Below are 143475 nucleotides of genomic sequence, written 5' to 3'. Positions count from 1 at the left end.
ACAGACTTTATGACGCATACAAATTAATCTGCTTTGTTACCAGAACCATTTCTTCATATAGCATGTACAACTTGGTCAAAATTTCACTCCCAATATTATTGAAACATTACATATATATATATTCATACAAGACTTTGGCTTTTTTCTTCTCATGTGAAAATATTATGTGGATAGCAAAAAATTACAGTGCACTTCTCTGCCTTTTGCATGTTTCAGAATCTTTAAATTTTTGCTTTTGTTCCATATTCAGTTTCTTTAATAAAAGCCAGCTTTAATTACTAAGTGTTAAATTCTGACTTTGCGTACTGGAGTTCTCCACGTGCAAATAAAAAGATATTATTTTCAGAAAGGCTTGCCTACAGTCCATAAATCTGAATGAAGTAAAAGGAAACTTCAGTTACTGGAAATCATAAATTACTATTTAGGTAAGGTTCTTCATGTGTTACTCCTTTGTCGTATACTGTCTATATATTTTACCTGTGGCCTAGAATGGAACATAAAATCATTACTAATAAAGTTTGAAAATAAGTGCAAATTGTGGAGCAATGTCAAATAATAAAATGTGAAGTGGATTGCATGGTGAAGTGCCAAACAATACATATTTCTCTATGGTAAAAGTAAAGGCATAATTTAAAAAGCAAAGAATGCTTGCCCTGACAATAGCAACTTATTTTTGTTAACAGTTACTACTTCAGTAAAATTGAGTATCACAGTAGTTATTCAATAGACTTAAGAGTTCCCAGCCTAATACTAGGGCCCAGACATGAAAGAGGTCCTTCTATTTATGAAGGGGGAGTGCTGAGTAGACTTGCATTCAGATTTGACAGTGGAGTTACAGTCATATCGTGTTCAGTTTTCATATCTACACTTCAAGCAGGATGTTGAAAACTGGAAGGTATTCAGAGAAGAACCACAAGAATAATGGGAAATCATGTCTTGTACCAGAAAATTCAAGGAACTCAGTCTTCTTACTTCATCAAAGGAAAACTTAATGGGGTTTCAGATACCAGTTTACAAGAATCCATGTCAGGCATCTTCGTTCTGGTAGGCAACGACAAGCAAGATTCAATGGCTGGAACCTTAGGCTTCAAAGTAACATGCAGATTTTTAACAGGGAAGTAGATTAACTGTGGAAGCGACTTGCTAAATGCTGTGGCAATTTCCTTGCCACAGAGTTGTAAAATCAAGATTTAAAATTCTTTTAAATCCAGTTTGGAATGGGAACTGAAATGAGATAATTGCACTTTTAATATTAAAATACATAATTAAAAATGAAACCTGAAAAAATAGTCTGGCTTTCAGTTAATTGTATGTAACTTGTTTGATCCTTTCACAGCATGCTCTTTTAATGTCATATTTCCCCAACTCCTCAACTTCACTTATTTCAGATATTCTTCTGTATGCTGCATAGAAAATGCCTTGGATAGTTTGCCTTAGAGGAGATGCAAGGGAGCTTATATTAACAATATCCTTATCATAAATGAAATTACTTGTATTCCATCCCTGCAAGAATGTTCTTTCAAAAAACTAACAAACTGAAAAGTACTGCTGAATTAGGATGTCTCCCGCACTTTTATTGACTCACATGAAATCTCTCTGCATAAATCAAGCTCAACATTTCATTCTGTAAAGAATTCAGGCTCCGTACTAGTCTGTTCCGTGGGTGTGATCCCTTCCTTTACCTAAGTAGAATCCCTCCAGGCACATCCCTCAGGAAGCTGAGTCTTGTACAGGAAGATTCAAAAATTCACCAGTAACCAGCAAACTTTTAAAGATAGTATTTTTTTTTTCTGTAAAATGTGGCTATGTGATGTCACATTTTCACCATGACAGAAAAAAGTTCCTCAATCTGCATTGTGGTGCATACCTCAAAATTTCCACTGAGCATGAGGTTCAGCCATGGTTTCTTTTCATATTCTTCAGAAGTGAAGCAAGCTGCTTTGTGAAAAGCCTCCTAGTTGTGCTGAGTTTTCTTGATGCGTGAAGACTGCTAAAGAGAAGTTCTCCAGACTATTGAAAGAAGCACACAATGATAGATACAATCTGAAAATCAAGCATACTGCACAAACTTATTAGCATTATTATAGTTATGAGAACAACAGCTATCAGAAAATTTAAAAGATGTAATATTGTTCACTTCAACAATACAAATTACTTGCTTTGGTATTGCTTTTGTTCCCTCTAACATTCTATAACAAATATGCTCATTTGTAAGTAGAAAGGAAGTATTATTTCATTCCTGATTTAAAAAAATTTCCTTGACAGTGGGAAATAATTTTTTTTAATAAGAATTATGTGTAATGAAGATTCTACAGTTTGACTTCTCAGTAGCACATCCCTGCAAATTGAAGCGGCACCGAGGCAAAAGGCTTTCCCTTTGGAAGGAGTAACCTCTTGCCGTGACAAATGTTGGGGGTTTTCCAGCTGAGGAGCAGCTCTGCTGAATAAGACCTGAGGATCTTGGTGGACAGCAAACTGGCTGCGAGTCAGCAGTATGCCCTGGCAGCAAAAACCCACAGCATCTTGGTGGGTATTAACAGGAGCATAGCTAGCAGATTGAGAAATGTCATTGCCCTCCAGCAATCGGGACTCATTGTGTCTAGAATGTATGTCCAGTTTTCAGCCTCCCAATGCCAGAAAGGCATCAGCAAATGGCAGTGTGTTCGGTGGAGGACTACCAAGAGGGTTGGAGTCTTGAGCACTTCCCAGGAGAGGAGACACTGAAGTAACTGGGCTTGCTCAGCCTGGAGAAGAGCAGGCTTTGGGGGAATCTAACACTAGTTTTATGATACCTATGACACAGTAGTGAAGAGGAGTCAGAGTCAGATTCTCTCTGTGGTGCATGACAAGAGGGCAAGAGCCAATGAGCACCATTTGAAACATGGCTCCTTCTGAGCAGATGTAAGAGAAATCTTTTTCCCTGTGAGAACAGTCCAGCAGTGGACCAGGTTACCCAGAGAGGCTGTGCAGTCTGTGCCCATGGAGGTTTTAAAGACCTGTCTGCATAAAGCCTTGAGCAAACTCTTCTGACATCCTGCTGCTGCTGTTTGAACAAGAAGTTGAAATAGATGAGCTATGGAGATTCCTTTCTGAATTATTCTGTGATCTTAAATCATGTCCCATGCAAAATCATTGACTTCATTGATGCAACACAAGCATAACTAAATGGCTCTTAATACCTAGTTCTCCTGAAGATGCAAATGGATGATAACACTACCCAATGTCTTTGCTTGTCTGATGAGCACCATGATGACAGCAATCAAAAAGTGAGCATCCTTTCATTACTGAGACCAAAAGGTATGACTGGCTGTCTCCAGGGAACACTATTGCAAAGCAGTAATGACATCTTCCAGTGTCACTTTTAAATGTGTGCTAGATTTCACCCTTGACTTTGCTATCGATACCCATATATGTAAAATTTTTTCACGGCATCACCATGTATGCATTATGCACTTTATCATTAATTTATACACAGAAATTGATTCAGTAGGGTTATAACAAAGAAAACAGAAATGAAGTATCACTACCTTCATTTAGTCTGGAAGCATTCATATTTTAATCTAAATGTAGGGGGAATTTCCTGACCTTTGAATATTCTATTCTTCATTTAAAGCTTCTCTGAAATGTTTTGAATTTCATTTCCTTTCTGTAGTCACTTTACATTCAAGATTTCTCATTGTCATAGCTTCAGTAGCAACACCTTTAGACATTCTTACACTTCCGAATAGCGGAGCTTTGGCTTAGTAGCTCAAGGCTTGACAAGCTGCTAGCTCACAGCCTTACTACATTAACATAACACAAGTGGTTGTCTGTAGTTTGAGAAAAACCTGTACTTATCTCGCACTGTGAGTATCATCCTGTTAACTAAAAGTAGCAGCAGTACCTGTCAGTAACAAAGAAATGTGCCCATGCCCACTTCATAGTTCAACTTAAACAAAGAATTTTTCCTCTTTTCTTTTTCTCATAACAGTGGTTCAGTTCATCTTTTCTATGTTTCCAATATGAGTATGTGTATCCTTACATGTATATAGATAAAGAAAGCTAAATGTTTTCTTGTCTAATTGTAGATAGGAGTACATTTTCATCTGAAGAAGTTTATTTTACGTCCTGGTGTGCTGGTTTTGGCTGGGGTAGGGTTAGTTTTATTCATAGCAGCTGGTGCGGGGCTATGGTTTGGATTTGTGCAGGAAACACATAACACAGGGGTGTTTTGGTCACTGCTGAGCAGTGCTTACACAGAGCCCAGGCCCGTCCTGCCCCTCCCACCGCCCCACTAGCGAGTGGGCTGGGGGTGCCCGAGGGGCTGGGAGGGGGCACAGCCGGGACAGCCGACCCCGACAGACCAAAGGGGTGTCCCACACCACGCGGCGTCACGCTCAGCAGTAAAACTGGGGGAAGAAGAAGGAAGGGGAAGACGTTTGAAGTGATGGCCTTTTATCTTCCCAAGTCACCGTTCTGCATGACAGAGCCCTGCTTTCCTGGCGATGGCCGAACGCCTGCCTGCCGATGGGAAGGAGTGAATGAACTCCTTGTTCTGCTTGACTTGCGTGCGCAGCTTTTGCTTTACCTATGGAGCGGTCCTTGTCTCAATCCATGCTTTTGTTCATTTCTACTCTTCCAATTCTCTCCCCCATCCCAACAGCGGGAAGTGAGCAAGATGTTGTCTGGTGCTTAATTACTGGCTGGGGTTAAACCATGACACCTACTTAACTATGAATTGCTGCTTTTCCAACAAACGACATTCTTTGCTAAATTTGATTTTTTTTTTCTTACAGAATTATAACTGTTGAACTCATAATCTGATCCACTGCAACACTCCACAGATATTATAGCTATCAGAAGGTAGGTTTAGGAGCAGATCTTGATCATAGTTGATCCTGTGGAATTTTTGCTACTTCTGGAGAAATAACATTTAATTATGTCAGTGTGGGATTTTTGATGGGCATTTTTAATTTGTTAACAGAGATAACAGTATGTACACAAATCAAATTGTTGTTGCCAGTATTTTAAAACCTGGATGTGCTGAAATCACCTGGAATTCAAGGTCCTGCATACTCAGGGCTAGATTAAACACGCAACAAAACTTTACAGTACCTTGACAGCTGAAGTTCAGGTAGTACATGTTGCAGTTGATTTAGCATTATGTTTCCCTTTTAAGCCTCATAATGATTAATAGTGACACAATGAAACCAATGTTTTTTTAAACTGGGCATGTCATTCTCGTTGTTTCTGGGAGGAAGCCTAAAAGGGAAGAAGGATGGTCTTGTGGTTGGGGTTCTGCAGTAAGGATATGTCTCTTTGCCAAGTGAAATGTAATACATAGGTGTTGAAGCTGGCTGCAAGTAAGTTAATTCACCAGTTCAGGCACTGGACTCTTGCTAAAACAAGGAGAGGCTGGTAATTGTAGTGCCATGGCTAAACTTGGAGCACCTGAACTGCATACTACGTTCTGCAGCATGTGGATATCCTTAGGAGACAGAAGTCAATTTTCTAGAAATGCCCATCTTTTCTGTTATTCCATTAGCAAAGGGAGCAGGAAAAGGAAGGTTGCAGCTTTGTTCCATGTCAACAGGATCTCAAAGTATCCATAGAAGTTTTTTTGCCTTATTTTTTTAGATGAACATTGATCTCTTCAGGTTTTCTGCCTAACACTTTCAACGGCAATTAACTTTTACTTTAAAAGAAATAAGTTTTCAGTACCTCAGCCCGTTTGGCTTTTTTTCTCCCCCACCACTTCCTTTAACATTTTTTGAATTAGATGAGCCCTCTGAAGTTTAGCCCATGGCATATTTTCACCTCACAGTGACGGAATTATATAGGCTATCCAATAATCACCACAGCTTAATCTTTCCTCCAAGCAAACTATACTAGTTTGAATTGATCTTTCTTGACTCTTGTTCTAAGGAAAAAAGAGAAAAATATCTCAGTCACTTTATTCTTCTCATGCTCAATTGTAAGCCCAAGTGGTTAAAATGCAAGACTCCTTAAAAGATCCAAAGCTGAGCAAAGGAAGGGCTAGGGTGGCTTCTCAGAAACAGATGAATTAGAAGTAAGAAGCAGGTTTCCTCTTCTCTACCACTACCCACATCTGAACATACAAACAACAAAAACAATGGTAAGGTAAGGAACAAAATGAGGACAAACTCAAAAAAAAGAAAAAAAAAGCTGGTACTCAGATAAAATCAAAGATTGTTTCCTACCATCAGTTTGTTTTGGAGCATTTGTATTCATATTTTTACCTCTACTAAAATCAGTGGACTGTTTGTTACCAATTTCAAACTAAACTAGGCATTCATCTGGAGATTTTACCTATGATTGCAAGAAATTTCATCCTAAAGCTCCCAACAAAAAACCTATTAATTCTTCTTGATGGCTTTTAGAGAAATGTCCATTTATAATTACAAGAGATTAGGAAAAAGTGAGTGCAGAACATCAGACACTGATTTATTCTAACAATTACTCTGATTTTTAGAAATGTGCACCTCTTGTTCAGGTTGAATTCTAACTTCACACTCCAGTGCCTAGACTTTGTTATGCTTTGTGTTCTAAGCTGAAAATCCACCTTTCTTTTGGAAGCTAGATACAATGACCAAAAGTCTTCTTAATCTTCCATTTATAGAGAAAAAATAAAGTTCTGATGTCTCTCCCCGTATGTCTGTTTGGACTTTCCTAGCCTAGCTAGAAATCAGATATTATTTAAATATTCACAGTTCTTCTCCCACCTTCTATCTCCTCAATAAATTGCTAACAAAGCTATCTGATGTGTCTTGAAAGTAGAAAAAGTCAAATACAAACATATATGTTACAAAGGTTTAAAACTTAACAACCTCTTAGAAAATTAAAAATTATAATAAAGGAACTGGCTCTGTTAAACTATTTCTATCAAAAAGGCTTTTAGCTCAGATGACAGTAACATACACAAGGCAGGTTTTGGGGAAGGCTGGCTTAAAGTTTTGTTAATTTCTATTACAAGAATAAAAGCTTTAGCACATTAAATAGTTTGCCTTCATGTAAGGAATGCCACGTTTTCTCTAGTGAAGTGCTAAGAATACTGATCTCATAGTGGCCTTTCAGTACTTAAAGGGGACTTACAAGAAAGATGGGGACAAACTTTTTAGCAAGGCCTGTTGCGAAAGGACAAGGGGTAGTGGTTTTAAACTGAAAGAGGGCAGATTTACACTGGACATAAGAAAGAAATCTTTTGCAATGAGGGTGGTGAAGCACTGGCACAGATTGCCCATAGACATGATCCGTGCCCCATCCCTGGAAACATTCGAGGTCACGTTGGACGGGGCTCTGAGCAACATGATCTGATGAAGATGTCCCCACTCATTGCAGGGGGGTTGGACTTGATGACCTTTAAAGGTCCCTTTCAACCCAAACTATTCAATGATTCAATGATTCAATAGTGCATGCATGTAGTTATAAGCTGAAAGACTTGTATGTGTCAGCACAGTTAAGATGAGCTGCAGCAGCAAGATGCTATATCAGTCTTATTCTAGTAGTATTGTATTATTACAGAGATGTTAATCAATAAATGAACATATGTTATAACATAAATACCCAAAAAGCATATCTTATACACTGATGGTTTAGGGAAACAAAAGCATCATGTTATAGGACTTAGTGAGGGAAGAAGCTGTATGCATAAAAAGAAAGTACCAATCTATGTAATCATATTGCTTCTCCTCAGCCAAAGAATACATGAGCCTGAAAAATTAACACTTACAAAGACTGGAATACTTTTGTAAAATTAAAGATGAAGAAAGTGAAGGTTTTATATTGCTGGTTTTTTCTGTGCAAGCGGAGAATATATTGTAAAATTCCCTTTTCCATTTTCATCTAGCAGATTAAGCAATTATATTCAGCCATACATACAATGGACATAAAGAGGTAAATTAGATTGGAAAAGGAAATATGTAATTACACTCTCTAAGGAAAGGTATGTTGCTGGTATGTTTTCTCACTTCCATTTATAAGGGCCAAATGTAGGTATGCTGGTCTGAAACAGAACATGGGGTCCTCCGAAGTTGCTCTGGCTTTCTCAGTTAATGTTTTGACAGATTTTGTGTCTCCTGTTCTAGAGGCATATTTCAATAAGCAGGACACTGAGATCTGACCTAATTTGATCTGAGTAGGTTACACTTCTAACACACTCACAAGCTGACCTAATTTAGATCATCATGTGTTACTGTCGTTAAAAGGTCCTTGCATTAATTTGATTGTCATGCTTATGTAAAAGTGAAGGACTTTGGGAACTTTTCAGACAGCCAAAACAAACGAAATGAATGTCTCAGTAATTGCTGTAGCAGCAGTGACTCAGATATAATCGCTTACATATTTGAATTTAAACCATGGTTTAAACATTTGAAATATCCTCAGAAAATTCTATACCAGGTCAGGTTTTTCCCTAATATCTGAAAAGATGGCAAAGATATCCTTTGTCAGACAACTGCAGTGCTGGAGGACATCTTCAGCCTCTTGTACATAATCTTGTGTGGTTTTCAAATGCACAGTCAATAGCACAAAAGCATTAATTAGTAACTTTTTCTTTTCTGCACAGATTCTTGCCTTCATGCAGGCTGATAGAACAAGTGTCTCTCTGTCTCTTCACAGGGTCTGTAACTGACTCTGGAGGACTAGAATGGACATGAAGTTAGGTCCAGTTAACCTCTTCTGTTAAAAAGGTTATTTTAAAAGTGGTGATGACATTGTAGTAGGAAGCTCTGGTGTTTATTCCTCTTCAGCTCTGCTGTTTGGTTGTTTTATGGTTCAACTAGGATTTTGGACCAAACTAAGGAGTAGTGCTCCTGAAGGGTATCACTGAGAGAGAAAGGAGGGGAAGGACAGAAGCAGAAGCTGACAGATCCCAGAGACTGCATTGAAGCAGTTGGAAGGAAAAGAGGGGGGGGAGGGTGTGATGGGAAGACGGAAGGAAGGAGATGATTAAGGGCATTACTCAAGGTATTTAGCAGACACCGAGACCTAATCTCAGGCAGTGTAAAGACACCCGGGCTATGTCCATATTGCTAAATAGAAACAGTAAAAGACCATCCTGCCCTAATGCTAAGCTCAGACTGGCTGACACCCAAGCTGTGTAGGATTAACCTCTCAAGAGCATAATGGTTGCATCCACACTACCAGGAAGGCAAAGGGGGGGGTGTGCTTTGCATCTTGCCAAGCATTATGTTTTTCCATTTTCACCTGTGAGAAGTGAAACTTCTTCAAAAGACAGAGATTTCTCTTATGCCACCAAGTATAGGGTGCTGATCTATGAGAAACATGCAGGCCACAATCATTCATTCCCAACACATACAACCAGCAGCAGGTTGCCTGCATGCTAGTGGTTCATTAGATAAGACAGTTCTAGCACATAAACCACAGGCAAAAGTGTCACATCGCACCCACACCTAAATGAACCACTCGTACATCTTTAGTGCAAATAAGAAATCTACATTGGTCAATGTTTTTTCAGAAGTACTTTGTTTATTTTTAGACAACAAAACAGTCTATTAGGTAATGAGTTTAAAAGAAAAAATGGAACAAGACATGGTAACATGAATTTCTGTATCTCATTGAAGATCGGAAATTGGGTGTAAGAGCCGAGTTTTAATCAAGGCTTGTCAACTGAAATAACTGTTGTAGACTTTCTTTTCAGATATAGTAAATTCTTGCTGCTGATTTGAAGGCACAAGATTTCTGTGGTTTTACAGCAGATGAAAGGCTTTCAGAGTAAATTGCATGAAAAAACCTCATTAGCAGAGCTGTCAAAGCCATCAATATATGTAGTAAATGGAAATTATTGGTTTTAAATTCTTTTTTTTTAATTAACTCCTTTCATCTTTGCCAGGCGTTCAGAAACTGATCCAAAGATGTGACAATATACTTGTGATTCATAAACCTCATTTAGGTTTTGGATTAAAAATTTGCAGTTTTTAAGTATCAGTCCTATGCATAACTTTTGTGTTTATCTGAGGTGATAAAATGGGAGGGAAATGAGCAACAGGTATTCTGGTTCATACATTAATAATAATTGTCCTCTTCATATGCAAGTACAGATCTTTGTAGCAACTAAGCTAAACAGCAATTTTTGAATGCTTACATGAAACTAACATTATTCCTACAGCTACTTGTAAATAAGATAGAAAGAAAGGTAGAAAGCTAAAAGGAACAGCTTATGGGAGCTAACTGCCTCACTGATGCCTATGGCAAAATCCCACTGGTTCAGGAAGCCGCAGTGTTCCACTGCCTCTGAGAATAGAAAGCAACATCTATAGAACTTGATCACCACCAACAAATCACCGATCAAATCTGCTTCTCTTTCCAAAAACGCTATTCTGAGGATTTGTAGTCCAACTAAATCACCAGTTCAAACCAGTTAAAGTGGTTTAACTCTCCATACTCCCGAGTGCAGTTATCTTCTCTGTTGCTAGCTATTGTTGAACCCTCTGTCTCATCAGCTGTGTATTCTTGCCTTGGAATAGAAAATTTCAGGTGTTCAGTGCATAGGAATTGCTGGTAAATTTTGTATTACTAAGATCATTTTAATAGTATTCAGGACTATAATAAACTTTTCAAGCTATAAGTATTGGCTTTGCTGTGTAAACAGGAAAATATAGTTTTTTGATAACTTCCTATCTGAACACCATTTTAGCGTTTGTATGTGCATATGAGTCAATTGTCAGGAAACTTCGAGATTCTGCATGGGTTTGTTAAAATACCACTTCTGTGACAGCGTAAACCACTGATAGATAGCAAAGGTGCCTGGGACAGATTCAGCATACCTATGTAGGACCCAAAGATGTACATTTGTGGAAGAGACAGAACGCGCCTGTGTCCTGTTCTGATTCACGGTGCATTTCCCACCCTACATCCTGTGCTGCTGTGCTCAGCTACCTTGTTAAATCCAGAGTTCACATCATGGTTTTATATGAGTGAACAATTTTAGAGAAAATAAAGTGAAGTTGACATAAAAGTGAAAATCAAAATTTCCCCTGATTAAAAAGTCACTTTTTTGGTACAGACTTGCTGTGGTTTCAGCAGGGAGCAGAAAATAAAGTTTTGTTATTGTTATTGTCATTACTTTCTAAGTATAAAATCATGGTTCATGATGTAACAATGTGGTTGGTTAAAATCCTGACTTTCCCAAACTCAGTTTGACAGCTACCATGACTTCATTGGAAATGCATATTCATTCATTTCGTGCCTTCAGCTACTAATTTTTGCTAACGACGTTGCCTTCATTAAGTCTCCAGTAGGGCAGAAGTGCAAAGTACTCCAAACCATGCCGTTCTGTTAAAATATTGGCTCTCTTTCCAGTCTGCTTTCCTAACCAACAGTGTTCAGTGTTCAATTCCTCCTCCAAATTTCTGATCCTTTTCAGGTATTTGAATTTGATCGAGAAGTGGACAAAAAAGGCTGGATCAAGATGCTGGTGGGATTTGTAGTTCACGTTGCAGAATGAGTTTCTTCTCTCTGAAGTGAAGCTAATATTTACGTATCTTAAAAACTAAGGGTCTGTGGGTTTTGTTATCTATAGCCCCAAATCAGTGTGCTGTAAATAGCTTGATTCTAGTTTACTTCTACAAAGCATGTTTGTGATGGTGTCTACATCCTCTTTGCTGTGGGGTAGCTGCAACAGACACAAGGAAGCTGTGCAGTCAACCTGCCCTGGGAAGAGGAGATGACTGCAACCACTGCATGCTTTTAAAACTTTATTTAGCAATCCTAGCACTTCAAATGGACATCCATTTCTAGCTGTTGCCAATCCTTTTGTGACATCTTTGTGGAATGAAATCAGTACTCCTTGTACAGAGTCTAAGTCCTGAATGAGTCAACTTAAAATCACTCCCAATTTTGGGCATTTCTCCAACATACATTTTCCCATATCTGCTAAATAACAATCCACAGTAATCAATAAAACATCTCCTCCCCCTCTACTGTGCCCTAGTGAGGCCCCATCTGGAGTACTCTGTCCAGTTCTGGGCTCTCCACTTCAAGAAAGATGAGGAGCTACGGAGACTGTCCAGCGGAGGGCTGCGAGGATGATGAGCGGACTGGAGCATCTCTCCTATGAGGAAAGGCTGAGGGAGCTGGGCTTGTTCAGCCTGAAGAAGAGAAGGCAGAGAGGGGATCTTATAAATGCCTATAAATATCTGAAGGGTGGGTGTCAGGAGGATGGGGCCAGACTCTTATCAGTGGTGCCCAGCGACAGGACAAGGGACAATGGGCACAAACTGAAGCATAGGAAGTTCCACCTGAACATGAGGAAGAACTTCTTCACTCTGAGGGTGACGGAGCCCTGGAACAGGCTGCCCAGGGAGGTTGTGGAGTCTCCTTCTCTGAAGATTTTCAAGACCCGCCTGGACAGGATCCTGTGCAGCCTGCTGTAGGTGACCCTGTTTTGGCAGGGGGGATTGGACTAGATGACCCCCAGAGGTCCCTTCCAACCCCAAAAATTCTGTGATTCCGTGATTCTGTAGGTCCATAGTTAGGGAAAGAACATTTTCTGGAGCAACAACCTTGTAAATACTATTCTGTGGAAGATACTATGGACAGTCCTTTCTAAACTAGTTCCTTAGAGTCAGGTGCAGAAGTCCATTTTCAGTTACTTAAATATACAGTTAAATATTTAGAGGAAATGACCAACTTCTAACATCAATTTAGGGTGTTGGGCAGCTGTGAAAGTCATGGAAAATATCAGGTAACAAAAGGTTTAACACAGGCTTTTCAAAAGCTTTCCAGTGACTGAGAAGCACAAATCTCACTGAAATTATTTTATTCCCCTCACTTTTACTTTATTACTTTGAAAATATTTTCCTAGAGTGAGAGCTAAACTGGAAGATTCCACTTCGATTTTTTTTGCTCTACATTAATCAGAAAGCTGAGAAATTTAAATGTAACAGCTGAAGAAGTGTGCAGCTATGATTCCAGTACCATTTGCAATGCAACGCCCTTGTCCCTGCAGAGTTCACCTTGCATAAGCATACACGAATGCTGCATGCTTTAACATGCAAAAAAAAAGGTGTTGTGGGAGAAGCAAATAAGCCATGTTATAAGCATGATGAAGTTTGCACAGGGAATTAGAACATCACAGTGTACACATTAACATAACGATCTTGAACCACTAAGCGGTGTATCAGTGGTTGTGGAGGATTTCACCGTACACTCCTGTTCCTCAGTGGTTATAGCATCCAGTGGTTAAGACTTCTGGCTTTCCTTCGAGTGTGGCTGAGTCTGTGGAGGAAAGTTTAGTAAAAACTACTGGACCTGAGCCTTGAAGGGAAAAGAAACATTCAGGGAATGGAAACATTCAAGGAAGGAAATGGAAATGCTAAATATGACCTCAGTTTGCCCAAGTGAAGTTCTGGCCATACAACATGCTTTCTGGGAATGAGGGATGGCATATGTCATGGCACAGGGAACGCTTGGATGCTGATGTTGAACTTCAGTGAGCGCAACTTACCAACTTACCAACTTACTCCAGATGGCCTCATCTGGAGTACTGTGTCCAGTTCTGGGCTCCCCAGTTCAAGAAAGATGAAGAGCTACTGGAGAGAGTCCAGCGGAGGGCTACGAGGATGGTGAGGGGACTGGAGCATCTCCCCTACGAGGAGAGGTTGAGGGAACTGGGCTTGTTCAGCCTGAAGAAGAGAAGGCTGCGAGGGGACCTTATAAATGCCTACAAATATCTGAAGGGTGGGTGTCAGGAGGATGGGGCCAAACTCTTTTCAGTGGTGCCCAGTGACAGGACAAGGGGCAATGGGCACAAACTGAGGCACAGGAAGTTCCGTCTGAACATGAGGAAGAACTTCTTCCCTCTGAGGGTGACGGAGCACTGGAACAGGCTGCCCGGGGAGGTTGTGGAGTCTCCTTCTCTGGAGATATTCAAGACCCGCCTGGACAGGATCCTGTGCAGCCTGCTGTAGGTGACCCTTCTTCGGCAGGGGGGTTGGACTAGATGACCCCCAGAGGTCCCTTCCAACCCCTACTATTCTGTGATTCTGTGATTCTGTGATTTGTAGCAAAGTAATAACCTTACTGGAGCAGGTTGCAAGCCGTGAGGGACCCAGACGCACATGCCTTCCGGCTAGACTTGGGCCAGGCAACAGTGCCAGCTGGGTGGAAGGGCCCGTGGCCTCAGTGTCCCCGTGTCTCACTTCAGGCCCTGGCTTGTCCTGTTCCTTGCAGGGCAGGTACCTGCCCCCTTTCTATGCCCAGACGCGGACGGCTTCCCTCACTGCCTGGCTCAGCTCCTCCAGCCAGCTATGCTGCAGCAGGTGGAGAGCAGAGGTCCCAGACTATCAGCTCTCCCCTGGTCTTCGCTGCTGTCTCCTTGAGAAAAGAAGTAGGCGCTTCATGAATTCGCTTTCTACTTGGTCACAGAGAGAAATACTGAGCGGAAGTCCACAGTCACAGCCATCCTTTTGTTTTCTGGTGTACTTGCACTTAGTAACCTGCTGGTCACTTTCCTAGCTGAATCTCAGTTTGCAACAAATGTATGTTTCAGCAGCTGGTGTCTGTTCTCAGAATCACAGAATGTTCGGGGTTGGAAGGGACCTCTGGGGGTCATCTAGTCCAACCCCCCTGCCGAAGCAGGGTCACCTACAGCAGGCTGCACAGGACCTTGTCCAGGCGACGTCCATGTCTCCAGAGAAGGAGAATCCACAACCTCCCTGGGCAGCCTGTTCCAGGGCTCCGTCACCCTCAGAGTGAAGAAGTTCTTCGTCATCTTCAGACGGAACTTCCTAAGCTTCAATTTGTGTCCGTTGCCCCTTGTCCTGTCGCTGGGCACCACTGATAAGAGTCTGGCCCCATCCTCCTGACACCCACCCTTCAGATATTTATAAGCATTTCTAAGGTCCGCTCTCTGCCTTCTCTTCTTCAGGCTGAACAAGCCCTACTCCCTCAGCCTTTCCTCATAGGAGAGATGCTCCAGTCCCCTCATCATCCTCGTAGCCCTCCGCTGGACTGTCTCCAGTAGCTCCTCATCTTTCTTGAGAGAGCCCAGAACTGGACAGAGTACTCCAGATGGGGCCTCACTAGGGCAGAGTAGAGGGGAAGGAGAACCTCCCTCTACCTGCTGGCCACGCTCCTCTTAATGCACCCCAGGATTCCACTGGCATGTTGTGCTTTGGCTTTTTTCTTTGGCTGCTTGATATTAAAATTTTTGTTTCCCTCCCTGTTCTTTTATTTTTTTCTTTTTGCTTTGCCAAGCCAAGGTGATTTGGTGCAGGTTTGCAGAACATTCTAGTTGTGAACACAAACACCTTGACGCCGATGGCTCCTGTGGCAGTTATACTTTGGCTGCACTGAGGCTGGGCTTGCAGTGTTTACTTTGAAAAGTGAAACCAGGGGAGGTATGCCTGTTTTCATATTTTGTTACAAACTCCACCTCAGTCCAAGGTCACTGAAAGGTTGGGGAGCCTTCCTCACCTGTAAGCAATCCATGTTTACTGTTTTTCACCAGCATTGCTTCACTTTCATATAAGGCCTTGGCACAGGTTCATGTGATTGTGATCAGTTTCTGACTTGGCTTTGACATTTTCCTTGACTTTTAAGACAAAACTGCTTACATATAACACACCGTGGAGTGAAAGCTAAGATAAAAATCGTGTCTCATGTACAAAACTCAGTACCATCCCAGGTCCAGACAGCAGTTTGCAATGTTCATCCGTAAACACGGTACACAATAAGAGCCAGCATAGACCTAGCTTTCCTATATACATTTTAGTGGAGAGACATCAGCTTTGTGTAATGGCAGAAAATGCTGACTGATGCTGTGCATGACAGAGTGCAAGAAGGGAGCTGCTGCAGGAGCTGGGAAAGAGAGGGAACTGCTGGGCCGCTCTGAGGGTCTGCAGGTGATCAGCTCCTCCTGCAGCGCATGCACCTCTGCTGACTGCAAAGAGCTCTTGCCAGTGGAGCTTATATTGTTCAGGGAGGTGAACAGCAAACAAAAAGCTCCTTCTCAGCCTACACTGCACCCACAGCAAGGAAAATGCGCTGTAATACTGTAGATGTGGTCACCTCCTAAATTACAAGAAGGCATAACTTCAAGGCAGTATGTTCTACACCATGCCTATGCGTAGAGACCCAAAAACCACTCAGGCCTTTTGTCTTCCTTCTCTCTGTGACACTGGTTCCCATTCATGTGATGCTGACTTTGCACAGGTCCTGGCAAACTTCTACACAAGCACCGTGTTCTAGAGAACATAAGATGCGTGAGGTCTCCCACTGCAGGTCACCTTGTCCTGCCCCTGTGGGCACCAAGAGCTGCCTTCCCACCTCTCCCCATGCACCATAATTTCCACCTGTCCTTTCATTTTTGTTGTTCTATTCCCTCCTTGTAGGCAACACCTCTCTTAAGACAAAATGTTGAAACTGGAAAGAATAATGACCTTTGCTTTGTTCATTGAAATCACTTTTAGGTAATGTGTTCCCTGACGAAACTTACTTCTTTTTAACTGTGATGATGCCCATTCAGCCCATAGTGGGCAGTCCAGCTAGACAGATGAAGCAGCTGGGGTGTTGACTGCAGCTTATAGAGAAGGCATGTAAGGCAATTGACAACCCCACAAAATCAAGCAATTAGTCCCAAATGGACCTGATTGAAATAGGTGTGCTCAACAACACCTTTACATTCCCAGAAATCAGATTTTGTGTGTCATCTGGTTAATGTTTGCACTCTCTCATCCTTTTTATCGGACAGAGGTCTGAGCTCAGGGAAGTAATGGCTCCAAAATGAAGTTAGGTAAGACTGTGGCCATGTAATTCAGCAGGTGATGCCAGTAGATGCAGCGGTTAAGACAACCATTGTGATCCAGAATGTAGAAGCACAGGAATCTGGAGAGCTGCAATGATGATAATATTCCTGCATAGAGGGATCAGTGAGATTCTTATGAGAGTATTGTGTCTGGTTCTGAGCACTTCAGGAAAAAGCTGAAGGAAAACTTGATGTCAGGAAGACCTGTCTGACTGAGTGAGAAGTTTAAAACCCCAGATTTAGTTTACTTGTTCAAAAACATGATAAAATGATAGTTTCATGGTTGGCTACAATTATCTGCATGGGAAAGGATTTCTGATAATCCGTTTTTGTAAACAAAGGCAGACAAAATCTGCTCACTGGAAGGAGAATTTAGACAAATTTACATGTACAACTTGAACGATAAACACAGCCAATTTCAGGGGTGCAGTATTTCCTCCTCCTCTTCAAATCTTGAGAAGACCGAATGTAATAACTCAGACGTCACAAATAAAACTGATAAAGAGATGAAGGAGTGATATTTTTTGGACGGTGTTGTGCTGCAGGGCAGACCACATCATCATGACAGTCTGTTCTGCCCTATAAAACCTCAGGTTACGTTCACAGTGCACTCTGCAGCATGGGCTAGAAATACCTCATCTGGATCTAGGAGTGAACCGCAGCGGTGATATGGTGTGCTGACACAGAGTCCATCTCAGCTCACCTCCCATTGCAGTAAATAAGGTGAATCAGAACTGTATGCTAATAATGCTCTAGAGCATCCAGCTTTTGTAACTACAGCTTTATAGCATTTGAGGTGGTGCTTGTATGTCTAATCTTCATTGGACTGTGAACCGAGAACATTGCTGGGCCAGAGGGTTGAGTTTCCATGTTACGTTGAAAGCTCAGCATATTTGGGAGCAATTATTTCACCTCTACCCTTCACCCAGTTCTCCATTTCAGGTAGGATGAAATTCTTACTGAATCAGGTTATCTTCTTTCTTACATGTTCTACACTGCTATGATGAAACTCCCTTTATTTCTTTGGTCTTGTTGCTGAAACGCCTCAGTGTAAAGCGAAGGAGAGCTGGAAAGGCCTATTAGTCCCATAGAGCTACATATTAAGCACTACAATGACACAGCAATCCCTCAGAAAGAATTGCCATGGAGAAAATAATAATGTGTCAAACAGTCTTCTGCTGTGTCTGTTAGTTCTGCTTGATCCCACACCTGAAGTATTGCATTGAGCAGACACCATGTGCTAGATTTCCATCCTATGTCACCTTTCTTTTTATTGCATCTTTGACACAGACCAATTTAATCCTCTAGAGAAAAGAAAGGGCAGTCGTATTCAGTTTGGGGCTTTAGTCTGTTTTGATCAGCATGGATAACGAGCCATTTGAAAATGAAACAAAAAAATATGAAGCAGATAAGATCCTTGAGCGAGGTGGCCAGCGGGTCTGTGTTAGCTTGGTAGCTCATCTCTTTTATTTCGGTGGCTGAAGAGCGTTCTTTGTGCTCTGCCATGGAGGAGGAGCCTGGCAAAGCATCGCATGCTTGCCTTGTGGTGATGGTTGTGGCACCCTGCTTTGTGGGCAGCCAGCTGGGAAGGGCAGCTCTGCCCAGGAGCTCCTGCGCGCTGCCGAAGGGAGACATCGGGAGCATGAGGAGCAAGGAGGGACGACGGGAATCGGAGCGAGCCAGCGAACAGGGACTTGGCCACGGGAATACAGGCAGTGAAAGCAGACAGCAGCAGGCCTTGATGGACATGAAGAGACAGAGACTTTCTGAAGGGCACAGAGGGAAGAGTGGAGCTTGTTGCTGGTAGCTGGGCTGAGAGCAAGCCTGGAGAACGTGTCCTGTGTTACGCCAGAGAGTTTCTGAAATTTGATGGACCGTCTGCATTTCCTGATGTGAAAAACGTGAAACCACCTCTGAGTGGTTTTTAAATACTCACTGTAATGCCCAGAGGACGACAAATCCGCATGCCAGCTCTGCCAGCTGGGCTTCCATCACAGCTTGCATATTTCCCTCTGCAATTAGTGCCTTATTTGCGTATTTCTTTTTCTCCTGGCCAATCAGGCATAATGAATAGGGAGAATATGTGCAATTATTTTTCCCTGTTATAGAGATTTCCTCACCCCTACATTAATATTTAAATGGAGGATAATCTTTCAGGTTGATCACATATATTTTCCTGTGGTTTTCTGGCATGAAGTGTCTCAATTTAATGGTATCTCAAACATTACTCCTATTTAATTGATATGACATAGATGTAATTCATTGCAAAAAGATATACATCTTGGTGCATAAAATTTGTGCAAAACCAAATCACATGAGTTATATATCTTTTTCTTACCTTCCGTAATGTCTGTTTACAACATGTTTTTTCAGTTGCAATTTCATCTTCTTGTGTATTTTTCTCAGTTCCTCCACTTCTAAGTAGGTTTCATACCAGGAAAGAGATTTTAAAATATATCTACATGTAAATACATTTAAGTTATTACTCTCTTTTTTGACCTTTTGTTATCTAATGTTTATCTAATTCTTGTTCGCTTAAGCATTTTACATGCTTTTTAAAAAATAGTTTTAAAAAATATTTGAAGGAGTTCAGCCGTACCAATGAAGCTACATTGAACCACACTAACTTTAACCAATAATTTCTGTTGCCCCTGTGGCTAACAGTCAGTATGGGTATTTGGCTTTTCAGCACTACTAATTAAGCCATTGGAATACTGATATGTGCTGAGATGTGCAACGAGAAGAAAACAGAACCTACACTGATATTCAGGGTTTCCTTCAGCAGCTGTATGCAACCAAGTTGTCATCCAAGTGCACTTTGCATCCATCTAGACAGCACAAACCTTGGTTTAGAAACCCATCATCCACCTAAAAGCCTGTTTCTTGAGGACTCATCCCACTCTCCAAGTGCAGGAGTGAGGACCTGGTCACCGTGGAGTTGGCGTTCGAGTGCTGCAGCACAAAACCCACAGAAATGAAGTGAGGGGACAAACATTGGCAGGGTCAGCTCCATGGCAGGGCACTCAGCACAGCAGCAATGGTCCTTCCCATCCCATCTTACTGCAGATCCCTTGGGACCGTGGGCACCCTGGCTTTGCTACACCACCCGTGCTTGGCATCGGCTTTTTTCCTTGAAGTTTCATCTTCCACTTTTGTCCGCTTTCATAACTGCAGCAGCTATTACCAACAGTACAGGCAGTGCTTGTATACCCTACTGTGCCCAGGCAGACGTGGATCCTTCAACTGCCCGAGTGGGAGAGAAAGGGAGAAGGAAGCGGGTGCTGCCACCCCCGCACCAGCACTGCCTGCTGGGTGCACACCCTCCCTCCTTCCCTCCTTCCCTCCCTCCCACTGACCTGGCCGTGGCGAAGCCCCACGTCCAAAGCACATTAAGCATAAATATTACAAATGCAATTTCAGGTTCTGCGTGCTCTTACTCCCTCAGGATGGTGTCTGTCTCCCTGTTCCGTTTTACAGGAACATGTCGTCAGGAACATGCCTTCTGTTCACTCCTTCCCTTTGTCCTGTTTCCTGAGGTTTGGGCTCGCTTTTCATCTGAGGTTTACAAAAGAGTACAGGTCTGTGTCATGGACTAGTCATGTGCTGGAATGGAGCCTCCTACGTCCCCTTGGCTTTCATTTCTGGAAAGAGGTCTGCATGCAGGAACACGATGGCTAAACATTAAATATGTAAAAGCAGCCACAGCTGTCGTGGACACGTCCTTAAAGAATGTACTAATCTGAAACCAAACTGGTTTTTAGTAACTCAGATTTTTAAACTACAGGAAATTCTAAAATCAAATTCATTAGAAAGAGAATTCAGACACAATTAATTTAAAAGTTGCAGGAGTATTTTACAGGATCAAACTCTCTTCACCAAATGCTTTGTTGCCACCAGACTGGCAGGGTTTTGTCCCAGCATTGTTTGAAAAATGTCATTGAGCAAGTACAGTGCTCTGATGGCAGGCGCTCTCTTACCAGATCTCATAAGTGAGTAATATGTCTCGCAGTAGTTTACATGTTTCTTTAGGAACCAAAAAAAACCACGTGAAGACAATCTGAGCTTTCATTTGTTTAACTATGCTTTGACTCATGTTGTTGTAAAGAATAGCTGTAAATACTATCCTGAGCACCCTAAAAACTTAGAAAATAGCAAGAAAATAGAAGAAGCCCAAAAGTATTAATATGACTGTTGTTGTTACTGCTTTGCTGTGTTTGTTACTTAGGGGAAAAAAAACCCAAACACCTTTTTTAGCCTGTTCCATAGTTTTAGAGTCTGATCTCATAATATCTGAATGCCTGACCAAAGTGGACACCTGTCCCTCCTGCTTTACCCTTCACCCAGCAATGTTTTTCTAACTTTTCTGTATTCTTCCCCCAGTGCAACAGGCCTCTTTGTTAATATGGTGCCAGCTTATGAGTCCTGGGGGAGGAAGTTCAAAGCAGCAATTTTAAGTGCTAAAACCTCAAAGACAAAGACAGTTCAAAGACACAGTCAAAAATTTCTGCTCTCTGTTACACGTGGCTCCTTTTTTCAGGACAATGTAGTGACAAACTATGTATCTTCCACCCTGTGTTGCTCCTGTACTTTGCAGACCAATGTAATTTGGTGATGACGGAAGCACAATATCTTCCAGAGTAATTCCATTTAATCTCAGGCTTTTCATTCTTTCCAATGGCTTTAGCAGAGCTGTTTTCTTAGCTGAGTAACAGCAGTTGTCTACACTCGTGCTCGCTCTCTCACTCCACCCAAGGCTTCAAGTCATGTTGTCCATGGCAAAGTTGCCTTAAGCAATACTGACTCCAATGTGCCCCTGCTCTTGGGCCAGCAAAATACTTCTAAGAGCCGCCTGAGGATAACATAAAGTCCTTCAGTTGAGGAGCTGTCGAGAGATGTGTCCACCAGGGAGAAGACATGTGGAACCAAGTTTTCAAAGCAGGTCAGAGCGAGAAATGTCAGGAAGCAACAAAAAAGAAGATTCTGAATCCTTTACTGTGTAGAAGTCCTCCTCCTCACAGCTGAAGATGGCTGGAAGATTTCTGCTTCCTGACATATCTGGTTAAAAAAAAATAAGTATGAAGCCTGTTTGAGTATATATATAATACATGTTTTAATGAGATTCTGGTTTATTATTTACCTTAACTTTACCAAACTCTTTGCTAACAACAACAATAGAAACTAATAGTAACTATGGTAATAACCACATCTTTTATTCTTAGGCACCAATCAGTAACTTATAAATATGGGTATTAACATCTCAATTTCAAGCTTTTATTGAATTTCATAAATTCTGTTTCAGTGCTGCATGAATGCCCCAATTTGTCTTTCTGGCAGTAATCTAAAGAAACACCCTATGGCAGATTTTTTTAGAGGGTGTTTGCGGTATTTTTTCTTGAAGCTTTGATTTAATGAGATTCAGAAGCACGTTACAGTTATGCACAAATTAAATATTGTATTTTAAAACCTCAATAGGTGTTCAAAAGCCATCTTGAATCAGCACCCATGGCCCATAGTAGGGAAGGGAAATTGTGCCATCCTCTCCTCCAGTTCCCCAAGTCTTTGAGAAGCAGTGCAGAACAAGTATGATCAGGTTAGGCAAAGGGACTGGCATGCTTGTTCTGTGGTATAGTGAGATAATTTATTGATAGCCCAAGGAAAAGAGGAAACTGCATGCCATAAAGAGGGCCAAGAACCCCAACGGCTCCTGCCAGGTCTGGTCAACACGAGAAAAGTTCCCTCCCAGTCCCCAGCTGGGCCATAGGTATCTGACCAGGACATACCAGCTGACCTCTTCAAACACAAGAATGCCTATATCCTCCAACCATGAGTGTCTACATGACCTGTCTCCAGTGCTGCACACTGGGGTGTGTCTGGAGGACCCACTTCACTCAGCTTCCACAGATGTTCTGGGATCTCTCTGAACTGGAACATTTGAACAGTGTAGCTGGTAGTAGGATGGGATCTACTAACTTCATTGTTCTAAGCATGTACTGATAGCAGACTTAAATCTAGCATACCTGCAGAAGTCTTTTGCATTTTTCTGGAGCCAAGACAGAATCAAAACAGACTTTTGTGTCCTCAGAAGAATAAAAATCAAATGAACAAACAGTATAAGAAGCATAACTGTATAAGAAATGTTAAGAAATGTTAACTTATAAATGACTTGCTTGGTTAGTAATTTTCAATAGCTGCAACACAAGTGATAATCCAGGATGGTACCAGATACCATGGAGCAGTCACTGGGAAGTGCTGAGGAGTTGATACACCACATGGAGATCACAAGGCACTGAAAAAACTGCTTTCCCCAGTCACAAGCGTTGTAACCTGGACTTTGTTGATGGCCAAAAATGTAAGAGGATCTAGGGTAACTCAGAAGCTCCAAAGCAGAGTGCTGGGACCCAAAAGGGGCTGACAGGCCAATGAAGCACATGTACATTTTTGGTGGACCACCAAAACTCCTACCTGTTTAAACTGTTTTTTCTTTTTTCTTTTCTTTTTTTTTTTGTGGAACTCTGAATGAGGAGACGGAGGCAGTGTATATTTTTTTGCAAATGAAAAGTAATCCAGCCTTCTTTCAGCCTCTCCTGGGTCCTAACACTTCAGCTGCACTAAGATTTTGACTTTCACAAATTTTATTTCCTATCTACTTAGCATTAGAGGAAAGCAACAAGGTGAGACTGATGGACTCAAATCCCTCTTAGAAGTCAAACCACTTGTGAAGCAGAGACCCAGAAGTAAAACAAAATGTACTTTTGGTTCAGAGTTTTTCTCCATACTAGTTTTTATTTCTTTTCATTGTGGTCCCTCATTTCCCCACCCAGACAAAATGCAACTATGACAACATGGAAATCCCCTGAGCGGCAAAGCTCTGATAATAAGATTGTTCAGGTTCAACCAAAATATTATGTCTGAAAAGGCTTTTTCTTTTAGTTTGCTCCAGCTGAAACAGGAAAAAAGAAAAAAAATAAAGATCAAAGTGATAGCCCACTCAATTATAAACATGAAAAATTTAAAGTGAGAAGGTGCCATTTCCGGATAGCAATTGATTTGCACAAGAGAGACCTCCTTTATTGATATTTCTGGCTGAAAATCGGGTAGAAATTAGCCTGAGGATTTCTAGAATAATATAATACTGAATATTATTAAGCGCGGTACTGAAACCCTTAAACAAACTTTTCTAAAGCAAGCCAGGGGCAGGCCTTAGGGAAGTGAAGTCACTGGTACCCAATATCTCATTGATTCAAGTTCAATGAAACTCTGGAGGGAGAAATGAGAACTAACTGCTCCTGAAGTACCCCCAGCTGACTCAGACCTCTGAAAGAGGGTATTTTTTTTAAGATATATCATGTGAATCAGGCAGTGACAAAAAGTGAAAGTTAAGCTCTTCAGCTCTTCAGCGAGGGCCGGTCAGGCCATGGCACTGCCTTCTTCAGTGGCTCCTGTGCCATGTCCAGCTCCTGCTCTGCTTTATATGGGTGGTTGCTATGACCTGGCAGGTCCCTCTCCTGTTTGTGGTGGGAGGCATTGTAGACGTCTTCCAAGCAGACATCTAATCCCCACCTCACCTTGGGGTCCTTTTGAATGTAATGGAGAGAAATAAATGTATTTAGGAGTTCAGATTTCATCTTTTGAAATTCTGTGTTAGGATGCAATGAATCATGCTCTCTGCTAGCTTGATTGGACTGCAGCATGAAAAGCTCTGTCATAGGAGTATACAGTGTAAATACCTACATATTGACCAAATAATCCAAACCCATTTTTCCGTAGCTACCTAGGCTTAGTGTACCTTCAGGGAACACTTTGGTGGGGAGCCTCAGGGTCCTACCACAAGGAGGGGCTTGACAAAGTTATGGGAGATGTCCATCTTACGGACAGCCTCGTTGAGCTCTCATGGAAAGGGGCCATTTCTTCGCATTAGAGCAGGGAAGGAGAGCCCAGAAACACCCTCTTGGCTACCCACTGCCCCCCTTCTCAGGGCAGCAAGTGACACTGGAGGACAGTCCCTGATGTAATGGCAAGAAGGACACTTTTCTAGACACGAGGGCTGAGCATTCATAATTTTGGTGAATGGTTTAAATTATTTCCTTGAAAATGAAAAAGCTACTTGCGTATTGAGTCTCCTTGTTATAGTGTCAAAATTTTTCTGTTTGCTTGGGCATTGTTACCAACTTAGCTCTCAGTTTCTTTTGCGCCTCCGACACAAAGATTTTTTGGTGCAGCCGGGACTGTGCCAGAGCTTGCTCTTCTCTTTCAGTTCTTCAGCTCACTTGTAGTTAGCCACATCACTCAGCCATGTACATGGCCCTGCATTATGCTGTAGTGTGCGTTGGTGTATACAGGCACAGAAAGTGTGCAAAGGAAACACTTAACACCTCTTTATCTTCCTCTTTCTGTCTCTGCTTTGTCCAAAGCCTGAAAAAAATTTGAGATGAATCATTTTGTTCTCAGGAGCTCGGTTTTGCAGGATTAGTCTTTTAAATCATGGCTTCTCTGGGTCAGCATTGCCTCACGTGGGAATTCTTACAATCAGAGAATGTGTTGGATTCGAAGGGACCTTTGAAGATCATCTAGTCCAGCCCCCATGCCGTGGGCAGGGACACCTTCCACTAGACCAGGTTGCCCAAAGCCCCATCCAACCTGGCCTTGAACACTGCCAGGGAGGGGACAGCCACAGCTTCTCTGGGCAGCCTGGGCCAGGGCCTCACCACCCTCATCATAAAAAATTTCTTCCCTATGTCCAATCTAAATCTACCTTCTTTTGTTTTAAAACTGTTGCCCCATGTCCTGTCACTATAGCAGCTGATAAAGTGTCTCTCTCCATCTTTCTTATAAGCCCCATTTAAGTACAGAAAGACTGCTCTAAGGTCTCCCTGCAGCCGTCTCTTCTCCAGGCTGAACAGCCCCAACTCTCTCAGCCTTTCCTCACATCAGAGGTGCTCCAGCCCTTGGATCATTTTTTCTGGCCTCCTCTGGCCCTGCTCCAACAGGTCCATGTCTGTCCTGTGCTGAGGGCTCCAGAGCTGGATGCAGGACTCCAGGTGGGCTCTCATCAGAGCAGGGAAGAGTGCCAGAATCCCCTCCCTCGACCTGCTGGGCACACTGCTTTTGAAGCTGACACTTAAAGAATAAATAAAGCAGTCACAATTGATGTTTCATAGCTGGAAGATTTTTCTCCCCTGGACATGTGCACCTCTGCTGAGAAGAAAGTGGATGAGAGGACTAACCCATGCTCTCAGGGAAATGAGCATGAAAAATCCCACTAGCCAAACTGGGAACACCGTCCATGAAATGTGCTCCTGACCCAGTGGACTTGACCAGATTTGACCCAATGAGTCAATGAGCATGATCCAGAAGGTCCTTAGTTTTGAAGTGGGAAGCGTGTTTCAAAGTAAAAGCTCTGCAAATATCTTCGTGCTGGCTTCCTGCTCTCTGCCACTAGTCATCCTTGTCGGCATGTTTACATTTCCCCTTGCTTGCGGTCTCTTTATCAGGCAATGGGTTTGTTCTGCGTCTAGTATAAAGTAAGTGAGTGTGGGTTTTGTGCACACACACGTACTGCACATATGCAGCATGCTCAGGATGACACAGACAAGTACAGTATTGAGCATTTTCGTCTTGTTTCTTCACACCACTTTTGGGGAAAGTGGTTGCACCTCAGCAGATGGTGATGGTGAGTCATTTCGTCTTCATCTTTCCACTGTGTATGATCTTGAAAAACCTGAGTTGAGTGCTCCAAAATGCAACCGCTGGATTAAATGTGTTAGTGTTTTAGCCTCCAGCCTCTTTCTTTTGGTGCCAGTACCTGAAGTGGACGTGGATCTGGAGGATACTTATTCAGTTTAATTCCCAAGTCTGCTGTTCTTGTAATGTCCAGATTCATATGATATGGGGGAGACCATAGCTGTATGCAGAGGACATGCAAGATCAGACCAGCTAATCCTCTCCCATTGTATCTAGTGTTCATGTGAGGATTTATGCTGGGAGTGGGGAACAGTTTGACTCTTCTGCAGTCCATGGTTACTGCGAACTGCCGTCAGAGGAGGGTGAGGTTCTGGCTCCTCTTGCTCTTAGCAGTTTTGTCCAAAGAAAATGTTTTATTGTACCTCAAAGTCGGGCGAAACTGTTCTACTTCAAAAGCTAAACTTTTTCTCTTTTTCTTTAAGCAATTACATTGGGTATACCTGGAGAGTAGTCCCAGTCTCCCTCATAGTATGGCTGAAGCAGCAGCTCAGCCAGGGGTTTCTCACAGCCCATCACTAAGAATATTCATCCCTTATTCAGCAAATCATTGTAAATTAATTCAACAGTTTAAATTCAGGCTTACTGCAGATTTCACTATCTCATTTAGGGAAGTGAAAATTATTCAGCATCATCAAAATAAAAAATCAAAATGTAAAGAGCACCAATAAAAACCACTGTTGTAGTCTGCTGTCTCTTTTCACGAAAGGGAGCTGAAAAACTGAATTTACAGATTCAGCCTCAAATCTGTTAAACTCTTACTTGTCTAAACGAAGCGCAGTGACAGAGCTTGTTGCACTGTGCCTGAAGGACATGGGCAGTTGCTCAGTTACCAGTAGTTTTGGGGGTCCATTTTTTGAGAGCAAAAGAGGTTTTGATTTTCAGGAAGGTAATGACTGTGTTCCTAGGCTATCTCACAGATGAAGAACCTCATTTTCCCCTGCATGCCATGTATATGACGTGTATGTATGTACATTTTTGTACATACATACATATATACATAGATAGGATATGCATGAGAAGTTGTTTAGAAGAAAACAGGGAGTAACTCAGAGCTGTGTCTAACAACCTTCTTTCTTCTGTCTGCCTTTTATTTATACATTCTGCATCTGTTTAAAGCCAGCTTTCGCAAGCAGCTATGGTGGTGAATTGTCTATGCTAGTGATTTATCGCTGGCATCACTGAAATCTTCAGGTCTTCCCAAGAGCAGATATGACCTGACCTTTCCTTGTTCTGTCACTAACTTCCAGTAAACTATAATTGGCTTTGAATTAAAGATAAACAGATACAGAAAATCCCCACTGAGCGATTAGCAGCTTTTATGGTTTCTTTATGAGTCTTCTGGGTTGGCCAACAAATTAAACAATCCAGGGTAAAATCACCTGTAATGGACATTGGTCTTTCACTCTTCACCTTTCTGACTGACCCTGCCTCCTGGAAAAGTGCCACCAGCCAACAGTCATGAGCTCACCTCTTCTTATGGGCAGAGGAGGGAAAATCTCTTTGCAGCACTTGCCTTCCTCTCCTCTTCTGTTCTGAGCAGCTGAGTGCATCCCAGGCACTGTCCCTCAGCCTGGTAGAGGTGGTGGAGATCCCCCAAACCCCAGGAGAGCTACAGTAGGGCTAAGAAGGGGCAGCCGTAGAGGTGCGGGAGGACACGAGCAGGGAGAGCGGGGGCAGCAGGATGTCTGGTCTCATGGGCAGGACGGCTGACTTCAATGCCTCCTACTCAGACTTAGATGGTTTGTCCAACCCACACCAAAACCTTTGTGATTGAAAAGAGTTCTGCCTGAGTCAGATTGGCACCAGACATTTCACATGACTCTGTCCATGGAGACAGTCTCCTCACTGACTTTGGGAATTTGGTCACTGATCTTGCAGGTACTTAGCAGTGCCTGTGGTTTCGTGCATTGTTATTAGTCCTGGTGGCTTCAGATCTTAAGGCTGAAGCATGTCCATAGCCTCTGCTAACACTCGTCTCTTGGTAAAGGCTCATGAGATTCCTTCTGTGATTTGAACCATTCTGCTGAGTGTTGTCCAAACCCGAGACAGCCACTTCTGTGAAGGACCTGCCATGGCTGTAGCTATGACAGCAGGTTTTTTCCCACTAGAGTTGCCGCATCTCAAGCACTGCCTTGATTTCAGCAGAGCCAGGCTCAGAGTTCTACCTGATCTGGGCTTCTCAAGGAAAAAATTATAATCTTGTAAACTTTTAACTGTGTAAAGAGTCCTTAGCAGCGTGAGTCATGTTGGAGTCATCAAAACCATTTATGTAGCAAATACGTAAGTGTGTGGTGGTTCTGAGGTTTAGAGAAGAAGTGTAACTGAGGCTACGTGCATATTTACGTTAGACAAAAAAATTACTGTCAGCCCATGGAGGAACCATACCAGAAAAAGCATTTAAATTGCTTACTTAACCCCATTCATGAGGTTGAATTATCTAGGGCTAGGATGTTATTTCCAGGAATAAGGAACCACATAAGCTCCATGTGAAAGTTCAGTGTCAAAAAGTAATGTCAGCGTTCCTTCCAGTGCAGCACCAAAGGTACACTACGCTGGTTAAACATTAAATGGCTGTTTGAACTGCAAGATAATACCTTTTTCTTTCTTTTCATTTTACGATCAACGTGATAGAGGATGAACTAATATTTCAGTCACTTTTCAGCAAAGCAGTAGTGGACAGCTGAAAGATTTTTTCTGACATGCCATTTATTAATATGCTGATTATCAATTTTGTGTGTTTATACGAAATCTAATATATATAGTTTGCAGATACAGAGAGCACCAAGCAGTCTCTCCCTCTTATATAAAGGAAGATCAGTCATCCTAATCTATAAGTATTAATGTAGTCTTGAGGTAGCTGTGAGTATAAATAAGCCAGTCTCCTGGTAGTAGCAAGTGAAGTCTTAGAGGCATAAAATCTGACATAACTGTACATGTGAGCTTTGGGTATATCTATCTATGTAAAATATGGGATTCTTCCACTCCATGCTGATTCATTTCAGCTTACTTGTTATCCCCTCAGTTCTGAATATGTGTATATCTATATACACACACTTTTACCCACAAATATTTCACTTTATGTAATATACATTTGTGCACACGTATGTCTGCCCAGATGGCTCAGGGGTCAAGACTCCCACCCATGTGAAGCTGCTGCAGGACTTGTCCTAGAGTTGTGCTGACCTCTGCATCTCTCTCTTGAATGTGATGGCCAGACAGATTGGCTTTGTACAACACCTGCTTTGTCTGTGTCTGTGCTGCACAGGTTATCCCCTCAAAGCAGCAGCGCTGGGGGAATGCACCGCATTTCATCAACCCTCAGAGACAGAGGGGCTCCCCTTGAGACAGACCCCATCAGAGCTGTGGTGAGCAGGGAAGACCAGTAATTGCATCTTAGCACCAGTTGCTCATGTTGGCGAATGGCCACTAAATCTTAGCTGGGGGGATACATCTGCCTCTGGATTCTGGATTAGTGCACCATCAGATGCTCCTGTCCTTCCTGCTGCTCACCACGGGTGCTGGTGGCAGCAGCCCCCTTCCTAGACTCTGCACACACTGATTTTGTGTTTTTCTCTGTATTCATGAATGACTTCTGAATTTCTTCTCTTCCTCAAAACCCGACTCCAGATGCACCTCAGCTCTGAGGTCAGGAGGATGCACTGCTGATAGTGAACTTGTGGGGTGATGCTCTTTACTTACATTTTAAAGCAATCAAAAAACTCTCCCTTGCTTTTCTCCCTGCTATCAAACTATGACTCTTTTAGATCTTCAGATGTGCTCCCACACTGAACAAGGGCTGGGTCTCCCTGCAGGATTGACCAGAGATCATAGGACATCACTGGCAGGACTATGAGTCTTGGTATCCAAGTAGCTGGTCACCCCTCAGTGATATGATTCACCTGGGTGACAGCAGAGATGACCATCCTTTTCTCTGGAAAGGGCTCTCCATTGGAAATGTTTCCACAGGCAATTCCCACACTGTGTGTGAGTGTGAGCCACTGATATTCCTGCAGTAGCCAAAGTCTTGTTCTTGCTGGGGCAGGTGCCCCACATGGCAAGAGCATGTCTGAGGAGTGAGTAGAAGAGGACTGAACAGGGGATCGGGAATAGTTCCTGGACACGGGGAAGTGGATTATATATCGTCACAGCTACCCTTCACCACCGGTGAAAGGAGACAGAGGCATTCCTGCCCCATTCAAGGGGTCACACCAATAACCCTTTCCCTGTTCGCTCAGCTACAGTGGGTGAGATTTCTTGAAGGCTGAACTGGCAGTTTCCACTGGAGAGGACTCCTCTCAGAAGCATCAGTTTTTGATTCACTGACCTCATACATATGAAGTGTAGGACTTGAGACATATGCTCTTAGTCAAATCGCGATTGTTTTATGAGTCATTGAAGCAAATTTGCAGGAAGCCACACATTCTGGCAGAAAGTCTGAGCTTTCCCTTCTGAGCCTAAATTTGTGACATTTCAGAACAATTTGCAGTACAATCATAATGGGACTTAATTGCCTATGACACCGGAATACTCTTGTTTTCCTAAAATCACCCATATATTTTTCCAGTCTTCTCAGGAACCTGGTGACATGCAAGACCTTCACAGCATGGGCAGGGACAGAGCAAGGGCAGGAGGCTGCTGCTCAGATGCTCTTGGACATCTGCAACGTGGCTGGTCCTGACGCAAGTGCAGCAATGGCAACTGCCGAGCATGCATCCTCAGCTGTGGATCTGTCACTTTGGAGCCGCATGGTGTTTGATGTACTTTCTTGAGCTGAAATTACCATAGAAATAACTCCCATTGAAACTAGCCTTTGCTTTTGAGCAGACACTAGCCCCGAGCATCAGCCCCAGACACCTCTGGCAGTAAATGTGTGGAGAATATCCCCCAGTGTATGTTTCTGTTCTGTTTATTTTCAGGAGTGTTTTAGTCCTTGACTTGAATATTGTGCTTTTCAACAGGCATCATGAAGATGTCTTGCTCCGCTTTGCATGTCCAAGGATAGCAGCATTTTGTGGTTCCTAATAGGAAAACATGTTTGAGAAAGTTCTGAGATGATTTTCAGGTGGAGCAGGTCCTGCTTTTATCATGGTATAAAGTTCATCAGTAACTTTTAAAACAAAAATTCCCCTGTCCCTGGCTCAAATTAAACCGCAGAGTGGACAATATATTTTGTCTGTTTTGCACTTGACACTGGGACTCTTTCACAGAGGTTTTCAGGTCAACATCAGCGCCTCTCTTTGCCCATGATTAATAGGAAAGAATAGACATAGGGTGTCTCATCTGACCAAACCATCTGCAATACTATGTCTTTTTAAAGCTCAGAGATCCATGACGCAGAATGGTCCTTCATGCACGGTAAGTGGGTAGGCTTCACTGGCATGCAGGGGAAGTAACCATGACAGGTGCAAGTGGCTTTTAATTTCATTTTGAACATGATTTCTTTGCTTCTTAAAAAACAGGAGGGTTAATCCTCTTCTTTTCAGGCAACCATGTAAAGAAACAATCTCCTATACAATGGAGATGCAAACTGAATGCCCTCTCAAGTTTGCTTCAGTAACACCTTGAAAATCTCTCCCTAGGGACTTTTGGAGACGATGAACCAGACAATCTTGACATCGACTGCTTCAGCCAGCTGGAATTTAAGGATTCCTATAGCAGCCTGACCTGCAATTTTACCGAGCTGCCTCCTCACAACACTAACGATACCCTGGCCCTGTGGTAAGTGCTGTCAGTCCTTTCTTTGGTGAACTTGTGGGAAGCAAAATGCTGAGCATCAGTGAGTCACACTGCCATGTGCTGGGAAACAGAGGCAGCAAAGCTAGACAAAATTCTGTTTCAGAGTGTTTTATCAAGTTGGAATATTATATTCAGTAAAGAAGAAGAGTTTACTGAAACGGAACATAACTTCCTAATAGTAAAAAAAATCAGCTGGAAAGGTCTGTGAAGTGCATTATAAGATTTCACATAGTCCTGATCTTGCCTCTGTTGCTCTGGAATGCCTGTTACTACAGATGAAACCCAGCATGAACTGAGAGCCTTTTTCCTTCAGATTAAATTATATTTGAAAAAAAAAAACAAACCTAGCCTTTATCAAGTGAAAAGTAAAAATGTTTTTGAAGAGGCAGACCCTTTCCACAGAAAATACTTTGGCAAGAAGGTTGTTTTTCCACTGAAGGGAAAATGCCTTTATCTACGTGAAGACGAAGATTGTTATTGTCTGCACATATACGGACACGCGAAAAGCACACTAGAATGAGTATAAGAAAACCCGACAGTTAGCAAGCACATCAGTCATCTTCAGTTCTTGTTGAGGCCTTGAGACTCTTTTCCACCTTCTTTTTAACTGATGCATCCAGTTGACAAAGTTCAGATTCTGTATCTTTAGCGTACTTCCGCTTTTCTCTTTGCCTGTTTTACTTGAAACTGAAAGTTCTGCGGCAGCCAGCGAAAGAAGTGGATTTTTTTTTTTTTTAATTTTGCTATTCTAATCACCACTTAAATTTTTTTCATCTAGTTTACTACAATTTTTCTGTTTTCATGGGGTTTATTCTGGATTTTGACTGAAATTTTATGAGTGTCCTCAAATGCAGGAGTCACACAGATGGAGGAAGACACAGATATATTTCCACCTCTGGAACTGTTCCATATGACTCTTTCATGGCGTGGCTGACTGTTGACCGTGTATTTGCTACCACTTCAGTCAATAACAAATTTCTCTTTATCCTCAGTAACTACCAAACATATTGCCCTATATTTAAAAATGGAAGCAGTAAGATAATTTTTAAAGATACGGAGGTTTTTAACACATACATCTCCAATTTCCTAATTGCGTGTTTTTTCTTGAAGAGCTCCAGGACTTTTATTGTGACTCACGTCACTTGATTATTGTGCTCGAAGACCACAAGGAAAAACTCCATCAATCTTTTAAACTCCTTATTTTCACGGCATTTTTTCTTATTTCACATGGAGCGTCACTTCAGTTCATGTGAAAGGAGCAACCAGGATTCACAGAATCACAGAATGTTTGGGGTTGGAAGGGACCTCTGTGGGTCATCTAGTCCAACCCCCCTGCCGAAGAAGGGTCACCTACAGCAGGCTGCACAGGACCTTGTCCAGGCGGGTCCTGAATACCTCCAGAGAAGGAGACTCCCTCTGGACAACCTTTTCCAATGTTCTGTCACCCTCAGAGTGAAGAAGTTCTCCCTCATGTTCAGACAGAACTTCCTCTGCTTCAGTTTGTGCCCGTTGTCCCTTGTCCTGTCGCTAGGCGCCACAGAAAAGAGTCTGGCCCCATCCTCCTGACACCCACCCTTCAGATATTTATAAGCATTTCTAAGGTCCCCTCGCAGCCTTCTCTTCTTCAGGCTGAACAAGCCCAGCTCCCTCAGCCTTTCCTCACAGGAGAGATGCTCCAGTCCCCTCATCATCCTCGTAGCCCTCCGCTGGACTCTCTCCAGTAGCTCCTCATCTTTCCTGAAGTGGGGAGTCCAGAACTGGACACAGTACTCCAGATGTGGCCTCACTAGGGCACAGTAAAGGGGCAGGAGAACCTCCCTCAACCTGCTGGCCACACTCTTCTTAATGTACCCCAGGATCCCATTGGCCTTCTTGGCAACCAGGGCACACTGCTGGCTCATGGTCAACTTGTCGTCCACCAGCACTCCCAGGTCCCTCTCCCCAGAGATGCTCTCCAGAAGGTCCCCTGAAACCTCATCCCTCACTGTGTTACAGTAAGACCAAGAAAAACTAATGTTGTGTCACTTTGGTCAACAGCACCAAGGAAGACAGCAATTACGTGTGCTTCAATATGGAGAAACAGGAAGATGCATATTTCTTACAATTCACTGATATACTCTCAAACAAAGTCATATGCATGGACTCTGAGACAAAGAGAAGGGTGTGCAGGAGTCTGGTTGTAACTGACATTGGTAAGATACTTCATATTTTGGACATTTCTAAGACATGGATGTTACTGGGGAAAAAAATAGCCCAGTGCAAAGCCTAAGAATTGATCTGGATGACACAGAGGCAATACAAAATAGTGTCCTAGCAGAGCACAGAGCTGAACTGGGGTGTTGGCAGAATGTGGTGTTCTGCTTCCTTCAAAGTAAAACATGATTAACCTCCATTCAACATGTGCAGCTGAATTCGGGCTTATTGTAACACTGCCCAGACCTGGACACAGACGAGTCATGCACATAGAGCAAAGTAGCTGTTTCTGAGCATGGATGAACTGTCAAGCAGGGGGATTTTGTTCATCTTTTACTAGCGACTGCGCAGTTTCAGGACTGACCACCTGAAGCATAGTGTGAGCTCAGCAGCACAGGGACTGCAAGGTTGTAAGACCTCATTTTTTCACACCTTGCTTCTTAGTGGAGCCTGTTGCCTGAATGAGGTGCTTAGGCATCCTGCAGCACAGAGGGGACACCGAGAGCTATGAATGGGCTCATCAAAGCCACGTTGGGGACCTACCTGAGCCAAGAAATAGGGGATTCAAGGGAAACAGGGCTCCTCAGGACTTCTTCCCCTTGGGAGCTGATCTCATTTGAAGGCTGCAGAGAAGCCCATGTAGGGTAACTCTGTTCTGCTCTGGTGCCACATTGCTTTGCCCTCCTTCGGCAATAGGCTCTGCAACATCCCTCTCTTATAAAACGTTTCTGCCTTAGACTAACAGTTTTGTAATAATCTTACATTACCTCTTAGTTTGTGGGCTAGCCTGGACCATCTCTGGTGGTCTCTCCCCTAGAAACTGTGGGTTCCACACTGAAGGATTAAGTACTAGGGGCTGTAGAAGGAGTAGGCATGATTTCCGGCTATATGCATCTTCCTGAGAGGAGAGAGGTGTGGTCTCTCTGTTCCTGTGAGAGCTGATTTACTTTACACGGCGCATGGAGGAAGCCTCAGTGGCACAGACACAGGTCCCTGCAGACCTCAGGCACATCCAGCTCAGGCACAGCTTGGGGAGAGTCCTGAGGGCTGCATTTTGGACTCGATGTACTTGCACAGGTGGTTGTTTGACACAGTCTCCTTCTGCAGACCAGGTCAGGTGTGGGTTCATAGCAAGGGCCCAGGGCCACAGCCCCCTCTGCTATATCTAATACTGTCATGCTTTGTCGCTTCCTCTGTCGCACTTCCCTGGTGGCCACCAGCAGTTACAGCCATACCCAGTTTGCTCCCCAGTGCCTTTCTCTCTGAGAAGCAATGGGTTTTGCCACGGGGTCTCCATCTCGGAGCACTGGTTAGAGGGACTGAATTTCAGGTCTCCAAGCGGTGCTGCTGCAGGGGTGGGCATGCTCAGGAATTGCTTTCTGAGATTAAAGGTTACATCCCTGGGAAGTGCTGTCCCTTCTGGTCACACTGCTGCTCTTGCAGGTCAAAAGCCCCTCTCAGGACCAGGGTGTAAGGATGAGCTGAGCATCAGCTCAGGGCAGCCCTCACTCAAGATAGGTCACCCTGCAGAGGGTGTAACTTAAAGTGGGCTTTTTTTTCACTTTTTAAAACTTGTTTATTTTGTAGTAAGGTTATTCCACTCCTGTTATATTATCATTTGTTATCATTTGCAGTTAAGCCTGAAGTACCTTTTGATATAAACATCACATACCAAAAGGAGGCAAATGAATATCTTATTCATTATAGTACACCACACTCATGGAAGAAATACTTAAAGGACAAGTTAATACACCAAATAGCGTACCGGCAGGAAGAAGGTACTTGGAAGGTAAGCGATGATGCATTGGAGAGCTTACACTGATTTCCGAAATGAAACATTATCAGAAATATCAGTATCATGTAAAACCCTCAAATCTGCATTTCTACAGTTCTCCAGCTGAAAACTTGGCAAGGTGCAATATTTGCCATTTGGAAATTTCATCAGTTGAAACAATTCCAGACCAACACCACCCGTGTCTTCAGATGCTTCTCTGGGCTAAAGCAGTTCCATTCATTTGGGCTTTGCAATGGGAAGAGAAGACCTAATGTAACAAACCATAGAATCGTAGAATCACACAATCATTTAAGTTGGAAAAGACTTTTAAGGTCATCAAGTCCAAGCACAAATTTAACCCTGCCAAGTCCGCCAGTAAACCATGTCCCTAAGTGCCACATCTACATGTCTTTTAAAGATGTGCAGGGCTGGTGACTCCACCACTTCCCTGGGCAGCCTGTTCCAGTTCTTGACAAGGCTTTCAATAACAAATTTTTCCTAACACCCAACCTAAACCTCCCCCTGTGCAACTTGAGGCCGTTTCTGCTCATCCTATCACTTGTTACTCAAAAGCAATCAAACCATCCTAAGTGTCTGGATGGCTTGCTCTTTGCTAGGGTGGTTTTGCTCTTATTTTCTTTGCTCATCAGTCAGTAAATCATATAACCCCTTTTCTTTTTAAGCAACAGTTTCTTTGTGTCCCTTTTTCAGTGAGCCTCTCCAGGCTTTGTGTGCAGCCCTGCAGCTCCCCCAGCCTCACACCATGTTTAGGTCTGCAGCTGCCTGTGAGCTGGATCTGTTCTGGGCTGCCCAGCTGCTGGGGCCTCTGTGTCCCCTGTCACAAGAGCAGCCATGCAAACACTCGTCCAGAAGGCAGGTGTTTGAAAGCGTGGACTGTATCTGTTTTTTTACAGAGGGAACACAGGAGCACTGTATCTAGAGAAAGAAAAGGATTCAGGCAACAAAATGCATTGAAATGAAGAGTGCCAGAGCTGCACTGTGGGATTTAAGCTGCTTTCCTGTAGATGCTTTTTCAGAAGTTGTCTTTTTATGCCACACAAGTGTATATTTTCCCCTCTCTCTTCTGAGCCCTCCCAGGGAAGCATATATTTCCCACTGCAGTGTCGGCAGTAGCAAAACTCAGTTAATACTTCCAGATCTTTCCCACAGAGCTTTTACCCAGGATTACTCTCTCTTCTCAATGCTGTCTGGACTACCTTACTGTTAAACTAGACTGATGCTGTGGTGACCACCTTTATAATAACTAAAGGCACGGAGCAAACAGCACAGTACAGCGGAGATTCACCTGATCTCACCAATTTGCTGAAACTCAAAGACACTTTTCTTGTTTCTTTTAGAAAAATAACTGGATTTTTTTGTGTGTTTAGACAATAGAGTCGCCGTACCTTCAGGTAAAATTACTGGGGAAAAACCTCGAAAGTGATGCATCGTATGAGGTGAAAGTACGTTCACAGCCCAATGGAGATTACTTTAAAGGCATCTGGAGTGAATGGAGCGCTTCCAAGAGCTTCAGGACTGCAAGGGAGCAGCACTCCACAGAGAGCTGTAAGGGCAGAAACCACTTTTGTCCACCTGGCAGAAAGCAGATCTGGGGCCCCTCGGCTCCCTGGCCAGCCCCAGCAGCAGCAGTGATGAGAGCATGGGGAGGGAAGAGCCCGTGGCCACAGCAAGGTCAGACCTCACCTGCACCGGGCACCCCAGAGGAGATGACCCAGAAAGGGGCTGTATCACTCTGGTCTGGGGCCAGCTCTTGCTGTGAAGTTAAGTCTCACTGAAAGCTGATGACAAGATCAGAAGAAATGCTGCTGTAAGGGCAGGAGGGGGGTGCAAAGGGAGGTGAAGGCTGATTCACTCCTGCTTGCTGCCTGCTGGCGTGCAGGGAGAAGGACCAGCTTGCACTGAGCTTTTTAGGTAAGGCACAAAAAATGGTGAAACAGGACCCATTTGAAGGCCCTGGACTTGTGTTTGAATATGGCACTTTAACCATAAATACAACACAGGATAAAATCTCTTCATTGCACTCGTAAACATGAATAAAGCTTTCTGGTCATTAGGGTCCCTTCAGTCCCCAGGTTACCTCAGCGTTATGTGTGTGCAAGGTCACTTCAGTTCTGCCGTAAGGACAAGATGAGTGGTGGCTTCAGCTCACTGGAGGTGACAGCAGACTTGGAGTTGCTTTAATTCAACCTGGGAAGCCAGGTGGGAGTTCAGCCAGGTGGTGATGCCCTGGCAGCCTACCTCTTTCCTCCTTCAGGGAGTCAGCAGAATGCACCATTATAGCAGTTCAACAATAGGCAAGTGCAAAGTTTGGCATTAGCTCCATATTTATCATCTGCATTAGAACATTACAGTTATGGTGGTTTAACAGTAAGACATTTACATGCATTGGCTGATGTTCTTTGTTTTTCTTTAGATAGTAGCATGGTCGTGGTTATACTCTCCATCCTGGGATTCATGCTGTCCGTTGTCATGATTGTCCTGATCGTAACTTTTTGGGAAAACAGGTAATCTAAGTCTCTTTGTACCAGAAAAAGTGTTGGAAGCCAGTCCTGTTCTGACAATCTTATTGCTTTACCTGTTCTATTTCCATCTCTCAACCTCTATATCAAGCTGAAGGCAGGCAAAGAGTAGAAGTGGGCAATACAAGAGAGGGTATTGGCAGGCAAAAGATGACCTGCCACTTTGAGTAGACTTCATTCTTGGGCTCAAAGCACTGGGAGTTTTGGGGAGCTGAAGTCACCATGACACACTTACAGAGTCAAAGTCTCACTGGAGGCAAATTTGACTGAAAAGCTTCAAGTAAGATCCAGAAAAGAAAGCAACGTGCAAGTTTTAATGAAGTCCCGTGAGGTGTAGAAACGGTATAGAGGGAAATTGCCTCTTTCCCTTTTAGAGGCTGAGTCAGCAGGGTGTTTTCTCTGCAGGGCTTTCAGAAGCAGCAGGGCAGAGCTCTCTGCAACAAGGGCTTGCTGGTGTCAGCCACCAGCCCAGCTGGGTCCACAGCCATCCCACACCAAAGCAGTTGCAGCAGAGGTGGGACTGGAGATACATTCATTACACAGGCAGTCCTTTGTCTGCACTGGGGGTTTTTCACCTATTGGCTACACAGCAGTAGATAGATAGCTGTAAATATATCTTTAAATATATGGCTACATATGCTTGTGTAGAATTGATAGTTGACAAGTTTATGAACAATTACGTAGATAATCTGGTGAAACCAGAATTTGAAGTGAAAAAGTCCCAAATTTAGCCACAGGAGATGAATGAACGTCTCGCAAGGCAGAAAGCCCATAGCTGCTTTGTGGCATTCAGACAAGCCCATCCAAGACATCCAGCTGCACTGACATCCAGAGAGATGGCTGCATGCGAGTTGCTTTGTGAGAACAACACTTGGGCTGTGCTAACTCCTGAAGTACACACAGGACTACCTGGGAAGGTGCTAGCTGGCCTTAGTCAAAGCATTCCAAGAACAATTTTAATAATTAAACATCTTAGACACTGGGGTTATCTGCCAGGGAATGCTCTCTGGTTGTGTTCTATTTGCAGGTATAAATGTGGGTTGAGATTTCTAGCTCTTACTTCTTACTGTTGCTGGGCACCTGCAGTTCTTTAGCTTTTCTGGAAGTTCTGCATATGTCAAACTGCTGAAAAAACAGGCGTTTAGATGGTGAGACTTTTTGAACCCAGAGACTTCCCTTTTAAAAACAAGAGGGTTTCATACATGTGTGTATATATACCCACATATACAGACACACATACAAAATGGAATATACATTCATATGCATCTATAGCTATATTTATGTCACTGAAACATTGAATGTCACCAGGGCATCATAGCTGAGGGTTTCCAGCAGCACAACACGAGAACAGTGCTAATTAAGACAGTAAAAATGAGACTTATGGGAAAATGCTACAATACAGATATCTGAAACAAATGGCTGGCCAAGGAGTGGGACAATATGCAGCTCTTTGTCTTATGTAAATACGCAGAGGCAAATATCAGCAAATTTGCACTTCAACCACAGCATCTTTTTTCACTTGCAGAAATTGGTTTCACCATGCAAAACCCTGTTAACACAGCTAGATGCAAATATGCTCTTCACCAGCATAATTCTCTGCTTTTCCAGTACTTGGTGAAGTGTCTTCCTTTAATTGTGATAACTTGTGCACTCGAAAGAACAATGACAATTTGGTGACCTTTATAACTTCTCTTGTCCTGTCTTTGTTTTATTCTGAGCCTTCTCTGTCATTATTCTGTGTAATGCAAGCCAGCCCTAAGGCTTTGTGAGAATTAGTAAAAAAAGATGCAATGTAAACCTCTGATATCTCAACATGTTCCTGTTTTGTAGCTGTTGAACACCTTTTCATCTGCTGTTGCTTTTAGGATCAAGCCTGCTGTGTGGCCAAACCTTCCTGATCACAAAAAAACTCTGGAGCAGCTGTGCAAGAAGCCAAAAAATGTATGTACTTCCACTGTTGTTTTCACCTGAGTGTAGACTATTGGGAAGAAAACTAACTCTCATGAGAGACAGTAAGTGCATTCGATGCATAAACTGGGACATCTTTTGGAAATTACTTTACATTTCACTGAAGAAAGCTCACATTTGCACAGTCAGATACTAGTCAAGGGTATGGAAATAACAGACAATTCAACTAGTGCCTGAACTTTGACTTGTGCAAAGTAACTAGAGAGCACTAGAGAACTTGATATTTGAAGAGTGGTTGAGGCAATTGTGTTTGTTTATAGAAAAAAGGAAGGTCAGTACATTATCAGCATGTTGTTAATTAAATAAGAGGTCTAAGATGACTCTCCCACCACTCGCTCCCCAGTTCATGGATTCCTAATGTATTTCAGGAAGTGGTGGCAAACTTTTACGTCCCTCACTGCTAAACCAGAGGAAGGTCAGGATAGGGAGTACTAATCACAACCTTCCAATACCTAAAGCATAGGTAGAGAGATGGTGCAGGTGCTCTCGTCACAAGGCTGCGTGGTGACAGGGCCAAAGGCAACAGGCACACGTTGCTTCAGGGCAAACTTCATCTGGGTATGAGAAAAAAATCTTTCTCTGTGAGAACAAATAAACATTGTATAGGTTTCCCACTGAAGAGGTAGGTTCTGCTTCTCTGGCAATGTTCAAGGTTTGGCTTGACAGGGCTCTGGATAACCCAATCCAGGTCCTGCTTCTGGCAGAAGGTGGACCAGTTGGACTCCAGAGGTCCTTTCCAACTGAGATGCTTTGGTGATTCTGTGAAACTGTGATCATGGGGCTGGATGGGGACCCTTTGCAAAGATCCCTGGTGATGCCAGTATACCTTTACACAGACAGCAGAATTGCTCATACACCATGCAGTACACGAACTGCTCTGCCAGATAAAAGCCAGATGCACAAATGATACAAACTGTAAGGTGTGGGATTAATTTATTGCCTTAAAACTATGTGTCCAGTGTGTTTTTTCACTAAGAAACTCATCAGCACTGTTATCTCCAGTTGGTATGTTATTAGCATGTTTGTAATTTAATAAGAGGTCTAAGATGACTCTCCTACCATTCACGGTCCCCAGTTCAGGGATTCCTAATGTGTTTCAGGAAGTCGTGGCAAACTTTCACTTCCCTCACTGCTAAATTAGGAAGGTAAAACTGAAAGAAACCATCTGGGTCGGCACACTGTGAAATGGCAGATGTGCAAGAAATGAGTGGCTCGGAAAAGTCTCTGAGACAACAGTTCCCACTACATTGCATAAAGCAAAAAAGGGTCTCCAGGGACACTGCTTGCAGGAGGGCACTGGGTAGGTTCAGATTAATATGGAAAAGGATTTTAATCCACGTGATATTTTAGTCTCTGCTAACCTATTGTTCAGCCTATTCGGAGTATTTTCAGAGTTAAAGAAACACTAAATAACCTTCTAATATAAAATGAATTATCAAATGAATTACCTTTTCTGTTAAGCTAATATCCACTGTTCACTGACTGTGCTGTTCCCTTTGCCATGCAGAATTTTGATATAAGCTTTAACCCAGAGAGTTTTGGTTACGTTCATATCCATAAAGTGGATGGCATTCGAGCAAAAACTGAATTGGAAAAATCTTTGCAGCCGTCAACTGCTCCAGAGACAAACCATCCAGAAAAAGTTAGGAGTGGATCAAACCTGAAGACGATCCCTGCAATGGCAGACAAAAGCAACCCAAACGTGTCTGTGGCTTATGGAGGAATCTGGCCAGCTGAAGCCCTGCACAGGCTCCTGGGCACCAGCCAGTCTGCAGTCACCGAAGGAAACTGCAGCTCCAGAACATACGAGGTGTGCCACAGCAACGGGGTGCCCATGTGCGACAACTGCTTCAACCCTTCCTCCGCTCCTCCCCTGCATCCCTCTGGCCAGCCCAGACCAGAGCCCCTGAATGGTGACACCGTATCCCAGATGCTGCCTGCCAGTGAAATGAGGTCACCGAACAACGAGGAAGCCTATGTCACAATGTCTAGCTTCTACAAAATCCAGTAAACCTTACAGGAACAACAGTGTACCATTTTTTTCTCTAACACAAGCAGGACACTGAAGCTTTCTGGTTTGTTCTCTTGTGCCCTGTGAGTTCCCACCTCCACAACGCACCCTGCTCGCAGAGCAATACCTGCTATACCTGCAAGGAAGTGGGTTTTCCCACGTGTCAGCGATCAGTGGCCAAACCTTGGCTCTCCGTATGTCAGTTGCAATCTCCACTGCAGCAGAAATTAAATTGAATTCCACCTGATTTTAATCTTCAGATCTGATTAATCCGGAGCGATGACACTGCAGTCCTAGCTGAGAATCACAGCACGTCTCATAAAAGTTAATGAACTCTCCTGTTAACCTCTTGGTTGCAGAGTTAAGCTCTTATTAATGATGAAGCATGAAATATGGCAACAAATTTAAGTTAACTAGAATCCAATCTCTTTTAAACAGTCGTAGGTCGAGAGTAACTCCTCTGCAGTCAGTGGAAGTGCATGAGTTTGCAAAACACCAGTAAATGAGAGTTGCTATCAAGCATTAGTTACCTGAGGATTCAGGAACTTGGTAACCCCAAAGGGAGCTTGCTGAGCCCCTAGGGAAAAGGGCATAAAAAGTCACCCTAGGCAGATGTTTTCTTGGACTGTTTTTGGGTTGGTTTTTTTTTGAGAGAGAGAGATTAAAACAAAGCAAAATCCTACATAGCACCACTTTTTGATGTTGGTAAAGATCTGCCCCAGAGCCAACTTTAGGATCCACAGGTACTTCTGCTAGTGCTATGTATTAAAGATCTTCAGTATTTTGTGTACTAGCAATGTTTAGCTAAGAAAACACAAGAAAATCAATATTACAAGCAAAGTCCTACCTCTTTCCATAAACAGAATTAGGGCTGTAAAATGCACGATGCTGTCTTTCTCTGCAGCTCTTGTGCAAGCATTAGTGCAGCATGTGAGTACTTTCCAGAACGGAGGCCTGAGCCAACCATGTTTGTTTACTAGCATTATTATTCCCAATGGCTGTGGCTGCATGAGAATACTTTGAATCTGGTCAGGCGATTTTCCCCTCCAACGGCTGAGCTGGGAAGATGGATGGAGCGTCATGGATTCTACCGGTAACAAGAGGACTTTTTTTAAAAGTAACTTGTTAATTGCCTGGAGATAGCATTTTTTATTTTCTTTTTTTTCTTACATTATGGTGGAGGAAGGCATCCTGTCCCTTCCCATTCACCTTTCTCTGGACTCTGTGCCCAGGTCTAAGGTGTTCCCCACGCGCTGTCACACAGAAATGGCTGAGCCACTTCGAAGTCCCTCTGGGATGCTGTGCGTTGCGGAGCACACACTTGGAGACAAAGCTGCTACAGCCACATGGCTGCGTGACAGCCGAGCAGTGTGGCCATGGGAAATCCAAGCTGCTTTGCTGCACTCTGGGATTGGGGTTCACCTCACCATGCAGTCTCAGTTCCTCTAGCTGCTTGAAATTCTCCTTTACCAAAACATATTCATATTCCCACAGTCTAAGGGTAAAAAGAGTCCTCTCTCATCCTCAGAGCTGCTCGAATTTGTTCCGACTGGTAATAATCACCAAGAGGTCACTATATCTGACGTAGCCTGCTGGAGAAACAGGCTGCAGAAGCCTGCTGTCCCAAGACGTCACTCCACCTTCTCCACCTCCACCTGACGCCAGGGAAACCTTCAAATGGGGACAAACTTGTGGTCCCTGCATGGAAAGGGGCTGAGGATTTGGCTCAAGGCATTCCAGTGACAGTTCACAGCATGGTTTTTATTGCTGTTTCTTGCTGAACGAAACATTGATTAATGCAGTAGAAAAACATGAAAGCCATGGACATCTATTTGCTTTAGAATGCTTGTATTTCTTTTTAAAAAGGGCTGCTGGTAATGTTCATACTGTGCTGACCTGCACAGTGCAACTGTAGATGTGGACAGACTGTGCTGGAAAGATATCCTCTTCCAGAAACACAGTGACAAACAAAAAGGGGATAGAGGAAGAAGCAAAAGCACATCAGAAAAATCCTGTACAATATGTGCCACGCTTGTTTCAAACTCATACACACATTTTTAAGGATCAAAAGGGACATCACAAATGTCTATTTGCACTCTTTAAGCAGAAAGGTACTCATGTGTAATAGTCCTTCTGTTTCTCCAGAAAGGTATACTGCTCTTTAATACCAGAAAAGTAGTAGAAAACTGACCTTTATTTACTTTAATCACTCTGAAATAGCTGTATTTTTCCTACGTAGTACTCATATTTTTGCATAGCTGCTAATGTTTCAACATTCATTCTATTTTCTGTGTCTTATTAGCTTATTTAATTAGATAACATGTAACCTTGGTTTTATAATGTTTTTACTGTATTAAAAGAACATAGCTATTTGCATGACCTATTTATGCTGCTCTAATTCAGTCTTCTAATACACATCTATCAGGATATGACTTACTCTGCCCTTACTGAAATTAGGGTGACTCTATAGGATCTACCCAGCTTCAGGCAGGGTGAATCCCAAATAAACCCAGACAGCTCTGAGGTGTGACAGCACTATAAGTTAACAGCAAGCATCGCCTTCCTGTCATCACCAGCACACTGCAGGCCAGGGAAGCCTCTCTGCAGCTCCAGTCCCTGTGTTCTGGACTGTGCATGCCTTGGTTCACCCTGACTCTGATTGCCACCCAGCCCATGTCATCCAGAAAACAGAGAGGTAACAGCTCAGGGAAACAAATGGGTAAAATGGATCTGCCAATGGCTCGCACTTGTGCAGGTGAGACAGAAGCTTTACGCAAGCCCTGTGAGCAGCCGTGAATCTGTACCACAGGCACCAGAAAAGGGAAAAAACCCTCAGGCTTGCCATAGCAAAGGTATGAATACAGGAAGGCAAAGTCCCATAGAGGCTGTGTCCTCAGAGATGGTACTTTGTTAACACACGGCTGAACTAATAGGCAACTGATACAAAACAAAACAGGCTTTTGTTAATGATGTTCATACCGATGTACCTTTTCTTAGTGAAGAATGTAGGCTAACTCATGCCAAATATGGGGGTTACTTCATTCCAGGCATGCACCTGGGTATGTGATGAAGCCTATCCAGAAGAGTGTCCTTCCAGGAGAGCAGCTACGAGCACAGCCAAATTGAGTAGGTTTAAAGGTTAGCATCAAGGTTTCTGAGGAATGTTGGCTCCTGGAAAAAGCCATAGGACCTGCACATTGAGCCACATCCGACTGCTACCAAGCCAATGCCAACAACTGGGTCATGACAGCGGTGTTCAGTCAAGCCCTGCCAGGCTGAACTTTCACAAGCACTAAGCTCCTCCGAGGTATCTCCGTTTGGGGATCAGGCTGCTCTGGAGCATGCAAAGGCTAGCAGTCTCCTTCAGCTTTGACAATCTGGTCTAAACTATAGGAGCTAAATCTTTTGGAAAAATTTGTCTCTGACTGTTTTGCAGGTGCTGAGTAGCTGAGTACCAATATTTGAGCAGCCTGAGTACCAGCATGCCTGACCATCATATGTGTTTTTGTAGCCGTCAACATGAATTTGATGGATGTATACAGACATAACAACTTTCAGCTTCCTCTTGGAAAACAAGAAATCCAAATGTGCACCAAAGCAAGAAGTACCACAAGCACTTCTAGGTCATGGCCAGCTTTAGATTCATAGTACATATATGAAGAGGCAGCCACGGCTGTGTCTTGACAACACATCACTGGGTCAGGACTGAGCAGTTTCCTTAGTCTAGAGGACAGAGTTTCTCCCACAGCTGTTCACAAATTCCCATCTAACGCAACATCCGCACAGGGGTATAGCTCAGCTTTCACGTACTCCATGCACATTGTTTAGTTCAGTAACCTTCCTCCTCCACACTTCCTGTCTCCTGTGTTCATACTCAGCTGCACAGAAAAAAAGAGCTCAGTGACCCTGGTTTCTATGCTGCAGCTTTAGGACATGGTGCCTGCAGTTGCCTGCCCCTCTCTCTGCATGTACCCATCAAGCTCCGACGCCTCTTCTGCGCTCGTGGAACAACGCAGCTGCTCTCCCGTCCTCGTTTCTCCCCTCATCTATGCACAGCTCGTTTGCACTACGCAAACATCTCCTAGTGGCACACGGGTGCTAATCCATGAAATGAAACAAGTCTTTTGTCAGTTATAACACTGAGTCACAGTCTAATTTTAATGATGCTGAAAAATGTTAATTACCTCTCAAGGCGATACTCGTCCCCTGCTGAATTTATTAGTTTGTTTACCAAATCTCCTCCTCTTGTGCACATTCATTAGACAGGCTGATAAAACACAAAAATGCTGTGTGTGTGTCAGTGGGGTGACAGAAGATGAGCTAAGCGTTGGGAGGCAGGGGAACTGTTTCTGGCAGGGCGAAGGGATGGCTGAATGCATGTGACGTGCAGCAAAGCCTGGGCCATGACGTGAACGGTGGAGGGGTGGCGGGGCCACCGCTGCCGCAGGGACACGTGGATGAATTCGGAGCAGCTTTAGGCAGCCACAAGCCGACCACAAAGCCACCCCTTCAGCCAGCAAAGGACCCAGCAGTGCTGGCAGGGTCTTGCTGCAGAGCAGGAGTTCAGCCCCTTCTCGGCTTCTTGGCAGAAGTGTTTAAGACTTCAGGCCTGTACTCAGGCAGCAGTGCCGCAGTGCTGCAGCCCTAGGGGGAAGAGCAGCAGGTTTTCAGTCAACATGCTTTTGGCTCAAGCCAGTTATCTCTTTGGCTGTGGGTTTCTGAAGCTATCCTTTAAAACCAGCTAAAATGTGACAGAAAGGAAACTTACCATCTTTGTGAAGAATTATTTTCGGTTCAAACTGTTCCTGACTACTGTGACCATGAAGCCTCCTACCTTAATACTCCTGTGTCTAACAGGACATTGGCAAAACAAGACTAATGTACAGACACACAAGAAAACAACGGATGATGCCAGGCAATGCAACTGCTAGTTGGTACCGACTATCCCACCCATCCGCTCGCTCGGCAGCTGCAGATTTCAGTAATCCCGGCTGTCCCTTGGCTTTTAAGTGCCACCTGCTGAAAGATGAAGCCAGACGTCAGAGTCCAGCACTGGGACACTTGCTGGTCTCTTCACACAATGCGGCTCTGAAAATGTCACTCAGACAGGAAATGGAAGAAGAATCAAGCCCGCAGCAGACTAAACAGAGTTTCACTTCTTTACTGTCTCCGGTCCCAAATAAGTTGGGACAAATGAAAGCAGAAGTCAGAGTTTCCAGGATTTCTTCATCATTAAAATGAAGTAGGCATCACTGTCCACAGAAGCACTAACTCCGGAGTAGTAGTTCAAAAATTCGTCTTTTGTAACCTAAGAACGATAAAAACAGTGTTTACAACGTGTGATGGGTATACGCTGTGGCCTAAAGCAAGATGTTTATGTAACAATTTCCCATATTTTGCAAACAGTTCTCTTGCATCTTCCAAAGAAGTCAGATTTTTAGGCCAGACTGTCCTAATCTGACACTAGGATGTGTTGCTGTAGCAAGCTGTCACACAGCATTTGGTCCAATGACACTGAGGTCAATGGATTGAGCTTCTTGCCTTGGGAGACAGAAACATTGCAATGTCCTTGAAAAATGAATATCAGAAAAGTTATTCCGGTTATCAGTAAATATTGACTGCATAACTTAGATGTCACAATGAAACTAGATTGGTCCAAAATTAGCACCATCACCAGATGAAGGTAAAAAGCCCCAAAGGTTAGTCAAGCAATAAAAAACCAGAGAAACAAAGCAGAAATGCATTGACGGAAACGCCTAAAGGAATAAATTGATGCCACAAAGTCAGAGCTTCTCTAAAGCAATCTGTTATTATTTTACAGAAAATATACATTAGCTAAAAAAAAAAATCAGTAAATTTTGAATGCTAAAGTATCACTTGAAAGTAAAAAAAAATAAATTGCAGCTTTTGGCAAAAATACCACATTTTCAATGAAAAAAGAACCAATTTATCTCTGGAAAAATAAACACTGCTTACATTTCACCACAATCTCTGCTTTTCCAGAGAAAACCAGGCTTCAGTTAACTTTCACAAAACATTGCACTTGCTTTCTTTCTCACTTTTCCTACTTGCCAAAAGGTTCAACAAAGACCAGACTGCATTCCCATGCTCCAGCTGCAGCTCCCGTTGGGATGAACAGTGATGTTGTAAGCTGGGAGGAAGCCTAGGCCCGGGTTTCGGCAGAGACAGGGCTGCTGTACCTGGGGTTGGCTGCAAACCAGCAAGATGAAGCTTTTGCATCCCACAGTGGTCCTGCCTTCTGCAGCCTCTGTTGTTGTGAAAGCTGAAGAGGTGCTAGAGCCAAAACCAATGCCCACTTTGAAATCACAGAGACTTCAAATTCAGCTGGGGCAAACCTATGGCCAGGGACTGCTTCAGATGCCAAGGGTGCTCTCAGCCACCTGAGGACTTGGCGTTAGGTATAGCCCACTTGGAAACCCGCTTTCTGCTCATCCCTTCCTCCTGAGCTGGCGATGAGAAGGGAATTCTAGAGAAACAGGACAGGCTGTAATCATAGCAAAAGTCACAGATAGCGGGCAACTGATGATGGTGGCAGGTTGCTCTCAGCATTATCTGTTTTACCAGGGACTGATGAGCATGCTGCTGCTGCTTCTCCCGGTTTGGAGGACAGGAGCTGGGAGGCAAAAATCACCGAAATCATCAGGCTTGCTTCTTCCGCCAGCCGTCAACAGCAGAGGTCGGGAGCCCAGCTCTGGGGTGGCAAAGCTCTGCTCTGCCCACACGGCTTTGAGGCAGTGCCGTGTAAAAGGTGTCACATAAAGGCAAGTCAGCTCGCATACAGCAATGTGCACAGGTGGTTTCATCTGCAAAAACCTCAGCTGCTTCCATCTGCTCTGCCGAGAGAGCTTTGTGCCAGGAGACCAACAAAATGAATCAGATCAGCAAATATACCTTGTGGTCTAATTTCAAGAATATATGCCAGTGAGTGGGGCTTGAATTAAAACTCCCTTGCCTGAACCAGAAATTTACGCTGTGGGAGAGAACACAAGCCAAACAACAGTTCTGGACCATATTGAGCCAAAAATTTCACCTCCAGGATGAAGACATGAAGCCACAAAAGCACACGAGGGGCAAACCCAAAATGCAGTAGAGGATGCTGCAGGAGTGCCACCTTTCCCCAGGGAGCATGCCGGAGGGAGAGGCTGTCCCCTGCCTTGTGCTTTTTCCAGAGGGGGTCACAGAGGTGCTCTGATGGCTCCCGTAGAGGTCGGAGCTGAGTTTGGGGGAGGTATAAGTGAGTGTTTTCCCTCTGTGAGGGACCACAGGACTCCACCAGCATTTCTAGAGCAAGCTCTGGTGTTGCCTGGCCAGGAGGGCAGAGCTCAGCCCTGACAAAGCACCGTGCTGCGGGGCAGGCTGGTGCAGGCAAAACCCTCACCTCTGGTACTGGCCCACAGCCCTGCAGACTCAGATCTTCCTCTGGTTTATGCCATCCTGTTTAGCATCTGTTGCACCATCAGAAAGAAGAAATAGTGCTTCAAACACGAAGCACCAACCAAGATCTGACAATCTTGATGCTAGCACCAGATATGATCGCGTGCATTGCCACCTATCTCCCAGTATCTGCCGTGTGCGCTGTGCAACCACACACTGGCAGGACAGCCTGCACCACCACCTATCTCCAACATCTGCTGGGTCTGTAACCAGCACACAGCAGCCTGCAGCTGAACACAGGCGCTTGATCTTCGTTTTTGGATCTCCCATGTCGCATGTGGCAGCCCTGGCAGACAGGGACCATGAAGTGTTAAAGGGCAGCTTTAGCACCCAGGGAGACCCAAGGAGCCCGGAGCTGATCTGAGGGCACCGGGGCTGCATCGGCTGCGGCTCTCACCTGCACTGAGCTCTCCCACTACGATGAGAATTTTCGAGCTCTCCTGGCTCATGTCCTTCAGGTCCCCACACAGAACCCTGTTAGTCAAGCTCAGTGCAGAAATCTCACCGTGGAGCACTGAGCTTTCCCCAGCCACCACAGGCTCCAGCTAAGGCTCCTGCAGGTCGGTGACAAAGTTTCTGCTGTTTTTAAAAAAGCATAGCTGCTTCCAGTACCACTCTTCTCTTCTGAAAAGGTATATTGTATTTGGGATGAAGTAAAATTGGAAATTATTAGTGCAGCAAAGACAAACTGCTTGCAGTTATTCAGATTAAAACTTCCACTGCACATGATTAAATGTCAGCACAGCAGATCGCTGTGGAGTCTGAAGACAGGAGATAGCATGTCAAAAGGAAATAGTTCTTTCATTTTGTGATTCCTGCAGACCATTCATGTTACTTTCTTTTTATTTGAAACATAGAAGAGATAACATGACACCCTGTTGTGGAGGCAGTTAATAAATGAGAAATAAAAGGATTCTACTCCAGCTGCCAGGACATGTACAGCTTCTATTTGATAGTAAGTTTGTTCTTCATATAAGGTATGTTGGCACTTCAGTATAGTAGCATTGTGGTAAGTAAAGGCTCCTCTTTTGATCAATGACAATCATAAAGAGTATCCTTCCACCAGTTTCCAGTGTCAGACAGTATGCAAGTTTCTGGATGCTTACAGATCAAAGAAAATAATTGAGTTAGTATAGCCTTTACTAAGGAATTGCAAGCAGCTATTGCTCACGCTGAGATCATGGCTGGACAAAACAACAGCAGACTGCACAGGACCAGAGCAGCAAGCACTCAGGACTTCAGTGTTTGGGCTGTTAGCAGCCCGGGATAGTAACAGCTGAGACTTTACCAGGCAAGCTCTTTTGACAGTCCAGTCTATAAGCCTGTATTGCTCTTAGCTGGCTGCCAGCCTGAAATGGAGCAAACGCTGCTGTGCGCAAGCCACTTACTCTTCGCTACAGCAGCAGCATCTCAGTCTGGAGAGCAGCACAATGATCCAAGACAAGCAGAATGAACAAGACAAAAGGAAAAGTAATAAAGGGAGGAATAATTAGACAGCACACCCACAACCCCACCCCCTTTTTTTTTTCTTTTTTACTTTTTTACAGTTTCTTTCATGCACCATTTCCCTGCTCTCTGTATGGAGAAAGGACAGAAGATCTCAGAACAGAGACAGCCCCATTGGTGTGAGCAGGAGGGCAGCTTCTCATCCTTTTTTCAGCATCAGAAACAGAAGATGACAAGACAACGAAGTTACAAGTTCTGGAGTTCCCAGAAAGTTCCCTGAAGTCATAGCTTGGTCACAAACCAGTATAAATACAAAAAGTAGTAAGCAACTTTCGGTGTAGGTGTGTACAGACAACAGCTACCAGACCAGTAATGTTCCAGGAACAGTGAGAAGAAAATACTGTAACACGCGTCTGCCCTTTGAAGAAAAGTATTAGTGAGATGATCTCACAGTACAACAAGAAAGAAATCAAAGGGGGGAAAAAAGCTATAAGGAGGCCCACAGAGGTTTGAAACAAGGCACGCACAGGAAAGACTCTGTACACTGAGTTGTAAGCCAGGGGGAAAAACAGGGCTTTAAAGAGCATTTTTCATTTATTCTGGTCCGTGTCTCTCCTTCTTGCTTTATTTCTCCTTCCAGTCTCCCAGCACTGAGAACTTGCATGTTCCCAGAAGCGAGCTGAACAGCTGCTCCATCCTACAAGTGAGACCCAAGAAGCCAAGCGATGCTGCAGCTCTACAGGCAAAAGGGCTATGCAACCCTCCTGGGACAGGCTTCCTCACATTTATAACAGTCTGCCTGGCACTACCACCCTTCCAGAATATTTTTGTTTCCTCCTCTTGCATCCTCTGTCAGAACTGTATCTAACACTGGAGTAGGAGGTACATTCAGGCACCACAAGGACCTACTGCAGATATCTGAGAAGAAAAGAACAGCTCATCTCAGAAAAGACAAGACATGTCAGGGATGCAGGGAGAAAAGGGATAGATCTGCAGAATGGCTGGATGCCAGATATGCTCTCTGATTATACTCTGATCCTCTGAGGCTGAGCCTACCCTAGCATCTGGGAGTTATTTCTGCAGATTGACTGTAATTGGCACAGTTACTGAAGCTGTTATTATGGAAAATGAGCGTGGGTTTGTATATACACTTAATCATGGGAACCTACAAAAGGTGGAAGTAAAGTCTTGCTCCTTTAACCACATGATCAGAGTTTCCAAGCATTCTTCATCATGACAATAAAATAGACATCTGTATCTATTGAAGCGCTGACTCCTGCATAGTAGTTCATGAATTCTTCTGTTGTGACCTGAGACAGAAGGATTTAAAATAGGAAAATGAACTGGGGTTTGTTTAATGCTATGGTAAGTCAAAGCCACACATTGAGCAGCAGTCTAAATGAAACTTAACACCTGCTGTTTCGTACTGTTGCTAGTGAAAAGGAATCCAATAGGAAGAACGAAGACATAGAGAATTTGCATAAGTTCACTTCTTTGCTAGAAATATGAGTTCCTGTCCTCCAGGAACACTCGGATGGAAATGAAACATGCAGAGTTTAACTAACCTTACCAGGAACTGAAGTTAAAATCAGTACTGCCCAAGAAGATAAATGTTTTAATGCAGTTTTTTCCAGGGATGCTATAATCTGGTTCTTTGCAACATTATTAATAAAGGTGGATGGGGTTTCTGGTGCAACCCGGAGGCAGCTAGGACCTCTATGTCCATTCACTAGAGAGAAAATATCATTGCTCTAAACAGGTCTTACGTAAAGAAGCTAACATTCTTTCAAATACCTAAGAGTTTATAATATCTTTCATGGGTGTTTTGAGGTTGAACTAGTTTTAAAATGACCATAAAGAAAAAGAATCAGATTAGCAGATACAAACAGTACATGTCTCTTGTGATGCCTTAGCTGTTGAACTCGATAGGTCATTCTTTGAATACACATCACACAGAAAAATATTTGCTTCTACTGTGTTGTGCATTTGAGAGATAAGTACAACATGACAATGCAAGGAAGTGAACCCCGTAGCCTGTCCTACCACCAGGAGCTGATTACAGGCTTTGCTGGCCCTACCTATTTCAGAGGCACCCAGCAACATCAGGGTGAAGAGGACCTTTCTATGAGATGCTTAGCCTTGAGGCGTTTCTGCTAAAAACATTTTAGGTCTTCTGCTCATACCAGTGCCATTAGTGACCTCTGATTCAGGCACAGGAAAGTCAGTTCTCAGAAGGAACTGCAATCGGGTGGGCTAATGTTAGGATTACTGAAAAGAGGTGAGAGCTCAGACTGACTTTTCCATAAGCTCAAACACTGTAGCTTTTATGTGGTACAAGTCACTGAACTTGTCATTCTGGGGATTCATTTTTTTCATTCATGTATGACCTCAGCACAAAAAGAAGGAACATTTTGCCTGAGGTGTGCTAGACATCACCACAGCTGCAGCGAAGGAACTACTGGTACCTCTGAGAATGACACAAAAGAAAAAGAGATAAAATTGAGCTCTACCAAGTGCAAAGTCATGCCCAAGGGAAATAAAAACCATAAAAACCATCAGCTCCCTACAAGCTGAGAGTCTGCCTGTTGGAAACAGAGTAAGTGGAGGATTTGGGTGTAGTAGCCAGCCATTAAACATAGGAGTCACCAGCGTAGTGCAGCCATGAAAATCCAGGTGCAACCTCACAAGTGCGAAGCGTTAAAGACGTTCCACAAAGCACTGATGAGAGCGTATCTAGCTTGTTATTATTAACAGCTTGGACTGAGAATATCACCGTGTGAACAGCAGAAATCCATGACTGCTCTGAGTTGGTCAGATATTTGTGAGTTCAGACCAAAGAAATCTGCAGACACAGCAAGAGGAAAAAACACGTGCTTGGCTCGTACACTGTCACAAAGCGTATGCATAAGAAGTCCATCACAGAAGGTGCCCAGGCTTTGCATCTGCCCCAGAGAGTCAAGGCAGAGGGCAGGAAGGGCTCCCAGCCCTGCTCCAGCTAGCAGCTCTTCAGGGCACACGGCTGGCGGCAGCCCCCTCAGCCCCACCCTCCCTCCAGTTCTCTGTGGGTGAATCTATCTCTGTTCTGGACTGGTTTCCAAGTCAAGTGTCAGTAATTACACACACTGGAGAAGCACTAACTGTAAAGTATTTTATGTATTAGGAAACCTGCTTTTGAACAGGATCCTGGTAGTTATTTTTCTAAGAAGTGAAAAATCCTCCAGTTATGTGGATCTTCAAAATCAGCAATCGTGTGGGTTAGTCTGAGGATATACATAGAGTAACTTATGAAAGTAGAGCATTAAGGTCACAAGACTGTAAATGCAATGTCACGTCTACCCTTGCACCTCCTGAAGAGCCCCTTTGCCTCCAAATGTGTAAGCAAGCTGCGCTAAAAGCCCTATGCAGAGGTTATGCATCCATTTTACTGTCCCCCATAAATGTGACACAAATCCATGTTTGGTACTGTGGTTACTCCTACACTTAATAATTGAAGTCAAATGCTGAGTCACATGGTGATTTCATGGCTTGACATTAGGTATTTCACTTACCTTCCCATCTTTGTCATAGGGTGAATCAAAATTATCCAGAAAGGCCCTAAAAACTTGATCTTCTGTCCAGTCTCCATTTTGGTATTTGGGATGATGCTTTGCATTATACACCCCCCTTAAGTCTTCAATTGTTATGACACCATCTCCAGTCTTATCTAACTTCCTAAATGCCTGCATGATGATCTCTTTTCTTGCATTCGACATGGGAGGCTGTAAAGAAATGTTAACAGAATCATTTTATTTCTGCCAACTACTTCACCTGTTCCAAATTCAGGTAACAGCTGTTGTTAATACTAAATCCATTTCAAGGCACTGGGGACAAGAAATTGCTGACAGTCTACATTGTCCATGAGTTAGGAAGGGCAATATATCACCAAAAAAAGCAGTGTGATCAAGACTATTCTGTGTCTGTCAATACAATTGTAAATGTGTAATAAGAGAGGAAGTGCTACCTGGAACACTTTTCTATTCTACTCATTCTAAATACATCTAACAAGAAATTACTAATTACTCTAAGCACTAATTATTTTCTTTGTTAATTGTTTAGACTTCAGCAGAGCAAAGAGGCTCCAACCAAAATCAGTCACACTGTGGTTGAATAGACAAAGCCACCACTGGATTAGATCATGTTATAAGTAAAGGTATCATAAAATGACGGACAAAGAAGTAAGATCAATGAGCTGAATCACACAGGTACCCAGACTGCAATATAGGAATACAGGTACCGAAATCAAGGCAGAAATTCATAAAAAAAAATCACAATCATTTATTTGTAATTATCCTATTCTATTTTATTCTGTCTTTGAGGAGCCTTATGCCTTGCCTACAAATTGCAGACTTGTTGGCTTCTGAGCTCTCTAATCCACAGAGGTGTTTTTAGGGTGATTTTCTCCTGTAGCACATTTAGATGGAAATATAATATTTTAACTTCTTAAGAGTTACTGACTTTTCAAACAGAGCTGTAGATTTCGCTAATTACTGAGGTGAACAACAGTGCTGTGTTTCATGTTCAGCTAATGATGAGTCAAGTCTTTTTCTCAACTTAATGCAGTAATAACATAGATGCCCAGACTTACTCTTAGTGTAACAAGAAATTCATCGAAATCAATTGTTCCACTGCCATCTTTATCAAATATCCGGAAAATCTCTTGTGCCTCTTCCTTGTCTATCATCATCGCATAATCATTTAATCCTTTCACAAACTCTTTGAAATCAAGGGTCCTGCTGTTGTCATCATCCATAATCCGAAATACTCTGTAGAAAATGTGCAATTTGAAGAGAGCGCATAGGTAAACTTGGAGAATGCTGCAGTGGTTAGCACAGTGTTGAAGCACATGGACCCATTACTGAGATAACATTTCCCCCTTGTACAGTCTTCTGAGAAAAAAACAAGAGAGGGAGAAAAAAAAACACAACAAAAAATCCCCACACTTACCAATGGTAGAGATGACTTGCTTAGATTGAGTACCTGGATATTACACAGCTGAAGTTAAAGGAGGTGAGAGTTGTCTTAGCTGAAGGAGTCTTCCTATTCTTTATACATCGAACCATCTAAAAGCTGGGCATGCAGATGGAGTTCCAGCTGGTCACCTAGGATCCTGCTGTGGTCTACAGGGCCTGGGCCAGGTTTCAGGGCATGAGGCAGCTCCCCTTTCCGAGGCATGGGGTGACCCACACTCTCAGCGTGACTGCAGAAGGAGCCTAGATGCCTCCCGTAAATTAGATAGCTAATAGACCATTACATACAAGGGAATCACACCCTGAAGGAAGCACAAAATCCCCAGTACTGAGATACTTCAGTTCATTATAGAAAATACCAAAGAGAGAGATATGTTTTATGTTCCCTGTCTCTCCCTTGCAGGAGTTTTTCTGGGTCTCAAGGAAGCACCTTCCTCTAGGAATTCATGGTCCTCAGTCCTTCAACAGGCGAACAGGTCAGTCTTGTCTCCAAAAACACAGGAGCCCCAAAGCCAGCCCCTGTGGATTGTGGCATTCGCATTGCAATCACGAAACTCAAGTTTTGGTCCCTACTTAGCCCGTGAGCCTCTTGCAGCTAAAACTATTAGGCTGAATAATGGATTTGACGTCTTAGACTCACCTGCCAAGCCCTTTGATGCCTGCAGATCCCCTTGCTAAACACTGCAGGCGAAGTCTTTCTACAGGGTCGGTCGTTTTGGACAGGTTTCTTTTGGCCTGGATTGCCATCTCTCGGTCATGCCTTGCTGTGCCTGGCATCTGGAAGACCAAAGCGCTCATACAGCATGGATTCATATACACCAGGCAGAGTGCTGAAACCTGCCTTAGTATATGGGGCATCCTAAATCCTTCCCTTGCAAGGTGCTGGCAACTCTCTCATGAGGACCACTTTCGACCCTCCATTTCCTTTTCCTTATATCCTTCTATCAGAAGGGGAAATTGCCACCAACACTGAAAGGTGAGCTCAGCCAACCACCCTGTGATTAACCCAGGTGCAAATATGAAAGTGTGGGTAAGAAATTGCTGCCTACAGTTTACGAACAGAGTGAAAACTGGTGGACGCAGCCAGGAGACCACTGCTGCCTCCACATCCTCAGCAGCTCCGCTGAGCCTCCCCAGCCTGGCCAGGTTTGTAGTTCGCGTTTGCCAACAGGTAGAGCTGTGACAGCAAAACTTGTCCTAGGTGAGGACCTTTTCCTTGTGTTTGTTTTTGTCCCACTGTAGTCCTAATTCTCCAGCACAGGGCTTTTTTTCCACTGCACAACTGAGCAAGAGCAATCACCCTGAGACCTGACCTCACCTACAGCTGACACCTTGTGCTATTTTAACACGACTGCAGAACAAATTTATACCTTAAACTCGCACAGCATTTAGTGCCCCAGGATTTCAGGACTGTGTCAACGGTCACATAAGCCTTCCACCTTCCCACAGAGGAAGACAGGGGAATAAAAAGTGGGAAAAACAGCCCGTGTACTTGCAGCACTGCAACAGCAACACCAAGAGCAGATCACCCCTGGGCTAGCAGAGGGTTGCTGCTTCTCCCACAGAGATTATCTGTGCGTCGTGGTAAGAGCACCAGGGCTGCCCATGCCCACACTGACATTTTAGGATCATGTTGAGTCCTGGCCACTGGGCACTGCTGCTCCCTAGACTGGCTGCTGGGTCTGCATGAAGGCCCCCGAAATATTTTCCAGCTTTTAAAGCATCACAGGACTAGGTTACGAAAGGGTCACAGCAGGGCAGGGATGAGTGACAGCAGAGCTCTTGGAGGGCACTTGGTGCTCTGCAGAGGGTGCTCTGGGTTGGGGAAGTGAAGAAGGTGGATGGCTCTGTGAGGCATCATCAGTGCACTTTGCACTTCCAGTCTCATTGTCATTGCACGTGCAGAAGTGTGAATTGAACCGGTCAGAGAAAAATTGTGAGAAACATGCAGTTAAACTGTTTCATCTTAACTACTCCGCTCCTATCTACAGAGCATTGGCTACTGCAGCTGGTAATGTCATGTGTGCTGACTTTTGCAACCCCTTCAGACAACACCAGCTGGGCTTGGAAAAACAGAAAATCAAATGTTTTTTGTTCCCCCCAGATAGTTTCAGCACAAGCTTATTGTAGAAGTCTAGCATGGTAGAAAAGAGACCATTTCAGCTTTTGCATCAGCCAGCATGAGCAAAGTTCTTCCGGGAATTCATTAACGAGTGACCAGAAAGACCTCACAGCTATGTGAGATCAGCAGTCAAAAATGTTTTCTGCAAACAATGACCTGTCCTTAAGGGGAGATGTTTAGCTGGCAAGAATATAAAATACAGTGAGGTTACATAAACACAGTGAAAACTATATTTACATTATATAACTACACACTACAGCTTAGATATATACATGATGCCTATGCATCTATATACAGAGAGCATAACGCACGCATAGCACTGTGCAGTATGCCTCTATACTATGTTAAATGTTTATATAGATCTATAAATACTGAGACCAATGATGACCTAATTTGTCTCCACTGCACACTGCAAAAAGCTACATAAACACACACCATGCAGAGCGTAGTAGCTGTTTACCTCGGGTTCAGTGAAGGCTATTTCCAGTATACTGCAATGCGCAACAAATAACCTTTGCAGCGAGATTCATGAATTGAGCCTAGGGAGGGATCATCTGACAGGATATCTATTATGATCTCCTGCACCTCAATAAAAGCCACTGAAACCGGCCAGTTCTCAGTTAGCTTTGCAGTAAGTACAAAGTTTGCTTCTGTACCTACAAGCATTTCTGCTGAGAACTCGCCATCTCCAGGCTAAGTTTTTCAAGTATTAAATCATTTCCTTTTTAAAATATGCTCCTTATTCCTAGTTTGAATTTTCCCCATCATTAGATGCTGTTTTACTTTCTTTTACTAGATTAAAGAGCTATCTATTAAAAATTTGTCCAGATGCAAACACTTGAAGGTCCTTTTTAAATCCTCTTTGGCTAAATAATCAGGCAGAGCTTAGGAATCGTGCTACAAAATGAGTTTCCAGATAGTAGATAATTCTGCTGTTCTTCCTGAATTTTTCCAGTTTTTTCCAGTGCTGCTTTTGAAGTAGGACAGAGCACTCAAATAATCTCACGAATGCCATAGGCAGAGATATTACCTTTTTTCCTCCATGTATCATGGTTAAAAACACTAATAGTAAATATTTCTGTTGCTCTTTGCAAATCTCCATTGTCTGTAATGTTTGATAACAAAATCACCAACACCATGTTCTTATATAAAACTCAGCAACTAAAGTCTGTTTGCAAAGCGATTCCAATTGCACGCTACCCCAAGCCCTCTTAAACACGACCCAGCTTCCTGTGTCACACAGCAGTATGTGTTTGAGAATCCTTTCTATATATTCAATAAACACAGAAAATCGGTTAAATATAAACCCTACTACATGCAAGCCTCGTCTACCACTTGCCTGTTTCTGTTGGCTGCTGGTTTAAGCTAGCTGTAAACTTTTCCTAGGCTGTTAAAAGGCTATACTGCATTGCAAGATGACAGATTCTGTATCAGAGCAAGGACAAAGGAATTACAAAGTTGCACATGTTCTCCCTTCGCCTTTCATTTTGCTTTTGCCCCTTTTTGGATAATATGAAGTAATTAAAGATACAGTCAGGATTTGCTGAAAATAACAATTCTCTGTATACCTAACAAATGTGTTATGTGTGAATAACCACTAATAAAACAAGAAAAGGTCATAACCATAATTTTGCATGTTTTTAATTCGTATCTCCCTTCCAAGATCATCAGATGTCTCCCACAGTGAAATGAAAAATGGGATGATTAATTTAATTCTGAACACTAGAGAGCTTTGTTATGTGCAAAAGCCTGGGCTATGAGCAATTAGACTACCCCATGTTCTCAGCATTGTTTGTTTCTATGGGCAATGCTGTGTTGCGCAGGCTGAACAGAAATGATTGCCTTTCTTCTTAATGAATACAAAACCTGAAATTTTGGGTTGGGTGTTTCCAGAAGAACTTTAGGCTGTTCAGCAGCCAGATCCCTTTACATCTCTCTAAGCATGAGGTGTAAACTTGGAAAGCGTCAGATTTAATAGAAGTTGAGCACCATTCGTTTACACATTAGCCTTCAGCTGAGCCCAAGAGCCTCCTACACAAATCCTGAAAAACACCCCACTGTGGCGGGCAGAAACCCACACCAGCCCCTGGACCATCAGAGGCTCCTAAAAGCCTCTGTCCTGCACAAATGTGTGAGTCACATGTCACCTCCGAGCAGAAGATCTCTGAGTCTGAGAATAGATTAAGGGGCCTAAACTAATTGCACACATTCAGTTTATTCCTAATAATTTCATTAAATTATTAAAAGCATGAAAACTGCATGAGTATTTGGCAATCATCTAAATATCTCCTTAAAAATCTGGCTTCCCAATCCCTTTGACCCCTCTATAGCAGCCTTCCCCCTGCCTCTCCATCATGCCCGATATCTCTATTATGATATATGTATATAAAAAATCCTACCCCTGACTGAATCACAAGCACAACTGAGCTCACTGCGAACTAGCAAGCAAGAGAGAAAATCCTTTACCTGCAAAGCTATCCTGCACCCAGGGTTTCCACTCAGGACTTGGGAGGGGTTGGGGGGCTGGGGTTGCGTCGTGCCCCACCTGCCTCCCCGCTCCCAGGCTCTCACCGGGCTCAGGTGGCAAGCAGAGGGGATGCTGGGCCTTGGGCTCACTGCAGAGCTTCCTAGTCCATCTCGTTTTACTTGTTTACACACACGGCTGCTTTGGCCCCCCCCCTTTTTTGGGAGGCCTGGAGTTTACCAGCCGGTCTCCAAGGTGACACTGGTGGCTGCGGCTGGCCCAACCTGCAATTACGCTGCTTCCCCAGGCGATTGCTGCTGGGTTGCAGGAGTCCTTTTACTCAACCTCTTTTTACAAATCAATCCTTCTCCTCCTTCCTTCTCCTCTCTGCCCACACAGGCTGCGTGGGGGAGTGTGGGAGACTCCTCGTGCTGCCCCTCACCGAGACGAGACGTCTGGGGATGCCTGCAGCAGAGTGCAACATCGCCATGCTGGCATTGGGCATGGCTATGTTTTGTTTAACATGTTTCTCTGCTCCATAGTTGATAGGGTTGAAAAAACCTAATGGTGCAATCCTTTACTCAAAACACGATACAAGAGAATAAGTGAACACCTGAAGATTGTGTTTTACGAAAATCAAGCTGCAGGAGTATTTTTTTTTCCTGCTGATTAATTGCCATTCTGAAGACCCGCTGGTGGTGAGAACCTCTGGGGAGACGCTGAGATTGTGTTCATTTGCAGCAAGAAGAAAACTGAAAAGGTGAAACGCCCATATGATGAGGAAAAATTGCTCTCAGTCTAGACACAGCTATTAAAAACTCTGTCTGCAGAAGGTCACAAAAATTATCAGTGACATAGGTTAACACTTGGGGAAGGAATTGGTCTATTGATAGACTCCTTAGGGGTAAGAACAGCCTGTGTTGCGCTCCCCGGCTCTCTCCCAGCAGCAGCAGCAGCAGACTGAACGCACAGGCTCAGGGCTGATGGCAACAGCAGCTTGTACAAGCTGGCAGGAGAGCGCATGGGGAATGGGGAGAAAGCCTGGTTCTGCCCATGGATAAAATATCAAGCAAGAATGAAGAAGTGCATCATTTCCTGAGAAGAGCGGAGAATTATTTTAGGCAATTACTAGAATAATAATATTTGCATCCTGGTGGCTCCTTATCTTTAATCAACAGGTACTTCCTGGTGCTGAACAGTAGCTTGTGCAAGTCTTCATATATGCTTTATGTCTCCCATCTGGCAACTGATTGTACGTTAATGCACAACCAGGAAACAATGCTTATTTAATCATACAGTGATTCAACAATATTGACTCTGTGACAGTGTAACATCCCCCCTGCCTGCTATCTTTATTTTGCGAAATGATCTCTAGAGGCCTCCTGGGAATGCAGAAAAGATGAAGGGCTCCAAACAATGCCTGGGCTGCTGGTGCAGGAGGAGCAGCCCCTGCCATCTGCCAGCACGCACTGCAACGGCAAAATGGAGACACTGAGATGGCAGAAATAGTCTTCACTGAACAACGACTTGGTCCTTGAAATTCAGCATCCCACCTGAGTAAAGCAATTCTTCTGATGCAGAGTTTGCATTGACTTTCAGAGGGGTGCACATAGATCGGAAGAGCAAGGACAGGCTCTTGAAAACACAAGAATAAGTTTATTTAACATCTGGATACTCAGCTGCCTTCTGCTGCCTTTCCTGCCCTCTGCCAGTGAACCCAGGCACATACCTACAGTTGCAGATGTTCAGTCCACCTTTAGCAGCCTCTTCTGAAGAAGGGACTGTGCCCTGTCTGAGCTGGTTAATGAGTTATGAATCTGAACAATTATTAGTGTGCTTTCAGTTGTGTCAGATTGAATCAGGCTGTGATTAGTTTTACTTGATTGTACTTGTTCTGCTACTGTGCACAAAGCTGTATGCAGAGCCCAGTGAATTCAGAATTTATCAGAAAGGAAACAGAGATTTCATCAGAACTCTGGAATTCTTCCTTCTAGTTTTCTAACTACCTCTGAATGCATACCTGTTTGATTTTTGATTTTGTTCAGTCTGAACAGCCTGAACTGTCTGTTCAGTTTGTGGTTCAGCACTGGATTGAATCTAATGAGAAAAAAAATCTGTGACATCTAACATGATCTACACATGACAGAGACTGAGATTTTGTCAATTTTAGCTGCCAAAAATTCAGATTTCTTGTTGAATTTAGGCAGAAAGGAGGGTATAAGAAATATGCAGTGCTTCAAAGAAAAGGGGGAAGCCACTGGGTATTTTGTTGTAGTTTACATGCATTAGCATTGCTTCTTCATGTGCTACCTGTGACCATCACTATTGAGAAGTTCTCCAGCAATAAGTGCAAGTATGAACATGTCTGCTCCCACTTGGTAGAGGAATCAGCATGGTGTTGAATTTTCAATACAATTACATTAGAAGCTTAAAAAAAAAAAAAAAGGAAGACTAATTTTACAGGATAAACCTTTGGGTTTATTCCTGCCATTAAAATTGAGAAAATATCACATACACCAAAAAAGAAACCCCCATGGTAAGTAATATTGTCATGGGAAAAGCATTCCCATCTTAAACCAAGATATAATCCAATTAAATTGAACTCCCAGTCGTAATAAAATGCTTTCACATCCAAAAATGCTGTCTCCCTGTGTGATTTGTAGTTATACAGCTGAAATAAATTGTGCTTACGATGGCTTTCTGGAGCCAAGACCAGCTAGCACAGGGCAAAGTATGCCCGTGCTACTGAACCCCTTCCAAAGAGGTGGTCACATCCACCCTGAGTGCTGGGGACGGTCCCCTGCCCTGCTCATAACAGAGAGGCAGCCCTCCCCTCCGTGAGGGTCAGACCCCCCAGCAGTGACCCTCAGGTCAAGCCCTGGGCTTGTTCAGCCTGAAGAGCAGAAGGCTTTGAGGGGACCTAATATATGCTTATAAATATCTGAAGGGTGGGTGTCAGGAGGATGGGGCCAAACTCTTTTCAGTGGTGCCCAGTGACAGGACAAGGGGCAATGGGCACAAACTGAAGCACGGGAAGTTCCGTCACATGAGGAAGAACTTCTTCACTGTGAGGGTGACAGAGCCCTGGAACAGGCTGCCCAGGGAGGCTGTGGATTCTCCTTCTCTGGAGATATTCAAGACCCGCCAGAATGAGGTCCTATGCAGCCTGCTGTAGGTGACCCTGCTTCGGCAGAGGGCTGGACTAGATGACCCACAGAGGTCCCTTCCAACCCCGAACATTCTGTGATTCTGTGATTCTGTGATTCTGTGATTCTGTGATTCAGCTCATCCCTCCGGGCCGAGGAGCCTTTCCAGCCTGGGGAGCGCACGGTGCTGGCAGCACCTGCCCCATGGGTTGCTCTGCCCAGCGATGCACCTTCGGCACTCCTTACCTTCACCTGGTCTCACCACACCTCACCTTTTCCTCTCACTCTGCAGAAGCACAAACATCTTTTATTTTTTTTAACGCTGTGGCTGCTGTTAAAGGTATGTGTTGCTTGACAAGTTTTTTAGAGTGATTTGAGGAGCATTCCAGAAAAGGCTGTAGTTTTGAAATATTTTTTTTGCAAATCTACCACAAATCTGTTTTCAGTTGGAGAATGAAAAATGAAACATCTAGGTTCTTCAGCTTTTTAAGAAGTTGAGCAACAAAAGTTTATCAAAAATCAATTATTTTTATCTTGCACCTTGAAATACTAAAACTTTAATTTTAAAAGATTTTATGCAAAGTGGAAAACATTTCATGTCATTTTTTAAAAATTTTGGTTCTTTGACATTTTAAAAAAATACTGACAGGCTTCTCTCAACCACAGTCAAACAATGCAGTGGGGTTCTAAGCGGCATGAGAAACTTCTGTGCTCATCCCCTTCTATCTCTTTCCTCCAGAGAAGAAAACAGTTAAACAGACCCAGCATTTAGCAGGATCAAATACCTTTTGCTGCTGAAAAGCTGTTTTGGATCACTGCAGAGAGGAGGAGGTAAGGAAGAACAGGAGAGCAGTCTGCAGCTTGCTGCAACAAGAACCTGAACAATCTGTCCTCAGTGAAGAGGGCAGAGAAGGGAGCCAAAGCCAGAGGAGAAGATTTTGGTTAGCTGCTCCTCAAAGTGGCCTTTCTTGAAGACTATCACAAGAAAGTGGTGGAACAGGCTGGGGAAAGAAGAGTGGTTATGAAGTCTCTGCTCTTGGCACAGGTACATGCTGAGGGGGGAAGTCTTGATCATCTTTTGATCTTTCAGTCCTCTAAAATGCAGATTTTCACATGGATATGGGATTATGCAGGCACAATTTGACAGGAGGCAGAGAGGTGCTGAGGAAGCAATATCAGTAGTTGTGCAGGAGAGGGCTGTGGCTGCAGAATTAGCTGGAGCCCATGGGGAGGAGAAGCTGTGTTAGGTGCCAGCAAGGGGAGTGCTTTGCTTGTCAGACCATGGAGCCTGTCTAACTGCAGGTATTACTTCGGTCTGTGTGGTACCATTTCTAAAATAACCACAAACAGGGTGTACTTTTTGTTATTGTTCTCTGGAGCTCCCTCTCGCGTTTACCAGGGACTGTTTTGGTTCCTGCCTCCAGAAACTTGCTGGTGGCATGTGAGTCAGATGTTTTTCCCTACCAGGGGTCGCTTGACATGGCAGCACGTTTCAGCACAGGCCTGCCTACCCCAACAACCACCTTCTCACTCGCACTACTCATTGACACACTGGTAGTACACCGTCAATCTAGAGAGGTTACTGATGTCCCACATTCCTTTCTCTCCGTGGACTGCTCACTTCAAAAGTGACTTTTGTCACCCAGAATGATTAGCTATTGTCAGTCTTCTCTGCATATGTTGAGCCCTGAAATGGTGCCACCTTGGCATATGAGCTGCTGCTGCCTCAGCGAAGATCTCGTTTCTCTGGCTGTGAAGAGCAGATTTATACAGGGACAAGTCAGCAGACTGAAGACCCAGGGCCAGACCTCAACACAGATTAATGCCAAGTACTGGCATTTACCCTCTCATACTGTTTCAGTGCCCAAAACCTTGCGTCCTGTGACAGCCAAAACCTGAACATTCAACTCCTTCAAAAGTACCGCTGTTCAAGGAGGGCCCCCCTCAATTCTGACCTGGTCCCAGAGGCTGTGAGAGCCCAACCGTAGGTACTTATGGCCATTTTAGCCACCAAGGACACTCCAGGTATCTGCACAGAGCTATATAGGACTTACCTTGAGCTCTCCTGGGAGAGGAGCTGAAGGGATAGCAGGACACCCAATGGTACCAGATGCTGGAATTTAGGCAACTGAATCACACCCTAGCTGCCCCTGCTATAGAACTACAGCATTGTAAGAATATTTGAAGTTAAGAAACAGTTGGTTTGGGTCAGCCCAGAGGTATGCTGGCCCAGTCTCTTGTGGCCAGCAGTCACTGTTGGGGAACAGGCCTTGGGCATGCCTGTAGAGTTCTCCTTCCCCATCCACCCTCCAGCAACCAGCCTCTTTCCTGGCTTACTGAGCTGAAGTCGCACCTATAGAGCTATTCACCACGAGTTTCTCTAGCCCCTCCTTGAACCCATTAACACATTTGACCCTTGTGAAAACCTCACAGTAACAAATACCACAAGCGTTGAGTTGTCATACTCTGCAGGTCACTTCTGGTGTTGCAAGCAGCCGTTCAGACTTTGGTGAATGAGGACTGGTGAATGAGGACTGGAAGGCAGGATGTGACGTGGCTTCTAAAGTCTGGATGGAGCGTCTCTGCCAACAGGCTTGCCAACCTCATGATGACAGCTTTAACCCAGGTTTTCTGGGAATCATGATCAAAGCCTGTGGAGAAAGACAGGCATGAGGTGGCCATGGTGCCTTCCAGCTGAAAGCAGCACTGCTGGCAATGAATTCAAGTGCCTGCATAGCACAGATGCACATGCACATGCACAAGAAGAACAGAGGAATTAAAAGTCTAACCACACTCCTCCTTTACTAGTTTCTTCCTGTTTGCCTGGTGTAGGAGTCAGACTCCAGGCTAGATCACCAGACATGGTTTTTGAGGATGCTACTTTTTAACCTTCGTGGGATTAAATCTGTTTAGCACCTGGTGCACCTTCATAAGTCTCTAAATTTTATGTTCCCAGGAAAACGACTCTCTTAAAATAAGTGCCTCTTAAAATGAGTGCCTGAAATCCCTACCTAAACAGCGGACACAGCTAGGTGCCTTTGACATCCTCCAGGCAATTCCAGGGGAGTTTGGTGTTCATTTCTCCCCCAAAGCTTTCAAGACAGAGAGGCTCTTACAGACATTCATAACACTCAGCAGAGATATAGGGGATCTGCCATGACAGCCTGGAGTCCTGGTCTGAGCCCACAGCTCTCACAGGGTACGTATACGGGATAAAGATTAAGACAGATTGCTGCTCCACTATCTTCTGGCTCCCTATAGTTTGGCTTCTAGAATGTTTTTTCCACCATCATGCTCCAGCATCCAGTCAGGGCATGCTCTTCATTACTGGAGAAAGCAGACCACTGAGACAGAAGACTCCAGCTACAGATTGTGAACTTCTGCATTTTTGTAGATGTTGACTAGGAGAAACTGTTAAACCCCACAAAACTGCTGGGGTCTGGCAGAAAAACTAATGCTTTTCAGATATCGGCAAGATCTAAATAACAGTCTCTGATGCTGCAGCCCCTGTTGCTCCATGTTCATTTCCATTTTAGCAAAAATCACATCCTTATTACTCTTTCACTTTGAGGTGATGGAGGGGAGCAAGTCTGCTGACAGGTGAGAAGGAGAAGAGTAATGATGGAATTTCCCTTTCAAAGGCAATCCTGTGTTTGCTTTCCACTGTAAATTAAGTCAAAAGCACATCTGAAATCTCGGTGAAAAAGCTTTCTGCAACACAGTTTCAGGTAAATCACACTATTCAGTTCTGACAAACCCAAAGTGCTTTGGCTCTGGCATGGATCTTACTGCACGTTGCCAGCCAGCTATTGTTGAGATAATGAAACACAAAAATGCTTCTCTGTCCCCTCTAGCTTTTGATACACAAAATTAAAAACAAAACAAAGTTTCCACCCTAGTTTTAAAATTCTGGAATTTTTCATGCTTCTTAACATGGAATGAAGTACAGAGGATACCTTTTGTCGGCTGCACATGATCTCAATCCTACAGGCTCCTTTCTCCCACACGGCAGTTTTGGAAATCAAATTAGAGTTGTCTTTCTACACTATTCTGCCTCTTTCTGTTGTGGTGGCATTAAAGGTGTCATCCAAACAGATCTTATTTTAAAAGTTTTTTTAAAAAAATAATTCATGTGAAGGAGTGCATGTAAAACAAGTTCCATCTGTTTACCACCTCCTGCGTATTACAAACCACTGAAACGAAAAAATCATGGTAGTGAGAGGATTATCTCACAAGTAAGATTTTCTCATGCCTCTGACACAAATGATTCAGTTTGGCAGCATAGTACTAGTGGCAGGAAAGGTCTTGAAATGTGTGCTTGTACACTGAAAGCTTAATTTGGCGCAGGGTGATATGGGAGGTTAAAAAAACCCCAAGAGTTGTTCCTGATCTCTAAAACTTTCACAACCTACATAACCTCTTTCATCAGTGAACACTCCGCTAGAGAGGTATGGACTTGCAGAGGATGCAGTGCATCATAAAAAATTAAAGAAGGACTCAACACAAGAGCACACCTCGTTCCCCGACGGGCAGGCGAGATGTGCTGGGAAGTGCGGCAGCGTAGCCCTGTAACCTGGCCTTGCCATTGCTGTCAACAGGGCACCAGCTTCGCAGTGAGACTGCAGAGCTTCCAGCCTTGCTTGGTCTGAACTTTTCTTGATCTACCTGTAGCTTTCTTTTCCTTCTTCCTGTGACAGCAATGTCACTAACTGACCAGCTGGCTATAGTAATGTGTTTTAATTTTGTTTATCTTTGTACTGTGCAGCTTTCTATAGCTAGCAGTTAAAAGTAGTAGTTCTATGTATAATGAGATATTTACAAGTAATACAATACAGGATTGAGGAATACTGGTACAATTGCAGAGGCCTTGAGAAGTGGAGACAGAAGATGCGGCACGGAACAATATAGGCCTGACATGGTAAAAGCTGAGGCACAGGTTCGGCACTGGAGACCCCACAGCTCCTCACCAATGGTCAAAGAGAGAAATACAGACTGCATTTAGGGGTAGCAAAGAAAGCAAAGAAGTAGTCTCTAACATATGTGAAGTACACTACATACAGTAAATTCAGCTGTAACATGGAGCTGCAGACAAGTGAAAAAAGAGAGAAGCGTAAATGAATGTTAGGAAACACTGACAAATTAGCTCAAGTATATCACAGAGAATCAGTGTGATAATATTCCCAACAAAAGGCATCAGAAGCTGAAGATTTACAGTGTTATGTCATCCTGCAGGCTGAGGTTGCTGACTTTAAGACCCCGAGAAACAACAGAAAGGAACAACAGAACCCCCAGAAAATGGATAAAAAAATAGGAAATATGTCTTATAATTTTAATTGTGTTATTATTGACACTGTTCCCTGTATTGACGTATTTTAGCTGCATTGTTTTTATTCTTTCTTTTTCTATAACAACCAGATTTGCACTAGCAATAATAGACTCTTCAGATTTCAATAAACAGTAAATTCTTGGCTCTACTTACATGTAAGGCGTTCTTTCTTTTTGCCCATAAACAAGACCTTGAGCATAACAGAAGAGAGGAAAGATGAGCCTGGGGGCTTCTTCAGATTCAGCTCCTAACAAGGGGCCAACAGGCACTCTGTGACATTACTCCTGGTCTCTCTGAGGCATGTTATGCACGTTGCCATCTGCAAACTGCATTAACAGGAAGTTTTACTGTTATGTTCTGTGTGGTTATTTTCACATGCACACAGTCGAGGTCTGTCCAGCAGTGGGATTGCTTTGCCCCTTTCTGAGTATTTCCCTTGGAATTGGGTGGTGGGTTTTTTCTTAGCTGGGAAGTTAGGCAGGTGATGTCTCTCTCTATGCTGGTTGCAGCATAATAGTGTTGTCTTCATGTACGACATGCACTTGCCCCTTGATACGTGTTTAGCATACAGTCAAGAGCAATTTTAAACAGAGGTGAAAACACATGTTGGCTTTGCCCAGAAGATTTGGCATCAGTTATTCAGATCTTCCAGCAAAGATTCTCCTGTCCAGCTTGTGAGGAAATATGCCCCAGCTGTGGCATGCTCTTTCTTTGGCACGAGCAAGCTTTGTTCTCCCTTTGTCTGCCCTCTAGTTTAATAACTGCTGGGGGGAAAAAATACCCTACCCTGTATTAACCTCCCCAAAACGTACGCAATCTTTTCTTCTGTAACCCAGGTGCTCTTGTCCAGGTTAGGTGGGAGTGCCACCAGGACTGGGAGACCACAGCTCCCAGGCAATCATTCTTCACCCCACCTTGCACAGTGCAGTAGAGATCTACATGGCTTGTGTGGGAAGGGACCAAGGAGCATTGTACGGTGGCACAGCTCTGCAGGCACACACTGGAGAGGACATCCAACAGGGAGATGGAGAGGGGTAGGCCAACACCATGCTGCAGAAATGGCAGCAGGATTCCCCAAACTTTTCTAGCTCCACAGGCGAAGTTACAACCTAGTACAGACCCTCCTTTGTTTCGAGACCTTCTCCACTAATCCAGTCGTAATTTCACTCCCTAGCAAAGTTTCCACTACTTTTAGAAGTGTGGCATCTAACACGTGCATTTACGCCTGATGCAACAGAGATGAAGTATCCATACTTCTCCCAAAGTTAGGAACCTACCCTCCCACCCTCCTACCCTCCCTCGTGGGCCCACGACTATTGACACTAGCTGATGTTCTTACTCTGTGTCTCACTGTGTACCTCCATTATGGGCACTGATGTTGACGAGGACCCCACCACAGTACAAACCACTAGCAGGAACCAGGAAGCAGTCACTTGCACAGCACGAAGACTAGGATACTGGCATGAGTTAGCATTTAAATGTTTGTAAACTAGTTTTTCGGCCTGAAGGCTTGACCTTTTTGAAACCAAGTTGGTCAAATCGTCTCAAAATGATTTATGCTAGTGAAAAATGTAGCTCAGCTGTATGAACAAGCAACCAGACTAGAAATACTGCCACATTTCTGATACACCATTCCTGCATTTGAGACCAGATAATGCTAACAAGACTTTGTTAACATTATCTACCCAGAAATTGCATAATCTGGCATGTTTATTATCTACAGGAGGAAGTCACTATCTTCTGATGGATGAAGACTCACAAGTTTTTGTACAAACAGTCATACGATCCGGATGTCACCAAAGATGGCTGTTTTGATGATGCCAAGCAAAAAAAAACCAACAAAGCCAACAAAAGACCCAGCTCGCATGGTTACAACAACAAGTAACAAAACGTATCTCAGAACAGAATATTAGAATACCGCAAGAATACTTTGAATCCGAATTATACTACTACTGTAAATACCATGTAAGTTGTTGTAACAGTGCATTAGTCCACCATCAGTTGCCTCTGCCAATGAGGGAGGCTGCAGTGCTATGCTGCAGTCCATGGCGTGTTACTCACCACAGCTTCCTTGATCATAAGAGGCTCCGCTGAGCAGCACCTTCACCTCCAACTCTTTGTCTGACATTGCCTGGTGTCACTCCCTGCCCTCACTGCCCAACCTGGCACAGCCCTGTCCAGCCATCACCAACATCACATGTAGCATTGAGAAAGCAGGTGGGACCAGAGTCCTGAGACTGCTTCATCTGCTTTCAGCAATATTTTGACACAAACATCAAGTAAACACTCCTAACAGCACTATCAACCCAGTGTCTGGTTGCCTACAAGGAATCGGACCTCCTCTAGCCAAAAGAAAAACAGAGGGCCCTGGAGCTTTGGAAAATCTGGCGCTCCAAGACTATCTTGGAGGCTTTGTCATTACATGGCACAAGTCAGTGCCTGTGTCTTAGGGACAAAGTGGGTAAATTGGGAGGATGAGGACACGGAGACTTACCCCCAGCCAGTGGATCTTTCCAAGGGGTTTGTTGCCTGACATCTAGCTGTTCTCTGACTGTCATTGTCACAACTGGGATCCAAATCAGAATAAACTGTGAACTCTGCCTCCTTTTGCCCGAGAGCTGTGAAAAAGCAAGCATTACTCTTTCCTTATTTTTGAAGAAAACATTAATTTTAGCCTCCAAGGAGTCCAAAGGAAAAAGAAACAGGCTGAGTTAAAGGCAGCATGTTAAAATGCTTTCACTTTGAAAATACTGGAAATATGTGGGTTAAAATAGGAGTAGTCCAGTCTCTGCTAAGGTACCACGTACTCTCGTGGACAGGACTGCACTGGTTAATAGAAAAAAGGGTTTGCCAGCAACACTGACCAATTTGTGGAGGGCAGGTACACAGTCTTGGTGATCTCTGTGTAGAGCTTCTCAAGCAGCTTGGATTATCTGCAAAGCCCATCAGCACTCCTCAGTCCCAGACAGTGGCTGTCTAAATACTAGCCTTTAAATAATGAAGTGAGGCTGCAAAAGTCATTCAGCAGAAGTTCTCCTTCCCCATGCACATAGAGTTCTTTACTTTATTATTCCTAGGCAAAGCTAATGCTGCAAGACAAACCAGACTTGAGACAAAGACTTTCATAGAAAGAAGTCAATAGGTCTCTTATTTAGGCAGTATGACATTTTCTCTCAAGGTTTTGGATTTTTTGTTGGGACGTACCTGCTCATCGGTGTCAGAAATTTCTGTGGGTAGTCTGGGTAAGGCATCAATCCCCTAATTTAATTTTTAACATAGAAGTCGGACAGTTCACTGAGGAACTCACACGAGGTTTCCTTTGCAAAGTTTACAAAGCACTTAAATTCTTTGACTCTCTAGCCCAGGGACTTTCCTAATAGAGAAGTTTCCTGGAAAGAGACACCATGTTCAGTTAGGGGTTCCTGACATCTGGCTCTGCTGAACTGTCACAGCTTGGATCCAAACCAGAACAAACACTGAACTCCTTCTGCCCATGCTAAGAGCTCAGCCTAGTCTTTCACTGTTGCAAGGTAAGGAGATGTTGGGGGAAGCCTCTTGATGAATTCTGCTTCAGTCTTCCTCAAATCTGGTTCCAGAGTCAGTGTAAAACCTGGGACACTACTCTGGGAACAGGCTCTTCAGCTGATACGGAAGATTAAAGAATTGTTACACTGATCTCAGGGATTTGATGAGTTTGGAGCTATGACGAACAAGCTTCCCATTAAGCGTTCTGGCTGCTGTGGATAGATAGACAGATAGATAGATAGATAGATAGATAGATAGATAGATACATACATACATACATACATACATACATACATACTTAAATAGCTTTTGTCTACAGGCATAATCTGTTGCCTAGAATTTTTCAATACTGCCCATGGTTTCCTGGAAGGCAGGACTTGGCCTCACTTGAACGCTGAGGCTATTTCAGGCACTGTGAGGCTTATCTTAACTCTGGTCTCTTGAAAAGCAACCCATGGTTTCCTGTCTTCACAAGTAAAGCAACAAGCAGTCCAGAAGAGTATGCTATGGTTCAGGGTGGGAAGAGGCAGATTTCAAGTGGGAGAGTCATACATATAGCTGACAGGGTTGCTGCTGAAACAAGGTTCTTCTATTTAAGCATGCTCTGAAAGTGAACCAGTCTTACAGCTATGGATTTCAGTGGTAAGAAGTGTCAAGGATTTCTTTTCAATCAAGAAGTGCTAGTGTGTGGTTGATTTTTTAAGTACACTGTTATTCTTTTCAGTAGGATTAATTGAAAAGTACACTAAATTTGTTACCTTCTAAACCATTAAAATTTAAAGAATTCACAATCTGTAGTCCTGATGAGGAAGTAACAACTAAAATGTTCAAAAACAACGGCACCCAGTTAAATAGTCTTGCTTCTCCTTCCATACAAATAGATGACATTCAGCCCTTATGAATCAACTGGCATACCAATATTATACTCAAAGACCTCAATTCCTTGAAGGACAAGTTTGGCATAACATCGTCAATGCTTTTAATCTTTCCTGCTCTGCTGCAGAAAAACTAAGGCATGCTCTGTAGCAGAGTTCCCAGCTGCTAGCAGGCCACAAGCTGGAACGGACAGTCCTGTGTCTTGGGTCTCAGTATTCTCTCCCGCTTAGCTGTGGATTTCTGGAGTCATGTGAAGAGTTTTGTGCCTTGTGCCTCTCCAATCAGTAACGGCAGAAAGTTGGGAACAGACCTAACCTGAAAATATCAGCAAAGAAGAAAAAAGCAAATCCAATGCAAATCTGAATTTCCATATAGTTTCTTTTTAAAAAAAGAGGCATTAACCATTCCTTGAATCTAAGTAGGGCAACAGTTGCTACCCTGTCCATCCTGATTGTGTAGCAGAGATCAAAGCAGCACATAGCAAAGACATTTGGACGTCTTGTTTTCAAAGTAATGGAGACTGGAAAAAATATTCCAAGAGAGTAAGCACCCAAGGAAATCACTTGAATCCAACATTGTAACTGTTAGAACCAAAGAATTGTTTCACTGACTGCCATGTCTTATTGCTCTCTGCAAGTGCTGAAAGACTTCATGGCAAAAATCAAAAGCTCAGGTTTCATTAATTGTGACATAGAACCAGTTACTCTCAGCGTTGCTGCTGAACATGCTTCTCTGGAGGAATATTGGTTTGGCCTATCTAGCCCGAGGTAAATGGAAGTGTCACCTTGCCCTGTGGTTGATAAGCTCAAATGGCCACAGTGTGAAAATTACAGCTTGGATGCCTCAGGTGGATCACTAGCTCTAGACTCCAATAGTTCAAACATATAGCTAATTTAAAGATTGGTTTCATATTTGTTCTTTATTCAAGTATACTAGTGCATTCAGAAAATCTCTGTAACAGTTCCCAGACAAAAAACCATGTAAGGCATGTTCTGGTACTGCTAGTGACAAAGGTCTTCTTCATCTGAACAAGAGTAGAATCAAGCTCTTAAATCCTAACACTCCGCAGTAATTATTTTTCCTGATGAATGGTGACGGGATTTTCGATTACATTGCTGCAGCATTTCAACAGAAGTCTGCTTACAGAGCAAACAAGTCCATCCCATTTTCTGAAAGTGTTTTTGAGGTTTCTAGCTCTAAACTTGTTCCAAATCACTCAGAACCAACAAGTGGGGACACTGACCAAAGTTCATGCTGTTGCCGCCTTTAGTAGGGGTCTCCCACCCCTGTGGTGGGACTTGGGACAGACCCTGCCTAGCCACCCGCCCCCAAGCCTGCAGATCCCACTCTTGTTCTGCACCAGCCTGGCTCTCGCTTTACAGCACATCAGCGTTCCAGCCTGCTGCCAGTCTCCCGCAATGTTTATTGCCCAGAGCTGACAAGTTTTGGCTGATAAGTAAAGATGTTTGAAGCATTAGTCCAGAAAGCCTGACTCAAACCATCTACGTCTCCCCAGCCCACCACTGAACTGTCTCTGCGATGCAACAGCGCAAGACATGTCTTTATTTTGCTGCTCTGAATTGCATCACACTTGTTCATGCTCTCGATCTCTCCCCCTGCTCACTCCCTCCTTTGTGTGGAGGCTCTTTAAGCCACGCATTGTGCTCAGCTTAGATACCCGAAACAAGAGAGAGAAAAGCTATATGGTGTTTGCATGGTACCGAGCCCAGCACAGGCTGTTGTAGCTGCTCTGCAGTCAAAGCTACATATTCTTAGAGCTTGGGGGCCAGCCATCAGCATGTTTCTATCAGATTTCCTACATGAAATTTGAGGTGAGGCTGTGAGCAGCAAAAGGTGCAGCTTACCCCAGGAGCAGGCAGAGATCACACCTTCCTTGCCATCGCTGCTCAAATACCCTCCCACGCTTTGCTTTGCCTCTCAACCCACTTCCTTTGTCCCGTCTCTCTGTGCCCCGGGTTCGCTCTGCCCCATTCCCTTCCACGCGCCGTGCGACACAAGCAAGCCACCTCTGAAGGCCGTGATGCTGTCTCACACTGGCTGCCACGGGTGACAGCCACTTGCAATAGACTCGCAATTTGTGAAACCTGGGCTTGAAAGCTGTTGCTTGCTCACTGAAACATGTCGGAGTAGCACACTTCTTGTGCATCTTCTTCTCAATTCCCATAGATGTAAAAACAGCAAAGTCTTGCAAAATAAAAAGTATGACATTTTTACAGGAGTACTAGTGCTTATGAAAGGAGATGGCCTCTGGGGGACATGAGGATCACAGAACACACCAGAAAAATTCCCACCAGCATCCAGCCTTTGTGAAGTATACTCAGAACAGATGACCTTTCCTAAGGAACCAATTTTGTTCAACAGTGAATTGTTTAAGTGTTCACTTGGACTTCAGAGGCTTAGCAGGTCCACAGAGCATGTCCAGGCACTGCCCCAGTTACACCTTTGCTTTGATGTTGACTGAGTGACTCGAAACACACACCTTGAACCAGATAAGCTGTTTCTGTGGAAGGAATCTGAAAGCTTTTCTTGTGTTTGTGCATAACCCACATTCATAAACCACTCCAACACCTGACCTCTGTTTATCTGCTGAATCTTTGCAGCTCAGGTCATGTTCCCTGAGAAGGGAAGAAAAATTGTGTCTGCTGTCCAAGTCGGGCCCTGACCAATTCTGGCTTCTTGATAAAGCTCTCAAAAAATCCTGAAGGCCATGGTGTCTAATGAACCAATGCATAACAAGATGATGCAAAAGATAGGATGTTTAGGAAGAGAAAGGGTTAAGATCTTTATCACAGTATGCGGAGCAGAGACTAGGACGAACCAGCAACCGCTGTGGCAGGCACGCTGTGGCACTGCGCAGGCAGAGGCGAGGTGAGAAGGGCAGCGCAAGGTTAATTCGCAACCCTGACAATTCAGAGTGCTGTTTCAGAAGACTTAAAATCCACTGAGCACACAAGGTAGTGTCATTAGCAACTGCTGACAATTAAACAACAGAATTTATATTGCTCTCTGAGCAAATAAAAATTTGACAATGAATAATGGAAAGTTAGTATTTAACAAGCACAACTCCCATCCTCTGCACTACATGCTGTTAGGCTTACAGCAGCTACTTAGCACAGTAAGTCTGGAGGAAGAGCGTGGCTGGTTAACTGAGAGCGATTCACTTCAACATCCAAACTGTGTCTGGAAAAAAATCAAAAGCATACACAGCAGATCATTCCACTACTCCTACCTCTTCTCCTGTGGAGAGAGAAAACGCCATCCACTGGATTATGACAGATGGCTCAGTTTGCTCCACTGAACTTTCCATTACTAATCTTTCTTAACATCTGCATGCATCATTAATTTACCACATTATTCTGAACCCATATACATTAAAAATGCCTGACAAAAAGATCCACGAAAGACACTTGGTAGAGCAGCAGGACAGGAGGGGTGATGGTCCCAGACGGGATGTGACAGGAGAAGTCTTTACTGACAGCGTCAAGGCACTCCAGCTGCAGCGATGGCACAGGCTGGTCTGGAGTGTGCAAAATGATTCCTGCAACTCACTTAGAACAGCAGGTAGAGTCTAAGTATAGGAGACAGAAAATAATCAAATACAGGGATCAACCAGTCCTAGTTGTTATAAATATTGTGATGTGCTAAAAAGGTGAATTATTACTTACTCCAGGGTATAGCTTTTTGATTTACAACATCGAGAAGATATTTCTGTACCTCTCAAGAAAAATGCCACTTTATCAGAATGAAAACAAGAAACCTAAAAACACACCCTGCCACTGTAGCTGTATAGAGACAATAAAATCTTCAGATTTTTTTTAAAAAATTTCTCTCTTCTTCCCTCACCTTGTATTTGACTTTTTTTTTTTTTTCCAGCTGGGGAAGACAAAAGTGATAAATGTGCAAGCAGTGAAAGAAGAGATAGAGCTAACTCCTTCACCTTCCCCATCTGCTCATCGCTGTAGCGGCAGGTCTCCTGCCTCTGTTCTCACCAATGGCTGGGTACATCTAGCAGGCATTACGTCCCAGCTTGATTGCACACGGAAAGAAAGGGAAGTGAAGGAGCCCTACCTTCCACCCCACCTTCCGCCTTACAAAAACACCCAGTGCCCAGTCAGCCCCAGGAGCACACAGGGTCCTCACAGGCTGTACGGTTTCAGCTGGCCTGGCTGCCCTTCTCCGCCTCCTGGAGCTCGCAGAAGCTGCTCATGCAGCTGGGGTGAGCTGTCAGTAAAGGTACCGGCCCCAAGCGTGGGTCCAAGCCTCCTCTCCGGACCCCAACAATGACACCTCCAGGTACGCAAGCTTCTTCTCAATCTCCCTTTTTAATTCGCTTTAAGGAAGATGTAAAAAGATGACCAAAACAAGGTTGGATTGTCCTCTAAAGTAAACTTAATTTCTACCTGGAAAAAAGAAATAGGTCAAATTTCTCTGAAAGATTACTATCAAAAACACTTCAGAAAAGTGTGAATATCAAAAATACACCAAGGAAAACATATTGCAGAAATTATTTATTTCATGCCAACTTGACTCTGACTAGGTTATTTTAACACACATTTCAAAAATATATCCAATACAACAATAATTTAGAATGCTACAGAGAAAAACTTATAACTCCGTGAATTTCAAAACAAGGTATTATGCATACATACTTGTATCATAAGGCAAAAGAAGATAGTCTATCCATAAGCAGCACTCCTACAGCCTATACTGATATACACTGGAGAATGAAAATCTTCTATTACTAAAACTATACTTACAAATTAATTCCCTTATATTTCAGATATCTCTATAGAAATATAAGGTATTTCTATAGAAATTAATTAATTTCTACAGTGATAGCTATCACTCTGAAACTATTGTAATTCACAGGAATATATCAAATACGATAATATTATCCTGAAGAAATAACTGAAGTTTTGTATTATTATTGCTTGCCAATTACAACTAAAACACACACACACCCCCCAAAAGCATGCTGAGGAATACATTCCAGTGCTTTTTAACAGAAACAAAGAATAAACCTGATTGGGCTTACCATATTTCTGAAACAAAAGATACCCAATATTATGCAACATAATCAATGACAGCTATTAATGTATTAGAAAGGGATGTAGTTCAAGGTGCTTTTTTTGCTAGGAATACTGAGTTTCTGTTAACATAATTAAATGGTGTAGGAGTGTCTCAGCTTCAGACTAGACTACTTCATTAGAGGCACAGCTCATATCAGAGAACTGCCATGAAGCCCTACACATTCCTGCAGAGCCCATTAGGGAAAAGGAATGTAAAAGTTTCAGAAAGTTCACAATATTCACATATAACTTGCTCTGAAAAAATTAAACATTTTCTGAATTTTAAACTAAAAGCTAGGAGACAATATATACCCTAAGTAGTGTTTTTGTTAATAATGCACATATTTGTCTGTAATGAACAGATTAAAGTATCCCCATAAGAAGTTTTCCTTCATAGTGATCTCCATTTGGTATTGTAAATGCCCCTCAGATTGCACATAATTACAGCAATAATGAAAACTGGAACAAAATGTTGTATTTTTCACATAACATTTACAGTATTCCAAGATAAATTTAATAAAATACAAATTATCATAACTACAGAAAATCAGAGTAATCACTTTTTTAATACTTCATATGCAAAAATCATTGTCATGGTTATGTTTTAAAATAGCAAGAATAAATATTGAAAAGATAGCAGCTTTCTGCCATTCCCATCAATACTATTAATGACAATTTATTTTACAAGTGCTTGATTGCAAAATAAGGCATAATTCCAGCAGTGTAGTTACAGTAGTATGAAGTTTGCTGTTTCTTAACTTGTTATCGTACCTATATAATAAAATATATCACAGCTTGCCCAAAGCGTCACTATCAGCACAGCTAGAAGTTGCCTATCCTTTACCTTCCCTCATAAAAAGACTTCCTCACTTCACTGCTAAGAACTGCACCTTTCCTAAGCGGAGTGCAGAGGACTCATTTTCCAATATAGATATCAGAATATGTATATTTTTAAACATCTGGAAAAAAAAAGAACTATATATCTATTAGAATTATTAAGTTTGACTAGACCTTTTTGCTATCCACACTTTTTAAGAAATCCAGCACGGACACAGTATTAAAGTAGCTACTGTTTTCACTCCCACTTTTTGAAGTTCATCACAATTTGCATGGATTCTTTTCACTGGTTTAAATCTTCGACATGAAGATATTCAAACATTTGTACTTAACTTGGATGGGTTTTTTGGAGTTTTGAGGTTTTTTTGGTGTTCACAGCTGAAGAGGAAACTGCAGAAATGATGAAATGGAAGTATACCCTAAGCGCTCAGTAATTCAGTAAGTGAAATTATTAATAAAGAAGTACATAATTGACATTCTTTAGCTGCAAGTAAATACAACTATATACTGACAGAACAAATATGCCAACATTCAGTTCCCAAAAGCACGGTATGCAAGGCTACATATCTACATATCTTAAATCACTCGATCTGGACCATCCAATGCATTTAAATGAGACACATATTTTAAAAATAGAAATACCAAGTCTAAGACCATTCATGTGGCTGGATATGCAAGCAGATATACAAACCCTTTCATATAAGGCTGAATTCAGGATAGCATTTCTAAGCAGTTCTAAAATAAATTAAATAGGTGTTAACATAAAGTCGCTAAAGAACAACCTGAATAAAATGAGTCTCATTTTCTCAACTTTCAGTCCCTGATACAGCCACAAGATTTTGATGAAGCTTTTACAATACTCTAAATACCCAAACTAAAAAAAGTGCTCTCTTAGAGGTAATCTGGAAATTGCATGAACCTGCATACATGTGGGCATGGCTGTTGTTCAGTGTATTCACCTAAGAACAGATCTGACGATTCTTTTACGTCTGCAAATTTATTAATATAATTATTTCTATACAAATAGGGTACTTTTTCTCCTTCATAGTAACAATTCAGTGTTTTTAAACAGGCAGATCAATATATTACAAACACCACTACTGTTAGAACACACGACGTACTAAAATCACAGGAGGTAGCTAGATTCCCATTAACAATTACTTCAGAAAACAATGACTATTTTTAAAAATCAGTAGAACAACTCATCCATTAAAATCTACGTTTCAGAATAACGCAGTCTTAGGTGCTCTAAGGGATGTCTGGTTTTTTTCAGTATGATGAACAATTTACGATAGAAACATGTTCTTTTTCAGTTTTCAACTTAACTTTGAAACAAGCACGTCTGAAAACCCCGAAGCGGTAAAGAATTAAGACAAACTGCAATAAAGCAACCTCTTAAACTAATCAAATTTCCAAAGACATCATGAATTTGACCACGTCTTTTACCTTATGATTACATTTGAAAATTAATTCCATTAACTACGGTTTAAAAATGTATCTACACCAATGAAATTAATGTGAAGCTGTTTTACGCTGTTAATAATTGGCATTTTTGAATGGCATTCAAATGAATAAACATTATTCTTTTTGAAACAACTTACTGCAAAATACAGGCACCTTAAGAACAGATACATAATGCAACCAGGGCATTTGGGACCCTAAGAGCGTTTACCATTATCTAGCCATGCTATGTATTTCCCTTCTTTTAAAAAAACTCTACAATTTGAAGCCGTGCCTTAGGTGTGTGCAAATTACAATGTTTCAGCATTTAACTCAATTTTCACATCATATTTCTTTTACAGTTACAAAAACACTGGTGTGCCAAGATTTTCAACCATTACAACTGTAAAAATCTTAAGCAGACATGGTATCTTCGATAATGTATTCTTGCTATTGCACATAGGCTCATATGACAGTGAAACTCTGGTCCATATTTGATTTCAACTACTTACACATGCTAAAATCATTTATCTGCATATAATGTTGGAAAAAAAAAAATATAGCCTTTCTTGACCATTACACCTTGCTCCAAAATTTATGCCAAACTTCACAGAATCGTTGAATCATAGAATACCAGGCTGGAAGGGACCTCAAGGATCATCTGGTCCAACCGTTCTTGGCAGAAGTACGGTCTAGACAAGATGGCGCAGCCACCTGTCCAGTCGAATCTTGAAAGTGTCCAGTGTTGGGGAATCCACCGCTTTCCCTGGGGAGATTATTCCAATGGCTGATTGTTCTCATTGTGAAAAATTTTCCTTGTGTCCAATCAGAATCTCCCCAGAAGTAACTCGTCCCCATTACCTGTTATCTCTTCCATGTGCCTTCTTGTGAAAACGGAGTCTCCATCTTCTTTGTAGCTACCCTTTGAACACTGGAACATGTTATTTTATGAAGAACAGCCTGCCATTCAATTTTTCTGCTTATATAGGGTCTGATTCAAAGACCACTGAAGCCAAAAGAAGCCTTAATTTAATCCAGTAGATTTTGGACTAGGCATAAAGTTCAAATAGAAAAATTATAGAAAGTGTTTACTACAGTAATTGATATAACTGCACTTCGGATGCATTAAGATGCTCTCACAGCATCCGTTAAAATCCAAAAAAATTCCTTCCACAAACAGTTCAAGTTGAGCCCTAGGTATATTTATGAAGTTTACCCTCTTTTAACTTAATTGTTTTGTCCTTTTATTCATGACACAAAAGCCCACACTGATGCGCAACAATATTTACAATAGAAGAAGCGTATTCTTGTCTTAAGTAGTGAAGTTATCATACAGGTGCATTTCCAAAGTAGTTGTTCCTTCATATTCTTTTTTTAAACACAAATGGTCTCTTCTGGTTCTGTGATGTATCATAAATACACTATTTGCCAAGCAATGAGTAGGAAATAGATTTCCATTGAATTTTCTTTAGGTTTGAGGAGCTTAGACATCATCAAATATTTTGCTTCGAGACATTGACAGGTATCTTCCACCAGGCTGGTACCTGCAGAATCATTTTTAAACATGAAAAAGTATGACAGGAGATAGAAAAATAAAGACCGATGGAATCATATAGCTCTCATTGCACTCTTACTCCTTAGTTGTCAATGAGTTATAAGATCTGAAGTTCTACTGAATTACTGTTTCCCTGAGAATCTGATAGGCAGTCACAAAGTTAAATGTCATGTGATCAAGAAAAACAGTGATAACAATACTGGCAGTCTTAAAGAACCTTGTTTCCCAAAACAAAGGAAGCAAGCTGAATGTTTCTGTTGAATAGAACACTTTTTTCTTTTTTTAAATCAAACAAACAAACAAAGGATGACATCCAAAAGTAGTTTGGTTGATTAACAGAACATCTCATTGGGTATTCCTAGGAGAAAAACAGTATTAAAGATACTGAAAACAAATGGCTGCATACATAGTGGGAAAAAAGAAGCTTCACAAATTGTTGGTCAAATATATTTCAAAAACATTTTAAAAGCACTGTAAGTTTCAATGCCAGCACAGTGTACCTCCTTCTCCACAGTACCTACCCAAAATCTGAACAGACACAAAGCCAGAACATAGTGTCCCTAGTGCTCTTACTGCTCTAGAATGTTTGTAACTATTGCAGTAACTACAATTTTAAAAATCAGTATTTCATAAGCTATTTTTAAGTGAATTGGAATTTCATATGCAATTATTCTTGATTTATTACCTCTATGAAATAAGGAAAGCTCAACTAACCTCTGTGGCTCCAGATTTTCTTTTTAAAGGAAAAGTTCAGAATGTTCCACTCTGCAAAGTCCGTATAGGTGCTGGAAGACTTCAGATACTGTACTTCAAAATTATTTGCCCCAAAAGAATTATATATGCATATTCCTGTTTTTGTAGACTATTATCCCTTTCGCACTGTATTGAAGCCAACAGCTGACAGAACTGTGAGGCTAGCTCTTTAAACTCTTGTGCTTAAAAAGAACCAACTTCTGAAATGTGGTGACATTAGACTAGAAAGGTTAGTTGTTAATACATACTAACACTGCTGAATCAGTCTAAAACCTGTCAGTGTCATTTAACGGCATTCTTTCATGTTTTTGAACAGGCATTTATCGATTTGTTGGCATTATAGGTGTAAGTCAACTGAAACAGTTCATGCTTTTTTATTGGATTGGGTATGCTAGTTTTAGCTGAAAAATAACGTAAACTATACATTTTTATAAAGGAATTTTAAATTCTTTATTATTAAATGGTTCTACATCATAACTACCTAGATTAAAAAAGCACCCATAAAATGTATTACATGTTTCTGAAATATGAACAGAGCTTAGTAGTTATGCAAGGTACTCTTACTTCACGACTACGGAAATTTGGTGTTGCAGTGACACCCACAGAATCACAGAATTCTCTATTACAGACAGAGCTACACTGTGTAGTCTAGGACCTTTTGTTCAGTAAGTTCAGACTTTAATTTACTCCAGTAGTTCTAAGATCTGATCCCCAGGTGAATTCCTGCAACTACTGGTCCTGTGATATTCAGTTTTCTTTCTTGTAGCCCTTTATGATGGTTTTTATACAAGGAAATCAAGCGAGCTGTCTAAAGTCTTCTAGGAAATCAGAGAAAACTTTATATTGTACATATGCAGATCATTCTCCAGTTTTCTGGTTTTATATGCAGTATTCTTCAGATTATGCCAATATACAAAATTATATTAAACTCAAATCTTACTCAGACATTTCTAGAAAACTGAAAAACCTTCAGGTTTCAATTGATTTTAAAACAATTCCCATATCACCGGGACAAGGAAGAAAGAAGAGCTGGGTGAAATCATACATTTTATTTACAAAACTATTACTATGAAACCATCTGATATAGCTGTTACAGGTCAGAAGACAGAAGACATTAGCACCTTTTAATTGTAAATAACTCAGAAAATTCCTCACCTTCCCGAGTCCGATTCAAGAGGGTCATCATTAACTGAGTCTGCGTTAAAATCCAAAGGTTCTGCATCCTGGAGGAGTTCTATTCTATCTCTTTCGGTCCTACCATTTGATCGGGTATACTTTGATAGTGCTGAATAGGTAAAAGGAAATAAAGACACTCATTTGCTCTGTGAACACCTTGGAGCGTTTGTAGACATTAAACTTAAAAGACCATAACAATAATAAGCTATTATCTCATCCAAAGTGTAAATGCGATGATTTAGAGTAGATTCAATAATAATCCAAACCTGGCTACACATTCAAATTTGTAATATTTCCTTCTTCTATCTCCATAGCAATGTAACTACAATTTTTCTTTCACCCCTCAAGTAGGATCAGATCTACTTTGCAAAGAGTCAAAGAAATGAGAAGTTATATGCTAACTTTATTTCTATATCAATCAAACACCTGTTTGTCTTCCCAACTTCCCACTTTAACTAAGCTAGCTGGAGCATTTTTGGTTTGGTTTTGTTTGTTTTTAAAGAGGCAATCTCATGAATTAACTAAATATAGCTGTTTTGCAGTTCACTCTGCCACCGTCATTAGGCTAGTACCTATAGCTTGTTTTGGTACTGGAATGCTACATATTTACATGATTAACATTAAAATGTAATTTTGTATAATTTCAGTTAGTCTATCATTGAAAATCTCGGTATCCATATTTCTAAAGAGGAGGGGAAAATCTACCAGAGTTGTCTCAAAAGCATATTCAAAGCTTCCCTGCTCCTTCTCCTTTTTCCTTCTTCTTTCAGTTTAATTTCTTACTTGTTCACAGCTTACAAAAGCACACAAAATACAGAAAAAACACTGTGACGAATAAACTTTTTGGAAATTTAAAGCATCCACAAAAAAGGTTTTTTTGCTAACAGATGTTATTAAATGAACCTGTATACACTGATGTTATGTGTTATCGGCTTTACATTTGTTGGTCATCTATCTGACTGTTCCATTATCCCAGTCTGAAAGACTTCATTCGCAACTAGAAGAGGTAAATTTTAAGATTTAAAACTCCCAATCTCAAGACATATCCTAAACAGAGTCTCTTTGTTGACAACTGCTACTCTAACTGCAACCATCATATGTCCCATAAGAAGACCAAGTAATTGAGACTAGCCAAAATCTCCAATCTCAACCAGCTGAAGTGCTGAAGATGTGAAGAAACACAGTACTCTTTTCAAGTGTCTTTCATGAGCAAGATAGCACTGTCCCACAGCAGGGAACAAATCAGCACATCATCTAAGACAAAAAGGAATATATTCGAAGCTACATACACAGCCAGTGTTGTGCAGACAAGATATTAAACAAAACAAAACAAACTCGTCCCAAAACCCACAAAGCTTACGTCTATTGGTACTGGTCTCTGAGAAGCTGGATTCTTTTTGGTCTGTGTGGACAACTCTGTTTCTAGTGGAATCGTCTCTATTTCCATACCGTTCCTTCCATTCCTGGAAAACAGACCAGAAAAGAAAAAGCTTCCAGGAAAAATCAACACCACAAAAGCAGATGTAGGATCAAGAAATATTCCAGATCCACAATTTAGAGCTAATTGGTCAACCACATCAGACTTACTAAAGTAATACTTTTAAAATGTCCCTGTTCAGCAGCTTGATACAGGAAGAATTTTTGATTTGTTTTAAACCTAAGATATATCTTTTCACTAAATCGTTTACCATAACTGTTCTTTTGAAAAAACACTTGCAGAAAACAAACTACACATTAAATCTGCACTCAAAGTTCACTCAACACTCCAAGTCACGGTGGGAATGTTGCTTTTTTTGATTTCTGCTTCCATCTAGTGGTAGAATGAAAAAATAACCAGACGCAAATGCCACAAAAAAACCACCTGGACAGTCTGTGTTTACTAAGCTTATTGTTCTGTTGTGTTTCCATTCCATCATGTTGTAGTACATAAACATTTTAGTATGAAGTATAATGAAATATTAAACAAGAAAATTTCTCACGCATTTATTAGGAGACAACTTCATGTCACAGAATCATAGAATCATAGGTTGGAAAAGACCTCTATGCTCATCAGGTCCAACTGTCACCCCAACACCACCATTCCTACTAAACCATGGCCCGAAGTGCCACATCTACATGTTTTTCGAACACCTCCAGAGATGGTGACTCCACCACCTCCCTGGGCAGCCTGTTCCAATGCCTGACCACTCTTTCAGTAAAGAAATTTTTCCTAATATCCAATCTAAACCTCCCCTGACGCAACTGGAGGCCATTGCCTCTCATCACTAGTTACCTGGGAGAACAGACCAACACCCACCTCACTACAACCTCTTTTCAGGTAGTTGCAGAGAGCAATAAGGTCCCCCCTCAGCCTCCTCTTCTCCAGACTAAACAGCCCCAGCTCCCTCAGCCACTCCTCATAAGACTTGTTCTCTAGACTTTTCACCAGCCCCATTGCGTTCCAGCACCTCAATGTCCTGCTTGTAGTGAGAGGCCCAAAGCTAACACAGTACTTGAGGTGCGGCCTCACCAGTGCCAAGTACAGGGGCACGATCACCTCCCTACTCCTGCTGGCCACACTATTCCTGATACAAGCCAGGATGCCATTTGCCTTCTTGGCCACCTGGGCACACTGCTGGCTCCTGTTCAGCCGGCTGTCGACCAGCACCCCCAGGTCCTTTTCTGCCGGGCAGCTTTCCAGCCTCTCCTCCCCAAGCCTGTAGCATTGCATGGGGTTGTTGCAACCCAAGGTCAGAACCCGGCACTTGGCCTTGTTGAACCTCAGACAGTTGGCCTCAGCCCATCAATCCAGCCTGTCCAGATCCCTCTGGAGAGCACGTCCTACCCTCGAGGCGACTGACACTCCCGTCCAGCTTGGTGTCATCTGCAAATTTACTGAGGGAACACTCAATCCCCTCATCCAGACCATTGATAAAGATGTTAAACATGACTGGACCCAACACTGAGCCCTGGGGGACACCACTGGTGACCGACCACCAGCTGGATTTAACTCCATTCGCCACCACTCTCTGTGCTCGGTCTTCCAGTCAGTTCCTTGCTCAGTGAAGCGTACACCCATCCAAACCATGGGCAGCCAGTTTCTCCAGGAAGATGCTGTGGGGAACAGTGTCAAGGCCATACGAAAAGTTCGGGTAGACAACATCCACAGCCTTTCCCGCATCCACTAGGCGTGTCACCTGGTCATAGAAGGAGATCAGGTTGGTGAAGCAGCACCTGCCTTTCATGAACCCATGCTGGCTGGGCCTGATCCGCTGGTTGTCCTTCACATGCCCAGTGAGCGCACTCAGGATGAATCGCTCCATACTCTTCCCCAGAACCGAGGTCAGGCTGACAGGCCTTGTGGTTCCCTGGATCCTCCTTCTGCCCTTCTTGTAGATGGGTGTTACACTGGCGATCCTTCAGTCATCTGGAACCTCCACTGTTAACCAGGACTGCTGATAGATGATGGAGAGTGGCTTGGCCAGCTCCTCTGCCAGCTCCCTCAGCACTCTTGGGTGGATCCTGTCTGGCCTCATGGACTTGTGAGTGTCCAGGTGGCATAGCAGGTTGTTAACTGCTTCCTCCTGGATTATGGGAGGTTTATTCTGCTCTGCTTCCCTATCTTCCAGCACTGAGGGCTGAGTATCCTGGGAATAACCAGTCTGACCATTAAAGATTGAGGCAAAGAAGGCACTTGAGGAACAACTTCTTCACTCTGAGGGTGACGGGGCACTGGAACAGGTTGCCCAGAGAGATTGTGGATTCTCCTTCCCTGGAGATATTGAAGACCCGCCTGGAAAAGGTCCTGTGCAGCCTGTTCTAGGTGACCCTGCTTTGGCAGGGGGGTGGTTGAACTAGATGACCCACAGAGGTCCCTTCCAACCCCTACCATTCTGTGATTCTGTGATTACGTATCTCAGCCTTTTCCACACCCCTGGTGGCAATATTCCCCCCTGCATCCCATAAGGGATGGAGCTTTTCCTTGGCCCTCTTTTTGCTGTGGATGTATTTGTAAAAACATTTTTTGTTGTCCCTTACAACAGTGGCCAGCCTGAGCTCTAGCTAGGCTTTTGCCTTTCTAAGTTCCTCTCTGCACAACCTAACGAGATCTCTGTACTCCTCCTGAGTCACCTGTCCTTTCTTCCATAGGTGGTAGACCCTCCTTTTTGTCCTGAGTCCTACCAAGAGCCCCCTGTTCAGCCAGGCCGGTTGCCTTCCCCATCGGTTTGTCTTGCAGCACATGGCAACAGCCTGCCCCTGTGCCTTTAAGACTTCCTTACTCAAGAATGTCCGGCCAGCCTGGACCCTTTTGTCCTTTAGCACTCTCTCCCAAGGGACCCTCTCAACCAGCATCCTAGACAGACCAAAGTCTGCCCTCCAAAAGTCCATGGTGGTGGTTTTGCTGGCTCCCCTCTTTACTTCACCATGAAGTGAGAACTAATTTCATGGTCACTAAGCCCAAGACGGCATCCGACCACCACATCTCCCACCAGTCCTTCTCTGTTAGTCTCAACAGAAACTTTTCCAATTGCTCTAAAAACTTTCATATGTTTCAGATTCATAACTAGATCCTAGATTATGGACTGGTAAAACTCATGTACTCAAAGTTACTGTGCTAATTTATGCCACATGTTCCAGTTCTAAACTGCAGAAAGATCAAACACTTAATCACAACGCAGTAAAAAATAACTCTCAAAAGCCCCAAAAGTTCCGAGAATGAATGTGCTACATTATTTAATGCAAACTGAAAAAACAGTTAACATCTGAAATTGAGTTTCCTGTTGAACTAAAAATTATTGCTTAATGTCAGATCATTTTAGTGTATATAAAATGCATCATGTATTTGCTACTATTTTGTTTCACAATAAGCTCAAGTTCTAAAATTATGAGATGGGGGAGACGATCAGAAGAAAGGCCTACGCAGAATTAAAGTATCCCTGAGCTTCAAAAGCCAATATGTTTTAGTACCAGTATTATCTTCTCTTTCTGCAGACAGTATTTTACCCTTCCTTTAGTCAGTTCATTTTTTGCACGCATCTTTTTGATTTATCTCTTTGATTGTGACTGTCTATATTGAATTCCAAATGTTATAAAATAATGAAAAACTAAAGCTATAGTTAACCGCAGCTTCTTAAAATTAAGCTGCTTGAATTATTTTTTATTTGGATTGTCTGCCTTCACTGACCTTCAGTATAAACTCAAAGTATGATTTGAATCAAATATTCTGTTTGTTACTCAGTGGTAACATTATTAATTTTGTCTTCAATGTTATTCACTCCTCTGAAAAAGTATCTGTGCCAACTGCTTTCCAATGAGCACACAAAGCAACGGGTATGTTTGGGAGGAGCATACCATCCCCATTTCAGTGAATATGATGACACTGCAACTGCAGTTATTTCAAGCAGAGCAGTACCAACCAAAGAGTCTAATAAAAAGCCTTTTCAAATTATTCTGCGTCCTAGATATCCAGACCCTTTTTAAAGCTTGTTACACCTATTGGAATACACCATGCTCACAATACAAAGAGTAACAAAAGTGTCAAAGTAGTGTGACCACAATCACCCTCTTATACTTTAAAAATCAAATGATTTTTTTTTTTCCCACTAGCCAAGACTTCTTCAAGCTTAAACTGATTCCATCAAATATTGGGGACTTTTTTTTTGTGAAATAGATCATACTGAATTAAATACCAATGGCAAACCCTATCAGATATTGCAGTATATTAATACTATAATTAGCTAAAACAATCTCATACCCGTCTTCTGTTTTCACCTTCTTCCTGCCTTTGTCGTTTTCTTTTCTCTATAAATAAAAAAATAATTGTCTGAGCTCCATACAAGAAAAATCATTATCAATATTTTTTAAACAAACAATGAAAATCCAAAGTTAACTATCAAAGATTCTTATTGAAATAGATGGCTCATACAATTACAAATACACAAGAGACAAATCTGCTTGTCTATCATTACGGAGTTTCCCATTAAAATGAAATCATCATGATGGTATCCTGAGTCAAGGCATAACATTTGGATACCAGCTGGCAAAGCAAAAAAACCCCTCTTAGAAATAGTTGGAAAAAGTATGACATTAAGAAACTTGTTCTATATCTGCTATATAGCTGGAAGTGTAACATCACAGTATCAAAGCAATAGTAACCTCTTTACGGGAATAAGAGACATTCCTCTTCTCAAACAAAAAAATACTACTACTCCAGGTAAATACACGTTTTGTTTTTCATAAACTATGAAAGGAGAATAAAAGTATTCCATAATATAACATTGTAGCCAGAGATTCTAAACATTTACTCAACAATGACAACAGCTTCTAACAGCTTTCAAGAAACACTGTGAACAAAAATTAACATTAAAAAATGAAAAGATCTCCAAAACAGCAGATAATTACAGCTCTACAGAGCAACATGCTTTCTGTGATAAAACACAGTTAGTTGAAACAGCAAAAGATCCTACAGGAAATGACAGAATTTTGGCAGCTCAACCAACACACTTACACAAAGAAAGATTAAAATGAGTTTGTTGATGATAAAGACAATTTCAGTGCTAATCATCCTTTATTACAGATTACACAAGCACCTCCTCAGGTATTATTAGATCAGTCATGACTTCAGAGGAGCACCACTTCAAGGAACTGTGAAATATTTAGAAATACCTAAAATTCAGATACTGGATGAGTAGAACTGATCACTTCAGACGTCAATGAAATCCAGCGCTATTTATACAGCAACCACAATGCTCTAAGTCTGCTGCATTCTGTGCGGCAGACTGCCTCAGTACAGTTCTCCAATTATTGACAAGCTGTATGTTTTTTTTTTGTGCAACATTTCAGACAAGTTTAACTTAGCAACTTACTATATGTTGTAGGAAGACTAGGACAGACAATCTAACCTACCTCTTCTGATTAGCTCTTTTCCTTCATCAATCAAATCAGAGGTCATTTCGCTATCCCCCATGAACTGCTGGAATCCCAAAAGATTCAAACAACGAGTTCCTAAACTGGTAAAAGCAGAAGGACAAGCAATTTCCTTTGTTAACTTAAAATGAATAATTCAGATACGTTACAATGCAAAACAAACTAGATTTTTCAGAAATTTCTGGACAATTCAAGTAAAAAAGCAGTATAGTAGAAAAGACAGATTATTATAGTGGCTGAGAAATCAGAAAATTCAGAGCAGCAACACATTCCTAAATCCAACTGAAAGCAATGGAATAATCCTTTTCAATTAGAAAGATAAAACTGTTTACACTCTGAGAGCAGTGCAAATGAATTAAGCTAAGACAATTGCTTGAAACGTTCTCAGATATAACAGCATTTATACCTATGATATCTCAAGGATTTGCCTGCTGTAGGTGACCCTGCTTCAGCAGGAGGGTTGGACTAGATGACCCACAGAGGTCCCTTCCAACCCCTACTATTCTGTGATTCTGTGATTCTTCAAGGAGCTACTTGGAGGAATCCCATGGGTGAGGGCTCTAGAAGGCAGGGAGGTCCAAGAGAGCTGGTTGTCGTTTAAACATCAGTTCCTCCATGCTCAGGATTGGTGCATCCCCCTGAGCAAGAAATCTGGAGAAGGAGGCAGGAGATCCACATAGATGAGCAAGGAGCTTCTAGCGGAGCTCAGGTGGAAGAAAAAGGCCCATAGAATGTAGAAAGAGGGACAGGCCACTTGGGAAGAGTACAGGAACGTTGTCAGAGCATGCAGGGATGCAACACGGAAGGTCAAGGTCCATCTGGAACTGAATCTGGCAAGGGATGTCAAGGACAACACGAAAAGCTTCTTCAAGTACATCAGCAGCAAAAGGAAGGCTAGGGATAATGTGGGGCCGCTGCTGAACGAGGTGGGTGTCCTGGTGACAGAGGATACAGAGAAGGCGGAGTTACTGAATGCCTTCTTTGCTTCAGTCTTCAGTGCCAAGGCAGGCCCTCAGGAATCCCTGGCCCTGGCATTAAGAGAGAAAGCCTGCAGCAAGGATGACCTTCCCTTGGTCGAGGAGGACTGTGTGAGGGATCGCTTAAGCGATCTGGACGTCCACAAATCCATGGGCCCCAATGGAATGCACCCATGAGTGCTGAGGGAGCTGGCAGATGTCATTGCAGAGCCACTCTCCATCATCTTTGAGAGGTCCTGGAGGACAGGAGAGGTGCCTGAGGACTGGAGAAAGGCCAGTGTCACGTCAGTCTTCAAAAAGGGCAAGAAGGAGGACCCAGGGAACTACAGACCAGTCAGCCTCACCTCCATCCTGGGAAAGACGATGGAGCAGCTCATCTTGGAGGTCATCATCAAGCAAGTGGAGGAAAAGAAGGTTATCAGGAGTAGTCAGCATGGATTCACTATGGGGAAATCATGCTTGACCAACCTGATAGCTTTCCACGATGGTGTGACTGGCTGGGTAGATGAGGGGAGAGCCGTGGTTGTTGTCTACCTAGACTTCAGCAAGCCTTTCAACACTTTCTCCCATAACGGCCTCCTAGGGAAGCTCAGGAAGTGTGGCCTGGATGAGTGGTCAGCGAGTTGGATTGAGAACTGGCTGAATGGCAGAACTCAGAGCATTGTCGTTAGTGGCACAGAGTCTAGTTGGAGGCCTGTAACTAGTAGGGTCCCCCAGGGCTCAGTACTTGAACCAGTCTTATTCAGCTTGTTCATCAATGACCTGGATGAAGAGTTAGAATGTACCCTCAGCAAGTTTGCTGATGACACAAAACTGGGAGGAGTGGTGCATAAGCCACAAGGCTGTGCTGCCATTCAGTGTGACCTGGACAGGCTGGAGAGTTGGGCGGAGAGGAACCTGATGAAATTCAACAAGGGCAAGTGCAGGGTCCTGCACCTGGGGAGGAACAACCCCATGCACCAGTACAGGCTTGGGGCAGACTTGCTGGAGAGCAGCTCTGCAGAGAGGGACCTGGGTGTCCTGGTGGACAAGAAGTTGACCATGAGCCAGCAGTGTGCCCTGGTTGCCAAGAAGGCCAATGCGATCCTGGGGTGCATTAAGAGGAGTGTGGCCAGCAGGTAGAGGGAGGTTCTCCTTCCCCTCTGCTCTGCCCTAGTGAGGCCCTATCTGGAGTACTGTGTCCAGTTCTGGACTCTCCACTTCAGGAAAGATGAGGAGCTACTGGAGACAGTCCAGCGGAGGGCTACGAGGATGATGAGGGAACTGGAGCATCTCTCCTATGAGGAAAGGCTGAGGGAGCTGGGCTTGTTTAGCATGAAGAAGAGAAGGCTGCAAGGGGACCTTAGAAATGCTTATAAATATCTTACGGGTGGGTGTCAAGAGGATGGGGCCAGACTCTTTTCAGTGGTGCCCAGTGACAGGACAAGGGGCAATGGGCACAAACTGAAGCATAGGAAGTTCCGTCTGAACATGAGGAAGAACTTCTTCACTCTGAGGGTGACGGAGCACTGGAACAGGCTGCCCAGGGAGGTTGTGGAGTCTCCTTCTCTGGAGATATTCAAGAGCCGCCTGGACAAGGTCCTGTGCAGCCTGCTGTAGGTGACCCTGCTTCAGCAGGAGGGTTGGACTAGACGACCCACAGAGGTCCCTTCCAACCCCTACTATTCTGTGATTCTGGCCTCCAAAGTTTGAACAGATCAGACCTCAAAAACTAGGAAATAAGTTTAATGAGGGAAAACCCACCACAACTCAGTTATGAGTTAATACAATCAATACTCTTAAAATGCACACATTTCACATATATAAACAGCAATTTGTTGTTTCAGTTTTCACATTTCTATTAATATGTCGCAATTTAACTGCTCGAAAAGGAGAATTGAAGCTCTTCTTGACGGCTGAAACCAGTATTGTTACGGTAAAGCAACATGGAGGATCTGTCTTGCAAATCACTTACCTAAAGTATGTGGCAATACAGAGAATTACAACAAGCATTGGGTAATATATATAGAATCCATCTGCAATGAAGGACAGCACTCTCATGGATCCCATTATCTGGAAAAAAAACCCACAAGAACAAGCTCTAATCAGATATATTCTACATATATCCACAAAGATTGTGCCATCTCACTGTTTTCAGTCCACAACACACAAACACACAATACCTTACAGTTACTGAAACATAGGTAAGTATTATCATCACAGGTCTGATTCAGACACTTGACCCAGAATAACCAGATATAAAGGCTGCCTCTAACACTTTGAGGTTTTGAAGATGCTAAATCTTGTCTTACCTAATCCAGAATCAGTTCAAATCTGGTCAATCTTTTCATCTGCTGTGAAAGGCATCTCTGGACAACATTAAGAATCTACTTGCTAACAAGAAAAATGTGAGATGTAACTTGCTGTCCTACAGAAATTGATTGTTCAGTAAACCCAAACTCACTGGTGTTTTCAGTGGCAAGTTAGGTTTGCTCCCAATCTATAAAGCTGTCCCACATGCGAAAGCCAGTGGAAGCTAAAGCTACTAGGAAGTAAAGAACAGTCTGAATTCTTCAGCATAATACTTTACTTTCTTAGGATAAAGAGACCAAAACAGAAAAATTGAGCTATTGATGACTCCTAGAAATCATTGCCAAACTCCTCGCTGATAGTATTTCTAACGTGTTCAATGCTAGTGAAAAGATTTGAATATCTGAGCCTTACTGTAAGAAGTACACAAAAATATTTTGCCTGTTCTCCAAACCATATAGAAGGCTCAAAATGACATTTTCTGTACTTACAGATGTATAAGCAGTTGGCTGAGTGTTTTTGTGAGAGATTGTTGCATCCATATGGGTCAAGCCCAGAAAGTTCAAGCATAATGGTGGAGTAAGACGGCAAAATAACCTGCACAAATGCAAGAGGCAATAGTATTTCAATCAATTTCTTGCACTAAAAATATTGAGACATCATAACTGGATATATCACAATAATGACATACAGCTCATTAGAATTTATACTCATATGATTATAAATGAAAGAATATAAATGGAATTGAGCATTTGACAGAAAATCTGCAAAATATACTCCACATACTCACATGCCACTGAAAAGGAGACTGTATGCATCTGTCTGATGATGTGAAGCTAAGTAATAATAGTTAAATACACGGATCCTGAAGACAGTAGAGTAAACACAGATGCTTAGGAAAAAGATGGTAAGAAAACAGGCCATCTGGGGGGGGGAGAAAAAAAGTTGTTTGAATGTAGAACCCTACTAAAGGTTTTAATGTATTCAGCACGCAGTCTGTGCGTGCAACAGGCTGACCACAGTCTAACTTTTCATTTGAGATGGGACAACACCACCAGCTCTGACGAGATTCAGGAGGTTTTTTGACTAACTTAAATTGAGAATGACACTTGTAACTTTCTGCACTTCATATAAGCTATCAAAATTTACCCTAGGAACATTTATTCTACTTCTTCGTTGTTACAGTTTGGCTGTGGCCAGCAACAAAAGCGCCACGTGGCTGCCCCTTCCCCCACCGGGGTGCGGAGGAGAATGGAAAGAAAGAGGCAGGAACTGGTGGGTCGGGATAAGGGCAGTTTAACAGAACAGCAAACAAAGGGAACAGGAACAACAACGATACAGATAAGGGGAATACACAACACAAACCGCACAACCCAGAGAGCCGCTCTCCCTGACTGACTGCCGCTGCCGCGCGCTCCCAAGCCGCAAGTGAGTTCTTACCGCCCAGCTCCCCCCCACCGGAACCCAGCAAGATGGCACATGGTATGGAATACCAGGCTCTGTTTGGCCAGGTGGGGTCAGCCCGCCCGGCTGTGTCCCTTCCTGGAGTCCGGTGAAAATTAACCCTGTCCTGGCCGAACACAGGACATTTGTGTTATGTAAATGAAATTGCTGTAATTACCTTGCTAATTACTATGACTGATTTGACATTTCTTCCCACAAAAAGTCATAAAAAAAAGTTTTTTCAATTCAACCTATTTTGTTATTATACTGGAATTTTGCCGTGCAGTTGCTTTACTGATAAGTTTGTGCACGCACATACTAGCCACACCTGTGACTGGATTTCTGGTCTGCAGCAAACTCCTGTTCAGGTAAGAGAGGTCACACATGTCTGACTGGACTCGAAGTCTGAAGACCTAAGCTCCAAGCTAATGTTTCACAAAGTACTCTGAACATCGTATTCAGCTCAGTTGGGTCACACCTTCACCCCCTACAGTAGAACTGTAAGAAGTAGCAAACGGCAGACTCCCTCAATAAAGTTTGCTATTACATATTTTAGAGATCTTCTGCAAGTTGACAGATTATTTAGAGACTTTTTAAATAAATCTAATCTACTATTGTTGTAAGAACAATCTATCTGAAAAGATTTTTGTTGAGTGATTATCTCAAACTTACCTCTATGTATATATAATTATATGTCTTTTCTGCCAGCTGTATGAAAACTGCAAATAGCGATAAAACTGGGTTTGTGCTGAAAAATGTGCACTCTGACCACACAACAATTACAGAGAACATGGCCAGAACAACTGCAAGCACCCTGTAAAACCATGGTCGTAGAAGACATTCCCAGTACCACTCTGGAAAAAACAAACACACAACACATCCAGAATGAGTTAATTACAATTACACAACAAGAAATGGAATTCCCTCACAAAAACTGTTACAAACTTCTTGCACTCATGCCATTAAAATCAAGTCTGGAATCTGTGGTGACACACACTTAATTTCAGAGCTTTTCCAATGCCTAGAGCTCTGGTTCAGCCCTAAGGAATCATATGCACAACTGGGGAAAACAGGGTAGGATTTGGGATGTATTTTTTGCAGATGGACTGGGGGGTGTGAGATATGTAGAACAAAACTCTTCACTTTTGGCTCAGATACTACGGGTGATCCACTTTTTGTTTGTTATCTGTTACTCTCATAAACAAAGCATGGGCTGTAAAACTATATTGTCCTATCCTGGAAATAACTCATGGCTAGTGCACAACAAATTAGAAGTTAAAACATGATTAAGTGAAGACACTTTCTGAAAAGGTGCACAAGCAGCTGCATCTCCTAATGTTTGGTACATGACAGACGAAGAGTCTTTTCGTCTTTGCTTTACTGGAAGAGTGGTGCCACCTCAACAATATCCCACAAATGCAGAAGGTAGTCATGATACCATAATTTAAAGTTGCTATTTTTCTTTCTTCTTCTAAGGCTTCAAAGTTTAAAATTGATATTACAACATGTAATTGGTATTATATTTGTAAAAACATTTTAAGCTTATGGCAATAGCATAAATCCATACCTGATGGCTATTCCACTACGTAAATGCATTGAGATGCATATTTGTTTCCCTCCACTGTAACTGAACATTTTACATAAAACAACCAGTTCTTCTTACCAAACGGTACCAGTTACTACTTTACCTGTCTAAAATCTGCATGACAGCACTTACCAACAGTTGGTGTGTAGAAATACTGAATAATTTTATTCTCTGGCTCCTGGGAATGAAAGGTATGAACAAACTGTCGAGTTGCACTGGTTTCATTTTTTGCCACATCTTCTAGGTAAAATGCTTGTTCTAGAAGAATTTGCCACTGGACCTGTGTACGACGATGCCTCTGTACTGAATAGATAACCTACAACAAATTCCAAGATATTATGGTTACAACTTACTTGTTTCAAGAAACAAGAAAAAAGCCTAGCAAAATCCCTTAAAAATGTCTACATTAAATAGCTGCAAAGATTAATTCTGTATACTCACAAAATCAGGCAGTTGATTCTCTAAATATATATATCATAAGAGGGAGCACTGGAACAGGCTGCCCAGGGAGGTTGTGGAGTCTCCTTCTCTGGAGATATTCAAGACCCGGCTGGACAAGGTCCTGTGCAGCCTGCTGTAGGTGACCCTGCTTCGGCAGGGAGAGTGGACTAGATGATCCACAGAGGTCCCTTCGAACCCCTGCCATTCTGTGATTCTGTGACCACATACACAACTCTTGAGTTTTGCAGTTCTTCCACCACAGTCTATCTGTAGCAATAACAGACTACTTTCTGCAATGCTCCACTTCATTAAAGATTTTACTACAACTTACTTTTTAGAATGCACTGTCAATCAATCACATACACTTAAAACACTGTCAAGAAGACACAACAAGAACACTTTTCACACATCCAGAAATCTGATCTGGACATCACTTGGGATAGCAAACGTCTATGTTTTCTTTCAATGATAAAAGTTTCCGTTAAGTAGCAATTCAGGTAAAGTGCATTAAAAACTCTTTGTTTGCCTAGCATTTATTCTCATTACATTAGCGTAAGTGAGGCATTCTCCCATTTATTAATATACCTGCTTATGAAGTTTGACCAAACTTTTTTCACTGGGATAATTGTTCTGTCTTTCATCAAAATCTTCATAGTCATCCATGTTCCTACCCATTCTTTCCTGGTACTCAGTAGGACACTGTAAGGCAAAGGGAAAATTAACTGGAAGACGAAGCAGTAATAACTGCTATTTGTTAATTATTTGCAAATGTTTGGGGCATTTCATGCAACCGAAAAGCTCAGTCTAAGCGTAGACTTTTCTGTTTCTAAAACACTACTTATGTTAACACAGAGTGCATAATTACATACATCATAAGAAAGTATTCCACAAAGAATTTCAACTCAAAGTCTGGTCAGAAACTCACAAGATTATAATTAGATATTTTATGTCAAGGGGAAAAGAAAATAATGTACAAGTATTCATTTGGTGCAGGAAGCAGCCCCTCCCAATGGAACAATTATGGCTGAAGATGAGCAATTTATCACCTTTTTCAGTATCGTGTCAACACATCTTCTCAAAGGGTGGTTATACTTGATACTCTCACTTACTTTACGGACTTCCTGTTGAGGAAAAAAAATACAGACCTGTTTCATTATGTTAAATAGATTAAAAAAATTTACAGGGTCAGATAAGAGTTCCAGCCCTCCCAATGCAAAAGATAACCATCAGAGCTTAAAAATCCAGAACTTCCAAAAAGCCACAGCTGTACTAGACATATAATAAAAGACAACTGAAGGACTATTTATAATGAACTTATACATATTTTTTTTAACAAAAACATGACACCAGTGTGCTAATATTCTCTGTGAATGTATGGAGGATTGGGTTTTATGCATGAATGCTGAAATGGAGAATCTTATTTTAGTTGTAGGTAAAGAGTTGTTTCTATCTTCGCTGGTTTAGTTTCACTTTTAATACTTTAAGCAGCTTGACAAATATCATTTTACTCTACTTCATTTTGTATCTTCCTCACATTTATGTCCACATAGCTCGCTTCTGAGATCATTTGGCGTTTATTAGTAATAAAAATCATAGAATCATAGAATGGTTTGGGTTGGAAGGAACCTTAAAGATCATCTCATTCCAACCCCCCTGCCATGGGCACGGACACCTTCCACTAGACCAGGTTGCTCAAAGCCCCATCCAACCTGGCCTTGAACACTTCCAGGGAGGGGGCAGACACAGCTTCTCTGGGTAGCCTGGGCGAGGGCCTCATCACCCTCAGAGTGACAAATTTCTTTCTTGTACTGAATCTAAATTTACCCTCTTTCAGCTTGGAGCCATCACCCCTTGTCCTATCACTACATGCCCTTTCAAAAAGTCCCTCTCCAGCTTTCTTGTAGGTCCCTTCAGGGACTGGAAGGCTGCTATAACGTCTCCCTGAAGCCTTCTCCTCTTCAGGCTGAACAGCCCCAACTCTCCCAGCCTTTCCTCATAGCAGAGACAGAGGTGCCCCAGCCCTCTGATCATCTTTGTCACCCACCTCTGGAGCTGCTCCAACAGGTCCATGTCTTTCTTGTGCTGAGGGCTCCATCACTGGACACAGGACTCCAGGTGGGCCCTCACCAGAGCAGAGTAGAGGGGCAGAATCACCTCCCTCGACCTGCTGGCCACGCTTCTCTTAATGCAGCCCAGGATACAGTTGGCCTTCTGGGCTGCGAGTGCACATTGCCAGGTCATGTCGAGCTTCTCATCAGCCAGCACCCCCAGGTCCTTCTCAGCAGGGCCGTTCTCGAGCAACTCTCCACCGAGCCTGTACTTGTGTTTGGGGTTGCCCCAACCCATGTGCAGGACCTTGCACTTGGCCTTGTTGAACCTCATCAGGTTCGCACAGGCCCACCTCCCAAGCCTGTCAATGTGCCTCTGGACGGCCTCACTTCCCTCCAGCATGTTGACTGTACGACACAGCATGGTGTTGTTGGCAAACCCGCTGAGGGTGAACTCGATCCCACTGTCCATGTTGCTGACAAACACGTTAAACAGCACTGGTCCCAATACTGACCCCTGAGGAACGCCACTCATCATTGGTCTCCACTATGACACTGAGCCGTTGACCGCAACTCTTTGACTGAGACCATCCAACAAATTCTTTATCCACTGAGTGTCCACCCATCAAATCCATGTCTCTCCCAATTTAGAGAAAAGGATGTCATGCGCGACACTGTCAAATGCTTTGCTCAAGTCTGTGTAGATGGCATCAGTTCCTCCTCTCTTATTCACCAATGCAGTAACCTCATCATAGCAGGCGATCAAATCTGTCAGGCATGATTTGCCCTTAGTGAAGCCATGTTGGCTTTCACCAATCACCTCCTTATTTTCCATGTGCCTTAGCACAGTTTCTATTTCTGGATGCTACCTAACAGCTAGGTAAGTTGTGTCAGAACTGGTTCTAACAGTTTATCAGGTTTAGCGAGAACTAGAGTTTATTCTTCATCCTACTGGCAATCCAGAGATAACCTTCTGATGCTTTTTTTGTTGTTGTCTCTACAACTCTCTACAACTACCTGAAGGGAAGTTGTAGCCAGGCGGGTGTTGGTCTCTTCTCCCAAGTAACTAGCAATGGGATGAGAGGCAATGGCCTCAAGTTGTGTTTAGATTAGATATTAGGAAAAATGTCTTTACTGAAAGAGTGGGCAGGCATTGGAACAGGCTGCCAAGGTTAAGTGGTAGAGCCACTATCCCTGGAGGTGTTGAAAAAACGTGTAGATGTGGCACTTCAGAACATGGTTAGTAGGAGTGGTGGTATTGGGTGACGGTTGGACTTGATGATTTTAGAGGTCTTTTACAACCTATGCTTCTATGAAAGCATTTTAAAAAAAAGATGTAAGTCTGGAGGACAGAAATAATTTTAAAGGCTCCGAAATCTTGTTAAACAGGATGATTAGACAGACAGAAGAACTCTATTAGTTTAGTGTGACAAGGGAGGCTAAATGGTTATAGACAGTCCTTCGACATAAAAACAGCTGTTCTAACAGCTGACTGTCAGTAATTCTGTCTTCCTTGGAGACTCCTGAGGGGAATGATCACAAGAAATCCAATTAGTTTGTGGTAAAGAATTTTTCATTATGTAGTGGGAAACTGAAAAACAAACAAACAAAATTCCACAAGAGTGTCTGTAAGGGTCAATCCTAGCATACCCAGCCCTATCAAGTAGGGCACTCGACTGGAAAAAGAAAAGGGAGGCAGGAAAAAAAAAAAGTATCCTCTAGTAGTACAGTTTCTTATGTTTTCAGAATCTCTGATAAAAGAAGACGACAAAAGCCTGAACTAAAGTGTGTGAGAGCTAAAATTTTGTGATTTGACACAGCAGCAATTCATAATATTTACAATCAAGTTATCAGAGTCAGCACTAGCATTCTTAAGAACTTTAAAATGTTTTCACGCACTTCAGCGCTCCTATGAAGGTTGCAAATCAAATATTGGCCAAGATTTCTAAAGTAAAGTGCAATTGTTTCTAGACTGAAAGAACAAAAACAAGCAGGGGGGGAAAGAAAGTGAAGTGCCAAACCTTGAAACGAAGTTTCATCATGCATTAACCACATTATATATTTTAACCTTGGGTACGATATAACCTCAGAATCTGCCAGTCACCCTACCTGACTTAAAGGACAATCTAGTACATGACAGCAGTCTAGTACAAGACCCTCTTTTCAGGGAAGTGTGCTGCCCCCCTGGGGCCCAAATTAGGGACGTCACCACAAGACTGAAGAGCTTAGTACAACCTTCAGGCTACTATCCATTTCTGCTCTTTCACATGAGTACTAATGACGTTGCAACCGAAAGTCTGAGGTCAATTAAATTTCAGAGCACTGGGAAGAACGCTAAACTACTCAGGAGCACAGGTAGTGTTTTCCTCAGTCCCCCCAGTTATGGGGAGAGACTCTGGAAGAAACAGGTAACCCCAGGATATCAATACCTGGCTTCAAAACTGGTGCCTCTGCCAAAACTTTAGGATTTTAAACCACGGAAGAGCCTTCGAGGCACAAGATATGCTGTGTTTAAGGGAACGGAACATTTTCCATTGGAAGGATAGTCTAGTCCAACTGCCTGACCACTTCAGGGCTGACCAGAAGTTCAACCATGTTGTTAAGGGCATTGTCCAAATGCCTCTTGAATACTGACAGCTTTGGGGCATTGACAGCCTCTCTGGGAAGCCTGTTCCAGTGTTTGACCATGCTCTCGGGAAAGAAATGCTTCCCAATGTCCAGTCTGAACCTTCTCTGGCACAGCTTTAAACCACTCCCACGTGTCCTATCACTGGATACCAGTGAGAAGAGATCAGCACCTCCCCTTCCAGGCATTTGGACAATGCTTTTAGTAACACCTTTAACTTTTGGTCTGCCCTGAAGTGGTCAGGCAGTTGGACTAGATGATTGTTGTAGGCCCTTCCAGCTGAAATATTCTGTTCTATTCTATGTGCTACCCTGGTAAACAAAGTTTTTGTTGCTCATTTTCTAGTAAGTTTCGTATTTATGTCCCACATAAATGTTTTTAGCAATTTTTTCAAAATGCTATTACCGAAGAATGAAGAGTCCACCACTATTTTACACTGATGTACACCACAGAATAAGTTACCACCTTACCCTACAAGTCTTCAGAAGTATTATTTCCTAGCTGTAGTGCCAGAGTAGAAAAACAGGGAACAGCTATTCAAAGGGTTGCATTTTCATTCTATTCTTGAACTACATTAGAGCCTGTTTCTCGCTCACAAATAACAATCAATACAGTCTCAAAAGAAACTCTTTGAAAAAGCCAATGATTTTCAAAAGGCACACAACGTGGTCCCGCAAATCTAACTTGGAAACTCTTCTCAAGATTCCAGAAATATACTGGGAGTAGAGCACAGGCACACAGCATGGTCCCACAGATCCAACTTGGAAACTCTTCTCAAGATACCAGAAATCTACTGTGAGCAGAGCATAAAAGCAGACATACACAATTTGCACAAACACCAGGGAAACATCTGTACACTGTATTTTCATGTTCACTCTGGAATGTTATTCATTAGTGACCAATTTACTCCAAAGAGTCAATAAAACCAACAAATAAGGCTATCAAGTTGCCATGGTTATCACATTGCCAATATCTTCACATCAGGGACTGTTACTCTTTTTATTTTTTACACAGGATTGAGTGTCATCAAGTGGCACACTATGATGATTTTCTTAATTTACTGATATTTCACCTTAAGTTCACGCTACTTATGTTTTCTTGCCACAAGTGCCCAACACCAGGAAATTCAGAAATGATTAACAGCAGCCTTCACTTCTTCCATAGTGAAAGCTAGTTACTTACCTCCATAATATCCTCTAAATTCTCCTCTGCATCTACTTTTTCAGTCATCAGTTTGGCAGCTTTGAAATAGGTCTTCATGAGTAGATAACCCCTCTTTGCGCCATTCCAGTGAGAACGGGGAATCTCCACCAAACCATAACCCAAAAGCAACACAAGAAGAAAGAGACCCCATGTGTTCGCTGCAGCTATCCCAATAGTCTGAAGTTGGTTCCTAAGGAAAAATCCAATAGCAAATACAAAAAATAAAAAAAACCAACATCCCCCTACTCCACCTATGAGAAAACACCCTTGAAGTATCTATGCACCAATACGGCTTTCAAGTTTACAGGAACAAGCTCAGTAATTCTTGCCTAGGACCAGTCAGCTGCTCGGCCACATTTAAAGCTGTCACAATTCTTCTGTCATCTCCCACATTTCTGCCCCCTCTGGAGGGAAGACAAAAACGTTTGTTCTCAAAGGAGCAAGTTCCTTTAGGAAACAATACAAACTTAAACTTACTGAAAGTGAGGTGAAAATGCCATAATGGAAGTCACTGTAAGCAAGAGCCTCAGAACCCAGGATTTGTATTCAGAAATGGAAGCTGAAAGCAGCTAGGCATTACATGACAGTACTTACTACTGTATTTAGTATGCAAGACTATTAGCAATGTTATAAATACCATTTATTTCAACTTGCCTTATCACCTTTAAATAGAATCTACAGTAGACAGAAGCACTACAGTGGAAATACTGGTGCAGACTTTTTGTGAAAGATGTTATTCTGAAAACACTGTGAAAGTTTCTGCAACAGCTTTGCAACTGCATTTGTAGGGAGAAAAAAAAAAAAACCCATTGAAATGTAAAAGGATTCCTTTGCCTTACATGTGAAAATCAGAAAACCGAAAGACAAATTTCTATAAATTGTAAAAAAAAACTCCTTTTCATAAAAAAGTTAACAAAACTTTCCAATTGTCTAGCAAAAATCAGATTGACTAATTTTTTTTTTTTAAAGATGCATTTCATCTACAGAAGAGATTACCCATGACAATAAGAACTCATGCAAGTATTGCAATGCTTACAACATTATTCTTACCATTGTAAATTGAAGTTTGGGTTTACAGCCACATATATTAAAAATGCTCCAAAAATCAGCAAGTAAGTGCCATAATAGATTGCATTCTCAATCAATGCAGTTTTAATCTTCCCAGTAATGGAGAACCCTCCTGATCTAGCATATGACTGCATGAAAGGTAGCAGAATCCTAAGAGGAAAGCAAGCAAAAGTACGTATAAATTGTTCAGTTTCAACCACAAAAGTGAACCAAGAGTAAATGGTTGCCACCTGACAAGGAGCAAAAAAAAAAAAAAAAGTATGCCAAATTTAGTACAGCAATTATTAGAGAAATATCACTGTAAGCAAATAATGTATGATTAGACAGCACTGTGGAATAGCGATATATATTCTCAAAGAGTATGCTACAACTGTTAAGATACTTCCCTTAAAATTCTACCCACATTAAATCTTTGTCATATTCTTTTGTCTTACTTACCATGTTAAAAACTGTGATGTCCAGTATACAACACGCCAGAAAATTGGCATAATTCCACTAGGAATATAACTCCATGGTTTGAAACATTTTTGCTTGCTGTAACAATGTAAAGAAGCTTACTGTTAGTCATAAGACCAAGAGTATAAAAAACATTTGTATAAATTCCCCTATCTAGAAAGGTCTTTGAAAATAGCATAGAAGTAATACACTACTGTTCAAGTACATAGTCAACCATCAACGACCTCAGAAGAAAATATACTGAATCACCACTGAAAAATATTTCTCATTCTCCTCACCGCAAATGACGTATCTGGACCAGACAGCTTTCTCAGAGAAGAAAAAAAACTAGCTCAAAGACTAAACAGAAAAAAAAGCAACTAAGCAACTAAAGTTACAATTTTTCTTCTTGGGCAGCAAGTACCTTTCTTCATGCAAAGAAAAAGCAATTCTGTGGACAGACCATTCAACTTTAGCTAGTACAGCAGGTTTTTAAAAAATATCTAGCGACTCCATCATCTAGCTCTACTACCTAAAGCACCTAGTGGTAAAAAAACTCATAGAATCATAGAACGCTTTGGACTGGAAGGGACCTTTACAGGTCATCTAGTCCAGCCCCCATGCTAAGTCAGGCTGCTCAGAGCCCCATCCAACCTGACCTTGAACACTTCCATGGATGGGGCATCTACAACCTCTACAAGCAATCTGTTCCACTGTTCCATCACCCTCATTGTAAAAGATTTCTTCCCTATGTCCAACCTAAATCTACCCTCTTTTAGTTTAAAACTATTACCCCTTGTCCTATCATAACAGGCCCTGCTGAAAACTTTGTCCCCATCTTTCTTGTAAGCCCCCTTTTAAGTACTGAAAGGCCACAACAAGGCCCATCTCCATCTGGACATTGAGATATTGACCACTACCCTCTGGAGGCGGCCATTCAACCAATTCCCCATCCACCAAACAGTCCACCCATCAAATCTTTCTCTCTTCCATTTAGAGAGAGGGATGTTCTGGGGGACTGTGTCAAAGGCCTTACACAAGTCCCGATAGACATCCATAGCTCTTCCCTTGTCCACTGATGAAGTCACTCCACCAGAGAAGGTCACCAGGTTGGTCAGGCAGGACCTTCCCTTGGTGATGCCATGCTGGCTGTCTTGAATCACGTCCTGTTCTCCATGTGCCTTAGCAGAGCTTTTAGGAGGATTTGTTCCATGATCTTCCCAGGGTAGTTCCCAGGGTCCTACTTGCTACTCTTTGTAAAAATGGGTGCAATGTTTCCCTTTTTCCAGTCTCCAGGGTCTTCACCTGACTGCCAGGACTTTTCAAATATCGTGGAGTGTGGTTTGGCAACTACATCAGCCAATTCCCTCAGGACTTGGAAATGCACCTCGTCAGGTCCCATAGTCTCATGTACGTTCAGGTTCCTCAGGTGGTAACAAACCTGATCTTCTCTACCAGTGGGAGGGACTTAGCTCCTCCAGTCCCTGCCTTGAGGTCCATCCATTCAAGAGGTGTGGGAAAAGAGGCTGCGAGTGAAGACTGAGGCAAAAAAAGTTGTTGAGTACCTCAGCTCCTCCTCATCCGTCGTTACCAGTTTGCCAATCTTGCTCATCAGGATCGGTATGCTTTCTTTGACCTTCCGCTGACATACCTGTAGTAGCTCTTCTTCTCATTCTTTGCATTCTTTGTCAAGTTCAGCTCCATCTGCACCTTGGCCCTCCTGACCCCACCCCTACACAACCGGGCAGGGTCCCTACACTGTTCCCAGGACACCTGTCCCTACTTCCACTGCCTGTGCATTTCCTTCCTGCCCTTTAGTTTGACCAGCAGGTCTGGAGTAATCTATGTCAGTCTCTTGCCTTCCTTTCCTGGTTTCTTACACACAGGGATTAAGAGCTAGTGCTTTGCGGAATGCATCCTTACAGGTCTGCCAGCTCTGTTCTGCTCCCTTGTCCCCAAGGGCAGTTTCCCAGGGGGTCCTACTGATTAACTCCTTGAACATTCGGAATTTTGCTTCCCTAAAATTCAGGGTCCTGACTAAAGTGTATTAGTTGTTTCTTCTGTCACCCAGCTGGATTTAGTCAGGCTTATATAAACTGTGATTTGTTAAGCCAATACTTCTCTGACGGGTAGTGTTTGCTTCAGAAGACCAGAAAAGCCATGAATGCCTTTTTTGTAAAAACAAGAGCAAAAGACAAAGTGCCCATCCACACTAAGACACTTCATTTGTTTCCCCATACCTGTCTGAGTAATGAAGCAATGATGAGTCAAGGGGCAATCAGTCAATTTAATAGGAGTATTTATTGAGAAATAATTGGTGTTTTCCAGAGTCAAACTAGTTAAGCCTGAACTGTGAGTTTTTATGTACACAGCCTAAATATTTTGGAAACGATCAAACTACCATAGAATGACTGGTAGCATGACTAAAGGTTTCAAACAAAGTTTTAAGATCTGAGTTGCATCAACACAGCATCTGCTCAGTGACTACTTAAGCTGATATTTCTATTTGATATACTGGTTATATACTATAGTCTAACATCCATCAGCATGTTCTGAAACTGTAGTTAAACTGAAAGCCTACTGCATAGTTTTAAAACTGTGTATTTACCTAGCTATGTTTAGCATACACTGGGTGGTCTTAAATAAAGCGTACAATGTCGTGTCATTAAATCTGGCATTTTACTGCTCTTCCACAGATATAGAACATCCAGATAGCCTCTGCTTTGGGGCAACTGAACTGGCAATATTTTGGATGGACACATCAACTGACATCTTAAAATGCTTTAATCGTCTTAAAGATAACAACACTGCACACATCTACACAATGCAGAAATAGCCAATGGAGGCTACAGAATGAGCAGTCACAGAAAGAGCCCACACTCGCCTACATTCACAATTTTTTAGGGATTACTTCCTGCCAGAAGACAGTGAGCAAGGTATCACTACTTTGGTACAATCAGCGACTTTCAGATAACTCCGATTACTATATATATGCAATTATAATAAGCAATTAGATATGCTGCTTAGATACAAGACAAGGCTACTAACTTAATTCATAAGGTATAAAATTAGATTTTCGGGTCTAAAGTCTTTAAGATTATGAAGGAAAGACAGGCATTCACCAAGGCATCTCCTCACAGATAACCAAGATTGCTTGAAAACCTTAGCTCTATCGCTTTAACAACAAAATAGAACAAATCTAGCATGAAATTTAAAAAAAAATATATATATATAGGTGATCAATATATATAGGTGATAATGTACAACTACTACCAACAGATCAAGATGCATTTATCTCCACCTCTTACCTCACTTTCTTGTATGCTTACAATCTTCAAATATCGTATCACACAAATAACACTTGTTTATTAGTCTTACAAACATGGTACACTCCTACCATTTAAGAAAAGAAAATTATAAAATAATTCTTTAAAAACAGTCAAATGAAAGATACAGCTCATACCTTGGAGCAAGAGTAACGTAAGAGCCATTACTTTCTGCAGGGCTGGAGTTAACAGCAAGTTTGCACCGATTATAAATAGTCTAAAAGACAATTAATTTTGTAACAGTGACCAAAAGAGGTATAACATTCATTTTTAAATAGTAAGTCCCATTTTTAATGACATTTCCTGTACTCCACATTTACATTTGGGAGCAATTACACTAATAAACCCTCAAAACAACCTGCAATCTGCAGGACAAGTAAAAAACTGAAAGCATTTTTACGTTGCCTAAACAGATTTTTAAAAATATTATAAACAAGCAATGAAATTTTAAAACGTTTGAAACAGATTTGTTGCCTGATGAGATCAACAAAAAATAAAATTAACACAGACTCTGTCATGCAAAAATGTAAGAAGTGCTTAGTTTAATAAGATACTATATAGAAAATTTATTTGCTGTTTAAGTTACTGTTTTCTGAAATTATGATTTGAAAAAATACCACATACATTTTATGCAACTAAGCAGAAAATCTCGCAAGTTTCTTACCGTACTGACATCCAGAGGCAGTATAAATACAATAAGAAAGCAGAGATACCAAGCCAATAACGTTGCTATGATCACCAGCCTATGCTGTTTCTTGAAGTCTCCATACCGATGAAGTAGAAATAAGGCCAGAAAAAAGACAAATACTATCTCAAGGCCCAGCGCTGCACCACTCATTATTGAATGTTCGCTCCAGCCACACAGAGCAGCTCACTTAGGAAAGAAGATCAGAACTGCTAGAAAAAAAGATATTTAGTTACATTAAAATCTCTGGAAGACATTTACACGGAAAAGAGCTGTTTAACAGGCATTTTTAAACATATTCATAGACTTGTCCCATTTCATACAACAAGAACTCTGATCAGATGAAGGACAAGATTTTCTGCAAGGTGTTCTAAAGCCCTCTGCAGAAAACAAAATGTAGTCACATTGCAATTTTGTCATTTCTAGCAAAGTACTAGGACAACCCCTCTTCATCGTCTTGATATACCATAGATCCAGAAGTCAAATCTCTGTCCTTGAACAAGACTACAAACCTAACTCACAAGTTCAGTACAAAATTCAAAAGAAAGATCTATTCTGCTCTTTTTTTTCTTTCAGAAGAAATCAACTGATTTGGAGAAAGGGTTGAATGTTTAAATTAAATGTTTCTGGAAAGCTAATGAGCAACATTTTTAACGGACCGTTCCTCAACTATGCATTTAAATTCTGTACTCAGAGTTAACAGAGCATAAAAATACAGCAAAGTATATGTTAGTCTACTTGTGATGTACATCTGTTACGTTTGAAATTTCATGTAATAAGAGGCAACCTGCTTGCTAATTCACATTCCTACTCCTCTTCTGTTCTTCTTCAGAGAAACAAAGGTCTCAATTCATTTGTTATTAGTCTTGCCAAGACATATTTTTGCTTTGATCATCTTTCTGAGTTTAGTTAACTCTGTGTTACAGTCAGGACTGCTAGAAGCGACTAGAAAGTTCATACATCTTCATACAGGTGTGCTATTATGCAAAGGGCCAGCGAGTCGCACAAATCCATAAGAGAAAATTTCACTGACTTGTTACATATTCAGTTAAACTGCTTCTGACTTTATTAATAAGCATGAGTTTACCACAGGCACTTCACAAATTAAAAAAAAAAGTTTATTATTCTGGTCAGATTGACTTGCTTCTCCATCAAGATTACTATTTTAGCTGGTAACTGAAATAGTTTTTGCTACGGCTTCCCCACTGTTGTATTTTCAGTGCCTTCACTATTCACTGGAACTACAGAGATTTAAAAGAAATGCTACTACTACAATTTCCCTCAATTTACTTTTAAATCCTTTCAGAATTTGTTGAAGTGAGCCACCTCTTTCACCAATGTCTCAGTATACTGCTTCAGCAGATCTGTTACGGATGAGGGCACCAAAGAGTGAAAACCGTCTTTTTTCCACTAGAAAACTCCAAAGTTTGTGATGCCATTACTTCCTTGAGGTCACACAGGACAATTATTCTGCAGTTTTTCCCTGAACCTTTGTCTCCACCCATTCTGCTACTTTCACATTTAATTTCCAAATAGTAGAGCAGTCTGTTTACTCTTTATCGGCTGTTATACACAGAGCATCCCATATTCTGAAAATACCTCGAGTTACTTTCCTGTTTCTCAAAGATGCACATGCTTACTTTCTCTCTTCTGTTTCATCTAACGTGTTTATCAAACCATTAGCATTTCTGTCAGGTCAAAGCATCCCCTTACTATCTGTCTATACCATATTTTGGCTAGATCATCTGTAAATCATGAATCCAGGATATCTAATCTGTTTCTCAGTCATGTGTTCTATGCAAGTCCTTGTCTATTCTATTGTACTATTCTTGTTTCCTCAGAAAATAGCCTTTTGTACTGATAGTATGATAGCAAATTTCACAAAAAAAACGAATGGAAATTGTACTTATACTATAAAAGCCAATTCCACCAAAAAATGAATGGAAAAGAAACACTATGTATCAACTTCATTATGGCAGTGCTATCTGACACATGCAGCTTTGGATGTCCATTACAGCCACACCTTACGCTACGTAAACAGAAAAAAATTATACAGCATACCCTCCATCAGTCACACCTACACAATTTCTTACTACAGTCACACCTAAAAAGCTGCCATCAAAACAGAAGGTGAAAAGTTTTTGTGCAAGACACTGCACTCAGTTCCTACCAGGGAACTTCCAAAAAAGATTATAAAAATGTAGCCAACATGCTAAAATAGAGAGGGAATTCAGTCCTAACACAACTTCACTCGCTTTCAAAGAGAAAAGCAACTTTGCAGTTATCAAACTATATTTTCTGTTCTTCACCTGCTTCATATTTCAATCTCAAAATACAAAATGAAACCCCTAATTTTTACTAGACTGCAACTGGTGACAAGAGTTGTTTTGAAATAATGTATACACATTTTCAAAATTACAGTTCAAAATTCTTTCATAGAAAACACTTAGAACTAGCTCTCCACACAAACACCTTTAACGCAAAAAAAAAATCCACTAGGTGATTGTTTCGGTTTCGGCTGCCGCCGGCAACAAAAGCCCCACGCGGCCGCCCCTCCCCCCGCCGGCGTGCGGAGGAGAATGAAAAGAAAGAGGCAGAAACTGGTGGGTCGGGATAAGGGCAGTTTAACAGAACAGCAAACAGAGGGAAAACAGGAACAACAACGATACAAATAGGGAGAAAACACAACCACGAACCGTACAGACAGCCGCTCTCCCGAAACAGGACCGACGCTGCACCCTAAGCTGCGAGTGCCTTCCCGCCGCGCCGCTCCCCCCACCGGAACCCAGCGTGATGTCACATGGTATGGAATACCGGGCTCTGTTTGGCCAGGTGGGGTCAGCCCCCACCCCCTGGCTGTGCCCCTTCCTGGATTCCGGTGAAAATTAACCCTGTTCTGGCCAAACCCAGCACATTATCCACCCCTTATTCCATACCATCTACGTCATGCCCAGGTCCCCCCTTGTCCAGTTGATCACCACCACTTCTCCTGTCTCCAGATATCATTCCCTTAGTCTATGGATCATCACTCTAAAGTGTCCGTTGAGTTCATTTAATCCATGACTTCGGGCTCCATCTGTCGTTACGGTCTTCTGTGGCAGGGGAGGTGATGTGTGGTGATGGGCGGTCACTTGCTGCATCCAGAGCTCACGGCTGATGTATCTGGTGCGGCCCGTGCCCACAGTCTGCAGGAGATGTTGATCTTGATGAAGTTGCTGGATGCCAGTTGTTGAAAACCAGGTCCAGTTCCATCATTGCTGTGCTCTGCTAGGTTTTCATCGAGAAAGTCCATCCTTCTTTAATCTGGAGAATTCTTACTATGCTACTACTGGTACAAAATATAACAATTATAACAGTGATAACAGACAGTGACAGGGTTATTTAACAACTAACTTTATACAATTTATTTATGGACTATTCTCGCCCCAAAATCAAATCCCCATGAGGTACACATCGGACTTCCCCATCCTTCCGCATTACCCACCAGGTACACCCAGGTCCTTGAGCAAAAGCAACCCCGCGGACGGGCTTGCCTTTGCCCGAGGCAGGACTAACCCAAACCGTCTTCCCTAACATGTTCCGCATGTGCACTACAGGGACTTTATCCCCTTCTACTGGGCGCTGAGGTTTTGACTGGGCAGGACCAGCCCGGTTGGTGGACCCTCTGGTGTTGACCAACCAGGTGGCCTTTGCTAAATGGGTATCCCAATTTTTGAAAGTCCCACCCCCCATTGCCCTCAAAGTGGTTTTTAGCAGCCCATTGTAACGTTCAATCTTTCCAGAGGCTGGTGCATGGTAGGGGATGTGATACACCCACTCAATACCGTGTTCTTTGGCCCAGGTGTCTATGAGGCTGTTGCGAAAGTGAGTCCCGTTGTCCGACTCGATTCTTTCGGGAGTGCCATGTCGCCACAGGACTTGTTTTTCCAGGCCCAGGATGGTATTCCGGGCGGTGGCATGGGGCACAGGGTAGGTTTCCAGCCATCCGGTGGTGGCCTCCACCATTGCGAGCACATAGCGCTTGCCTTGGCGGGTTTGTGGCAGTGTGATGTAGTCAATCTGCCAAGCCTCCCCATATTTATATTTTAGCCATCGTCCTCCAGACCACTGAGGCTTTACCCGCTTGGCTTGCTTGATTGCAGCGCATGTCTCACATTCATGGATAACCTGTGCGATAGTGTCCATGGTCAAGTCCACCCCTCGGTCACGAGCCCATCTGTATGTCGCGTCTCTTCCTTGGTGGCCCGAGGTGTCATGGGCCCACCGAGCTATAAACAGTTCACCCTTATGTTGCCAGTCCAAATCCACCTGAGCCACTTCAATCTTAGCAGCCTGATCTACCTGGTGGTTGTTTTGATGTTCTTCAGTGGCCCGACTCCTAGGGACGTGGGCGTCCACGTGACGGACTTTTACAACCAACTGCTCCAGACGGGCAGCAATATCTTGCCACAATGGGGCAGCCCAGATAGGTTTGCCTCTGCGCTGCCAGTTGTTCTTCTTCCATTGCTGCAGCCACCCCCACAAGGCATTGGCCACCATCCAAGAGTTGGTGTAAAGATAGAGCACTGGCCACTTCTCTCGACTGGCAATGTCTAAAGCCAGCTGGATGGCTTTCACCTCTGCAAACTGGCTGGACTCACCTTCTCCCTCGGCAGTTTCTGCGACTTGTCGTGTAGGGCTCCATACAGCAGCCTTCCACCTCCGCTGCTTCCCCACAATGCGACAGGACCCATCTGTGAACAGGGCATACTGTTTCTTATCTTCTGGCAGCTGGTTATACAGTGGGGCCTCTTCAACACGTGTCACCTCCTCCTATGGTGATGCTCCAAAATCTTTGCCTTCTGGCCAGTCCATGATTACCTCCAGAATTCCTGGGCGACTGGGGTTTCCCATTCGGGCGCGCTGGGTGATCAGAGCGACCCACTTACTCCACGTAGCATCGGTGGCATGATGCGCAGAGGGGACCCTCTCTTTGAACATCCAGCCCAGGACCGGCAATCGTGGTGCTAGGAGGAGCTGTGCTTCAGTGCCCACCACTTCTGAAGCAGCTCGAACGCCTTCATATGCTGCCAGAATCTCTTTTTCAGTGGGAGTATAGCGGGCCTCGGATCCTTTGTATCCCCGGCTCCAGAACCCCAGGGGTCGACCTCGAGTCTCCCCTGGTGCTTTCTGCCAGACACTCCAGGTTGGGCCATTCTCCCCGGCTGCGGTGCAGAGCACGTTTTTAACATCTTGCCCTGACCGGACTGGACCAAGGGCTACAGCATGAACTATCTCTCTTTTAATCTGTTCAAATGCCTGTCGTTGCTCAGGGCCCCATTCAAAATCATTCTTCTTCCGGGTCACGTGGTACAGAGGACTCACAGTCTGGCTGTAATTTGGGATGTGCATCCTCCAAAAACCCACAACACCCAGAAAGGCCTATGCTTCCTTTTTGCTGGTTGGTGGAGACATAGCTGCTCTTTTGTTGATGACATCCATTGGGATTTGATGGCGCCCATCCTGCCATTTTATTCCCAAAAACTGGATCTCTTGCACAGGTCCCTTGACTTTACTTCGTTTAATGGCGAAACCGGCTTTCAGAAGGATCTGAACTATTTTCTCCCCTTTCTCAAAAACTTCCTCCGCTGTGTCACCCCATATAATGATGTCGTCGATGTACTGCAGATGTTCTGGAGCTTCACCTTTTTCCAGTGCAGTCTGGATTAGTCCATGGCAAATGGTGGGACTGTGTTTCCACCCCTGCGGCAGTCGATTCCAGGTGTACTGGATGCCCCTCCAGGTGAAAGCAAACTGTGGCCTGCACTCTGCTGCCAAAGGGATGGAGAAGAATGCATTAGCGATGTCAATTGTCGCGTACCACTTGGCTGCCCTTGACTCCAGCTGGTATTGAAGTTCTAGCATGTCTGGCACGGCAGCACTCAGCGGTGGTGTGACTTCATTCAGGCCACGGTAGTCTATTGTCAGTCTCCACTCTTCAGTAGATTTTCTCACTGGCCATAGGGGACTATTAAAGGGTGAGTGAGTTTTGCTGATCACTCCTTGACTCTCCAGCTGGCGGATCAGCTGATGAATGGGGAGAAGGGAGTCTCGGTTGGTACGATACTGTCGCTGGTGCACCGTTGTGGTCGCGATTGGCACCTGTTGTTCTTCAACCCTCAGCAACCCCACAACGGAAGGATCCTCCGAGACACCAGGCAAAATGGACAGCTGTTTAATTTCTTCCGTCTCCACAGCAGCTATGCCAAAAGCCCACCAATACCCCTTTGGGTCCTTGAAATAGCCTCTCCTAAGATAGTCTATCCCAAGGATGCACGGAGCCTCGGGGCCAGTTACAATGGGGTGCTTCTGCCACTCCTGCCCAGTGAGGCTCACTTCAGCCTCCAGTACACTCAGCTCTTGGGACCCCCCTGTCACTCCCGAAATGCAAATGGACTCTGACCCTTTGAACTCTGATGGCATTAAAGTACACTGTGCACCAGTGTCCACTAGAGCTTTATACTCTTGTGGATCTGACGTGCCAGGCCACCGAATCCACACCGTCCAATAGACACAGTTGTCCCTTTCCTCCACCTGGCTGGAGGCAGGGCCCCTCTAATCCTGGTCAGAGAATTTGCTGCTCACCTGCTGTAAGAATGACTTGGAGGTCCCCTCCAGAGGATCGGAATCAAGGTCAAACTGTCTACCTGGCCTGGAGAGCTGGCTTCTGGAAACTGGAGCGGCATTTTTCCTAACAGAATCCCCTTTGGTGATTGTTTTACCTCGCAACTCACGTACTCGTGCCTCTAGACTTGAGGTGGCTTTTCCATCCCACTTCCTCATGTCCTCTCCGTGGTCACGCAGGTAGAACCACAGGGTGCCCCGGGGTGTATAGCCTCTGTATTCCCTCTCCTGAGCAGAGAAACGCCTGCCCCTAATAGCTGAGACACTGGCCCGTACAGGTGGGGAGTAGGACATATTCCTGTCTAGTCGCTTGACCAGTTTCTCCACGGCTGAGACAAGGGAGGAAGAGAGACTTTCCTCATATTGGCGGAGTCTGACAGCCACCTCGTCTACTGTTGGTGCGTCTTTACCTTTCCAGTTTACAACTGCCTGTGAGTTGGCATGCGAGGAGGGTGCGCTCCGCACAAACTTCCTCCACATGGATTGTGAGCACTGGAGTTCATCTGGGTCTGTGGGTACCTGCTCATCGTCTGTGTCACAGTAAACCAGCTCCCGCACAGCTAATTCCCTCAAGTACTGAATACCCCTTTCCATATTGGTCCACTTGCCAGGATAACATACAAAATCGTCACTGAAGGGGTACCTCTCCCTCACGCCTGACAGAAGTCTCCTCCAGAGGCTGAGGATTTGTTCCTTTTTCCCAATGGCCTTGTCAATGCCCCCGTCCCTGGCCAGGGATCCCAGCTGCTTAGCTTCCTTGCCCTCTAATTCCAAGCTGCTGGCCCCGTTATCCCAGCACCGCAGCAGCCAGGTGGCAATGTGCTCGCCTGGGTGGCGGCTGAAATCTTTCCGCATGTCTCGCAGCTCCCCCAGGGACAGGGACCGGGTGATGATCTCTGTCTCTATCTCCTGTGATGACCCTGGCTCATCATCATCCCTCCCGGAACGATCTGCTCTCTTTGCATCTTTCTTTAGTTTTACGGGGGCGACTGCTACCGGCACAGGTTGGTCATTGGGCTCAGTCACTGTGCCTGTGGCTGGAGCTGGGGCTGGAGCAGCTGCTGTGCCCGCTGGGGAAACCGAGGCAGACCCTGCAGCTGTGGCAGCGGTGGTGCTGGTCGGGGGGGCTATGACTGCCTGCTGGGCTGGAGGGGCTGCAGGGCCGGCTGGGGGGGCAGCGCCAGTCACAGTGCCTGCCGCTTCGTTTCCCCCCCTTTTCCCCTTTAGGGCACTGAACAGTGTTGAACAGGGCAGCTCGGTAGGCATGGGCCAGACCCCAGCACGTTGCTGTGATTTGTGTCTCTCTGGAGTTCCCAGGGTGGCAGCACACTTTTTGCAGATATTTTACTAGTTTTTCCGGATTCTGTACTTGCTCAGGGGTGAGTTTCAAAAACATCGGGGGTGTCCACTGCCCTAGGTACTTGCCCATGCTGTCCCACACACCCAGCCACTCACAGCTATCCGGCCCCAGGGCAGGTCTCTGCTCGATGTTCTTAACGACTTGCTTAACCCTAAACAAAACCTGCAACCCATTCAGGAGGCATAACAAAAGGAGAGTGCTGCCCTGAGCATCCCACGGGTACTCGAAATTCTCAAAAGCTGTTAGGACCAGCCTGAGGGAGAGAGGGGGGGCGAAAGAGTGGGGGAAGGTATCCCCTTCGGCTTTCCCCACAGACTGGGTTTGATTATTAACAAAATCTAAGACATAGGATCCGAGGTACGGAAATGACCGCAGAGCCGCATGCAAATACAAGCCTAATTTCATGCACAGTGATGTTATCATATCATAAGTCGATATCGTAAGGTAGAGCAAAATTATCATCCTGATCTTTTTCCCAGCGATGATGAACAGCACGGCATTGAATACATACTGCAAATAAGGATTCAAAAACCACAGCCATCTGATCAAAGACAGAAACATTTTTACCGGCGACTATTTAACTAACACAGAAAAATGCCTATAACAAAATTTAACAAAATCTAAGAAAGCAGTTTTAACACCCGCTGCTCAGCCCTGCCGTTATCCCCGCTCCACGTCTGGGCGCCAATTTAATGTTTCGGTTTCGGCTGCCGCCGGCAACAAAAGCCCCACGCGGCCGCCCCTCCCCCCGCCGGCGTGCGGAGGAGAATGAAAAGAAAGAGGCAGAAACTGGTGGGTCGGGATAAGGGCAGTTTAACAGAACAGCAAACAGAGGGAAAACAGGAACAACAACGATACAAATAGGGAGAAAACACAACCACGAACCATACAGACAGCCGCTCTCCCGAAACAGGACCAACGCTGCACCCTAAGCTGCGAGTGCCTTCCCGCCGCGCCGCTCCCCCCACCGGAACCCAGCGTGATGTCACATGGTATGGAATACCGGGCTCTGTTTGGCCAGGTGGGGTCAGCCCCCACCCCCTGGCTGTGCCCCTTCCTGGATTCCGGTGAAAATTAACCCTGTTCTGGCCAAACCCAGTACAGTGATAAAAGCTATGCTTGAGAGAAGCTCTTACTGTGAACTAAATCCTATCTAACAGGACAGAAGTACATGCGACCCATGCTACTAGAAGCATTTGTATCATACCTTAAAATACGTTGCTATAGGCTATAAAGCCGTGCCTTCCTATGGCAAGCAGCATTTGTCTCTGAACCTGGTTGTTAGTTCAAAGAAAGGTAAGTTCCTTACCCATAACTCTGTTTCTTCATTTTATTTAGACAGTCTTCTCACCATCAGCACACGTTTCCCTAGTATCAGCTGGCTGAAATTCCTGAACCTCTGAACAATGTACTCCTGAGATCAATGAACTACTTCAGAAGAGTTCTCTCGTACTGCACAACTTTCAACTGCTTAGAAGATGCTCCCATTAAGCAATTACAAAAAGTAACAATAGGAAGAGTATCTATTGCCATACTCCAGTTTCTGGAGAGTAAGGCAGCTACAGATTAATACAAATAATATCAAAAGCTGAACCACTGGCACTCTGGACGTGCAACTTAAGCAACAGAAGACAAGGACGTGTTCTTGTGTACGCTCAGGACTTTCTTGCTTTGTTTCAGACACAGACAAAATCAGTAAGTTTATAATTTTGTGAATGGAAGAGTTTGGTTACCCCCACATAGGACATACATTGCAAAATTCTGACATGAAAATCTCTGGAGTCCAAACCCAGCTAATAACTCTCTGCAAGCACCATAGAGGGCTCAGTTCACGCTTAATTCCCTTGGAGACTCCCTACTACCACGAGTATTAAATTACCTTGCCAACCTCAAGACTAACCATACTCATGATCATCTACATTACAAACAAACTAACTACTCTGCCTGGTACAGAAGTACTCAAGTTACTACATAACACAGAAGAGAATGAAAAAAAACACACTTCCTCAGAGCTTTTACACAGCACCAAATTTAACAGCAAAGACACTCCAATAGCATATTCTTACAGCAGGGTTAAAAAGAGTAGAGGATATCTGTGTAAAAAAGGCCTCGGTCTCACTAAAGTGGACTCCAACATCCCTTTAATCAGAAATCCCAGATCAGACTGTACTACAGTTTTATTCTTTTCAAACTTCACAGGCAAGCATTTTACCAGCAGATTGCTCATTTTGCAGACTAATGTAATTGGTGCTTCAATCCTTCCCAGTCAAATATCACAATTCCTGCAGATTTCTCCTTGCTGCCCTCGACGCTCTCCCTGCCTCACCCACTTCCAAGACACCAAGAAAATTACTCAACTATGCAAGAAATATCAAAGACAGTAGCGGGCAAAACTGAGTGAGAGCCACAGCATACCGTGTGATAGTGTGCTTCCCCCGCCTGACATGACCTTCTCCTGTAACCCTGATCAAGCAATAACCACCATCGGCAGTCATGATGGACGCGTCTGGTCAAAGTAGATTTGGGGGAGACAGGTAACAACACAACAGCCATGGGCTAATTTATGGCAATGCACCTATATAACCATAGTGCTAGTCAATGTCTGACTCCAGCCGAATTTGGAAGACACTAACATCTGCAGCTGGTATGCAAATATGACTGCGTCAATTGTCTTACCCCATAAACAGTGAGCAGCCCAAGAGCCCTTTGAGCTCTCCCGTACAGCAGCAGGCCGCATGCCACAATCTCCCCTTGAGTAGGGATGCCTCTCAAGGTTACTCCTTGAGGCTGAGGGAATCCTTATCGTGTCAGATGCTTGGTACGTGAACTGGGAACAAGCACGCTGAAACTCTGAAATCTTAGCCAAGTAACCTAAAGGATTATTTGTGCATATTTAATCCTTTAGACATAAACCGTCGACCAAGTCTGAGACTAAGTCTGGCTCCAGCCACACCTGGACTCCTCTCTAAGAAGGAGTTTAAAATGCAAGGGGGTCCTCTCTGAATCTCACGACTCAATGGATGAGTCTCCCTAACAGTTTTGTCTGATCCTGCCATCTACGCAGTAAATAATCGAGTGTACCTTGCCATCGAACCTTGTTAAACCACTGTCATATTTATCTTTGAACTTTCTCTTACATCAATAAACTCTTACGAGTGAAGTGTGTCTCTCTCTCATCTGTGACATACTGAAAGAAACATCTGTGCGACAGCATCTCCCACCTCAAGCTTAATTCACAACTCAGCAGCAAGGATAAACTGAAAGCTGCCACACCCAGCTAAGTATCAATGGCCAGTCCAATGATGACCTTTTGCCTTTCCGTCAGGGAATAATCTCCTAGTTCCCATCGAGTTAATTCCAGCACACTTCACTTGGCAAAAGAAAAACAGCATGTCACATCACCTGTGACAGGTTTCTGAAGCCTACCCTACTCTGCAAAACTATGCTTAAAGAACCCCAAAGTAACACTTCACTTTGAGGACATGATTAAACCTCTTGGGCTGATAGAACTGCCCCACGCTAAGAGCCCTCATCACTTCATCTTTAAACAACTAAAGGGGCTAACTTCACATTTTAGAAATCTTCAAAACGTTTCTTTTTAACAAGAGGTCAAGCAACAACAGAAATCATCCATTCAGCAATTTTCATATCCAAGTCTGCTTGGTGTGTTGTTGGGGTTTCTTTTTTTGTTTGGTTTGGGGGCTTTTTTGGTTGTTTTTTTTTTTTTTTTCCACTTCGTTATTACACATTGACTCTAGCAGTTTGGGGAAATAGTATTTATAAGCACATAATGGACAGATAAAGAGCTTCTTAATCTCAGCACAGTGAGAAAACTATCTGAAGAAAGGAAATAGCCATGAACTGCCTCAGAAAACTGACTAGGGAAGTGATCCAATTGCATTATTTGGGAGAAATAACCACTAAGATGAAACAAGAAAACATAATTTGCATGCTTTGTTTTTCTAAGAAACACTACTTAGTCTGTGTACTGATTGATATTTTATTAGTACTTGTAATTTCAACTCTCTTGCAACGAAGAAAAGATTTTAAATTGGTTAAACATTTAATTGTTTGTATAGCAATATTCAGGGAAACAAGTTTTGTATCTGCTAATGACAAGAAACAAATAACAAAATGCTGTGCCAACTCCATTCAAAATAGCAGTATTCTCTAATTTGGTGGGAGACTAGTTTCTCCACACAAGCACTAAATAAAAGACAAGTGCTTTACCAGGGAACACAGAGATTTTTGTGTTCAAAAGCAAGCAGGGACCATAAGCACAAAACCACAGAAAGTTTATTTGCTTTACATGGTGCTGTCTTGTCCTCTAATACAGGACATTAAGTACAGGCTGATGCTTTCATAGGGTTTAGGGGAATACTGTGGAAGTAACACATTAAAAAAAACAACTTGCTTGGAGGAACTAAAATAGAATCAGATATGAAAGCTGTACAGTTGCAATAAGAATCTAAAAAAGAATAGAAATCGCTGCCTGGGCTGCCAGACTAACATGCTCACACAAAACAGGTGGCAGTAAGGCAGTCAATCACACAACTACAATCCCAACATTGCATTGAGACAAACCTAGACTACTGAGTAACTCAGAGCTTTTTGAAGAATAATTTGATTTTACTCCTTTCAGGAAATTTTTCTTTCAGTTTCCCATACAACAGAGAAAAGTGAAAAGACAGAGAAAAAAAAATGGGGGGGGGGGTGCTGAACAGGTTAAATACATAAATTCTTTTTTAGGATTACATGAACGCCACTTCGAGTCACGTCATCGTCTGTATCTGACTTACTGGTTGCGTACAGTTTGCCATGCGTTCCATTACCATCCCCAATTTTATAGGCGCGTCTCTCCATCGTTAGGCAGTAAACAAAGCACAGCATTTACCAGCAAGAGTCTGACTAAGAGCCGAGCTGTAGGTGTGCTGAGAATTAGTTTTCAATCCCCACCAATTTCAAAACAAGTAGTCTGGAGAAAAAGCGCGAAGCGCTGATGAAACAAAGCCCAGCATGAGCCCGAAAGGCGGTGTGAAAAGACTTCGAGGCTCAAACCAGCGCGGCAGGGGACAGGGCCGGAACACGCCGGCAGCCCCTCAGTCTCAGGCCCTCACAGCGAAGGCGTTTCCAAGCCGCAGGAAAACCTCTCACGGTAAAACGCCAGCGTCAGCGCGGTCCCGGCCTCCCGAAGCAGACGCGGCCACCGCCTACGAGCGGAGCCAGAGCCCACGGGCGCGCAGCGAACGCCAGCGCCTCACTCCTTACGCGCCCGGGGTCCCCGCGGCCTGGAGCGGAGTGGGGGGGAGGACGCGGACACACACACACACCCCGCACCAGCCGGGCCCGCCCGGCCCCGCGCCCGCGCAGGCCCCCGCTCCCGCTCCGCCATCACTCGGCGACGCGGCACCCCCGCGGCCACGGCGCCCCGACCCGCCCCGACCCCCTGACCCCGGGCCGCGCCGCTCCCTCACCGCAGGCAGAGCCCCCCGCTCAGCAGCCGGCCCCTCGCGGGGCACCGCCGCCCTCCGCCCCGGCTGCCGCCAGCCTCTGCGCAGAAGGCCTCAGATCGCCACGCGGAAAAGCGGCGACGGACGCGCCCGGCTCCTTCCGCGTCAGGGCGACCGGACCCGCCGCCGCCGACAGCCGCGGACCACTGCCCCCAGCGCCCCCGACAAGGCCGCCTGCCCCGCCCCGGAGGCGGGCGCGAGGTACTGTGGGTACGGCCCCGTCTGCGCCGCGGGCGTCGGGGCGCCGAACTACGACTCCCGGCAGGCTTTGCGGCGGGCTCCGACCGGCTTCCGGTCGTCGCGGGGAGACCCGCGCGCGCGGCGGGACGGCGCGGTGCTGAGGAGAGCGGCGCGCGCGCGGCCGCCCCGCCGGTGCCGCCATGCACAGGTACGGGCCGCGGCGCCGTCCTCGGGGGGGGGGGGGAAAGGGGGCGTGGGGGATAGCCGCGCGGTGCCCGGGCTGCTGTGCGGGAGCACTCGCGGGGGGCGCGCACGGGGATCGCGCCCCGATCCCCTCCCCAACCCCCCCCCGCCCGATGGTGGAGGGCTGTGCATGGGACCCCCGCCAGTCGGGAGCGCGCGCGGGTTTTCTTGAGGTGCCGCGTGCGCTGGGGCGGGGGAGGCGCGTGGGCCCCCACGGTTCGTGGTTAAGGCGGGGGGGGGCCCCGCGGTCCCCGCTCCGCTGCCCCGCGGCGGACGCCCTCCGCATCCCGCCCCGCCCCGCTGGCGGCCGGCTGCTTGCGCGGGGCTCCCGCCGCGCCTTCCCGCCGTCCCGTCCGTCCCGCCCCAGCAGGCCCCGTCTCCATCCGCCCCCGGGGCCTCCTCGCTCGGCCGCTTTCGGCGGGGCCCCGCTCGCCCCCGCGCTCCATCCGGGGACGGGGCGGGAGTCGCGGTCGGTCGCGGAGTGTGCGGGGAGCCCCGCGCCGCGTTCGGGGTCAGCCCGGCGGTGCCGTCAGAGGCTGCGGGCTTTGCTGCGTCTGCAGGAAACACCTCCAGGAGATCCCGTCCTCCAGCAGCAACGTCTCCGCCAGCTTCACCTGGGACTGGGACTCCGGCAAGACCTCGGAGCTTCTCTCGGGCATGGGAGTGTCCGTCCTCAAGAAGGAGAAGCTTGGCAATGAGAACACGCCGCAGGACCTGCTGCTCTCCTCGCCATGTCCTCCTCAGAAACGGCAGAAGGTGAAGGAGAAGGAAAAGGACTTTGTCATTGTGCGCCGGCCTCGGCTGCTCCGTGAGGCAGAGTCAGGTGGGTATCACAAGTCGTTAGCACTTTATTCTTTGCTTTTTTTTTTTTCCCTCTTTCCCAGCGAACTATCACTTCTTGGTCTGGTGGCTTTCAGGCTGGGAAAGATCTGCGCTCTGGTTGGAGCTGAGCTGTGAGCGATGTAAGGGAACCCTTCCAGAGAGGCACAGGGAAGGTGTGACGAAGGGCGTGAGGCTCCTGGGCTGGAAGGGGACAGGCAGAGAAAGAGCAGGGCTCTACCCTGGAGACCTGGGGACCTTGAAGAAGGAGTTGTAGTATGGTGGGTTCCTTTCCCTGGTATCAAAATGTGTTTTTGGTCTCCAGCGACTACAGCGTGCAGAATCAAGAAATGTCTCTCCCCAAGCACTGGGCCGCTGCGTGAAAGGTGGGAATGCCCTCAGACAACCTGTATTTGAATAAGATGCAGTTCTGGGTCATAGGCAGCTCTTCTTGAGCTCCACCACCCAGAAATCTCCCATGTGAATGGCAGTGACTTCTGGAGCCCCGTGTCTACTCGTGAGAAGCTGAGATCGCGCCACATCCTTTCAGATCGTTCTTGGGGGGGGGCGGGGCTGGTGCACATTTCGAGGAGCAGTTTGCAGTACCTGCTTTTCTTCACGTACCATGCAGAAGCATAGCTCGCCTTGGGCTCTCTTCTGGGAGCCGGACATGCGTGGGAAGGATGGGCATTTCAGCAGGGAGGAGAAAAAATAAAAAAAGGACCGTAAAAGCCTTAGAATACAAAGGAAGTAACTGAGATGCTCTTGTTTCCAAAGTGAGTATGTGAATAAAAATTATTGACATTTTTTCAGGGAAATTGTTTTTCTGTAGCTTTAGTATGTGTACTAAGTTTATGTTATGGAAAGCTTTGCATTTGCCAGTCATATTTGTGCAAAGATTGTAATAATATGTTCCTACAATGAAGAGCTGACAGGGGGATGAGTAGTGAGCTGATTTCTGTATAGCCTAGAGAGAGGCTGTGGAGGTGCTTTTAACGACAAAGCGAAACAAGGCATCTGGTCAGCAGGCAGAAACGAGCCAGCTTTAACTAGAACACGTTTGCTCTTTCCCTGTAGGTGTTTATTGGGATGCACTTCCAGATGAATTACTTTTGGCAATCTTTGCATATTTGCCCCTAAATGACTTGCTAAAAGTTTCTCTGATTTCCAAGAGATGGCATCGTCTTTCGTAAGTATTGCTTCTCATCATTTAGTACTAAGAAAACCTTTGCTTCCATAGACTGTTAAATCATCTGGTTCTTGTCTTGCTTATTCAGGTATAATTCAGTTTATGCTGTATGGGTGTTACACATATGTATAATCAAAAGATGGCTCACGTATTTTAACATTAGTAAGTTTTATTGAATAGCTTTCCCTCCTCTTGGTCTTTTGTGACACTGAAAACTTTCTGTGATTGTACTCGTAGTTCTGACCCTTTCTAACTCTCTAACAAGTAAAATTCTGTGCCTTAGGTTTGATGAATCTCTCTGGCAGACTCTTGATCTGACGGGTAGAAATCTGCTGCCAGGAGTGACTGGACAGTTGCTGCCTGCGGGTGTTACTGTATTCCGCTGCCCAAGATCTTGTATTGGGAATCCGTTATTTAAAACGAACAAGTAAGGCTTTTTCTGTGTCTTCTAGATCTTGAAACCACATCTCAAATATTCACAGTTTCTCTGTGTATTTTTGGTTTTAAGGTCTCCACCAGTAGTCATGTTTGTGCTGTCTCTGGAGTGTGGAGCTGATCAGTGGTTAGGCATGTGTTGAAATACCTGTCAGTTACTTAAAACCAAGTCAGTGTGATCTTTGAAAGTATCAAGCACCATCATCCACTCGCAGTTTATATCTTGTATAACCAAGAATTGTCAGCACCACCGCCATTTTTATGTGGGAAGCTCAAGAAAATTGTTGAACTTCAGCAGGATAGATTTTCAGTTGTTATGATGAAAAAGCCTTGAAGATAAAGAGTTCTGCAGTTTTGGCTGGTAGCGTAGCAGTTGGCCCTGTGAGCTTGGTAGTATGTCCAGTCTGCAACTGAATGCAACAGTATAATTACTTTCTGCAAGGTCTGCACGGTTTTAGTGTATGGGCTAGGTTTATGGTATGGGGAATTTGTGGAGCAGGCTTTAATGAAATTTCAGTAACCTGCCTTTTTCCTTTTTTAGACCTCTCAGAGTTCAACATATGGATTTGTCGAACTGCACTGTGTCCGTGGCAGATCTCCAGAGTATTCTTTGTCTGTGTGAAAGGCTGCAGAACCTGAGCCTGGAGGGACTAGTGCTTTCTGATGACATCATCAAGTGAGTGGCATGTTTGGGTATTGTTCTGGTTTGGCTGCGACCGGCAACAAAAGCGCAACGTGGCCACCCCTGCCCCTGCCGGGGGGGCGGAGGAGAATGGAAAGAAAGAGGCAGAAACTGGTGGGTCGGGATAAGGGCAGTTTAACAGAACAGCAAACAAAGGGAACAGCAACAACAACGATACAGATAAGGGGAATACACAACACAAACCGCACAACCCAGAGAGCCGCCCTCCACAACCACCGCCGCGAGCTCCCCACCGCGAGTGAGTTCTTACCGCCCAGCTCCCCCCCACCGGAACCCAGCATGATGGCACATGGTATGGAATACCCGGCTCTGTTTGGCCAGGTGGGGTCAGCCCGCCCAGCTGTGTCCCTTCCTGGAGTCCAGTGAAAATTAACCCTGTCCTGGCCAAACCCAGGACATTATCCACCCCTTATTCCATACCACCTACGTCATGCCCAGGTCCCCCCTTGTCCAGCTGATCACCACCACTTCTCCTGTCTCCAGATACCATTCCCTTAGTCTATGGATCATCACTCTAAAGTGTCCGTTGAGTTCATTTAATCCATGACCTGGGGCTCCATCTGTCGTAATGGTCTTCTGTGGCAGGAGAGGTGATGTGTGGTGATGGGCGGTCACTTGCTGCATCTGGAGCTCATGGCTGATGTATCTGGTGCGGTCAGTGCCCACAGTCTGCGGGCGATGTTGATCTTGATGAAGTTGCTGGGTGCCAGTTGTTGAAAACCAGGTCCAGTTCCATCATCATTGTGCTCTGCTAGGTTTCATCAAAAAGTCCATCCTTCTTTAATCTGGACAAGTCTTACTATGTTACTACTGGTATAACATATAACAATTATAACAGTGATAACAGACAGTGACAGGGTTATTTAACAACTAACTTTATACATTTTATTTATTTATGGGCTATTTTCACCCAAAATGAAATCCCCATGAGGTACACATCGGACTTCCCCATCCTTCTGCAGTACCCACCAGGTGCACTCAGGTCCTTGAGCAAAAGCAGTCTCGTGGACGGGTGTGCCTTTGCCCGAGGCAGGACTAACCCAAACCGTCTTCCCTAACATGTTGGGCATGTGCACTACAGGGACTTCATCCCCTTCTACGGGGCGCTGAGGTTTTGACAGAGCAGGACCAGCCTGGTTGATAGATCCCCTGGTGTTAACCAACCAGGTGGCCTTTGCTAAATGAGTATCCCAACTTTTGAAAGTCCCACCCGCCATTGCTCTCAAAGTGGTTTTTAGCAGCCCGTTGTACCGCTCGATCTTTCCAGAGGCTGGTGCATGGTAGGGGATGTGATACACCCACTCGATACCGTGTTCTTTGGCCCAGGTCTCTATGAGGCTGTTACGAAAGTGAGTCCCGTTGTCCGACTCAGTTCTTTCAGGAGTGCCATCTCGCCACAGGACTTGTATTTCCAGGCCCAGGATGGTATTCCGGGCGGTGGCATGGGGCACAGGGCAGGTTTCCAGCCATCTGGTGGTGGCCTCTACCATTGTGAGCACATAGCGCTTGCCTTGGCGGGTTTGTGGCAGTGTGATGTAGTCAATCTGCCAAGCCTCCCCATATTTATATTTTAGCCATCGTCCTCCAGACCACTGAGGCTTTACGCGCTTGGCTTGCTTGATTGCAGCGCGTGTTTCACATTCATGGATAACCTGTGCAATGGTATCCATGGTCAAGTCCACCCTTCGGTCACGAGCCCATCTGTATGTCGCGTCTCTTCCTTGGTGGCCCGAGGTGTCATGGGCCCACCGAGCTATAAAGAGTTCACCCTTATGTTGCCAGTCCAGATCCACCTGAGCCACTTCAATCTTAGCAGCCTGATCTACCTGGTGGTTGTTTTGATGTTCCTCAGTGGCCCGACTCCTAGGGACGTGGGCGTCCACGTGACGCACTTTTACAGCCAACTGCTCCAGACGGGCAGCAATATCTTGCCACAATGGGGCAGCCCAGATAGGTTTGCCTCTGCGCTGCCAGTTGTTCCTCTTCCATTGCTGCAGCCACCCCCACAAGGCACTGGCCACCATCCAAGAGTTGGTGTAAAGATAGAGCACTGGCCACTTCTCTCGACTGGCAATGTCTAAAGCCAGCTGGATGGCTTTCACCTCTGCAAACTGGCTTGGCTCACCTTCTGCCTCGGCCGTTTCCGCGACCTGTCATGTAGGGCTCCATACAGCAGCCTTCCACCTCTGCTGCTTCCCCACAATGCGACAGGACCCATCCGTGAACAGGGCATACTGTTTCTCATCTTCTGGCAGCTTGTTAAACAGTGGGGTCTCTTCATGTGTCACCTCCTCCTGTGGTGATGCTCCAAAATCTTTGCCTTCTGGCCAGTCCATGATTACCTCCAGAATTCCTGGGCGACTGGGGTTTCCCATTCAGGCGCGCTGGGTGATCAGCGTGACCCACTTACTCCACGTAGCATCGGTGGCATGATGCGTAGAGGGGACCCTCTCTTTGAACATCCAGCCCAGGACCGGCAGTCGTGGTGCTAGGAGGAGCTGTGCTTCAGTGCCCACCACTTCTGAAGCACCTCGAACACCTTCATATGCTGCCAGAATCTCTTTTTCAGTGGGAGTATAGCGGGCCTTGGATCCTTTGTATCCCCGGCTCCAAAACCCCAGGGGTCGACCTCGAGTCTCCCCTGGTGCTTTCTGCCAGACACTCCAGGTTGGGCCATTCTCCCTGGCTGCGGTGCAGAGCACGTTTCTAACATCTTGCCCTGACCGGACTGGACCAAGGGCTACAGCATGAACTATCTCTCTTTTAATCTGTTCAAATGCCTGTCGTTGCTCAGGGCCCCATTCAAAATCATTCTTCTTCCGGGTCACGTGGTACAGAGGACTCACAATCTGGCTGTAATTTGGGATGTGCATCCTCCAAAAACCCACAACACCCAGGAAGGCCTGTGCTTCTTTTTTGCTGGTTGGTGGAGACATGGCTGCTCTTTTGTTGATGACATCCATTGGGATTTGACGACGCCCATCCTGCCATTTTATTTCCAAAAACTGGATCTCTTGCACAGGTCCCTTGACTTCGCTTAATGGCAAAACCGGCTTTCAGAAGGGTCTGAACTATTTTCTCCCCTTTCTCAAAAACCTCCTCCGCTGTGTCACCCCATACAATGATGTCATCGATGTACTGCAGATGTTCTGGAGCTTCACCCTTTTCCAGTGCAGTCTGGATTAGTCCATGGCAAATGGTGGGACTGTGCTTCCACCCCTGCGGCAGTCAATTCCAGGTGTACTGGATGCCCCTCCAGGTGAAAGCAAACTGTGGCCTGCACTCTGCTGCCAAAGGGATGGAGCAGAATGCATTAGCAATGTCAATTGTCGCGTACCACTTGGCTGCTTTTGACTCCAGCTGATACTGAAGTTCTATAGCGTGTCTGGCACGGCAGCACTCAGCGGTGGTGTGACTTCATTCAGGCCACGGTAGTCTATTGTCAGTCTCCACTCTCCAGTAGATTTTCTCACTGGCCATAGGGGACTATTAAAGGGTGAGTGAGTTTTGCTGATCACTCCTTGACTCTCCAGCTGGCGGATCAGCTGATGAATGGGGAGAAGGGAGTCTCGGTTGGTACGATACTGTCGCTGGTGCACCGTTGTGGTCGCGATTGGCACCTGTTGTTCTTCAACCCTCAGCAACCCCACAACGGAAGGATCCTCCGAGACACCAGGCAAAATGGACAGCTGTTTAATTTCTTCCGTCTCCACAGCAGCTATGCCAAAAGCCCACCAATACCCCTTTGGGTCTTTGAAATACCCTCTCCTAAGATAGTCTATCCCAAGGATGCACAGAGCCTCGGGGCCAGTTACAATGGGGTGCTTCTGCCACTCCTGCCCAGTGAGGCTCACTTCAGCCTCCAGTACACTCAGCTCTTGGGACCCCCCTGTCACTCCCGAAATGCAAATGGACTCTGACCCTTTGAACTCTGATGGCATTAAAGTACACTGTGCAGCAGTGTCCACTAGAGCTTTATACTCTTGTGGATCTGACGTGCCAGGCCACCGAATCCACACCGTCCAATAAACACGGTTGTCCCTTTCCTCCACCTGGCCGGAGGCAGGGCCCCTCTAATCCTGGTCAGAGAATTTGCTGCTCACCTGCTGTAAGAATGACTTGGAGGTCCCTTCCAGAGGATCGGAATCAAGATCAGACTGCCTACCTGGTCTTGAGACCTGGCTGCTGGCAACTGGAGTGGCATTTTTCCTAAGAGAATCCCCTTTTGTGATTGTTTTACCTCGCAACTCACGTACTCGTGCCTCTAGACTTGAGGTGGCTTTTCCATCCCACTTCCTCATGTCCTCTCCGTGGTCACGCAGGTAAAAACACAGGGTGCCCTGTGGTGTGTAGCCTCTGTATCCTCTCTCCTGAGCAGAGGAACACTTGCCCCTAATAGCTGAGATGCTGGCCCGTACAGGTGGGGAGTAGGACATGCTCTCTTTCAGTTGTCGGACCTCCCGGGCCAGTTTCTCCACAGCAGAGACAAGAGAGCAAGAGAGGTTTTCCACATATTGCCGGAGTTGGACAGCCACCTCATCCACTGTTGGTGTCTCCTCACCTTTCCAGTTTACAACTGCCAGTGAGTTGGCATATGAGGATGGTGTGCTCCACACAAACTTCCTCCACATGTGCCATGTGCACTGGACTTCATCTGGGTCTGTGGGTACCTGCTCATCATCTGGTTCATAGTAAACCAGCTCCCGCACAGCTAATTCCCTCAAGTACTGAATACCCCTTTCTCTATTGGTCCACCTGCCAGGGTAGCATACAAAATCATCACTGAAGGGGTACCTCTCCCTCACACCTGACAGAAGTCTCCTCCAGAGGCTGAGGATTTGTTCCTTTTTCCCAGTGGCCTTGTCAATGCCCCCATCCCTGGCCAGGGATCCCAGCTGCTTAGCTTCCTTGCCCTCTAATTCCAAGCTGCTGGCCCCGTTATCCCAGCACCACAGCAGCCAGGTGGCAATGTGCTCGCCTGGGTGGCGGCTGAAATCTTTCCGCATGTTTCGCAGCTTGCCCAGGGACAGGGACCGGGTGATGATCTCTGTCTCTGTCTCCTGTGATGACCCTGGCTCATCGTCATCCCTCCCGGCGTGATCTGCTCTCTTTGCGTCTTTCTTTAGTTTTATAGGTGTGACTGCTACCGGCACAGGTTGGTCATTGGGCTCAGCCGCGATGCCTGTGGCTGGAGCTGGGGCTGGAGCAGCTGCTGTGCCTGCCAGGGAAACCGGGGCTGCCCCTGCAGCTGTGGCAGTGACAGCGGTGGTGCCGGTCGGGGGGGCTGTGACTGACTGCTGGGCTGGAGGGGCTGCGGGGCCGGCTGGGGGGGCAGCACCAGTCGCAGTGCCTGCCGCTTCGTTTCCCCCCCTTTCCCCTTTAGGGCACTGAACAGTGTTGAACAGGGCTCGGTAGGCGTGGGCCAGACCCCAGCACATTGCTGTGATTTGTGTCTCTCTGGAGTTCCCAGGGTGGCAGCACACTTTTTTCCGATATTTTACTAGTTCGTCCTGATTCTGCACTTGCTCAAGGGTGAGTTTAAAAAACACCGGGGGTGTCCACTGCCCTAGGTACTTGCCCATGCTGTTCCACACACCCAGCCACTCACAGCTATCCAGCCCTGGGGCAGGTCTCTGCTCGATGTTCTTAACTACTTGTTTAGCCCTAAACAAAACCTGAAACCCATTCAGGAGGCAGAACAATAGGAGTGTGCTGGCCTGAGCATCCCATGGGTACTCGAAATTCTCAAAAGCCATTAGGACCAGCCTGAAGGTGTCGGGGGGGGGGGGGGGGGGGGGGGGGGGGGGGGGAGGCGAAAGAGTGGGGGAAGGTATCCCCTCTGGTTTTCCTCACAGATTGGGTTTGATTATTAACAAATTCTAAGACATAGGATCTGAGGTATGGAAATGACCGCAGTGCCACATGCAAATACAAGCCTAATTCCTGCACAGTAACATTATCATGTCGTAAGTCGACATCGTACAGTACAGCAAAGTCATCATCCTGATCCTTTTTCCAGAGGTAATGAACAGCACCACAGGGAAAACATAGTGCAAGTACGGATGCAAAAACCACAGCCATCTGATCAAAGTCAGAAACATTTTTACTGGCGACTATTTAACTAACACAGTAAATGCTTACAACAAATTATAACAAAATCTAAGAAAGCTGTTTTAACACCCGCTGCTCACCCCTGCTGTTATCCCTACCCCACGCTTGGGCGCCAAATTAATGTTCTGGTTTGGCTGCAGCCGGCAACAAAAGCGCCACGCGGCCGCCCCTCCCCCTGCCGCGGTGCGGAGGAGAATGGAAAGAAAGAGGCAGAAACTGGTGGGTCGGGATAAGGGCAGTTTAACAGAACAGTAAACAAAGGGAACAGCAACAACAACGATACAGATAAGAGGAAAACACAAAACAAATCCGCCCTCCACACCACCTTGAGCTCCCCAGCCGAGAGTGAGTTCTCGCCCCCACCGGAACCCAGCATGGTGGCACATGGTATGGAATACCCGGCTCTGTTTGGCCACGTGGGGTCAGCCCGTCTGGCTGTGTCCCTTCCTGGATTCCGGTGAAAATTAACCCTGTCCTGGCCGAACTCAGGACAGGAATATTCAGCAAATACCTTCTGTTTGGTGCTATCGTTTTGTGCAGGCCAGCGAAGGAGTGCAGTTGAGGGTTGTTCACTGTGGGAGTCTCTTGAAATGGCCAGTTTGTAGATGAGCTGACTCTTTCCTCTCTATCCCCAAGAGATGATGTGAGGAGGAAGCACCCTTCTGGAACAGAATAGGGAGAGCCTGGAGAAAGCTGCTCATCTCTCTAGGGTTTATGTGTCCGTTGGCTGTTCCCGCAGCCAAGCTGTACAGCAGAACTACTTTTATTTTACCATTTCTGTGCTCCCAAGAGAACTTTGTGTTGGGCATACAGGTTCTTTTCTATTTTAAGGTATCTCAGCAGCTATCCCATCAGATGCTCGTTGTTTCTCTGCACTACTTCTCACTCGTTTGTTGAACTTCACTCCGAGTGTCTGGAAAATTACAGATTCTGTCAAGCAGATGAGCTGTTGTTTGGTTAAACTGGAGAGGCACTAATGAGTGTGCAGTCAGCCTTCTGTTCAGTCACACCAGGTGACTGTGGAGGTGCCAGGGACCATAGGTCAGATGGAAGAGACTCTGGGTGTCCTGCTTCCTACTTTTGAGCTTTCAGATGCTGTCCTCATACACCGGGGTGAGGGTTGAGAACGGAGCACAAATAAACCAATATATTTTGACTTTTGATACCAGATAAAAAGTGTTTGAAAACTGGGTACTAATTAGCCCCCAATGATGGAATTTTATTGCCTTGTGTACAAATGTAGATACTGGGCTTAAGGGTTTTTCCAGGTTTTGTCACCAGCATTTCTATTCTAGTCTTGCAAACAAATGTGTTCGAGGGGATGCTATTTGGAGATTTATTTTGTTCTGAAACAACCTCTATCTTGCAGAGGGGTGACTTCAGAAATGGGAAGATTGTTTTGTCTTTTGTAGAGCTATAGTAATCTCTAATAAGCCATGGTGTGTGTTTAATGGCATACAGCAGGAGAAGGTGAAAAGAACTTGTTTCCTTTCAAACTTATTGGTTTATAAATATGCAGACTTGTCAGGAATGTCAGGTAAATAGGCAAGTATGACTTTCAAAGTTGTGCCGTGATGCAGCAAGTACAGAATTGAGATCCTTAGTGACTCTCAGGTTGGTCAGCTTACTAAAGATGCAGTGCTGCTTGTTTTATGAATAATCCTGCACCTGGGATCTTGGCTCTTAAAAATAATCACGTATCCTAGCAAGGCGAGCAATGTTCCAGCATTTAAATTTTATCAGATGTTTTTCTTTCTTCCTCTCTACAGGAGCGTTGCTAAGAATTCTGGTTTGATACGACTAAATCTCTGTGGATGCTCAGCATTTTCTGCAGAAGCCTTGGGACTCATGTTGAGCAGCTGTTCTGTGTAAGACAAAAATAGTTTTTGCTGTTCCTGCTTACTGTTATTCCTGAGAAAAAGGATTATTTTTATTTTTCTCATAGGCTTCTCAATTGTACTTCTCTCTAATATCTTTTTTTTAATGAGCTTGTTTCTGTTCCTAAATGCCTAACAGTTGATTATTAGTTGAATAGTCACATAGTTTCTTTCCACCAAGCTATTTTCTTCTTTAATAGCAAAGATGCATTTCAGTAGTTTTTCATGAGTTTCCTTAATCATTCTGAAAGGAAGTCTTGTTGGTGGGTGAACCCCATTTATGTTCCTTTGATTATCAAGTGAATTTTATTTTCTTAATGAAAGCAGTATGTGATCCTCAAAAAGTGAAAGTGTGTGTGTTGAAACTGAAAAGTGGAGTCCCAGAGCTCCCTTTGCAATCAGACTACAGCATGAACGGCAGAAAACATTGTGCCTTTCCATCCATGACAGAACAATCCTTCAGCAACGTTCTACTTTATGAAGGGCTGTGTTCAGACTGACAGCTCCAGCGGTTAAACTTTCTGCTGGCAGGCAGTCGCTAAACTGAGCCCCAGTTGGTCTGGGATTTTATATCCTGATCTTTCTGCTGACCTCTTGTGAGATGCTGGACGATCTGCTTAATGTTTGCTTCTGCAAAACCGTGGTTTTAGTCAAGCCGCAGGTTAGTGGACAGACAAAGCCTTAGTCTTCCTCTGCCTCTCATGGGTAGGTAATGCTTTCTGTTGCTGGGTCCGATTACTTGGACCGTGAGCTCTTTAGAGAATGGCAGTCTGTACAGTGCACAGTGAATAGCAGATGGCAAACCTGATCCTAGGAATGCTTGTGGCAACTTAACTGGTTTTTTTTTCATTTACGAAGAGATTGCCCCTGCTCTTGCCTGAGATTGGTAAACGCTCTGCTGGTGCTGTTCACTGTGCCTTTGTCCTCTGGTTACATCTACAACACCTGCACATAAAACAAATACTTTGTCCCAGCCCCGAATGGTGACAGGCTATAGGTAATGACGCATGTAAAGAGGGTGAAGGTCACAACGTGGCCAATGCTTATATAAAACTATGAAGCATTTTATGCTAATTAGGATCAGTTGGTCATCTCACCAATGCTAATAATGGATAGCCTTTTTTCCTCTCAATATGAACATCTGTTCAGTAGTAACAGATTCAGGTCACAAAGCTAGAAGCAAGATGAAAAGACAGTGTCTCCCTCTGGCAGTCCCCGGAGAGAACCATGTCACTTCCTCAGACGTTACCAAATCATTCCTGCTGGAAGTGGCCTTGGGAAGTCACGTCAAACCTTTGCCCAGAGCAGGGTCTAAATTCAGCATTGGCCAGGCTGAGGAGGACTTTCTCTAGCTGGATCTTGAAAACTCCAAAGACAGATTCGACAGCCTCGCTGGGCAACCTGATCCAGTGCTTAGTTATAGTCATAGTGAAATTTGTAGTCACGAATACAGGAAGTTGGTAGTAGGTGTGTTGTCCTAAAAGGGGGATCGTTTATCCGGCGTGCAATATGCCAATATACAGACAGAGCAGAGGTATTGTCTTTATTGCATATTTGGGCAGATACGGATGCTAGGTGATAATTCCACAAAGCAAGCACCCGACTTGGCAGAGTTACAAGGATTATGTACTCTTACTAAAACAAGGAAATTACTCATTACGTTCCGACTGGTTCATGGTATTACACGCTTATCTTAGAGATATACTCCTTCCTTACTTAACTACGTGTGCTTGCAAGCTGGGGTGGTGCAGCCTTTTTGGTACTGAATTGAGTCGGTGGTCACGGTCTCCCCCTGCCACCTCTTCCTTTTTGCTAGTTATCCTAGGTTTTTGTTAACTTCATGCTTCGTCAGCAATCGTCTGGCTTTCAGCACCTTCTGGGCTGGATGTTCCTCTTTCATCAGTCTGCTAGCTCCTCTTCAAGGGCATAGTCATTAGTAAGACATGCGTTGTTTATACAAAGTAGTCAGGCCTAAATGAAGCAGTGTCACTACGACCTAAGCATTTCTGCCCCATATTACTACGACCGAAGAATTACTGTGATCTAAATATTTCTGCCCGATATCCAAGGTGTTACAAGTTTTTGCCTTAAAAATATGAACTGTAATAGATAATATCAGAACTCAAACTGTATTTCAGTCATTCTTCCAAACAACTGTTTGTTCATTTGTGTGTAGGTTGGAGGAGCTGAACTTGTCCTGGTGTGACTTCACAGCCACCCATGTCAAAGCAGCAGTCAATCATGTCTCTTCAAAAGTAACCCAGTTAAATTTAAGTGGATACAGACAGAATCTACAAATATCAGGTAAACAGCAGCACGGCAAACATTTATCCCACTATGGGATAAAGCAGCAGGCTTTGTGTTTACTTCAGGTTGGCATCTGCTGTGTGTACAGAAAAATCATGCCCTAACAGATGTTAGGACTGTTTTGTGCTCTATATAGCTTGATGTTCTTGCTGTCAAGAATCTTACTCATGTCTCTGGCTCAGCCATGAGGAGTGAGGTGGTTTGTTGTCTGAATTTAAAAATAGTCAAGTGAAAGCTCATTTCATCTTCAGTTGAAAGGTATACCACTTACTTCTGAAGTAAGTCCTGGAAGCAGGGTACACTGGATCCCATGTTCCACTGTGAACTGTGAATTAGCTGTCCAGATACTGTTCTTGGAGTCTTCGTAAGGCTTCTGTTATTGTGGCTGCTGAAAGCATTTTCCAAAAGTGAGCAGTCGTAGTAAGTACTTGAGCTTCAGCCTGACTTGGTGTCCTGCAGATACCGGTTAATTAGGAAGGCAAATAATTTCAGTAATTAACATTAACTATTTACTTGCTAATTGTTCTAGGAGGGAAAGTTGGGTAAAGTTGCAGAGTGATAGAAAATGCAGAGAAATCTAGATTTGGGGAGAGGGCACAACAAAATGGACAAAAGCATAGATAAAGGGTGAAATGGCTTTGGTGGTAAAGAGAAATTAATTTTCTAAATGAGCAAATGTGATGATAGGGCATTGGCTGGCAAGCAGGTAGGTGACACACAGACTGTGACCTTTTTTTTTTCTGTTTAAATGTCACCTCTACCTTGGCGTGCATTCCCTTGTGATGCAGAAATACACCAGTTGTCTTTTTATCTCATCCCAAAACCCGTAAACAAACATGCTACGTAATCCCGTCCAAATAAGGAATTTGAACCTTCTGTTGATCTAACCATTAGAGACAATGTGCAGAGCTCTTTGGTTTGCAAAACACTTTCTATGAGTAATTTTACTCTGTTTCAATGCAATTTATAAGGCATAAGATTTGAATAGTCCACTAATCATCGTAACTTAGGTATTGTTTTCTTTAGTTTTTGCACATGAATTCTGAAATGGCAAAATCCTCTTGTGTGTTTATGAGCACCTTGCTAAGAATAGTGGCCCCTTAAGTGATATCTCAGCCACAGGTGATTCTATGCTATTTGCAGACAATGAAGGAGTGGTCTCAAGAATGTACAGTTTCAATCAGGAATACCAGAACTTTCTGTCATGAGGAAAGAACTTTCTGTGGGTAAAACTGGAGATGCCTAAAGGACTTGATGCTCTGAAAGGGTACTTGATGTGTGGAAAATTTTTAGTATTTTTTCACTACGTGTAGGAATTTCAGCTGTCTCACCATTACTGTATTTCAGCAGATCTCTGCGGCAATTTCATTTGAAGTATTCACTTTCTAAGTTGTTGGTGCAGTTGACTTTTAGGAGCACTTCTTTGGACTAAATGGACCTGTTTTGATGAGGATTTAAAAAGTCTCTACTGTAAGGTGTCATGATAGGCAGACTATATGCTGTAAGTGTGAAGTGTGTATCTTTTTAACAAAAAGTTGTGTTTCAGTTGTGGGCTTCCAGTAGAAAAGATATAGATGAACATACATGAAAGTGAGTAGGCTGTATAAAGCACGTTCGTCTTGTTACTGAAAGAAGGACTGACTCTGTGTGACCTCTTTTCAGACGTTAAAACACTGGTGGAAAGATGTCCTTTTCTCGTCCATTTAGATCTAAGGTAAGAGGACCTGTGCAGCAAGTCTTTAAATTCTTATGGTTTAGGGGATTGCTAATTCTATTGCAGTCCAGTAATTATATAGCAATAATGCATGATTGTGTAGGATTTCACAATCACAAAATGCTTTTAGTGCTAAACCTACAAAAGATTTTCTATCTGGCATGACCAAATCTGGAGTAGGTAACTAACCTGGAGAGTTCTTTGTTACTTCAGCATAAATGTTACATACATACAGGATTTGTTAACTAACAAGTTATTGCAGTCAATAGGTAGAGTGGGAGGAAGTGGTTAGATGTGTAAGGTTTATGAGCCTAGCATCCTAGAGGGGGTTTGGTTCAGCTCTGGTATAAATTTATTACTTGGCTGTAGAACTGAAAAAAAAAAAAAAAGGTATTTTGGTTTTGGTATTTTGGTCAATTAAAATATTTTGAAATCTGGATGGGTAAAGAAATTACCTTTTCATGGCATGAGTTCTGCTGCTGAATATCTGCCTGCAGAGAAGCTTCTGCTTTGCTTGGCCTTCGGTGAAAGTCAGCACACCCCCGCAATACACACACACATACGGAATGGTTTGCTTCCATATTGAGCAAAAAAAATACTTCGGTGGTAGAAAAAGAAGTAGATACTCATTAAATTTCTCAGCCTGAATTTTGGAAATACCAAATTTACTGCTGCTTTATACTTGAACCTCTATTTCATGTGCTCTCATGTACAGTGACAGCGTGATGTTGAAGCCTGAGTGTTTCCAGTATTTTCATCAACTCACCTTTCTACAACATCTGTGTCTTAGCCGGTGTTATCAGATATCACCTGCTGCCTTGGTGTAAGTAATCTCTAAATGGCTTTGATTTGCTATTCATACAGAGGATAAGTTCATTTAAACTTGCTTTATTCTAGTTTTAGAATTGCAAGTACTGTTTTGAAAAAACTTACTGGTATGAGAAATTAGGAATACAGAACTGAGATAAAATAACGTGACTGCCAGAGCGCGTACTTTTGAGAATCCAGGCTGGAACCAAAGGCATATCAGCTAATAGTTCTGTGATGTTAGTCTGTACTCATGGAACTTGCTGCTCAGTGTGTGCATCCTGTCTTCTCTTAGTGGCATTATACTACTGGAGCATCACTGTGAGGTACAGCTGGAGGTTCCAGTCCTGCCAGTGACCCACATCAGTGTCAATATTAGGCTTTCAGTTATGCAGGAAGGAAGGTATAGTCCTTTGGAAAAGTTAGCAGTTGACAGTGCTTGCTGACTAGCTAATTCGTTTATATTCCTTTGCTTTTGTGTGCACCTGTATCACTTACTGCTTGCCACTGAAACACAGCTTAGAGTTACTTGTTTGTGAGGGGCTTTTCTGCCTTTTATTAGTATAGCAGCTATCCGTCTTAATCCTCTCGGGAAGGATGTCAGTCACGAGGAAATGCTCAACAACAAGAAAAAGGTTGTGAGAGGAACAGGACTATCAAAATGGAAATCTGAAGAACTTTCTGCAGCAGTGTGTGCTGTCATGATGATAGCTTGTGTGTCTCTGCCTTTCGATTTTCTTCCATACTTGCTTGTAGATACACAGTTCACACTGTGACTGGGCAAACATGAAACAATCAAGAAGCCAGGGCTGGCTACACACCAAAAAACAACCTGACAGATTGGAGACTGATAGTACCTACGGGCTTGTGTCCTCTGAGCCACATCCTGGGACTTCATGTGGAGCAATTCCTTCCACTTGTTCTAAATATTTAGTCCAGGGAAATGAAAGGGGAAGAACCAGTTTGTGTTCACTCTCGGAGAGAGAGAGAGAACCGCAAGAAGCAATTTTATTCAGCTGGTTTCCTGAATTGTCAGTACAGAGAACTAGTTTCAATTAAATATGTGCTTCTGAAAAGTACGGAGGAGAATTCAGCTTACTTCTGAGAAATTAGTGTAAGTGCAGTTATCTAGTTTGGGTACAGACTGGGGAAAAAAAATGTTTGCAAGTTTGTGACTAATTTTTTTATTTTTCTCTTTCTAGAGAACTTGGTGAAATTCCAACATTAAAGACTCTTCAGGTATTTGGAATAGTGACTGATAGCTCCCTACAACTGCTCAGAGAAACGCTTCCTGACATGAAGATCAATTGTTCACACTTTACAAGTATCGCAAGGCCAACTGTTGGCAGTAAAAAGAACCATGAGATTTGGGGCATCAAATGCAGATTGACGCTGAGAAATCCTAGTGGCTTATGATCGTGTACAGTGCACTGGATGTGATGGATACACTGTATGTAGTGAAGCTCCTTACGAAGCAGAGTGCTGGAGCACCTTTAATCACAGTACTGTTATTGTAAAAAGCATTTTAACCTCGTCTTATGCCTTAATGTAGTTTCATAAATATTTTTACAGGTTTTTTTTTCCTTAAAGCTTTTAGAAATCTGATGATCAACTATAGAATTTTTCTTTATTTTTTTTAACAGGAGAGCTTGTTTAAAAAACATTATGAAACAATTGTTTTAACTAAACAATGTCACCCTCTAGCAACTGTTTCAAGTTCTGATGCAGCTTGTGTTGCTCTCAGGTGTTCTAAGGGTGCTTTTCGTTAACTTTTCCAACTCTACAACTCCTGAAAGAGTGTGTAGAGGTGCTAGATATCTTAGTAAGGCTTATTAAGGAATTGTCTTTGTCTGAGTTTGCAGAAATCAAAATGAATGATGGTATTAAACCTGTTCAAATGCTTAATTGAATAAGATGTACAGTAAGATGAGAAGTTGCCCGCTGATTGTGAGAAGGACAGAGGACTGAGTCCAAGTTCACCAAATCTGAAAAGAGTTAAGTCAAGGAAGAGATGTCTACACAAAAGTAGTCAAGAGACAGCTCAATACTGTACAATTTAAGAAGTGGTATAAAGGAGCTACAATGAAGTGTTTCTGACTTCTGGAGTCTGAAAAAATAGTCTGAAAAGCCCATTCAGAATAAGCATCTCTAAAGTAGCTGCCAGTTATCAGTTGTTTCATGTTGTGGTGCTAGGTTTTCTAATACTGCAGAGGTTTAGTGTAGCTTCTGAGAGCCTGATCTCAGACAAACTTCTTTAAAATGTTCTCTTACTTCCTTTAAAGAGTAAGATCTTTCAGCTGAAACTGATAAATTGGCAGAAGTCTTGCAGGAGGGTTCAAATGGTTCTAGATCTCAGACCAAAACCAAAACCTGGGACTGCAGCCTAAGAGTGCCGAAAGGAAGAGATGCTTCAGTGCTATTAAGAGACATTAATTTCGCTTGTGCAGTAGCTTACATTTGTAGTATCATTTCACTGCTTGTATCGGTAACACTAACCACTACTGTCTGGTGTTGGTTTTTTTAGAAGTCATGAAGAACCGAGTAACAGTCAAAAAAAAAAACAAACCCCACCCAGAAAACCAAACTAAAGACAGGGACAGGTAATGACTTTAAATAAAACTTTGATCGTGGTCTATCATCAGGGTCTTCATGCGTGAGCCTGGAATGTTCAGCAGGTGTGTTAGTTGAGAAGTCCTAGGGCAAAAGTTGCACCATGTGCAGGGCACGCATATGGTGCAGTTGTTCCCATGACTGCAGTAAGCAAGCAGGTGGTGAGTTTATTCACGGCTGCTTAAGGCTAGCCTACAGCATTGCTGCAGGGCTGTTGAGTAGGTGTAGTGTTTCCTATCTCAGTCTGTCAGGAGTAATACCTGGTAGTACGGAACAGATTAATTACTGTGGAAAGGTTGTAGGAGTACTAGAATTTGTTATTTACTTTCTATAGTATAGCAAATACAGCAGTACCATGTTTATCTAAGTTGTTTTGTTTTTTATTAAATTTAAGAGAGTGTAAGTAACACTTGAGTCACTAATGGGCTTGTACCTCTTAACAAAGGAGTTAATGGGCAACATACTGTGTGGAAGCTGGAGTGTGGAAGTGATGGGAGGTTGGAGGATACTGGATATTCTACTGCTTCACTGTTTGCAGCCTTAGGTTTATGCCTTAAATCACGTCAAGAAAAAAAGTAGATCTTTGCAGCACAGCACTATTGTGAATTCTTGTTCTCCCAATGCACAATGTAACCCATACAACTTCTCTTGCATTTTAATAAAGATCTAAGGAAGTGCTATATTGTACAAAGTGACTGATGGATGGGAGAACACCTTCCGTGACTCGCCACCAACTTTGTGCCATGGGTTTAAAAAAAAAGGGGGGGGGAAACCTGTCCAAGCAATGTCTAAACAATGGTGGTTTAGAGAACAGTGTTATCACCAATACATTTAGCAGGCTGTACTTTAAAACCCTGTACAGAATTGGTGTAGTAGTATGGCTTTAGCTAGAAAGAATCATCCCGAACTTAGTTGTAAGTACCAGGTTCAGTGGTGGAAGAGGACAAACATTTCTATTGCAGGTCTATTG

The 143475-nt window shown here is 43.7% G+C and overlaps 4 protein-coding genes across 9 annotated transcripts; 2 read left to right on the top strand and 2 right to left on the bottom strand.

The window, feature by feature from the left end:
- The first annotated feature begins 26218 nt into the window (after positions 1-26218).
- On the top strand, positions 26219-45609 carry IL7R (interleukin 7 receptor). 2 transcript variants are annotated; one of them, XM_075447138.1, is made up of 8 exons: positions 26219-26435; positions 32086-32224; positions 34280-34434; positions 36070-36224; positions 37598-37775; positions 38644-38734; positions 40615-40690; positions 42324-45609. In XM_075447138.1, the coding sequence occupies exons 1-8, from the start codon at positions 26336-26338 to the stop codon at positions 42726-42728; spliced, it is 1299 nt and encodes a 432-aa protein (XP_075303253.1). In that variant the 5' UTR covers positions 26219-26335; the 3' UTR covers positions 42729-45609. The 2 variants fall into 2 exon arrangements, with proteins under 2 accessions (XP_075303253.1, XP_009942040.2); XM_009943738.2 differs by having other exon boundaries at positions 42225-45609.
- A 634-nt stretch (positions 45610-46243) lies between these two features.
- CAPSL (calcyphosine like) lies at positions 46244-61388 on the bottom strand. 4 transcript variants are annotated; one of them, XM_009943639.2, is made up of 6 exons: positions 61224-61388; positions 57276-57412; positions 56254-56431; positions 55178-55387; positions 52799-52939; positions 47986-48036 (listed from the first exon to the last, which is right to left on the bottom strand). In XM_009943639.2, the coding sequence occupies exons 2-5, from the start codon at positions 57410-57412 to the stop codon at positions 52838-52840; spliced, it is 627 nt and encodes a 208-aa protein (XP_009941941.1). In that variant the 5' UTR covers positions 61224-61388; the 3' UTR covers positions 47986-48036; positions 52799-52837. The 4 variants fall into 4 exon arrangements, with proteins under 4 accessions (XP_075303255.1, XP_075303254.1, XP_009941941.1 ...); XM_075447140.1 differs by lacking the exon at positions 52799-52939 and having other exon boundaries at positions 46244-48036; XM_075447141.1 differs by lacking the exons at positions 47986-48036; positions 52799-52939 and adding an exon at positions 51030-51284.
- A 17249-nt stretch (positions 61389-78637) lies between these two features.
- LMBRD2 (LMBR1 domain containing 2) lies at positions 78638-123693 on the bottom strand. Of its 2 annotated transcripts, none has more exons than XM_075410803.1 (18): positions 123475-123693; positions 109957-110189; positions 109430-109509; positions 105970-106065; positions 105514-105681; positions 104443-104653; positions 99633-99707; positions 99172-99285; positions 98278-98461; positions 97233-97414; positions 95908-96041; positions 95609-95714; positions 94783-94880; positions 91831-91934; positions 90680-90726; positions 86306-86408; positions 84925-85054; positions 78638-83005 (listed from the first exon to the last, which is right to left on the bottom strand). In XM_075410803.1, exons 2-18 carry the CDS (start codon positions 110128-110130, stop codon positions 82945-82947), a joined length of 2067 nt encoding a protein of 688 aa, XP_075266918.1. In that variant the 5' UTR covers positions 110131-110189; positions 123475-123693; the 3' UTR covers positions 78638-82944. The 2 variants fall into 2 exon arrangements, with proteins under 2 accessions (XP_075266918.1, XP_075266919.1); XM_075410804.1 differs by having other exon boundaries at positions 109957-110186.
- A 117-nt stretch (positions 123694-123810) lies between these two features.
- On the top strand, positions 123811-143201 carry SKP2 (S-phase kinase associated protein 2). The gene is made up of 10 exons (XM_075411600.1): positions 123811-123898; positions 124494-124756; positions 125830-125941; positions 126225-126368; positions 126918-127052; positions 134960-135058; positions 137244-137371; positions 139037-139088; positions 139804-139911; positions 141098-143201. The coding sequence occupies exons 1-10, from the start codon at positions 123891-123893 to the stop codon at positions 141309-141311; spliced, it is 1263 nt and encodes a 420-aa protein (XP_075267715.1). The 5' UTR covers positions 123811-123890; the 3' UTR covers positions 141312-143201.
- Positions 143202-143475: the final 274 nt, after the last annotated feature.

The sequence above is a fragment of the Opisthocomus hoazin genome, chromosome Z, assembly GCF_030867145.1.
Source record: "Opisthocomus hoazin isolate bOpiHoa1 chromosome Z, bOpiHoa1.hap1, whole genome shotgun sequence".
Classification (NCBI taxonomy): Eukaryota; Metazoa; Chordata; class Aves; order Opisthocomiformes; family Opisthocomidae; genus Opisthocomus; species Opisthocomus hoazin.
The sequence above is the reverse complement of the archived record's forward strand: the minus strand, read 5'-3'. Positions and strand labels throughout refer to the sequence as shown.

Bases quoted from the DNA above. Each gene is read 5' to 3' on its own strand.
- SKP2 (XM_075411600.1), top strand. The intron at 124,757-125,829 runs GTGGGTATCACA...CTTTCCCTGTAG, and splicing joins GCTCCGTGAGGCAGAGTCAG to GTGTTTATTGGGATGCACTT. The intron at 135,059-137,243 runs GTAAGACAAAAA...ATTTGTGTGTAG, and splicing joins ATGTTGAGCAGCTGTTCTGT to GTTGGAGGAGCTGAACTTGT.
- IL7R (XM_009943738.2), top strand. From the start codon at position 26,336: ATGCTCAGGATGACACAGACAAGTACAGTATTGAGCATTTTCGTCTTG. The intron at 34,435-36,069 runs GTAAGATACTTC...TATCATTTGCAG, and splicing joins TCTGGTTGTAACTGACATTG to TTAAGCCTGAAGTACCTTTT. The intron at 36,225-37,597 runs GTAAGCGATGAT...TTGTGTGTTTAG, and splicing joins AGGAAGAAGGTACTTGGAAG to ACAATAGAGTCGCCGTACCT.
- LMBRD2 (XM_075410803.1), bottom strand. From the start codon at position 110,130: ATGAGTGGTGCAGCGCTGGGCCTTGAGATAGTATTTGTCTTTTTTCTG. The intron at 99,286-99,632 runs GTGATAAATTGC...TTTGCCTTACAG, and splicing joins TTGACACGATACTGAAAAAG to TGTCCTACTGAGTACCAGGA. The intron at 85,055-86,305 runs GTAAGCTTTGTG...TTACCTATTCAG, and splicing joins AGAGACCAGTACCAATAGAC to CACTATCAAAGTATACCCGA.
- CAPSL (XM_075447139.1), bottom strand. From the start codon at position 57,433: ATGAGCGCTTTGGTCTTCCAGATGCCAGGCACAGCAAGGCATGACCGA. The intron at 55,388-56,253 runs GTAAGTCTGGGC...ATTTCTTTACAG, and splicing joins AATTTCTTGTTACACTAAGA to CCTCCCATGTCGAATGCAAG. The intron at 48,037-55,177 runs GTAAGTGAAATA...TATCGTTCTTAG, and splicing joins CCTATGACAAAGATGGGAAG to GTTACAAAAGACGAATTTTT.